The 121,896-nt window shown below is 43.5% G+C and overlaps 1 protein-coding gene across 1 annotated transcript; it reads right to left on the bottom strand.

The window, feature by feature from the left end:
- Positions 1-7,793: 7,793 nt before the first annotated feature.
- LOC147724094 (desmoglein-4-like) lies at positions 7,794-117,993 on the bottom strand. The gene is made up of 16 exons (XM_086965675.1): positions 117,429-117,993; positions 84,102-84,137; positions 83,448-83,585; positions 78,656-79,111; positions 73,407-73,551; positions 69,666-69,832; positions 59,345-59,479; positions 57,963-58,148; positions 43,352-43,623; positions 40,797-40,939; positions 39,606-39,830; positions 32,300-32,533; positions 31,380-31,516; positions 30,727-30,787; positions 17,397-17,683; positions 7,794-12,402 (listed from the first exon to the last, which is right to left on the bottom strand). The coding sequence occupies exons 1-16, from the start codon at positions 117,474-117,476 to the stop codon at positions 11,062-11,064; spliced, it is 4,011 nt and encodes a 1,336-aa protein (XP_086821801.1). The 5' UTR covers positions 117,477-117,993; the 3' UTR covers positions 7,794-11,061.
- Between the last annotated feature and the right edge of the window lie 3,903 nt (positions 117,994-121,896).

The raw sequence follows: 121,896 nt of genomic DNA, 5'->3' as shown, positions 1-121,896 counted from the left end.
TCTCTGTATATAAGAGATATGCTTTCACTGTAAGAATGTAAAATGTGTTGGTTTGTCCCAGTATTTACGCAAATAACAATTTAAATATTACCATTTTGTTTTATTTCTTTTATAGCGCTACTCATCCCAATACAGTGTGTCAGAACTCTGTACATTACATGTAAACATTATACATTGATAATAAGCATTATGTGTGTAAGTCAATGTACATGATTTGTTACATAATACAGCGAGGGTAACAAGGTGTAGGAGTTCATAGCTTCATAGCACACTGTGCTATGTTAGAAGGATTACAATTTATGAACTGCAAGTAACAAAAGGATCTTTGTGTTGAAAGCAGTAACAGACATATCTAGCTACATAAAGTCAAAATCTGTAATCTGTATGTTACCTGATGTGCTTTGCAGGAGAGACATTAACCTTCTACTTACTTTGATTCAAAACTGGGATTAGACAACACACAAATCTCTCCAGCAAATGCGTTTAAATTACCATTATTATTACTGTCTGAGATGTACAGGGCACACAAAAATCTCTGCAGCAGGTGCCGTAACCCCATAGGAATTCAAACGTTGCAACCAATTAAGCAGAACAGATTTACTGCTACATTTCTCCTTGCACCAATTTCTTGGTGGCAGTTAAAAAAAAATAAGTGTATAAATTGATGCCCAGATTTTGTGTCGGGTTGTGTCACCTTATTGACACGACCCAGTTACAAAATATCACTTTTTAATCTCATAATGCATTCAAATGTGTTCATGATAAAGCTGCTAAACATAGGCTGAGGTGTTAAGATTTGATGTCACTTCTTGTGATGTCACTTCCTGTGAGGTCATGGGTTGTGATGTCACTCCTTGTCATGTCACTTTCTGTAATGCCACCTGCTCTGTTACACGCTGTGATGTCAGGTGCCATGATGTCATTTGCATACTGCCTAACTTCGTTAGTACCCCACCTGTTTCTTTTTATTAGGATTTGTTCCCTGGGTAAGGAGATTTTGATTTGAAAGATGTTCTACCTGACTAATAAAGATGTAAAAAATACATGAATGGCAGCATGTTACCCAAAGATATTAAACACCATACATTTTCTCATTCATAGTAAACCTTTTTTGTAAGCCTGTTTTTGAAAGTGTCTCCTACCTGTCCGTTTTCTCTACAATTCATGTTAGGTGATACCGCATACTTGTGAAAGCGTATGCCAGCTTTTAAATTGAATAGATTTTTTATTACTATTCCATTTTTATTTGCTAGAATAATGTATGCTACCACATATTAAACTGTGCTACACTAAAATTATCAAAACATCAGATCTCATCTTCTCCACGTACATACTAGGGATTGTAATAATGTTTTGCTCTGTTTAAAAATTCATTTTCCCAAGATTTCCTAATTATTGTTACCCTTTGATATAATCAAGAGGATTTTTTGGGATATCAAATTTGGTGGTAACGCAAGGCTCCATAACTGTCTTTTAATACAAAATAGGAAGTAGATATTTGAGGGTTTATGTAATTCAGCTTGCTTTTTTTGATTGATTTTTTAAAATAATAATGGGCATCTAATATATGAATATCCAATGCAGAATAATGAAGATGTTCATGGTTGCAAAAAAAAATCCTAAAAAAGAGCAACAAGTAAAAACGGTGTTACCCATTGACAAAGCCCATTGTCTTGACCAGATTAAAGGTAACACAATGTATATTATGCTGTTGTATTGAAGAGAATCATAAGAATGTAAAAAACAGTGCCCTGGCATAAGATTACGTTTAGTGCTTAATTTGAGCCAGTGGTTGCTGGTAGGGGCCACCAGCACTCATTTTTGGGTTCATCGCTTATTTTTCCTGATTAGACTATTACGAGGATCAAGAGTGAGAAAAACATTCAAAATGGAAGAAGTAGAAAGAGAAAGATGGAAACCCCGTCACAAAGGGAGAAAGGAGGCTCCTGAAAGAATGAGATAAAGGGGAAGAGGGTGTCTGGTAGTGGATTACAGAGGCCTTAGGTGGATTGAAAACTATGCAGCCTTGCTGTTTGGTATGGTGGCATGTCATAGCAGCGGGCTTCTGATCACAGGTTTGGGCAATGGCACTAATTATTTTACAAATTAAGCACTGCTTACAAGCCTGAGCCTTGATAACAGAACGCCATCTTTTAACAATAAACACGCAAGAATAACTAACATGAAAATGTCCAAAAGCTTTCGCCTCCGAAATTGAATAACATACCAGGCCATCTCTGTACAAAAAGTCACCTGTCACTGTCAGACACTTACAAAGAAGTTGTGTGACTATTTCCAGATTATTGAACCATAGTCATTATCATAATCCAAGATAATAACATTGAAACATCTTGAGAGCTAGTTCTTTTATTTCCCTGTTATGTAATTATATATCATACAAAACAACGATTTATGATTTCATTAGTTTTAATTATGTGTGCCTTAAAATGTGAATGTGGCTTGCCTGAAGAAGACAACGCTTTTCAACGTGTTCATTTTCTTTCTTAAGTTTTCCTTCTTTTTACTTTCTTTTTCTTTATTTCTTTCTGTGGTATATAAAACTGCAAATAATTTTATTCATGCCTAAAATGACCAGCGGAAGTGTATACAGGCATGGAGTATGTCTGAAGTTCCAGTGACTGCTTGTGAAAAGCAGCCCCTACCCAGAAGCCTCTGCTGCAGTAATTACAAGGATTTAAGTGGGACTAAGTATCTTGAGATGGTTTCTGACCATGGTATCGAGAATTCCTCAAGAAATAAAAACTGCAGCCATGAGTAGTTTTCATTGAAATCAATTGAAGGAGTGCAGAGACTCCAAGAGCTCTGTCGCACGCTAAGCCTATAGAGGTGAGAATGTCTCCAGACATCCACATCAGCTGTTTGATTCCAGGACAGCACTGGTGGGTTTCAACAAGACTGGGCAGTAAAAATATCACACTTTCACAAACCTATGACTTTTCTGTGAACAGAAATGTGTTTATTATAGAGCAGTACCGCAGCAATTATGCTACTGGTCCTTGGGCAAGTGTGGAAAATGGTCCATTTTACTATTGTTGGGATAGTAAAATACATCAATTATCAGAGCTCAATGGACCCCGGTGCATTGCACTTGGTGCACCAATGCTAGCTACGCCCCTGTTCCAGAGTACTATCACCAAAAAGGGCTTTAAACATAATATTTATATAAAATTTTTGTATTCGAGTTTAGAGCAATGCCAAATTAATTGAATCTGGAAGCATCACAGGCTGACTCCCCATTCCAGGATCTTTATTTGTAAGCAGCAGGTCACACACACATCTGCAGAGGGCTTAACCCTTTGATTTTGATTACATTATTCATGAAGCAAAAGTTTATCTTTTCATAATTTTTGTTAATCTTTAAATCTGAAAAGGGAGTTAGCAAATTAAGTGTGTGCCACAGAGCTACATGTGCAATCAGCAATCAAGGGTGCACAACCCAGCAGAACCTCAACTCTTTAGCGTTGCAAACTTCGTATATTTAATACAATTGAGTTGGGTTAACAATGTCATCTGTGCTTAGATGGATAGGGATTCTGATGTCAAGCCCTGTGGCATTCTCAGGAGTATCAGTAGATTTCACAAGCTCCTCTTCGGATAGTGGCCCACATGCATCAAGCACTTTTTCATTCGCAAACGGTGCGATTCCTTAAAATCGGCCGTTTGCGAATGCAAAAGTGCTTTTTGGGATGCATGAAGCAATTTTAGAATTCGCAACATTGTTGCGAGTTCTAAAATTGCGGGTGCTTTTAAGAAGTCGCAGATGTGCGACTTCTTAAAAGCAATGCATCATTACTTTGACAGGTGGAAATTCGCAATTAGGGTTCCAAATTTACCGAGTGGTTGAACCACTCGGTAAATTTGGAAAAAGTGTTTAAAATGCTTTAAATGTTTTTTTTCAACATTCATGTTTCACACACACATGTCCTTAGGACATGTGTGTGTGAAACATGATGCGAAAAATACATTTCAGGGGTGCATGGGGGGGGTCCTTTGGACCCCCCCCCTGCACTCATGAAATTTTCTAAGTGCCACTCGCAATTTGCATTGACTCCTATGGGCCTTTTGGCCCATAGGAATCAATGGGAATTGCGAAAATTAACTTAAGAATTCGGTATTTCTTTGGGATTCGGTACAAATTGCGATTTTTACCGAATCACAAAGAAATACCGAAAAAAATGATGCATAGCATTTTGCACTTCTTAATTTGTGATTCCTTATTTTTCGCAAATTAAGAAATGCAAAATGACACAATGATGCATGTGGGCCCTTGAGTTTTAAGGGAGTGCCACATTGGGCCAGAGATAAATATACTGGGGCCACCTACAGGAGGGACACAAGCATACACAAACACGTTTGCTTGAAATGTTTAAATCTGACTGTGTGTGTATAGCTTTCTATGTTTATATAGATATTCACAAGGGTCTCTCCAACCTTTTCACTAACAAGAGCTACTTATCTTCAGTTAAAATCATCCTGAGCTACTAATAATATGAGGACCCGATTCACAAAGGTAAACTGTGACAAAAGTCTAACTTTACGATTTTCGGTATTCACAAAGGGCATTTATGAGTAGTGAACTTAGACTTTTTTCTCAGTTTTGGTCTCAGTTAAACTTGGGACCAAAACCTAAGCTTTACTGAGACAAAAGTCTCAGTTAAGCTTTTTTATTCACACACATAGGGGGGGTTGGCTTTGGACCCTGACCTCAGCTTAAGCCGGGAGATGTTTCCCCTGCCCCTATTGGATCCCTCACTTTTTTTCAGGAACCAGGAACAAGCCTGAATCCTGTAATAATGGCAGCAACAGACTTTTTCAGAGTTGTATCAGAGGGATCAGGTTCACAGTCCCTCATTCGGATCTTCTACCTGATATGGATAACGGGAAAAAAGCTCCCTCGGCCAATCAAATGTAATTATTGTTTACATTTGGGCCCATGGATTGTCTGTGAGCCCAGGTTAAAAGACCATCTGCAAACCAATAGTCCAGATAGCAATAACTTTTTAACTCTTTAAAGCCTACCAACACAATTTTGTAATGATAATTTCTCAGAAAACAATGAACGGAATACTGAACACCAAGCAAAGGCATTTTCTTGGGTAAAATAGTAAACTCTGCTTTCATACCAAGTTTTGTGCAATTCCGTTTACCTGTTTATTTCTTTAGCAGTTAGCACATTTTCCTCTGTGAGTTAAAATGTAGAAAAGTCCCTTTTTTGATACCATCCTTGTTTCCTCCCCCCTTGACGGATCTGCACAAAATCTGCAATGACAAAACCAAATCTCAGGAACTTATGTTTTTTGGAATGTTTTGTGCAGAATTGTTGAATGCGCCAAAGCTATTAGGAAAACAAGAAACAGTTTTTTTCAATGCAAACCTGACCTAACAATATATACGCACTAATCCTTGCCTGTGTGTCATAGCCAGATATTGGGTTAGTGCTGCATTCCAAGCAAACCATAACTCACACCCAAATGAAGCGCTTATGACACCACTATATTTACAATCATAGGTAATAAGTCTTTACATCAGATTTTTTAATTACAGCACATATATAAACAAAGACATCCCACATTATCCATAGTTGTGGCATTCATAATGGTAATGGGAAGGCAATATTTCATGTCACGAGTGAGATCATTTATGTCATTTATGAAGTCATCTGTTACATTAATAGAGAGGTCAGGAGCATTGGATTTAGTGTGAGTTATGGTTTGCATGGCTGGTGTTTCAATCTATGGTTTGTGGAACTAACAATCACTGGGGTATTTAAGGTGTTTTGCGGTTTGATACCATAACTATAACTGCACTTTAACTCTGGCGTTTTAGGTACATTTCAAATTGTTTGAAGTGTTGTGACCAAAGCTAACCGTAACTTCATATTAACTGTGGGTTTTAATTGTAAAATTGAAAGTGTTTTAATAGTAGTTGTGTGGATATATATTCTGGCTGTGTGATGTCAAATGGAGCTTACCCCTACTCTGCTAGGCCATCAGCTATGAACAGGGGGTCACAGACCAGGTCGTGTGCAAACCCAACTCGCTCCAAACCAAAGCTGCATGTAATCTTTGGTCTTGTGCAACAGCGGTTTGCTGCATGCGGCCAACATCCCATTCCGCAAGTCGTCAGCTTCTTATACAGTTTGCAATTTAAACCTACTCCTAGAATCTCACTTTGTGCAAATCTGTCAAATGGAACTCAAGTTCTCAGCTTCTTGACCCCCGCCCCTTAACTTTACACCTAGGTCAGATGTGTGTGAGATGTGGAATTATTGCACTGGCTCAACTTGACATACCAAGAGAATACATACTAAACATGTACATTCCTGACAGATTTAACCATGCCCCAGTTGATGGATCTACATGAAACTCAAAGTATCAAGAGTAAGCCAAACATGCCAACTGTCTGTCAGATGCCTGTCAAGGTAATAGCGAAAAAATGACTTTTAGATCCCGCTCTAACTTTCCTCCTTGTGGTTCTACCAAATTTAAAGCAAATCCCTTAAACAGCACCAAAGTATTTATCACATGAAAATGTCGCCTCCCCCCCCTTTTAAGTTTGCTTTCTGTGAACAGATCTGCAGTAATATTTAAGTACTCATAGAAGACTTAACATGGTAAGTGGCTGCCATAGTTCACATTTGACAAACTATGCCACAGTTGTTAGCAAATTAAATATTTTTGACCAGCTCCCCTTAACAAATTTTAAAAAAAACAAGACTTTGCTACACATACTAAACGTTTGTGAAATTTCTTCTGAAATGATTAAACAGAGCTAAAGCTATAGGCAAATAAAAAAAAAATGTTCAACTTTCAAAATCTACCTGTGATGCCTTCGAAGACCAGCTGACACCTTATTCAACTGGTAATATCTTAAAATCTAGAGCGGATGTATTCCAAACCAAGCAAAGGCACACCTCTCAGAAAATTTCTAGTTTCTTGGCACATGTGGAGGAATTCCACAAGCTGGCTTTTTTCTGTGCAGAAAGCAAAGATTCCAACGGGAGTTAAGCACGAAAAAGTTCTGTATTTTTTTAGACTGCTCTAAATTGCATCTGAGGTGGACTACAAATCCAATTTCCTTTTCCTTTTGAAAAGTTTCATGCTAAATCGTCATATTACGCAAAAGTTGTAAGCAAAACAAAAATTCCAGTTTTCAGACGAAAGAAACTCAGACCCTACAATGCTTTATCTCATGTTGTTTTTTCATATGAAGTAATTATAAGTAAAGGTATGTAACCATATTTTTAGGAAAATGGGTTACATCTGTGCAGTGACACGGAATTGCAGTTACTAAGAGCTGTTTCTAGGGCAACACAGAAAAAATGGCCCTTGAAAATCATTTCACAGTTTGCTGTTAGGGGCGGAGGGATAAAATATGAGTTTTAATATTATAATGCCAAAATAACTCTTGACAAGTCTGCATAGCTCTACCTTTGTCTATTGTTTAATCAGCATTATTGTCAAATGTTGTCCTTATACAAGAATGAAGAAACAGGTACCTATGATGTGGGATACATTGAAATATTGTCTTTATCTGTTTACGCCAAACCCAATATATCACTGATTCCAAGTGAAAATGTTCTACTTAGGAAGCATCAAATTTGCATAGCCTGATGCTCACTTGCTGATTAACCATTACCGTCATTCAGGTAAGAAATAGATATAACATGTTTGTGGTGAAAAATAAGAGCAATGTTCCCGGGAATAGCAATTATTCAAGGTTATCAGAATTTTTTATGAGTTTTGTTAAGCAAAATAAGGGAGAAACATGAAAAATGTTAAAGTTACTTTTTATTAGTGGTTTCCAGGATTTACAAAAATATAATCAAACAGTCAAGGCGAAGTATAAAAACAAATTGCACAAAATGTATTTTTTAAGTACACTTTCATATATATGATTCCCTCCAAAAAACAGGCATTGTTGAAAATCTAACATGAATATGCCACCACCGGGCTGCATATTTATTTCTCTGTGCTAGTAGTTTGTCCTGCACTTTTGGCCAATTTCTTGCAGTAGTCAACGCAGGGCGCACTTGCATATTTCCATTTCAACATGTACACAGACATGCATGATGGCTATTTCTTAAATACCTACGATACATCACTTTAGGTCTAGTAAATACTTTTTTGATTTGTGCACTTTAATTCCTTTTGGCTCCTTAATGCGGGGGGGGGGGGTTACCAACTGTGCCTCAGTGCTATAGTCCTAGGATTTAGATACTGTTTTTCCTCACACCAGTACACCTTCTGCAAAAAGAACAAGCACACTGTTTTTTGGGAAGGCCCCATAGCAGCTGTACACATCTAAGTATTTAGATATTGTCTCCCAATGTCTATGTCAGAGTAAAGCGAAACATTATGTATAAAATATAATTAATAAATAAGATCTGTTGTCACTTGATAAGATTCACTCCTTATCAAAGACAAGGGAGGTACATTGAAAATAGGAAGTTGAATCGAGTTATGTGCTAGGGTTGTGAATTTCTACAATACCAGAGTAGCTTCTACATCTTACTATGGTGTTCTATGTGATTAGCCATAGGCATTGATCTTCATGCTACTTTTTCAAGATGTCTTCCTTCATGAGACCCATCACTGTCACTCATTTGCTTTATTAGCCACAGGAACACCCTATTGAAGTTGCAAGCCATGTTGCACAGAAGCAAGAAACAAAATACTGCAACATTGCATTTAGCCCCAAAAATAGAAACCTTTGTCTGACATAAAAGTCCCCACTGTTAAAGAAGTTGAAACATTTGTGCGAAGCAAGTATGGACAGTATTGGTTTTATCTAAAAAGCATGTTTTGCTGCTGTTTGGTTCACCGCTCTCCTATTTACAAATTACTTGTCTGCAATGCAAAATAACAAACTTTAGTGCAAATACTGTATAACCATAGCATGGAGAATTTTTTCTCCCACGCTCAAAATTTTTAACAAGTTCTTTTGGTGCTTAAGTTTATTTCATCACATGGAAATTTAAAACAAGAACATATGATCTTAAAAGTGTGAATATAAACAAAAACTTTGTGAAAATCTCATGGTGATTGTCTTTGTCCTACTTTACAAGTCATCATCAACAGACAATGGAGGCAGAATGTAATATACATTTAGAATGCCAAATGATGATCCATTCTCCTCCTATGTCTACCAGGGCCTGTGATTAAGGAACACTTGAAAATGTCATAATGTGCCAGTTGGAAAAAAATATCTGATTTGAGTCACTGCATTGGTTATCAGTTGGTGCAGCGTTGGAAAGCCTCAGCATGATTTGGCCTTCCAAATTATTGTAGAGGAGACATCATTTATTGAATGTGAATGTCTAGTTTACTTATATGACACTTGTTGATTTACCATGTTAAAGTTCTCCAAATTTGGGGATATTAGGGACCTGAGGGTGAGAACGATAAACACATTTGTTCAGGTTTACACAATTTGGTCCACTGAGCAATATACAGTTTCAATACATCATCTCACTCTACAGTCACCAAAGCAGCCATTAAACTCAATCTCATGTGAATATGCATAAACTACCCTCTAGCCCTGTAAAGGTGGGTCATGAGACAACAATTGAGGCACATTGCTGGAAAGGTGACACATTTAAAACTGTATACTTCAGTTCTTCTACTCGTGCTCTAAATAGCACCTGCTTTAAGCACCACATGTACAAAAATAGTTATAGAAATAAATAATTACAAAAGGTGAATGGAGTCACCTAAATAACATTTTGGTTTGTTTTACTAAGAAATGAGAAGCATCTTAAAAAGAATTGATACATTTTATTTTTAGGTTTATCAACGTACATACATTTTTACATGTAAAAGTGGGTCAAGCCCGCTCGCTCAGATTTGTATATACTTATCTTTTGGGGCAGACAAAATTGAACAATAAACTACAAAATATCTTATATTTTTAAACCTGTAAATTCTATGATAACTAAGCTATGGAATGGTGCAAGGATTATTGGTGCTGCAGGGAAAAGAACTTGTGTTTTGCTATGGCGGTTTCCCAACAACAAAAGCACCAGCCTTATCTATGCCTACACAGCCTCATCCACTTCCCTGTGTAAAGGAGGATTAGATGCTACAGACTAATCGTTGTATAGTTTATGCTCCTTTAGATTCGGTGCTTGGATGACGATATGTCTCTTCCTATCTTAACTACTACAAAGAGTAATTTTTCCATTAGCATTATAGTGCCAGGAAAGGAAATCCACCTCATTATAATTAATCTAAAAAATAATAATCTATGGCTGTCTTTGCTTTATTTACACCCATTTATTTTTAATCTACTACCGTTACGTTACTTTACATACTTTACAACATTAAATCACAACAGTGTCAGTGGAGTCAAATATCCATTTGCCACTTTTTCCACAAACATCATTCTCAAAATGACCAATTTCTTTTGGCATAATATATGGCTCTATTCCATCCTCTGGATCGAGTTTGTTTTTGCTGCCCTCTATAGTTTTACTATAGTTTTCTGCTTTTGAAGTAAAAATCTGTTAGACCAATAGCATTTAATCCCAGCATTTTAACCATGAAACGTAAGCAAAAGGTGCAGCTACAAAAAAATAATATATTGTGGCAAAATATGTATCAATTTTTTTTAATGGCCTTTGTCAATGAGCATGGGGGTACATGGTGGAGTCTTCAATTATTCAGTTGTGGTAAGCTGGGCATATCTTTCTAATGTAGGCCAAAACAGGACTTATCCTGGAGCATATAATTTTTCATTGTTAAAAGTTATTTTTTTAAACTCATTCTGTGTTTGGTATACTATTATTTTTTATTATGCCGAGACATACACTGAGCTGAATATATTAACTTCCTCCAAAAGTTGCTGGATGAAATAATCAGTACAAATAAACTAACCTGATGACTATTCCTGTCATGTGACCAAGGAATATCCTTATAATTTACTCAAATAAAAGTTAGGAACATTAGAAATTATTGACTAACTCCTATTGACAAGTCCTTTCTGTTTTCTGAGGTGAATTAAGTATAGGTTTAGGTAGCTGTGAAGACGTATCCAAATGTTCTACTGATTTGAATAGTGGACTTTACTATATTTCGTTACCCTTCGTACTGTGTTCGGCGAGGGAGCTCCGATGGCTTGATTTAGAATAGCTTCTGGAGTTAGCAATTGGCCTGTAACCCCAGATCCTGCACTTTGCATTGTACTTTGGGAAATGCCTCCAGCAGAAGGACTTAGCCTGTTATCAGAAATAAACATTTGCCCTGTGTTGCCAGGGCCAGTGACTGTAGTTTTCTCTGTAACGTACATGTTCTGTCCGTTTGCGAGTTCAGGGTAGTTGGAGAAATTGCCCTGAAACCCAGCGGTTGGCTGCATGTTTGAGAAATTACCCTGAAACCCAGAGGCTGGCTGCATGTTTGAGAAATTGCCCTGAAACCCAGAGGCTGGCTGCATGTTTGAGAAATTGCCCTGAAACCCAGAGGCTGGCTGTATCAGCCTTTCTGTTACCACAACATTTTGGGCATCTCCTATGTCAGGAAAGCTGAAAGAGTTTGAGGGCATTGAAATGTTCGGCCCAGTCACTCTTTCCCTCATTACAACATTGGAGCCATCGCTCAGATCAGGCATGTTATAAAAACCCGAAGCTGGACGAATCACTCTTTCTGTCACAACAACATTAGAACCTTCTGGGATGTCTAACATTCCATGCCTGCCAGAGTTTGGACCAACAAGTGTTTCTGTAACAACTACATTTGAACCTTCTGGAATGTCTAACATTCCATGCCTGCCAGAGTTTGGACCAACAAGTGTTTCTGTCACAACTACATTTGGTTGCATCCGAAGATTACGATTTAGTGTAGAAGGTTGCACAGAGCCACCAGTGGTTGTGTATGTTTCCTCCATCACAACATTTGGCTGCAGCCTAGGAGGATTACGATTTAAAGTGGGAGGCTGCATGCCAGCACCAGATGTTGTGTATGTCTCTGTCACTAGGACATTGCCAGACATTACAGGCTCAGGAATTGGTCTGGGTTGGGGCATATCGGCTCTAGATGAATATGAGCTTTCAGTAATGAGTGTTGAATCGATGATAGGAGGAGGGGGAGGTTCAGCGGCACGAACATGAACGCTAGATTCAGACATTCTGAAATTTGTATCTGTGTTTATGTTGGGAGTTATCGTAGTAAAGGTAGGCTCTGGTTCAATTGTTCTCCCAGTGCAAATTTCTGCCAGGGTCTTAAACTTGGGCCCTAAGCCATCTAAGTAACTGTCATCTAAATCCTCATCAATAAAGCTGCAACAGCCGATAGATCCAACTGGGCTTCCAACGCCTTCATTATCGTATATCAGTAGACAGTCATTTGCTGGTCGCCCTTCATCTTCATTTGCATAAAATTCTGATTTCTAGAAAAAACAAAGAAATATTAATCATTACAGCTGACTTGTACTGACTTTCTTTTGATCAGTTAAAACACTGCGCTCACATACATTTTAAGAACAAAATACTGATTGTCATACTTCTGGTACACCTAACTTGACCCGGCTGTTATGTAGTCAGTTACAGTAGTAATTAAAGGTGCTCACCACCAAAGAAGACCGCGCATGCTCACCTCCAGCCACTGAGCAATGGGTGCGTATCGGCCTAGCAGATATGTGAACATCTGGCAAAACTCGCATGCACTTACTTACATACACACTCACAAACTCCCCCTTCACTGGCCCCAAAAACTTGCACACAACAGTTCAGAGAGCAACATATCACTTTGCACACCCACCCACTCATCTATCCAGCCAATTCACAGTTCATACATCCATTCCCTCAGCCTTTCATTTAATAACTCACTCACTTGCCAATTATCCTCCAAGCACGCTGACATCCTTCATTTACAGCCTGCCCATTCATACACCTTCTTACCTAATCACATAAACATTCACATAAACGATAAACATTGGTCCTGAACTCTTCAGCTGTGATGTTCAGAAACAGGTATAATATGCTAGAGGTGGTCTGTAAAATTAAATATAATATGCCATAGCTAGCGATCACAGTTTGAAACATTTAATTGAAGCACTCAAGAAACTAACCCAAGTTATATAAATGAAATCTCAGATGTGAACACTGTACTCCTGATGGGATCTCAAGAATTTCATACACTATGCTAAATGCGGCCTCCAGAACTGATAACAACTCTCCAGATCAAGCCTGCTCTACTGACCACAGCACCCCAGAGATTCATCTAAAAGTACTGAACTTCATGTTTCAGCTTGGTTACAGGTGCTACACACAATTCAGCACTCAGGCCTCTGGAACTGGACACATCCTTCAAGAAAAAGTTGGACACAGAGCAACAAAAGCATCTTCCAGAATTGAGCACAGTACTCCAGATGCACGTTACACAGAACCAGATTAATATGGGAAATGAAACATACAGAACAGGAGACAATACTGTAGGTAAAACATTAAGAGTGACGTGCATTTACATCTAACTATAGGTCAGGAACGAGACAAATATGATTGACGTGTCTATCAGAACTCATCACAACATTTCAGATGATCACTCAAACTTTCTGCATCTGCCAAGGCATCTGTCACCACGGCTAAAAGTGGGAAGAAGATCTCTTTCTTTTCCTTGATGTCCCTCAGAGCATAAAAAGCATGTGTTGAAAGGATATGTGACTCCATCGGGGATCCATCAAGGGTGGCGAGGCATGGGTGACTGGCATTGCACTGCTGCCATCTTGGATTCTGAGTCCACACTAAGTGGAAGGGGGCACCATGCTTGCCTCTGGAATTTTGGCCAATGTCTAAATGCCAAAACAAAACAACAGGGACAACCCAATGTCCCTAGAAACCTTGATATTGTGAAGGCAGAAAGGAAAACAGTGGTTCTCTGGGGGTCATTCCTGTACAGCCTTAATCCTTAGGGCATAACTGAATTATTTACCAACTGATTCAAGTAAATAGCAAACACTTTCAACTTTAACCGCATCGCTGCTAGAGATATTTCCCTCCTGTGCTGGGCCCCTATGGAAATGGGTGTGGTCGTGACGGAACCATTCCTTCATGAGCACAGCCCAACCGTGACTGATGACGGAATGGTTCCGTCACCAGCATCGAAGGGGTTAAAGAACACACAGGCAGTGACGGTTGGTACTGCCTCGAGTTCATCCTTGTTTTTTTTTGCACGTATTGTCTCGGAAACCAGTACCTTTCTGTTTTTTTTCCTTCTCATTCAGATTGCCTTAAAATTAGAATTGCTCCAGGTATTAACACAGTGTAATTCTGGTTTACTCGTGATCTATGTGTTTTTCAAGAGGTTTTGCCCAGTCTGCTTACAATTACCACAAGACTGCTACCTTTCAATTGACATTGTCCTGAAGATGACCCCGTCAACTCACTATTTTATGGTAGAAACATCATATATTATAAGTAGTTTTCGTCTCTCTGCAGACCACCTTATAAAGGGAATTCAGTGGACATTCATGTAATGTGATCCTACCAGTTGAATGTCCAATTTCAGATAGCTGCTATATATTGTTTCCAATGTGCCATATTTGATCACCTTCTGCACATTCAAGTCATCTGATCACTGTTCCTTCACTTTATTTACACTTGTAGCAACCTACGGTCAAGTAATTTTAATTGCCTATTAACACATATAACCATTGAATCAATATAAATGAAGATTAATTGATTTCGTGTTGTCTGTGTGTTCTTTATGGTAAAAGTGATTGCCATTCACTAGGACCTATTAATGAATACATGTCCATTGGACGTAATCCATTATTGCCCTAAGCATTAAGGCAGGTACTGGAAGGGGCACCCCGTTCCTCAGCCTACAAAGGAACTAATGACTCAGATACTCCTTGAAAAATCCAAATTTGCAGCTGAACGACCTGGTGGGGCATTTGGATTCGGAGAGGAAGCACTCTACATCCACAATAACCTGCCTCCTTGGTACAGGATATGACACACTTCAGGAAGACTGGAGAAACATGAACGGTATAACCTAATGACATTTAGCCACTTCGTATGCTGCCTCTTTATACTGCAACATTCCGCAAGGATGATGGAATAACTACCTGTCACCGACTCCTAAAATGGATAGCCACCACGCAAATTACTTTCGTTTTTCACTATACTAATTTACCACCAATCCTTTATGGGTTCTGGAGTAGCATGCTACTCGCTGAAAAAGCACTTTGATGCCACGTCAGGGGTAGTAAGCGCTATATAAATGCAATTACAATACAATACAATAGAAATGCTTCTTGGAGTTGTCACAAATACCACTAAATTACTGCCACACCATAATTTATCTTATAGTGGAAGACATTTGCTACAAAATATGGTAGGAACCATGGATAGAAAAAAGCTCCTCTGTATTTTAATTTTTTTAAATGCAGATTTGGAGCAGGAATTCCTACAACATTCCATTAAACTAGTAATATACATGTGCTAATATGACATCTTAATGATTTGGACTAGAGGAGAAGAGTCTCCCAAAAAATCTGTTTCAAATTCAGCTGGGCACGCATACATGTCCCATGGGAAGAAATAATCACTTCGAAACAGCTGTATTCAACCCACCCACAGACAGAAACTTATATGTGCACAGAATAAACTCCTATCCCAGCCACACAAAACGATCTGTAAGATGAATTCAGGCAATCAGGTACCCCTGCATATTTACTTATTCACCAGAAACTTTGACTGGGGAATTTAGTTGCAAACCAAGAATTCATGGAGACAAACCTGCTACAATGAAAACTAAGCATAACTACTACACTACTAAATGAGTCCAATTAATGGTTACCTAGTCTATGTAAGGGACTAAAAAGAACAACTTTGTTGAGGAGCTGCAGCAAATAATGAGCAAAGATGAGAAACTGAAAGGCATTTTCATGTAACCTGTATTAACTGCATGCAAGCAACCCAAAGACCTAGAAATCTGACAAAGATATGGCGAAACTTCACAGAAATGACACAGTGGTACAAAGCAATGTTAGTGTAACATAAAACATGAATTGTTCAACTCAAACACTAGTTGGCCAACACTTCCCATTTGGGCAAGCAAAGGAGGGTCTGTCAGTCAAGGAATTGAATGGAGCGTGTAAGGAAAAAATAACTCTAAAAACGTGGGAGCGCTAGGCTTAAGAAGCTAGTGGACTTAAAAAACAGGTCTTGACAGAGAGTTTGAACTTATGTCTAGGATGAATTCTAACAGTGCGCATCATGATAGTTAATGCAATGGTAGAACCAGAGTAGGGGACTACACTGTAGATCTGCCGTCAGTGGGACACCACGTTGTGCGATGTGTAAGAAACACAGTCAAAAGGCATCAACAGTACCAAGGCACATCTGTGGTGTGTGGTTGACCTTCTTGTGCCAAATTTCACAACGGGTAGGATCACAAACTCTCAAATGGCCCAAAGCACATCTAAGATATATGGGTGATCCTTCGGTGTAATCCCCATGAAAACAGTGGGCCACCATACATTCTGTCAATTAGAAGTCGTGGCTTGAAGTTGTATACCAGATTCTTTTGTTGTTGGTGATCAAATGGTCTGCTAACCATTGATGCAGGGGGTGCAGGATGTGCACTTGCACCGGGACCCAGAGCTCTGAAGATCCATTCAACCCTGACAGTGCTGTATTTTACTACCACAATAGCAGTCAAAGGAGCCGTTTTCCTTGCTTGCACCAGGACCCATGGCATCCATGCTATGCTCATGCACTGGTGAGACCTAATTTTACTGGACCAATCCCTGAAACCTTTTGATTTGACCCAAGCAACTTATCTGTATTTGCAATGTAATAGTCCCAATATATACTTCTTTCTGTGTGCAAATGAAAGACATCATGATCTTGAGTAATTTTACTCATCAGATATTGCGTGGAAAATTGATGTCATAGGTAGTAATACTGGACAGGCCAGCTACACATTGGCCCTATCTATTTAAATCACTAAGAACAAATGAAGGTGGGTTGGCTGATTTGCTTGACAAAAACTTTTAGTTTAAATTTATAAGATGTTTGCATAGAGAAATTGTTTTTGTGTGTAGCCTTCCAAGCTCCCACAAGTGATAGCTGTTGCAATAAATATAATATTGAGGGTTTGAATTCCCTTCTTTCGTACAGATTGTTCATATGGTTACAGAGAGTCATACAGTGCTTACAGAAATTCATGTAGAATCTAAAGTGCTATTCCAAACTTTATTCAATGTTGTCACATGTGACTTGGATCTGCTTTAGTGAGGTTATCAGAACATTATGCTAACTGGATTATGTGAGGACACAACCTAAGTACTAGAGCAGGTAGGATGACTATTATGTGATCATACATATTTCATTATTATGTAGTAAGTAGCATAGTGTAGGCTGACAAGAATCTTACCTCGGTGAAATAGCTGTCCAAGAATGCTGCATTCAGTCCCTCAGTCTCTCTATACTCCCTCAGAGTCCCACCTCCCATGGAACCTCCTCTTCCACTTGCTGCTGAAAATCCGTTTCCTCTCATTGCTGTTGACAGATAGCCTCCACCTTCTCCTGAAGTATGTGCGGTTCTAGTTGTCACCGTTCCATAGTGAGTTCCAGATGCTCCGGCTGCTCCTCCTAGAGCTTGTTGAGCTAAACCAGCCCCAGTAGCTGCTCCTCCAACTAAGAATGTGTTGGTATAAGTATCTGGAAAAGTAAAAATGTTATGTTATCTTTTTTGGTTTTGCTGGGATTATCTTCTTCAAAAATTGCCATTTTGCATTAGGGACACTCCTTGTCAGCCTTTGCTAATTAACAACAGTGTCTACTCTGCACTAATGTACATAAGAGCATCTCAATAAGAGATTTTTAACATACTTTGCAGAAAACAAAACTAGATTAATATATGTTAAAATATATTTTGTTCATTGCCTGTAACAAATTTGTGCTGCTTGGATGTCGTTTCAAGTGTTAGAAATTGGGTCAGTGGCTGACTTGGGTATGATCCCAAGTCAGGCAGCAACCACAAATCTAGTCAGGGTGTGTGTAAGGCAAACCCTAAATTAACCTTTGGTCACCCTCTGGTAACTTGGCACAGAACAGTCAGGCTTAACTTAACGATAATGTGTAAAGTATTTTTGCAACACTTCAAAAAGTAAAACAGTAAAAACACCACACAAAATGAATCCACACCAAGTTAAAAAATAGAACTTAATTTAATAAATAAAACAAGACCAAAATGACAAAAAATCCAATAAGTAGAACTTGAGATATAATTTTTTTAAGAATAAACTGTAAAATAGCGCTTAGAAGCAATAAGCGCTTATTTGGGAAATCTGGATGCGCTGGGCCATGGCAAAGTCTAAAGTTCCGGCTAACAATGATGGAGCACAGGCCAGATGCAGCGATCCATTTAGGCCTGCTGAACAAAAGTACCTTGATCCTGGTTTGCATGGACGTTGAGGGAAATGCGGGGTGCAATCCCAATGTTATCGCCTTGTTCTTCCACCGCAAGATCGCCGACATACACAACAGCTTCGGCGCACGTACCACGCACCCAACCGCCGAACCAGCGCCCCCAACCACAACCCTCTGCACCTGGACCCCTGTCAGCACCGAAGACACCGCCCGCATGATGAAAACCATCCACTCCGGCTCCCCCACCGACCCCTGCCCACACCACATCTTCAACAAAGCCGACTCCACCATCCCACCCCATCTCCGGAACATCATCAACAGCTCCTTCACATCCGCAACCTTCCCGGAGAGCTGGAAACATGCCGAGCTGAGCGCCCTCCTCAAGAAACCCACCGCGGACCCCACGAACCTGAAAAACTTCCGCCCCATCTCGCTCCCCCCCTTTCCAGCCAAAGTCATCGGGAAGACAGTCAACAGACAACTCTCCGCCTTCCTCGAGACCAACGGATCCCTCGACCCCTCACAGTCCGGCTTCCGAGCAAACCACAGCACCGAGGCCGCCCTCATTGCAGCCACCGACGACATCAGGTCCCTGCTCGACAATGAGGAAACTGCTCCCCTCATCCTCTTGGACCTCTCAGCAGCCTTCGACACCGTTTGCCCCCGCACCCTAATACAGCGCCTCAGCAACACCGGAATCCAAGGAGCGGCCCTGGAGTGGATCATCTCGTTCCTCGCCGGAAGAACCCAGAGAGTCCGACTTCCCCCGTTCCGTACCGCAGCCACCGAAGTCATCTGCGGCGTACTGAAGTCATCTGCGGCGTACCGCAAGGATCCTCACTCAGACCCACCCTCTTCAACGTCTACATGAGCCCCCTCGCAGCCATCGCCCGCCAACACAACCTCAACATCATCTCCTAGGTCGACGACACCCAGCTGAACCTCTCCCTCACCAACGACCCCTCCACCGACAAAGCCAACCTCCAGGAAGGAATGAAAGACGTCGCGGAATGGATGAAGATCAGCCATCTAAAACTGAACTCAGACAAGACGGAAGTCCTCATCCTCGGACCATCTCCCGCCGCCTGGGATGACTCCTGGTGGCCCCCCGCCCTGGGCAGCGCACCCAAACCAACGGACCATGCACGCAACCTGGGCGTCATCCTGAACTCCTCCCTCATGATGACCAAGCAAGTAAACGCAGTCTCATCATCCTACTTCAATACCCTGCGCATGCTCCGAAAGGTCTTCCAATGGATCCCCACTGAAACCAAGAAGATGGTCACCCAGGCCCTCGTCACCAGCCGTCTGGACAACGGGAACACTCTCTACGTTGGAACCACAGCCAAACTCCAGAAAAGACTCCAGCGCATCCAGAACGCCTCAGCACGACTCGTCCTGGACATCCCCCGCCGCAGCCACATCTCTGCCTACCTGAAAGACCTACACTGGCTCCCCGTCAACAAGAGGATCACGTTCAGGCTCCTCACCCACGCACACAAGGCTCTCCACAACATGGGCCCGAAGTACCTCAACAGCCGCCTCACTTTCTACACACCTACCCGCCAGCTCCGATCCGCCAGCCTCGCCCTCGCCTCCGTCCCAAGAATTCGGAAATCCACCGCCAGAGGAAGATCCTTCTCCTACCGAGCAGCCAAGACATGGAACTCCCTCCTCACTCACCTACGGCTGACCCAGGATCACCTCTCCTTCAGGAAACAACTCAAGACCTGGCTGTTCGAGCAGTAGCAACCCCCCCCCCCAGCGCCTTGAGACCCTTACGGGTGAGTAGCGCGCTTTACAAATTTCGTGATTGATTGATTGATTGATCCGATGGGAGAGATTGGCCTTGCAGTGGAAGAGATTGGCCTTGCAGTAGTGTAAAACTAATGTAGACGTTTTTCACTATCAGGGCATATAAAAATGCCTTTTAATTAAATTGCACCCTGCCTGCTGGGCTTCCCAGGGTCTACTTTAGAGCTGACTTATATGCCGGTTCAGTCCTTCTCACCCAGGCAGGGGAAAGGCAGGCAGCAGGGCAGCACCGCAAGGCAGGAGTCCATTAAATCACCTGTCCAGCAGAGTGGTAGTCCTTCAGCAGCACAGCAGACCTCCTTCCTGGTCTTCACAAGTCCAGATGTATACTGACTTGGTGGTGACAGAGTTACAGTACTTAAACCCATTTGTGCCTTTTAAGTGGGGGAGAATACAAAGAAAGGTCTTTGAAGTGCACAGATGTCCTCCCTTCCAGCCTTGGCTCCAGACTCACTAGAGGGGGTATGCAGCCCTTTGTGTTGGGACAGTACACAGCCTATTCAGGTGTAAGTATGAGACTGTGGGAGGAGGAGCTTAGCGCGCATCCAAGATGGTCGCGTGAGCAAAGGGCTCCCAAGACCCTCGCCGCCTCCTGCATCTATCCTGTCACTGATCCTGATATAGACGGCGGGTTCTTATGGATATGCCCCTGCTGACATAGAAGCTCTTTTCAGAAGTCGATTTGGATGCCGGGAACTGGACTTACTCCACTTCGAAAGTTTGCGGCCTACACCGAGGAGCAGCCCGGGACTCGAGTCCCTGAGATACCCAGGTGGCAATTGAACAACAACGGCCAGTGGCAGTCGACTGGTGCCCCTGAAGTACTTTCGGTTTCGTTTTTGGTCCTCTTCTGTTGCAACCTGCCGCCATTAGACTCTGTTGGCCCATGGCTTAACTTTGGATGAGCGCTTGCCCGCTGCACCTCGTCTCTAAACTTTACAAGTCTGATCTGTGAGGAGCCATTCAAACCAGGTCCCAAAGGCCCCTCCGGGGCGCGTCGCTCAATATGGCGAGCAAGCCGGAAAGCGAGAAACGGACCACCAAAGTTACGCACCGAGGGGGAGCCATCCAATCCAATATCATGGATCGCTACACTCGTCCAAAAGGATCCCCCAGTGGTGTTGGTAAAGCTTTGGAAGAGACCGGTGATGGCTCCTCAGCGACGGAGGACTTGACCCTACGAGACGTCATGGGCGCCATTGGAAGCATGAAGACATCCATGGGCCAGCAATACGAAACATTGGCTTTAAAGATTGACACAGTGGCTATCGAGGTTAACTTGATCAGGACTGATCTGGCGAAGACCAATGAACGGGTCAAGTCTTTGGATAGAAAGACCGCCAGTCTCACGACCGACATGTCCGATCTCCAAACAGAAGTTCGCAATCTGTGGTCCTTTCATGATTTGTTTGCCCGTCGGCTGGATGACTTCGAAAGTCGAGCTAGGCGCAACAACGTGCGTATCATCGGGGTTCCGGAGAAGTCCACTGAAATAACGATGGATCTCCTTGTAGAGGACCTGATATTGAACCATCTGGCCCCTAAGGGCCTCATTAACTTTTTTTTCGGTTGAGCGTGCCCACAGAGTCCCGGTGGGAAACATAAACCGGGCGCCTCTCCACGGCCCATAATAGCCAGAATATTCAACTTCAGGGACAGGGACGCTATCCTTCAGGCGTCGCGGGCCAACAGCCCCATGAAATTTGAGAATGTGACTATTGGTTTCTACCCGGACTTCACACAGTCTGTAAAAAAGCAGAGGATGGGATTCATGGGGGTGAAACGGAGACTTAGAGACATGGGCTTGAAATACGCTATGCTCTTCCCTGCTCGACTACACATCGAACACAATGAACGGGCGCTCTTTTTTGATCGACCCGAGGTCGTTAGCGACTGGCATGACACTTTACCAACACATCGATACCGCCCGTAGCACTCGGAGGGCGCTGACGGTGGCCCATTGGAACAGGAGGAGTGAGTGACGACCAGCATGCGTGCACTATGGACTTCGCAGCAGTGGTTTGATGACTTTTTGAGTTTGTATATATATTCGTAAATACCCTGGGGCGGTAGGGGAACCGGGACTCTTCCTCATCCAGGGTTTTTTTTCTCTTTTTGTAGATTATTTTCATGTTAGGGCAACAGGCACACTGCAAGTTGGGATGGCTTTTTGGTCTAACGCAGGGGTGCAGGGTGGGGGGGTGTTCAGAGAATTTTTTGGGGGGCGGTAGGGGGAACTTTGTTTTGTAGTGGTTTGTTTCGAGGTTACGTATTATTGCATATTTTGACTTCGGTGTCCGTTTCGTTGTGGGAGGGAGTCTGTCTTCATCTCTGGGATGGGGGGTAGGGGACTGAGGGTACTAAGTTGGAATGTTAACGGTTTGAGGGACAGGATAAAACGGGGGATAGTATTGCAGTTTTTGAAACGTCTTTCCCCTGATGTAGTGTTGCTACAGGAAACACATCTGATAGGGAACACATGCCATGCAATGAATAGGCAGGGCTATCGTCTGGTGGCACACTCGGGACTCACTACTGGGTCGAGGGGGGCTGGCGTTCTTGTCAGGAACTCCCTCCCCCTGGAAATAGATGACACTATACTAGACGATAGGGGACGATATGCTGCTATTATCGGCAGATGGGAGGGGAAGACGATCTCCATACACCCGGTGTATGTCCCGCCAGGGTTACAAACTACAACGTTTTCTGATTTGGGAAGGGTGGCGTTGGGGTTCCCCGAAGGTATCTTGGTTGTGGGTGGAGACTTTAATTCTGTTGTCTGTGGTAGAGAGGATCGCAGCCCCCCCAGGGATCTTGCGAGTTCACAATCTTGGCTGGGTAACTTCCTGGAGACGCTGGGTCTGGTGGATTGTTGGAGGCTGATGCACCCCGGACAGGCACAATACACCTTTCACTCAGGAGCACATGGGAGCCTTGCTAGGCTTGATTACGTTCTTGTACCGGCGGCGCAGGCCGTCTCGGTGAGAGAAGTTAGACACTTAGCCAGGGGTATTTCGGACCACTCCTCACTGTGGCTCTCCATTGATATACAGCTGGGAGCGGAGGGTCGAGTGGCTCAGATTAATCCCTGGCATCTTCGTAATCCCAGAACCAGGGCGGGTGTGGTTAAGTCTATTGATCATTATTTCGCTGAAAATGTGGGGTCGGTGTCTTCCTCCATTTCATTATGGGAGGCCTTTAAGACGGTAATCCGTGGCCAAACTCTGTCGTTGATTGCTTGTGCGAAGAAAAGTAAGAATGAGGAGGCTATACGACTGGAAACTGAAATTACCGACTTGGAAGAAGAGCTGCAGTCTGGTGCCACACAGGATAAACTACATGCTTTGTCCCTCAAACAGTTTGACTACAGAGCTTTGGTGACTGATGCGGCCAAGGCTATGAGTCGTGAGCAACAGGGGCGACTGTATGATGTTGGAGATAAAGCGGGGAAACTGATTGCCTGGTTGGATAAAAAGGAAAGATTGAATCGTGTTGTGCCTGTTATAGAGAGTGCGGATGGAGTGCGAGTTGTGGATCCTGTTGAGATAGTGGAGGGTTTCGCACATCATTTCCAAAAGGTGTATGCGCCAGTCTCAGACAGACCGGAGGAGGACTCGCACTTGTTGCTTAGAGATATCGCATTGCCTTGCTTGTCCGATTCAGACAAAGAGCTTATGGAGGCGGAATTTTCTAACGACAAAATAGTGGTCGCTATCCGCTCCATCCACTCGGGAAAAGCTACGGGCCCAAATGGCATCCCCATCGAATTGTATAAGTTGTCTCCTGACAAAATGGCGTCGTACATCCGTCAGATGTTTCTAGAATCGCGAGATGTCGGGTCGCTTCCCCGAGACCAGAGACTGGCGTCCATTGTTGTTATTCATAAAGAAGGGAAACCCTGGGACCTATGTGCGTCTTACAGACCAATATCACTCTTGAATGCCGAACCTAAGATCTTGGAAAAACTCCTGGCTAACCGGCTGATAAAGGTGATCGGCGACCTGATACACCCGGATCAATCCGGGATTTATTCCCCACCGCAACACCGCGCTTAATCTGCGTCGACTCCATGGCGTACTGGCGAGAGCGGAGTAGTTGGTGAGCCGGCCATTTTGGTCTCCTTGGATGACACAATTGCCTTCGATACTGTAGAATGGCCATATTTGTGGGTGGCCCTCATGAAATTTGGTTTTGGCCCTGGGTTTATCGGTTGGGTTAAACTCCTTTACGAGGAAACTCAGGCCCAGGGGGTGGTTAACGGCAGGGTCTCGGAATCCTTTGTTCTTGGGAGGAATACGCGACAGGGGTACCCTTTATCTCCATTGCTCTTTGCGCTTGCTTTAGAACCCCTTGCTGCTTGGCTTCGGTGGGAACCGTCGCTTAAAGGCATTAGGTGGTCCCCTGACTTCGAAGACCGCATATCGCTATAAGCAGACGATATTCTGTTATATCTTACTTCCCCTCGGAAGTCACTGGGGGTACTGTTTGATGTACTTAGTTCGTTCGGGAAGAACTCTGGTCTAGTCATCAATTGGGCTAAATCTTGTATTTATTCACTCACTGGGGTGATTCCCCTCTTGCCACGAATCTGCCCGATACCGATCTCACAGACCGGTTTTAAATATCTGGGGATCTTTATATCACTAGACCCCGCGGTTCGGTACGAACGGAACCTGCTTCCTCCGCTTCTTCGGCTTAAATCCGACGTGACGGCTTGGTGCAGCCTGCCGCTGTCCCCGGTCGGGAGGGCAGCTCTTTTCAAGATGATGTCCCTACCCTGATTTCTATATGCCCTCCAGAATACGCTTGATCTGGTACCGGCCAGTTACTTTCACGAGATAGAGAGCCTACAGAGGAAGTTGATTTGGGGCGGGCGTTCCCGCATTGCTCTAGCGAAGTTGACTTTGCCCTGGTACGATGGGGGCATCGTGCTGCCAGACATTAAACGTTATTACTGGGCATACCAATTGAGTGCAATTAATCATGCCATGTACGGCCCTGTTTCAAATCCTGCATTCAAAATGGACAAACGGCAGCTGCCGGGAGGGCACTATAACAGGGCGTTGTATTCTAAACCGACCGGTAGGAAATTGACTGGACCCACCGGGGTCGCGGTGCGGATGTGGTGTAGCGCAAAAGCAGCTACGGGGTGGTCGGACAGATTGACTAGAGCGACCCCGCTTTACGCTGCAGAAAGATTGGGTAGTCTTTGGACTACGAAGGGCTTCAAGAAGTGGGACCTTATCGGTATTAGTAGGGTCAGGGACCTCTGGGTCAAGAATAGGGTCAATACTTTTGAAAAGCTTAAATCGGAATATGCTCTTAGTGATACTGAATATTTCCGTTATATGCAGATTCGCCACACGCTTGGTTCGGTTTTCCCGGCCGGGACCGTTATCCCTGAATCTTCTCCTCTCAAAGACAGAGTGCTTGACGGGCACGTCCCGGATAGCACTATTTCCCTAATATACGAGAAACTTATTAACGATCGATCGGATTTGCTTTTGCAGCTTCGGGGTGCTTGGACCGGCGATGGACTGGAGTTGGCAAGCTGCGATATCTTCTCCGAAAGAGGTCGCGATTCCGGCCCATCTCTAGCTGGTGCAATTAAAAATCCTACATCAATCAATCAATCAATCAAAGCATTTATATAGCGCACTACTCACCCAGAGGGTCTCAAGGCGCTAGGGGGGGGGTCGGCTACTGCTCGAACCGCCAGGTCTTGAGTTGCTTCCTGAAGGCGAGGTGGTCCTGGGTCAGGCGGAGGTGGGTCGGGAGGGATTTCCAAGTTTTGGCGGCGAAGCTGGCGTTTGGGAGCGTAGAAGTTGAGGAGGCTGTTGAGGTATCCTGGGCCTTGGTTGTGTAGGGCTTTGTGTGCGTGGGTGAGGAGACGGTAGGTGATTCTCTTGTTGACCGGGAGCCAGTGCAGGTCTCTCAGGTGTCCGGAGATGTGGCTGCGACGGGGGATGTCCAGGATGAGTCGTGCTGAGGCGTTCTAGATCCGCTGGAGTCCCTTCTGGAGTTTGGCGGTGGTTCCGGCGTAGAGGGAGTTGCCGTAGTCCAGACGGCTGGTGACGAGGGCCTGGGTGACCGTCTTCCTGGTCTCGGTGCGGATCCACCGGAAGATCTTACGTAGCATGTGCAGGATGTTGAAGCACGACGAGGAGACGGCGTTGACTTGTCTGGTCATGGAGAGGGAGGAGTCCAGGATGAAGCCCAGGTTGCGTGCGTGGTCTGTTGGTTTGGGTGCGCTGCCTAGGGCGGGGGGCCACCAGGAGTCATCCCAGGTGGAGGGTGAAGATCCCAGGATGAGGACTTCCGTCTTGTCCGAGTTCAGTTTCAACCGGCTGTTCTTCATCCATTCGGCTACCTCTTTCATCCCTTCGTGAAGGTTGGCTCTGGCGGTGGCGGGGTCGTTGGTGAGGGAGAGGATCAGCTGGGTGTCGTCGGCGTAGGAGATGATGTTGAGGTTGTGCTGGCGTGCGATGTCTGCAAGGGGGCTCATGTAGACGTTGAAGAGGGTTGGACTAAGCGAGGAGCCTTGAGGAACGCCGCAGATGACTTGATCTGATCTGAACGGGGGGAGGTGGACTCTCTGTGTCCTTCCTGCGAGGAAGGAGATGATCCACTCCAGTGCCTTCTCCTGGATTCCGACGTTGCTGAGGCGCTGCACTAGTGTACGGTGGCAGACAGTGTCGAAGGCCGCGGAGAGGTCTAGGAGGATGAGAGCTGCTGTTTCTCCGTTGTCGAGCAGGGCTCGCTCGGATGTCATCGGCGGCTGCGACCAGGGCGGTCTCGGTGCTGTGGTTGGCCCGGAAGCCAAACTGCGAGAGGTCGAGGGATCCGTTCGTCTCGAGGAAGGCAACCAGCTGCTTGTTGACGGTCTTCTCAATGACTTTTGCAGGGAATAAGGGAATAATATAACAGGTCCCCGGCTGCTTCGTATGGGTTATTCTGTGGATGGGTTGTGCAAACGTGGGTGTGGCTTGATTGCTACCTTCCTCCATATCATATGGGAGTGCCCTGATGTGGTGGTTTTTTGGAATCGTGTGCATGCTGTCATGGAGGAGGTTACGGGAGTTTCGTTGTTGCAGGAGGCCCGACACTGTTTACTGAATGTGTGGGAACCAAACGATTATAATGTGGCACAGCTGCAATGGGCTACCCTTGGGAACATGGTAGCAAAAAGAGACATAGCTCAACTATGGGGGTCCCCAAGAGCGCCTACGATTTCAGCTTGGAAAGAAAACATGGACTGGTGCATGTTTCGGGAGAAAACCGTATATGTTGCACGGGGTAGACCTAAGAAGTGGGGGAGAATATGGAATCAATGGAACCGATATCGCGGGGAGGTCTGTACTCCTCCTCTTGTAGAGGTCCGGGAAATACCTCTGTCCCCGTAGCCGAGCATTCCTTGTTTAGTATATATTCTTGCTGATGCTGTGATCACTCGCTCCCAGTCCCCCCCCCCTCCCAAGATCTCATCTACCTACATCGCATATATCATTTTCTGATACGGCTTCCCCCCCCCTGGAACGGACACTCACTGTATAGTCTCTTTGCCTCGTTAGTTTTTTCAGTTTAATTTCATTGTTATTTATACATATTAAAATGTGAAACCTTGAAGTTATCCTGCTTACAACCACAGGACTCTTAAGAATAATATGTTGAATCGCTGCCGGGCCCCTGGGCTGTCGGCTGAAGAGCTGTGTAACAATGCAATTTTGAGTTTCTGTTTTGTTTTAGCGATGGCCGGCCCCTGTGGTTGTAGGCCTGCAAATTTTTTTCTTTTATTGAAATAAAGGTTTAAAAAAAAAAATAAAAAAAAATATGAGACTGTGCCCAGTTCCACCCTCCCATCCTTCCCAGAATGGCCCGTCAGGATGTGGATGGCCCGTCAAATCACACTTAAACTCCCTCTGTGTGTGGCTGTCTAGAGGGAATGTGCAAAGTCCGGCTGTCACCCTCCCCAGACGTGTATTCAGAGACAGGCAGCAGGCAGCAGACACAAAATGGCTAATGTAAGAAAATGGCAAATTTCTAAAAGTTTGTTACTAGTGGAAGACTTGGGTCTTTGCGCAAAATAGATGAGACCACTTCTGTTGTTTATACTAACAAAATATCTAGTTACCTTATTTCTCATTTTATAAAAAAATGTCACTTTTAGTAAATGTTAATTTGTTCAAAATGAAGAGCCGATGCCCATAATTCATTGCCCATGTGATTTTTTAGATAAAGAAAAGTTAAGAAAAATCACAAGGGCTTATCAATTATGGGCATCAGCTCTTTCATTTTTGAATACATTGAACATTTCTAAAAGTGGCATTTTCAGGACTGCATTTAAAAATTCGACTTCCCTATGAGTTAGATTTTAAATTGTGAGTCCAGAGACAGTAAGATGGAAAAATCAGTCTCTTCACAACTAGGAATTACACTTACAAGATGTAGGGATTACACTTACAAGATGTAATAAGGCAATCCCAATGTTATCCGATGGGAGAGATTGGCCTTGCAGTAGTGTAGAACTAATTTAGATGTTTTTCACTATCAGGGCATATAAAACTTAAACGTACATGTCCTGCCTTTTAAATAAATTGCACCCTGCCTGCTGGGCTTCCCAAGGTCTACTTTAGAGCTGACTTATATGCATAAAATGGGAAGTTTTAGGCCTGTCAATAGGTTTGTCTTGCCAGGTGAAAATGGCAATGTAAACTGCACAGAAAGGCTCTGCATGACAGACCTGAGCCATGGTTAAAGAGATACTTAAGTGGGTGGCACATTGAGTACTGAAGACCTAATAGTAGCATTTAATTTATAGGCCCATTGCATATGTAGTGCACTTTACTGGGGATGTATAAGTAAATACAATTTGCCAACTGGGGTTGAGACACTATTGCCATACTCAGGGGAGAACGATTAAGAACCTTGGTACTGGTTAGCAGTGGTAAAGGGCACAGAGTGCCAAACCCAGCAAAAATAAGGCCAGAAAAATGGAGGAGGAATGCAAAACTTTGGAGGGAAGACCACCCAAAAAAACATTCAGGAGGCAGAAAGAGAGGAGAAGATGGAACAGGCGAGATGGAGTGAGACAGCAGGAGGTGAACTAGAGGATATAGTAGAGGCAATATGGAAACAAGTGTAAGTGACTGATGGAACAGGTGAGTTAAGCAGACAAAAGAAGAAAGGAATCAAGGGACTATAATAATGGAAACGAGGGAACAGGAGATGGAAGAAAGGAAGAGGAGCGAGAAATAGGTTGATGTGCATTTGGGGTGTAGATATCCAGTAAATTCAGCAAGCTCTTGCATGATGAACACAAAGAATATACATCATGGTACCGAATGCAAGTCATAGGGAGTCATTATTTCTCTAAGAACATTATCGTGTACATAAATATTGACTTTGTGATAATGTTTCCTGGGCAAAAATGACTCACTTGCTGTTCCTGCCACCTTCAGGAGATCAGAATTTCTTTTACTAACTGCAAGTATTTGATCTATTTAGAATGATTGCCTGATTATTCTCTGGTAAAATCAGCAGTTTCTGGTTCGGGCAGCTACCACAGAGTTTTAGCTCCCACCTTTTTTTCCATTTAACCTTAAGAGCTTCACTGAGCCCAATGCTCGCAGCCTATTTACTTTGGCGTTGCCAGAAGGGGCTGGGCAGTGAACCGATGCACACAGTGATTTGCCTTGCATAACTACCTCTGGATGCCTGGTACTCTTAATGGCAGAACCTACATATAGTCTTTGGCTGTACACACTAGGGCTGGGAGCAAGGCTTGGCGTTAAGCCACACTGTGTGCCCAGCCCTCAGTGCTATCAAATGAGAACCGCATGGGCAGAAGAAGTTGTGCACAGTTGGTGGTTTGGATATGCTGCACGGCGCCCAAAATCCTTAACATGGAAAACACTTCTACTGGACCTTCCACCCACTCCTTTTGAAATTGTCCTCAGTTGGTAAATGCCCAGAACTAAGATGAACGTGCTAATTGTCTGCCAGATTTCGTGCAGCTCTGTCAAACGGTGGTAAAATTACTTAAAATGTAAAAAATTAATACAATTAATACATCCATGTGATTATATTTCCCATTTCATGCGACATAAAAGCTTTTACCAATTCACTTATTCCTTTTCTCGAAAACCAAGATGGGCTCAATTAAAGACGTATTGTTCCTATCTTCAAAATGCTAAACTTTTAAGCGAGCATGGCTTATCTGCTGCTGTAGCGCAATAACCACCTACTGAATTGGTCGCGATTATCAGAATAAGAAAAAATAAATATCTGGGTTCTGCTACTGATGTAAATTTCTCTTCTATCTTTTCTAATGCTTTGAGTTCTCGTGTGATTGTGCTTTATTGCAATACTGTAGTTTCAGTGGTCATCCCGCTAGAGGCTAACAAATAAACGTCAATGCAGACTGCAGTGGGTGGAAACATCAGCAGAGCCATATAACACTGGCAATTTTGAAAAAGCAATTACCGCAAGCATCGGCTTTCTAAATAGTGGTCCCTTACCGGAAGAGTCCATGTAATCATGTCCATGATGACCTGATGACGTCACTAGGCGGGAAACATCCTAGAAAAAGCAACATTTCAAGAATTAATGATACCACATCAGTCTCATTAGAAAAAGCAACTTACGCATCACTTTATTTGGCTGAAGCATGGCATGCCTAATGGCTGAATGTTGTTGCTTGTAGCAAACTTGAGAAACATGTAGAAGAAGGCTTGCACAAACGTGTAGAGAAACATGGTCGGACTCCCAAAAAAAACTTGCAGGAATGGGCTTGTCAATCCAATTCCTGGTGTTATTCCGCATTCCAGCTCGAAAAACTCGCCATAGCATGTTGCATGGAAAGAATTACAGGCCAGAGCCAGTGATTCAGTCCCTGGGAATTCTAACCCCTCTACACCAAGTTGCTTGTAAATGGGCCCCTGGAAGGGAACTGATGAATCTGTGGAACCCATAAAATGTACAACTGGATAAAGGCTTGATCGGTTCTTGCAGGGAAAGCAAAGACTAGCAAGCAAGAAAAGATATATATTAAAAAGATAAAGGTCAAGATGGCAATCATCGATGGAAACCAGAAAAAAGGAAAAATGGCAACAGAAGAAGGCAAGAGCTCAGGGGACTACACAAATAAATTGATTGGCGGATATGAACTGACCCTGTCTTCCGGCTGTGCTCCTTCAATCGTCCAGGGATGCAACTCGCCTTCTGCGACATTTGCAACAGGTACAAATCCGGCTCCACCTCCTCCTGCTCCAGCTCCGCAACCACAAAGCAGCAACAAAAGTGGCACCACTGCACAGGGAGACAATTATTGATTTCATGCTTCTGTGTTCAAAACACACAATTTTATTATGTAGGAAATGTAAAAGAAACAGCAAATCTCTTTTATAAACTAAATTCAGGGAGGGTGTTTGATAACTGGTTATCTATCTATCTATCTATCTATCTATCTATCTATCTATCTATCTATCTATCTATCTATCTATCTATCTATCTATCTATCTATCTATCTATCTATCTATCTATCTGTCTGTCTGTCTGTCTGTCTCTCAATATATTGTTCTATTTGTTTGACTATCTGTATATCCATCTGTCCGTCTGTCTGCCCATTAGTCCATCTGTCTTAAGTCGCTTTTCACCTGATGTATCTATGCTTACCAAACAAATACAGTTCGGCAGAATAATTCAATATCCAGTTCTCTGAAATGCATAAGGACAAGGGTCTCATTGCATGGCGCGGGAGGGAAATCCAGGAAGGCCATCAATAGCTTAATGTGTCTTCAAAATGGTGGTGTAAAATGACTCTTGCTGTGCATTGATCCCTCAAGGTTACTCAGGTGTTAGCTGTAAGGTAATAGAGCTATATATATGAAGGTCCACTGTAGAAGAAGTCAGCTGCAGAGAAGGGATAAAGGTTGAGGTGTCCTCTCAGTCGATAGATTGAGGTCTCTAAAGGTTTCTTACATAGTTTGTGTTTCACAAAATAACTGAACATGTGAGTGAGCGGATGTGTTCCTGTCATACGCTTTCTCAGTAAACATAATCCATTGATGCTGGCAAACCAAAAATACTTACGCAAAAGCATTAAAAGGCCCAGTATCATCAGACCAATGGCAGATGGTCCAACCGTGACGTCTCTGCCCGTGATTCTCGAAGCATCGCAGACTCCCGCTTCGGTACACTGACAGAGCTGCACAGGGATGTTGAACGGTGTGGCACAGCTGTAATTGTGGTTGTCTTTCACTTGGACAGTCACAGAGGTTTCAGCAGTATTTCGGGTATCTGAAGTTTGCAGGCTGGCAGATGTTGCTTTTGAGAAAGAAGAAAAGACAAGTAAACTGTTAAGCATGCTTGACCCAACAATCTGTTTGTCTCACCAAAGTCCTTGCCATTCAGTTATACAAACAATCAGCAAACGTCCCATGAGTAGCTATTCTCCATGACATATTCTGTCAACCATGTTTACCACATACATCATGGTGTCTTCAATAGCTTCTAAAGAACATTAAGCATGGAGTGGACATGTGATAGGGAACTAGTGACTGGGTTTGTAGAGATGGGCTTCCAATCTCATGAAACAATAGATGCAGTACTTTCATATAAGGAAGGGTTCTCCAAAGTCGGTCCTGGAGGGCCGGATCCATGCCAGATTTTCATACCTACATTTATCTAAATGTGGATATGCTAAAAATCTGACACGGATCCAGCCGTCAGGACCGACATTGGAGAACCCTGATGTAAGGGGACCAGGAATGAGTATCAGTTTTCAGTTCAGATTTGGTAACTCTAGGTATGGCTATTAGCAAAGCACTGGCCACATATTGCTGGTGTATTCTGTACAGCATGGCTTCATTATTAAATTAAGGTGCAGTTTGAGAGCATGATGTTTTTTTTATATGCTCAGCTTTTTTATTTGCATTCTTTTGTTCACCGAGAATGTGCGCAGTATATGTAGTTGCCACTGTGTTTTCTCTGCCATCCCTTCAAAAATGCTGACAGGTGAGGCATCAAAAAATATGCCATCTGAGTAAAAAAAAATAAAAAAAACAGACACAGACACAGCAAAATGTTAATGAGACAGTATCTGGCGTGTTGGAAAGGCATAATAGCCATCCAGGGTGCCAGATTTCCTGATGACCAGCAATCTTTGACCCCATTTGGGAGAGGATAACAGGAGAAAATTGGGCTTGACTCAGCAAAAATCCTTTGACTCATCTTAAATGTATGCCTTTTTGGCAGCACTGACACAGCAACACTTTAGGTAGTTGTGCACGCTTTCTGTAAGATCGATCATAATTAGAAGGGGTGATCCAGGCATGCATCATGTAACAGTCATGGTCGATCGAATTGGACACAGTCCCCTTGCAACATCTTGTGCAAGCATGCAAAGATGGAGGATAGGTTGCTGGAGGTTTCTTCTCTTTTCGGTCATTTCATTCCTGTGTGCTCAAATGGAGCTATGCAGGACCTACACAGGGCCATGTGGGATCCTCATAGCTTCACTACTCTTCCCATCGAATTCAAAGAACATTTGGCAGTCTGGTCTACAGATTTAGCACTGTCACCCATAAGGATGTGAAAAACATACAGTTCAACTTGAAATTATGACTCCATGAAATTCGAGAAAGGATGCTCTATTTCTGGCTTCAAGAGATGATGCACTATCCTGGAAATCTGGATCCAGCAGCAGCGAGGACATTTTTCGCACTTCGCCAAACCCACATCTAATTGTACAACACTAGTGTGGACTTGTGCAGTAGGCTATGGCACAGGAGATTGGGACAAAACGGAAAAACAGAGATATTGGATATCGTTGCGCAGCTGGGCTCGCTGTTCTTTTTTCCTCTTTCACCACAAAAATGTGTCTGTACAATAGGTGCATATAACAGGCACACGGATGGGGGGAACATCCATTACGACGCGGTCTTTACAACCCACTACCATTACAACGCTGCTTTTACAACGCAAGTCGTTACCACGACTTGTGCTGGAGGGCGCTCTAGGCTAAGGAATAGTAGATTTACTATTCCAACACCTTCTCTACTGTACGTAGGTTGTAGTTGGAATAGTAAATTATTCTATTCCTAAGTCCAGCACCCTACACCGCAAGTCACGGTAATTACTTGCGTTGTAAAACCAGCGTTGTAATGGTAGTGCGGTCTAAAGACCGCGTCGTAACGTCATACATCCCACGGATGGCACATGGAAGGTACGCCCGAGGCAAGCCTGCCTTGTCCTCATCTGCCAAGACCGGGGGCCCGGGACAATGGCTGATTGACTACCTCACCTTGTACTTCCCAGTCCGTCTCCAATGGCGATAAAAGCCGGACAAAGGTGAAACAGACTAAGGCAAACATTAATGTACACTTCTTACGCTCTGCCCTGTCAAACATTCTATGATAAATTATCCTCTTTTTTTGTAAACAAGATCAATAAGATTTGCAGCAATTCTCCTTCATTGTTTTTTGAGGAACCCGTAGGTTTCATCAGCACCACTTTAAACTTGTAGTCCGCTGGCGAGTTGACCTCCTCTAATACCACAGAAATCTTAAAGAACTTTAAGTTGCACTCAGTTGAACAAGTGATAGACTTTACTCAGAAATAGTCTGCAGTTGCTGGTAGAAGCGAACGGCTGTCCGTATGCTTCGCGCGCTGCTCATTTCTTTTAGCTTTGCTTTTAAAAATTATTGTTGTAGCTCTGTTGTGCATTTTTCAAAAAGAACCTTTTGACACTGCACCTACTTGCTCTTAGGTGTGCTGTATTTTCTGCACTCATTTAGGGGTCACAGTGTGTTGCAGTGCCTGTGCACCTCCCCGGTCCACCACAGCCATTAGCGGGCTGCTTGTTGTGGAGGGAGTACTGCTCAGGCACGGCCGGCGAGGTCTATTCCTCACTTCCAGTTGCCACCCCACGGCCACCATCTTACTAAGGGAGGCGGTCTAGTCTTTTGACTCTCCCTGTTCCAGGACACCCTATTTAGGAGTGCCCATGGCGCAGGAGCGCAGCGGACGGGCGCAGCAGGCGCGCCGGTGGTGTGCCTATGACGCGCCAAAGGCAAGCCCGTCTGCGCTCATCTGCGCCTGGACATCGCCAGACTCCAGACATGGTGATGGTATGAAAGTAGGGGAGCTTACATACTCTAGAGAGCAGCTGATGTCCCTTGGCCAACAGGTCAGGCCTTGTGGACAGTATCAGGGGGACATGATAGACGGACCTTTCTGTTGTCCCGACTGTGGCTTTACATCCTGCACTGCTTTTCCTCCTACTTCCTCCAGACCCACTATGAAAATCTTTCATCTTAACTTTTGGTCTTTGGTCAAACATCATATGGAGATCTATGATATCCTTGAGGACGAATCTCCTGATGCATTTTTTATGACTGAAACCTGGCTGACTGATGCCATGGTGGCTGAGCCGGGCCTCGCTCTTCCCGCCTGGCTTCAGTATTCTGACACCTTAATAGGGAGACGAGAGGCGGGGGCACAGCTGTTATTTTTAAAACTTGCTACCACTGATCATTGGTCAGGGAGGATGAAGCTGGGTGCGAATGCGCTTGTTTTGTCATCTCCTTCAATACCCACTCCTCTTTCTTAGGTTTATTAGTCTATCGCTCCCATGGAACTATTTTGGAATTTAAGTCAGCCATCATTGAGGTCTCGAGTTCCCTGGCATTGACAGCTAAGAATTTTAACCTCATCGGTGACTTTAATTTTCTCTTTGACTGTCCTGCTGACCCCAAAGTCGGCAGTTTACTTGCGGATTTGGCAGCTTGTCAACTCAGCCAGTTGGTAGTGGGTCCCACCCACTCTGCAGGGCATTTACTCAACCCGGTTTTTTCCAACATCTCTTCTCTTCTGGTCAAGACACCCAGCCCAGTGTTTTGGACCGACCACTTCTTAATTACCATCCTTTTTCTGCTCTCTGAGCCTACATTTAGAACTAATCCCAAGGCCACTCTTAGGCGCTGTTGGCACAAACTTAAAATAGAGGATCTGCTCTCTATCCTGGCGTCTTCTTCTCCTCTCCTTGACACAGACCCTGAGCAAGCGTATAAATCATTCTGTGATTGGATATTACCGGTCTTGGACACCGTGATCCCTGCCAAATGGTCCATAGGTCGCTGCTCTAATTCCAATCCCTGGTATGATGACTCACTGGCAGCTCTGCGCAGCAGTTGTAAGAAATTAGAGCGGGCCTGGAGAAAGGTCTACGACCTTGGGGCTAAAAAGATGTATCAGGATGCAATTAAACGCTACCATAAGGCCATAAATCGGGCTCGATCAGCTTATCTCACTAATGAGATTAAGTCAAGTAAGAATCCGGTAAAAAGCATATTCAAAATACTCAATGATTTTAAAACTAGGAAGGATCCCTCAACGCCGGGGATTACATCTAAGCAGCAATGCGAGGATTTGGCCACTTTTTTCGTGCAGAAAGCTGAAGCCATTTATAAATCCTTTCCTATCTGCCCTCTGGACTCCATGTTCACGACTGAGCCTCGGCCCTTCAATACCCTGGTAGCCATCCCATCCATCTACCCTGAGCAAAAAGGTTAAATCAGGTTCCCCTTTAGATCCTATGAGGCCAGCCCAATTTAGGGATACACTACCTGCTATAATGACACCTTTGCAACAGATTATTAATGCCTCTTTCACTATGGCGATGGTGCCCTCGGCATGGAAACAAGCTAGAGTGGTCACCTTACTGAAAAAATCATCACTTGATCCTACTAAACCGGAAAATATCCGATCCATTTCCCTTTTGCCCTGGGTCGCTAAAATATTGGAGGCCCACACTAACACCATCCTTTCAGGCTATTTGAACAACATGGGCGCTTTGGATCGCTCCCAGAATGGTTTTCGCCCGGGCCATGGTACCAAGACCACGCTGTTAGCCATGAGTGAACATCTGCGGACCATCCTGGATGAGGGTCAAACCGCTGCCCTTATTTTACTCGATCTGAGTGCCGCGTTTGACACGATCTCCCATCCGATCCTCCTGCGCCGGCTGTAGGAGGCAGGGGTGGTGGGCCTTGCCTTGGAGTGGTTTCGTTATTTTCTATCTGACCGATCATTCCAGGTTTCGGCCCCCCCTTCCTCTCACAAGTTCATGTCATCAAGCAGGGAGTTACCCAGGGCTCGGCCCTAAGCCATGTGCTGTTCAACATCTATGTCCAACCCCTGGCGGCGGTGGCGGGGGATCATCGCCTGACCATGGTCTTTTATGCCGATGATGCGTAACTAGTTGTGGCCCTTTCAGAAGAACATGCTCAGGGTGCCGTACAATTTCGGTATGGCCTTGCTGCAGTTGCGCACTGGATGACAACTAAATGCCTGCAACTTAATGCCAACAAGTCAGAAGTACTGTGGAGGGCTGTGGAGTAAGCATTGGTGGCTGGCTTCTCTGGGGACTGCCCCTACCCCCAAGTCGGCAGTAAAAAATCTAGTGATCTGGTTTGATTCCACCCTTGGGTTCCAGGAACATACCAAGAAGATTGCCGGTACTTGCTTCGGACTTCTGCGGGGGTTGAGGCGCATGTTGGGCTTCTTTGACCATTCTACCTGACAGCTGGTAGTCCACGCGACCATCCTATCCAGATTAGATTATGCCAACTCACTTATGTTAGGGGTCAACAAGGCTGAAGTCACTCGCCTGTTGCAAGTACAGAACACGGCTGCCCGAATCCTGTTGAGGCTCCCCAGGACTAGCTCTGCGTCAGGTGCCCTTCGGTGCCTTCACTGGCTACCTATGCCCCAAAGGATCCAATTTAAAGCTCTATGCCTGACCTTTAAAACTTTAAAGTTGTCTTCCCCGGAGATCCTGTCTAATCTGTTAGTCCCCTACGTCCCAACTCGCCAACTACACTCGGCAGAGCAATCACTTGCAGCGGTCCCCCGTGTGAAGCGCCTTAGAGCGGGGGCCGGTCATTTCGATTTCTTGCCGCTAAATTATGGAAATCCCTCCCTGTTCAGATCTGGTGGCAAGATTGCCTGCTGTCCTTCCGGAAGGCCATCAAGACATACCTATCCCATACGATCTAGCCCTTGCTTTCTGTTGGCACTGCTGCAAGCGCCGGGACGCCCCTTCACTGAGACAGCTGCAAGCTATACAAAACTACCTAACAATAACAATAACAAATATAAACCCCATGGGCCCGATTCACAGAACTAATTTATGACAAAATCCTAAACTTACTACTTTTGGTGTTCACAGAAGACATTTAGTAGTAGTAAAGTTAGGATTTTGTCTTAAGTCTGTCTTAAGTCTGTCTTAAGTTTGTCTTAAGTCTTTCTTAAGTCTGTCTTAAGTTTGTCTAAGACAAACTTAAGACAGACTTAAGACAGACTTAAGACAAATTTAAGACAAAATCCTAACTTTACTACTACTAAATGCCTTCTGTGAATACCAAAAGTAGTAAGTTTAGGATTTTGTCTTAAATTAGATCTGTGATTCGGGCCCTGCGTCCATTAATATGTACAGAACAATATCTCTGATCTTAATTTATTAATTTATCAAATTACATCTCATCCTTAAATTAGGTAGCTCATCACCTTTACACATTTATGACATTCAGGTAGGCTCAAGGCCTAACAGAAGCTTCTTGCTATTCTTCCACTAAGCCAATTCTTAATATGCTTCGTTAGCTGCCCATAGAAAAAAGAAGACATTTAAGATGGCAGGTATTATGCAATGACTTTAATTTCTTGAAGGAAATTGCACCTCTTTTTCTTAGTTCTTTGTGTTCCTTACAGCATCTGCCACTAATCATCCCTTCTTCTAATGCTTTGCTTCTGGATCCTCCCTGTTTCAAGAAGGCTTTGTCGGCATGACTCGGCTGGCAGACTTTGGAACAGCCTTCCCCTCTATACTAAAACTTCTCCATCCTACTTGTATTTCAGGTCAAATCTGAAATCATTTCTTTATATACAGTAATCTGTATATAAACTGTTCCTATCGCTTGCCTCTACTAGCACCTAGAGACCTGGTGTTAGTTGCGTTCTCCAAATTCTCCTTAACATGAAATAAGTGAAAAAAGAGACACAACAACTGTCGCAGTTGCCGACATTTTACTGAGAAAAAAATACAAATGTTGTACTTGGAGATCATGGAGAGCTGTGCTCCATCTTAAACTTGTAAAAGAAAAGTATACTTCAATAAAGAAAACAATGTGAAAGCTAATATGACAATTTAAAGTAACACATTTTACAGTGGCAATGGCAATGGCCAAGAATTTATATTAGTTTGAAAAAATCCTTTCGTAGAATGTGTTTGGTTAGTACACTGAGCAGTATGTCATAAAGGACGAGTATCACCACTTTTGAAATCCAAAATATACTTCTGCATGACTGGCCCTGCACCAGCTTATGCTTCCATTCTTACCATTAAGTGGTTGTACGGTCCAGGCACTTGTTCCAGTAGGGGGAGCGATAATGCTGAATGTAAAAGGAGCACCATAGGGGTCTGGGTCCTTGTCTTCGGCAGTGATAACAATAGACGGATTTGTGGTACAGGTAACACGCTTTTCAGGGCTGATGGTCGGGCAGTTCTGATTGAAATCTGGAACAGTGATGGCAATGGTACCGGTGGACGTCCGTTGCGGAACATCTGCAACAGAAATGGCACAATATGAATTGTGAAGAAGAGGCTCCAATGAAATCATTCAAATCCAGCGGTTCACCCACAGTGGAAAACGAAACAGACGCAAACTGAAACAGTTTCAGCGATACATAAACCTAGATATTGGGGCAAGCAAAACTGTTACGTCATTAACACGTTGAGCACCAATACATATTTAGACAGACAGTTACAACATTACACATTTCCCAAGGATTCTAGATAAGGTCTTACACAGTTATAGCACTTTAAACAATTGTCCAGAGACATAACTTACAAGGCTTTAAAATGTGATAGGGCAGAACATTCAGTGAAGGGACTTACATGCACAGTTCGTATTGCATCTCATACCAGAAGACTTGTCTATGCTGTAGATCAGGACAGGTGACACTGCTTTGAAAGTCCTCCTCATGAAAGAAGTAGTGCTTGAGAGTGATTTTAATAGTGGGTAAGGCACTGACTACCCAAAGTTTCTAGAAAAGAGCATTTTCAGTGCAGGGATGCTAGGAGAGAAGAAGGCCAAAATCTGGAGGCTGCAAATGCGGTTGGTAGTGGTAAGGTAGTGCTAAGTTTCCAAGTGGCGGAACGGGTCGAAGACTGTAGGTTGAGATGCCTCAATGCGAGGGGGCTGTGCAAGGCCATAGACTGATTTTTGAACACCAGAAAATTATTTTTTACTGGACATCATTTTGAATTGAGTCCAGGTCAATCTGTGACAAAATCACGTGGGAAGTTTTGTTCAGCAAAAACAGACGAGGCAAAGAATTAAATTCTTTGGACAAGGGTATTCTGTGTAGGAACAGGAAAGCAGGATGCTTGCCAAATGTTCCGAATATCTACATGAGACAGATGTACATCTAATGCATATAAATGAAAATCAGTTACATGGCTCCTGGTAATCCTGAATATTTGCCTACGTAGGATAGGCTTTCTGTAGGACAATGATTTTATTCTTACCGTCACTGATGGCCAAAATTTCTGCATAGTAAGTTCCATTGATAACATTGCTTGAGTCTCGCCCCAATTCTTTGACAACTTTGATTTCTCCAGTTTTTGAATCAATCGTTAACCAGTTCTCCACATCCTTTCCTTTTACGTACCTGATTCAATGTTAGAAAACAGTGTCAGAAAACAAGATAATAATAATGAGTAAACCCACAAACAAGCATAAAGAGAAACAAAAAACTTTGCCCGTTCCCGCATGAATATAAAAAAATAGCTGAAGGGTGTTCTTAGAGGGTCAGCCATGTAAATGTATTCTGCTGCCTAGAAGTTAAAATGGCGTTAGGAATAATGAAGCTGCTCACACACAGCGACTGCCCCTTTGTAGATGTAAAAAGGACACCCCATCCCCATTGAGCACTGTGTGCCTGCCCTGTGGACTGACAGAACAAAGATCCATTTACGATCTTGCCAGAAGAACTCTCTAAAGGACTCCTCTTTCTGGCCGTCTTATCTTTCCTTTCAAGCCTTCAGATTGGTAGACCAGTGCTTTAAATGGGCCGGCACAGTCCGGTACGCAGAACAGGCACTTTTTTATTTTGAGACGGAGAGTACCGACACCTTTTGAGAGAAATGTAATACTTTTAATTGGAGAGTACCGGTACTTCTCAGTAACAAGCAGGCACTCTAGTACCTGCGCTTCTATTTTTCCATTTCCATTTCAAGCACTGGGTAGAACCTTCTTTAACCCCCCAGTAAGTGCTCTTTCAGCCGTTCCTCTGACCAATCATGCGTCCTTCAGCAGCTACTTTCAAAGAGAGGCAGAGTCAATCACCCAATCAAATTTCTTAAAACATTCTTTAGCCCGATACAGGTTGCAACAAGGCATATGAGGTTTAAACAGCGCTGCATTAGTGTTTGTACACACATTGCTCTGATCTCTTTACATTAGTCTGATGATGAGAGAGCTCTGTGGGCAGTCCCTAACCCAGATTCAAAATAGCTGTTGCTCAAATATTTCCCCAGGCTCTAGGCATTTATGGCGTTTGAATATTTTTATTTTCCATACCTATCTCACCGCCTGCATTTTACTACATCATTAATTGCCATAGAAATATTTGCATACATCAGTGATATGCTAACTCCGAAGTTACCCCTGCCCCACTTTGCGTGCTTGAAGAAGGACGTCTGAAGAATGGGGACGAAGCTCAGACAGATAGAAGTCTATTCAACCTGTTGCATAGCAATTGTATAAGGACCATTAGCTTTGTTTTTAACACTAGGGGACCTTAGCAAAATTTAAGGATGATGGTCAACTACTTCTGACACTAAGACGACCAAGAACCCTGACCACTTCATGTATCATCCTGCATTACCCTGCGCTCTGAGCACTTCTGCAGGCTCAGTTGTGAAATCCTAGAGCTCTAAAATGTTGAGGGTTCCTTTAACGTCTGCCTTCTAACTCATTTCTTGTTTGGCCAACTCCAATACAGATGTGAGCGTGACCCGTATGTGTACCATTGTGAGAGTAACTCCACGTTATGGTGCAGCTTGGCCCGTTTTAAAAGCTGACTGACCTGAATCTAGACAGAGACTGATATTAAAATGACCTAAGGAGATGGTGGTCACTGAACCTCTTTTCCTGTGCGGACTGGAGTTTCTCCCACATAAATTATTAGATTTCCGCATAAATATGGATATATCACATTTTTCAAATAAATCATCATCTGCTTCATAATCTGCAGCTTTTAACAAAAATATTTCTTTCTAGATCAAACAGATCAAAAGTTACTAAAAACGCAGTGACGCGTATTGCACCAAGTTGACGGCCCTTTGTAAAGGTTGACTGGTTACCTTTCTGTTATTTATTGCTGTGTTTGGGTATTAAACTGGTACTAATGAGGAGAAATCTTTGCCCAGACACCGTTAACATATGTTAAAAAAAAATGACAAAACCATGAAATAATGCTATTACAAAAAGTGGTGCAATACGCCACAGAATTTGCCTTTTGTTGCTGTATTTTAAAATCAACCCTGCCACATAATTTGATCTTCTTCTGCCCCTTAATTCCAGTGGGCCTGATTATTGCTGCAAATTATATTGTCGGCAGTCCTTTCTCGCAATAGCCATACACATTGCTTCACCACAATGCCTGAAGAAGTGAATCACAAACCTTTTGAGCCCTGATTACATAACATGGTTTATCCCTTGCCCCACACTTATCCTTTGACAAACGCCAATGTTCTGCTGTCTGGCAATGGAATAAAAAAATGAGTAGAAAGTAGTCAGGGTAAACATGGCTCCTGGAGCCCATTTACTTTATTTCCCAGACACTACATTCATGATTCCTCAGACTGGGGGTAGCAAGAGTGGTGCTAGGTTTATACCTTAATGAGAACAATAATATCAGCAATTTATTTTCTGCTATTTCTGTTATACCAAGCCTAAAAGCTACATTTTTCTGTCTTCTCCTCTGATAGGTTTACATGCAACATGCATGAAGAATACATTTTAAAAAACTGGAGTTACAATAATCACAAAATCATGGCAATATGAACAGCAATCTTACATGACATTTGTTGCAGCTTTTCCAGTGTCCAGGTCCATGACCTGCATTTTTCCAATGATATAGTTATATAAGGCTTGTCCAGATAGCCCGGCTGGAATGGCGAAGAAGCCTGTGGATGGCTGAAACTGAAACCCCTCTTTCACATTGTCTACTGTTACCCTTATGGGGGTCACCATTGCTTGGTACTGAGATGCCACAGAACTGTGGAATTCCGCTTCATTAACGAGAACAAATCCGAGATTGACACTTTGCATCATTTCGTAGTCAAGAGGCTAAAGTGAAAAAAAAAGTACACACATCAGTGGTTCAGTTTCAGCAGACTGAGGTAGAAAGAAAAACATAAACACAAAGCTCAATCTGCAGCTTTTTCCTCTTGTCTAATATGCTTCTAATGTGGAGATGGATGTTGAACACAAAAGGTGGGTGGCGTTCTAGAGTTGCAATAAGTAAAGTTTCTCTGTTAAAGTAGTATGCCTATAAGTATTTGTCATTCTGCCTTAAACTCTTTATTGTGATAGTACACAGGTTTGCAACATTATTTTAAGATTTTTACATATTTACCTACATTTTCTTTTCTTCCAGTTACATGGAATTGTGCGTGAATCTCATTTAGATATCAAATGTCGAGTTTGTTGAATGGTTTTGTATAAGTTATACTCTTAATTAAGGCGGAGCTAGTATGAATCCAAGATGGTCGCTCCATTCTAGCGGTGCATGGTCGAGAGTCCCCCATGGTTCGAATCTGCTTAGAGGGCAAGTTCTGCACCCCTGCTTTCCATAGCCTACCTCAAGGGGACTCACCAATTCGCCTGATGGTGTTTCTGTCTGGCCCGTCCCCCTTTCGGGACCACTGTACGCTCTTAGGAGTCACACACCCACTAGCTGGGTAATTAATTTCAACTACCGATAAAAGACCTCCTCTCAACTCGGACCCTTCCTTGCTGTTGGCGCAGCAAATATCTGTCCCCTTCCCTGACCAGTATCTTTTTATGGTAGGCCCATCTGCAGGCACTGTTTTGCTTTGATCTGAAAATGTGTGCTTCTTGAGACACTTGACCCCAGACATAGTTGATCCACAAAATACCACAGCTCTGGGAACAGTTGTCCACCCAACTGAATCACAGTACGTAATCACCTTTCACCTTCAATGTTAAGAGCATGTCCTATTATATAAATACATCATTATTTAATGGCCAGACATGCAGACATCGCCATGCTGAAAGAGACTCATTTACAAGCGGTGTGATCCCATAAGTTGAACAGAGATTGGGCATGCTGAGTTCTTGGTTGTAGCCACACTGATAATTCACAGGGGAGCACTCTGACTCTCAAAGCCGCTTGAAGACATGCGAGCTAGTAATCCTGATTTTTTTTTTTTTTTTTTGAAGACGTTTATTATTGTGAAAAAAGTGCAGTACATATAGCAAAGCCTACAACCCTGCGGGCCGGCTGCGAGAAGTCCGTGTATTGTTGGGATATAGGGTTACAGGGGAAGGCATTATGCAGCGTCTCGTTCGTTGTCTGGCGTGCCTTGTCACTAGTAGATTATGCATATTCTTCGCATGTTGCACACGACCATTTCTATAATTGACGTCTCATTTTACATTTTTCTATAATTCAACCATTAACTCTTCAACATAAAACAGGGCTGTTCACATCGGTATGTCCCAGTGTGTCTGTGGTGCCAGTGCTGCACCACGTACCATCGGTGCGCACGGCACCAATGTCCCATCAACTTGTTAGGCATGCGCTGGTGGCGCGTCAGTGAAATGTGGGATCTATGGCTCGCTTGTATGGTTAGCTGTAAAGCTGGTGGGGAACAGGTTCGGTGAGCGGTGGTGTCCCCCCAACTGTCGGTTCAGTGTACGGTGTGTGTGGCAGACATATGTGTCGCCCCTGTTGCACTTTCGGTGGGTATCACCCGCTCCCGTGTTCCCTGCCGAGTGTTCAGTCAGCGGCACCTGTTCGCCGCTGTGTGATGGTGGGTATACACGCAGCTAGTAAGAACAGGAGTGCGAAACCTTTAACGTGGGAGTGTGTAGGGGGCGTCGGGAATAGGGGGGGGGGGAGTGTACTCGTGGGGGTTGTGTCAAGGCTATGGTGCTAAGAGCAGTGGTCGGGCCATTGTGTGGTGGAGAGCCCTCGTGTGCGTGGCTGATTGTGGTCGCGGCTTGTGTGTCGGGGTTCTGTGTTGCTCTCATGGAGGGGGGGGGGGGTGAGCGCGGCGCGCAGCCCTGTCTATGGTGTCGCCGCTCGCGGGGCGCCTACCCTTCTCAGCTGTCTCTGCGTGAGCCCCCTGGCCTCGCCCTCCCCCCGCAGGGACCCCAGGATGTCATCCCAGACGTGTGCGATCGGGAACTGCCTCAAACCTGCTATCTCCTCTCCGCGCAGTGCCGTGCCCTCTGCTCTGGCCCAGTTAATAAAGGATGTGTACCAGTGTGCGGGAGTTGGCGGTTCTCTTCTTTTCCAGTTCCTGGTGAGCAGGCGCTTGGCCGTGATAAGGCCTAGGTCCCAGAACCGGGCTTGTGTTTTATTTTGTTTAGTCCTCTTGTATAGCCCAAGAACGCATGCCTCCCACGTGTTAGGTAGCCCCGGGCCTGTGCTGTGTGTCAGGAGCGATGTCACCTCCCCCCAGTATGTGGACAGAGTCGGGCAGCTCCAAAGCATATGCAGGATGTCGGCATCCAGCAGGTCGCATCTGGGACAGGCTGCGGTATCTGTCACGAAGTATTTATTTATTCTGTCTGGTGACAGATATGCCTGGTGCAGTATGTACAGCTGAATAGTGCGGAAGCGGGAGTTACGTGGGACGTTCACAGGGCTGGCTAGGACCAGTTTCCATTCTTTGTCTGTCCATTCTCTCCCTCGGTGGGTCGCCCATTTGTCCCTAATCGGTTGTGTGGGCCTCTGGGTGTGTATGAGGAGCGCCTGTGCCAGCCAGTGTGTAATGTGTGAGCCTCTGCCCATAACATGTAGGTATTGGATCAAGTGATGGAGCGGTGGCTCCTCCTGGATATCCCCCCAGGACTCCGTGTACGTCCTCACCACTGACGTGTGGAGCAGGAATTGCCCCGCGGGCAGGCCAGTGCTCTCCGATAGTTCCGCGAAAGGAAGCAGGCCCCCGTCCGTGTAGAGGTCTCCCATTGTCTCCACTCCGGCACAACCCAGGGTTCCATGTTGCGTAGCGACACCATACCATTCCTCCGGGGGGTACCCAGCAGGGGAAGGGCGGGGGCATACGGCCTGACATTCTTTGTCAGCTTCAAGCAGCGAAGGAAACATTTGCGGGCTACGGCCATGTGCAGGGGCAGAGGGCGAGGTCCCTTGGTCAGTGGGTGAAACAGGGCACACACCTGCGGGTGCGTCCATTGGTAGTCCGCGTTGGCGGTGTCGTCAAGGTGTGAGTCGCTGAGCCAGTACGTAACCCATTGCAGCTGTGCTGCCAGGTAGTACAACTCCATATTGGGGACCGCCAGCCCTCCCTCCGCCGTCGGGGAGTACAACTTCGCCAGGGCTACTCGTGGGCGCCCCGTGTTCCAGATTAAGCCGCGGAGCATCGACTCCAGTTCGCGGAAGATCCTCGTGGGGACATACAGTGGGACATTTGCAAAGTGGTAGAGTAGTCTCGGTAGCGCAATCATTTTAGACAGAGCGATCCGGCTAGGCACATTCAATGGCAAGGTCTTCCAGAAGTTCATCTGGGCCCTCAGCGAGGACACGGCGCGCACCAGGTTGCCCTCCAGTATATTCTGCGGGTCTCTGTAAATGTGTAGCCCGAGGTACTTGAACGTAGTCGGGTACCAGGTAAGCCGGGCGCCACCAAGGTGTACCTCGCATTCCTCCAGGTCCGGGCTGAAGGCGTATACTCCGGACTTGGTCCAATTGACCCTGAGGCCCGACACCCCTTCAAAGGTCCGGAATATGTCCGACAGTGTTGCAGGCACCGCAGTGAGGTCTCGCACATAGAGTAATAGGTCGTCCGCGTATAGCGAGACCGTGTGCACCCCGTCAGCCAGCGGGATCCCCCATTCCACTCCCTTGTCCCGAAGTAGAGCTGCCAAGGGGTTCGATGGCCAGGGAGAAGAGAAGGGGCGACAGGGGGCAGCCTTGTCTGGTACCCCTGCGTACCCGCACCGTCTCCGACAGCAGCTTGCCCGTCCGCACGCGGACGTTAGGTCTCTGGTATAGCAGCCCGACCATGTCCATGAAGGCATCCCCTACACCAAGTTTGTCCAGCACCGCTCCTAAGAACGGCCACTCCACCGAGTCGAAGGCCTTCTCCAGGTCTAAGACGAGGCACCCCGACCTCGGCCAGTGTATTATGGCCGCTTCCTGGACTCGGAAGAGGCGTCGCAAGTTACGGGAAGTGCTCCTCGCCGGCATGAACCCGTTTTGGTCTGTATGTACCAGTGCCGGGACCTCCAGGGTCAGGCGGCGGGCCAGCAGGGAGGTGAATACTTTGTAGTCCGTGTTCAACATGGCTAAAGGCCTGTAGGACCCCATGCACGTGCCATCCCTGCCTGGCTTCAACAGCGAAACCAGGTTTGCCTCATTTAGTGAGTTTGGGAGCGCCGAGTCCTCGATCGCATGTGTATATAGCTTGAGCATCTCCGGGACCAGTACGTCCGAGCAGGCCTTGAAGAACTCGGCAGGCAGGCCATCGGGGCCGAGAGACTTGCCGTTGGACAATGCGAAGATGGCCTCTCGCATTTCCTCTTGGGTGAATGGGCCCCCTAAGTCTTCCTGTTGCGCGTTCGTCAGGGAAGGCAGTTGGATGTCAGCAAGGAAATCCTCAATGGTGGCCGCGGAGACCCTCAGCTGTGACTTGTATAGGGCCTGGTAGTGCCCCACAAATGCCTGGTGTATCTTGCTTTGTGTGTACGCGATCTCCCCTCCAGCTGTCCGAATAGCGGATACCGGTTCCGTGCGGGACTCCTGTTTGACCAGCCAAGCCAGCAATCTCCCCGGCTTGTCGCCGTGTTGGTGCACCCGGGCGGAGTGGGCCGCGAAGTTGACGTGCCTCAGTCTTTCTAGTAGCGCCGCATGTTCCTCACGGGCCTCCCGTAGCCGGTCACCCGCGCCGATCACCGCCTCCCGCTCCCAATGGAGTAGGTCCGCCTCCACCCTGCATAGGTCTGCTTCTAACTTCTTCTGTATGCTCCCTTGTGTGCCCAAGCAGTGACCCCGTATCACCACTTTGAAGGCGTCACATTCCACACTCGGGGAGGACGCCGTGCCCGAGTTGTCGGTGAAGTACTGTGCTACTCGGGCCTGGAGGGCATCTCTGAAGGGGGCGTCGAGTAGCAGAGCGGGTTGTAGCCGCCACGTGGGGATGGGTGGGTGTGGGCGTTCCCATGCTATTGCCAGCGTGTGTGGGTTGTGGTCTGAATGTGTCCGGCCGAGGTATTGTGACTCAGTAATGTGCGGCAGCATTTCCGTTGTCACCATGAATCTGTCCAGGCGGACATGTAGCGTGTGTGCCCCCGAGTAATATGAGTATACCCTGGTGTCTGGGTTGTGCGCGCGCCATGCATCCTTGAGGTCCCACTGTGTCGCCCATCTTGTGAATGCCTTCGCAGCCCCTAAAGATGTAGCATCTGGCCTGGGTGGGGTCGAGCGGTCCAGTACAGGATCTAGCACTGTGTTGTAGTCACCTCCCAGTACCCAGGGGACCCCGTGCCAGGGCGCCAATTTTTGCGATAGGTGTGTCAGGAAGCTTCCCTGGTCTGTGTTCGGAGAGTAAACGGAAGCCAGGACTACTGGCTGCCCGTCCATCCGACCCTTCACTAGTACATATCTCCCCCCCTGGTCCGTGAGCACGTCCGACATTGTGAAGGGGGTGCCCGGCCTAACCCACAGTAGTGTCCCACGGGCAAACGAGGAGTATTCTGTGGCGTACAATTGACCCCTCCACCTGCGCCGTAGTGCAGCCACTTCCGCCCCGCATAGGTGTGTCTCCTGCAGGAGTGCGATCTGTACTTGCTGCCTTTTCAGGTAGGAATATATCTGGTATCTGCGCGCAGGTGTGTGCATTCCCCTGATATTCCAAGTGCATATCTTAATCGAAGTCATATTAGCGGTGCGTACTCCTCCCCATCCCTCGTACAAACAGCAGCTCCACCAGGGGCTCTCCCATCGCCATCCTCAGCATGCCCATCTCCACCCCCCGTAGTACACTTAGCATTGTTCAGGTAGACATTAGGTAGGGGAAAAACAATAAACAACATTAACCAACTGTGGGCGAGACCCACTGAAATACCAAAGGGGCAGTGGCGAAACGGGCCACCGTCCATAATCTCAATTGAGAGGGACAACAGTTCCAGTCTAAGGGGCAGTGCGCATAAGCACGGTTGAGGCTAAGAGGAAGTTAAGTCAGTTAAAGGGATTCCAGTTCCATCCCTGAGCCTCAATTTGCAGGCCGTTTGCTGGCCACCGGCTGTGGACTGGCGCACGGCGTCGCTCTGGTCCCATGGGGCCCCGCTTGTGTGGACCCCGGCCATTGGGGGGGAAGGGTCGCGGTTCTGTGCGAGCTCTCGGCCCCAGTCAGGGAGGGCACCCCTCCCCTTCCAGGCCGCATCTGCAGACGGCCAAGGATGAGCACGGGTCAAGGGGCAACCCCACCATCACCAACCCCGTCAACCACCAACGCCATTTAGGCAGTACTCACTGTTTCTGTGGTCCGCTGTCCATTCGGTAGGCAGGGGGGGAGAGGAGCACACCCCCGGGTGCACCTGGCGCTGGCTGCGCCTCAGCGTCCCATCGGCCATTGCCGCTTCCCCCCCGCCTGTACGGTCATTTCCCAGACTTCTCCTGTGGGGCTAGTGGATCAGGTCTGAGGTTTGCGGCGTGACCACCGGCAATTCCACAGAGATCTGTGAGTTCGGGATCCCGTAGATGGCTTCGTCGTCGTCGCTGGGCGCTGTCTGCTGTCCGTCCTCAAGGTGTGATTCCTGGGAGGGTGGGTTGCTGAGCTGGGAAACTTTCCGCATCGCATCGCGTTGTTCCTGGAGCATCTGATCCAACGGGGGAGAGTGTCGTGACCCTTCCTCTGCCCGCTGGGACTGTTGAGTTCCGTGTCTCCGGCGGTGCCGTGGGCCGCGCCGCCTGGGCCTTGCCTCGCCCCCACGATGGTGCTTGGGTGCCGCGTCTGTGCCTCCGTCCAGCCACTCGCTGACCTCCCCGGGGGTCCCGAAGAAGTACGTGTTGTCCCCCGCCACCACTCTCAGCTTCGCGGGGAAGAGCAGGGAGTATTTGAGGCCTGCAGTGCGTAACCTCCTCTTAACTTCCAGGAAGTCGTGTCTCTGGCGTTGCACCTGGATGGTGTAGTCGGGGAAAAACATGATCGTCGCATTGTCTATGCGGATTTCACCCATCCTCCTCGTTTCCCGCAGCACTGTGTCACGGTCCCTGTAGTTCAGTATCCTGAAGAGTAGTGGTCTTGGGTTGGCGCCGGTCGCGTAGGGCCTGGTCGGTACTCGGTGCGCGCGTTCCACGACAAAGTGGGGCGATAGCGTGCCTTCAGGCAACAGGGTCCGTAGCCAGTCTTCCACATGTTGTGCGGGGTGGTTCCCTTCCCATTTTTCCGGGACACCTACGAGCCTGATGTTGTTGCGTTTCGCCCTCCCTTCCGCATTTTCGGCCCTGTCTTCCAGGAACTCTACTCTGTTCAGGAGGTCCTGCACGTGCCTTCCGTTTGGGTGACTCTGGGCTCGATCTCCTTCACCGCGCCCTCCAGGACCTTGGTTCGGTCGGTCAACTTCCTGTGGTCGTCCCGCAGGAGGGTCAGGTCCACAGCCACGCCGTCTATCTTGGACTCTAGGGAGGTCCTGGTCTGCTGGAGCGATTGTTCCATTCGCTCGACGGCCGCCAGCACGCTGTCTAGTCTCGTGGCCAATTGTTCGGCAGCCATTTTGTCGAGCTGTTTGTTCGTTTTCCCTTTCTGCGGGGCCCCACCAGTCCCGGTGCGGGTCCGCACCCCTCCTGACATGTGCGGGGGTGCACGTCCAGCAGAGTTGTTGTCTCCGCCACTCTGGTGGCACCTCTGGGATCACCCCCCGCCTGGGTTGGGGGTCCGTTGGTCCGAGATTCCCCCCTCGACCATGGCCCTCGTCTCCCCCGGCGGGGGGGTGGGGGGTCCGGCGGGTCTCCTCCCCTCCGTGGCCCAGCTCCGCCACGCAGCCCCTAGTGCAGTGGGTGTCCCAGGGGTCCGGGTGTCTCGTGTGCGGTCGGCCACTCCTTCCTGGCCTTTTTTCCCCTGCACGTGTGCCTGTGCGGAGGGGGGGGGGAGTCCGCAATTGTCTCTTCAGGTGTCCTCACTGCGGGGGGGGGATGTTCGCTGTGCCACCAGCCGTTGATTGCAGGCCTGACCGGGGGCACCGGCCCGTGGTGGCGAGTTGTAGGTGGCCTCTCCGCCCCGGTCCCTCCGTATCTACTCTCGTGTCTGTGACTCCCCGGGTGGCGCCTGGTGTTGTGCGGCGCCCCAGGGGCCGCCCGACACTCCCCCTCCTCACCGGGTCAGTTCGCGCTCCTTGGTCGCCTCAGGCGCGCCGGTGGCAGTCTTACTGGATTTGCGACGTGGGTGCTGGGCCCTCGTCGTCCTCTGGTCAGGGCAGTAGCGACAGGGCTGTGCCTCCGCCGAGCCCTTGGCGGTCGCCTTCTGAGCGGTAGCAGTCCACTGGCGGCCCTCGGGGAGTGTGGGCCAGGCGCGGTGGCGAGTTGTGGGCGGCCTCTCCGCCCCGGTCCCTCCGTGCCTGCCTGTGTGTCCGTGAATCCCCGGGTAGCGCCTGGTGTTTGTGCAGCGCCCCAGGGGCCGCCCGACTCTCCCCCTCCTCACCGGGTCAGGTCGCGATCCTAGGTTGCTTCAGGCTCACCGGTAGCAGTCTTACAGGGGCTGCGGCGTGGATGCTGGGCCGTCGTGGTCCGCTGGTCGGGGCAGTAGTGGCAAGGCTGGCCTCCGCCGAACCCCCGGTGGTCGCTCTCAGTGTGGCAGCAGTCCGCTGGCGGCCCTCGGGGAGTGTGGGCCGGGGCCTATGCGCTGGGCCCAAGCCCCGGTCTCTCGTGGCGTCACTGCCGGCCGGGAGGCCTCCGGGTCCGCAGGAGGGTCGTAGGACAGGTCGGGGTCCGGCCCGAGCGAGCCTCGGGTCAAAAGTCGGCCAGGCTGCAGAGATGACCTCCGTGGGTGTCCGCCTGCAATTTCCGGCGGCCTCGGTGTATTTTGGCGGATAATTGGCTCGGGGAAGGGGAGCTTTTCACGGAGCTCTACCCAAGCACGTCCTCCGCCATTGCGTGCTTAGCCATGCCCCCGAGCTAGTAATCCTGATAGAGAAATGTATACCTCATAAGACAAATCAGATAACCTAGTCAAACATTACAGTGCAGACAGGGTGTGCGTAAACTAAAGGGCGGCAGGAACATGCTTGACATCTGGTGCCTGCTGAACCTAACACACACATGACAGACTCACAAAGTGAATATTTCTTGGTCTGTTAGCAGACATTTTGGATTGTTGCTTGTTGGAAAGCGTTGCCACCGACCACTCGTTGGTACATCTTGACTTAGAACTTTCCAGGGAAGATCACAAATAAGAAAACTAGCACACAGGCAGTCTTGCGACAAATAAAATCTTATGTCCTATATTCAGCTGTATGTCCGTGAGAATAAATGCTCGGTCTCTGTGGTACAGACCTTATGGGAGGCAGGAAAATCCACATAGAGGAGTCTTTTAATTAGAGACTCCCCCATAGCCAAACATCAGTCTAGATCCAAGCAGGTAACACTCTCAGGGCCTTACAGAATCCCACACCAGTGACCTCTCACCTGCATAAAGTGGGTACTGCTGTCCACTAAACATTTCCTGATTTCTTTCTTCACAGGGACAGCAAAAAGGTCATGGTGAAATTAAAGCCAAGGCACTATGAGCATGGCAATTATGTTGGTACTGTTGGCAGCACAGCTTCGACAGAGAGAATGGCTGATGGCTATTACTACAATAAAAGGCAAGGCGTCCCACCTTCTCATTCACCCACTCGACTTTGCTAGTTATGCGCTCACCTCCGTGATTAACGTCAAAATTTAAATCCTAGATAGAATATTAGCATCTAGGCTAGGTAAGTTCACACCATCACTGGGTCATAACTTGCAGGTGGGGTTTGTACCCGAACTATTATTCAGGAATCATCATTGGATGCTTTTCTAACCTCTGTGGAGGACCAAAGACGATGCAGCGAAGGACCTGACCTTCTTGTTTGATGCTGAAAAGGCCTTCAACATGGTGGAGTGAGGTAACCCCTTCCGGACCAAGAGAGGCTATATCTCAGAACAGATTTGATATTATTAGCAATATCTGCTGGATCTAGGGTGATCCGTTGGCTACCGTGAACTGCAGAGGCTTTGGGTGCATGGAATATTGACTCTCAATGGGAGGCAATTCTGTACAACAATGACATTCTGTTGACTCTTTCCAAGCCTGAAATCTCATTCTCTGCATTGATGTCCTTGTGTGATTTATTTTCCGGGAACAGAATTGACTGGGATAAGTGTGAAGACCTATCTATATCCAGCACCACCACTAGAGGCAGCCCCAATATCTCTTATACGAAATGGATCCATAAGAACCTCAAGTACCCCACTTCTGGTAAAGACTGACTTTCTGAAATGAACTGACCTATTCCTGCCACTATTGGGGATGGTGCAGGTGATCAGGATGAAGGTAGCTTCTGAGTTTGATAACATATTTGGTATGTTGCCAATATTAATTCACAGGAATTAGGCTAATTTGTATGGAGTGGGAGAAAACATAAGATCTCTAAGCTGTGTATGTACGCTGCTTTGAGGGCACTGTGAGTCCCCCATATGGACTCTTATTGTTATGGCACTCCTCCTGTCGGAATTGGTCTGCTCTACTTTTTACCACAAGTGAGGGAAGTCCCAACATGGATGACTATTAAAAAAGCTACACTCCACTGCCTGGCAACAATGCTACTGTTGTATATCTGCAAAAGAGGTCTGCCTTTTCTGGGCAAGTTGATTGTCCCTAGAATGCTCCTGGATTGCAGGACAGTGCACAGACAATTTAGAATATTCCTGTTCTTCCCACTGTTGCATGGATGAACCCCTGTGTGGCACGATGCGGGCCTACTGATTAGTGTTCCATACTATTTAGGCAGCATTGGTTCAACATGGGGGTATTGTCCCTGGATCATCTATACCTTGATGCGATACCCAAATCCTTTGCAGTCTTGAAGTTGGAGTATGGTCTAAATGAGTCAAAAAGACAGTTGACAAATTGTCTAGACTGCCACATTGGCCTGCTACCTGTTCTAGTGGACAGACAATTTAGAGTACACCAGCTCTTCCCACTGTTGCATGGATGAACCCCTGTGTGGCACGATGCAGGCCTATTGATTGGTGTTTCCTACTATTTAGGCAGGAATGGTTCAACATGGGGGTATTGTCCCTTGATCAGCTATATCTTGATGCGATACCCAAATCCTTTGGGCTCTTGACGTTGGATTATGGTCTAAATGACTCAAAAAGACAGTTGACAAACTGTCTAGGCTGCCACATTGGCCTGCTACCTGTTCTAGTGGACTTTCTCAGTAGAAAGTACCTTACACTCTGTGGACTCTCTCATTGTGTGATTGGAAGGTGTGGAGCACTGATAAACTTTTTTCAAAGTCCTCTCAATGCACATCCAAATTGCTTTGCCAGACTGTGATGAGGAAATAATACTCTCCTGGCTTGCTCTGAAATCAAACAGAATATTCAAGGAGCCCAAGCTTAAATTCTAAAGGACACCACAGTAATTAGTAATGGACACCAGAGTGATTGCATTGAGAGAACAAGCGGGGCACTCTAAATACTAGAGGTGCATTTAGGGGGATTGTGATTTACTACAAGTGTTGTGGGCCTCTCTCATGCTGAGACAATATTGAGATATGATCTGAGTTAAACTGAAGAATGTCAACAGTGTGCCAGTCTTCCCATTGACACACTCATCCCACATGTCAGGGTAGACATTACTGGATTGAAAAGCCACTAACATAGCCTAATATGAGTAGAGACATCCATGGCAGTTGCCAACATTTTTATTTAGTGCCACTGGTGCAAGGGCATGATGTCTTCTATGTCTGTGACCCTTTCCTCCCCTTTCAGGGTTCTGATGAAAAGGATGGGGATGGTCCATAGGTGGTAATCTGCAGACATGGACACTGTAGACTATCATCCCTCCCACTGTCTCCCCCATTCCTTCAACAGCAATACTGGAGGAGATGGTAGTCACTCACACATTCATCTGGGGTATCGTTAAGCCCACCCACAGGCGTCCTCTGGGAATGTCTTATGTCTTGGGATGGAACTCACTCTTGATTGTCTGATCTTCTCTGGCGGTCATGCCCGCTGCACACCCTCCCTGACCCCTCAAGTAGGTACACAAAAACCTTTTGATTTGGACTCTGGGGCCCTTTGTTGTACGCAATACAACACAGAATAATGAAACTACCCCCTTGAATACACCCCTACACCAGATGATGCTTATTGAGGTGTAACCTTGAGGATGTGGTGTGACTTTGTGAATTCTGGGACGATGTGTCACACCCAAGTGAGTGACCCCTTTTCTGTGTGGCAGGCTTTCTCCCCCCATGAAACCTGTCCCATGCTATGTTCTCGCCCAACCTCACTACTCCTCTTAGTGTCTTCCTTAAATGTTGACTGACGACTTTTCCCGTTTTGCCAAGTGGGACATCTAGAGTCTATCTTGTATTCTCTCATTTCCGCTGATCTCTTTTCTAGTCTTCACCTGTTAAGAAAACCTGCTCTGATTTCCCAAAAACTATATAATTTCTGACTAACCAGTTACTGGGTGTATCCCTAATATTACTGAGGGAATTAGGCCATATCGGCGATAGGCACTGTAGGAAGTGTATTGTTGCATGGTGCATTTTCTGTTAGTAACTGCTTAGGACTTCCAATTTGAACTATGGGTGTTCATCGCCCCTTTTCGAGTATGAATGGTTCTACGCTTAACAAACTTTTTTGGAGTTCAATTGCACACTAATCACAGATTCTGCCTTCTCTCTATGTTTTCACCTGCATGTTTTTGGTCTTGAAAAAGAAAAGAACAAATACTGCCAAAAACAGTCTACTCTTCAGACCTTGGCCATTTTTGTTTTCGGCCTGTGGGTTTCTTGTCACATAGAGACAGAACTTAAAGCTGCTTTTCACATGAATAAAAATGAAAAGGATATGGAATCCAGAAAAGGCAAAAATATCGAGAATACACTGCAATTAAGTAATTATCAAACAATTGAGTAATATTAGCATTGAGGTTAATGCACTACTTTAGCTAGGGTACAAATGGCTTGGGTTAGAGTTAGGCTTAGGGCAAGGGTTAAAGTTAAACTTAAAGTTAGTGTGAGGGTAAGAGGTAGCTTTAATGGTTACAGTGAGATTTACATTTGAGGTCAATTATAACAGGGACGGCTAAGGGAAGTTTAGGGTTAGACTTAGGGTTACGGTTTATGAAAGAATTATAATATCATTGTGGTAGCTTTGTGTAGGAGCAGACTATGTAATATTTGTAAGAAATGTGTTTGGATGGGGTTCCGTCTGGGGGATTCTTTATAATAATATTATCTGTAAAAAGCTTCTAAGTGTTAATATAGATTCAAATTATACAGCTTTGCTCAGGTGGTTTTTAGCATGACTGATGATCTAGAGATGGCCAGGCCCGCTATTCGTTCCCTGCGTATTCTTGACATTTCCAACTTTTTCGGCCTCTTCTTATGGCCTGGATTCTATTTCATTCACGTAGAGCAATTTTGTTTTGTTTTGCTCCTGCCCCCCTTTTTCTTGCTGTTACTTTCTCGTTCATGTCTTTGGTTTAGACACCCTTTCATGCAACACTCAGGGTTCAAGCAATGTTAGCATGACCATAAAGCTTCCTCATGGAACACCAATTTGATGCAAAGTCATGCTCTGTGTGTGACCATCTCGATGAGGCCTATTAAGAACTGTCTGGTACGTATGCAGAGCAAGGGAGATCCTATTTCACAACAAATATTTGATCTACAGGTTGTCTGCTTTTGGCTTTCGTTATGGTATAGTAGAATTTAGTAGGCACATAGGAAAGAGGAGAAAACTGGTTTAGGTAACCAGACAATGATATGGGAGAATGGTAATAGGACCAGCATGAGAGACCATGATGTTATGGGGGAGCAGAGAGCTGTAAGGGAGCGTCCCCTCAGTTCTCTAACATGGCTGCCTACCATGACATTAATGGTCTTAAGAATGTGAGTTGAATTGTAGAGACAGATGAAAGTAGAGTGTGACATGTGTGCCAGCCCATAGTATTTAGAGTAGCATGCGACCGCATTTGACATGTTGATTTACTCCTGTGAATTAGCTATATTTGTTTCACAACTCAACTATCTACCAAACATACACACTCCCACTTTTGATTAAAATGTCAAGAATCTTTGCCACATCTTATCAATGTACAGCACAACTTGTGACACATTTGGGATTTGCAAATTGTAGCCATGTTTATTATGAATTTGTTATGAATTAAATTCCTTCTTATTTCACTATTCTGTGTCAGTTAACATGAGCATACCTTTACGACCCTTAAGACTCCCACGTTGCTTGTACGGTCGGTATCTATAACAAACCATCCTCCATCGTTGCCAGAAACGATCTCGAATTTTCCCCACCAGTTTGCGGTCTGTTCTTGATCAGCATCAATAACTTGCATCCAGAGCAATCCATCACTCATTGTATTTTCTGAAATACTAACAGAATACTGGAAGAAAAGTGGTAATGTGAGGTTATTTATCTTACTGCTCCTTCACTCAAAATAACACTACATCCTGAAGCATAAACTGTACAACAAAATGATATACACATTGGTAAAGTAAGAAGACGTAAAACAAGCAGTGACAACAATTATTTGTCTGACTTAGGTTTTAAACTACAAGCCATGCCATTGGCTTTGCCAATGCTTGTTATCAGTTGACTGGTGCCAGTGAACATGCTAAACAGCAGTGGTGGCTCCTTTTCGTCATGCTGCCAGGCTTACTGAAGAGCAGCTGTGGGCTGATGGCAGCATGAAATGGAGTTGCTGGGCATACTGAAGAGCTGCCCAGGGTCATTTTCATACTGTCTGAGGTACATTGAGTAGAAACAGCGGCCCGTCAGCAGGAGTCAAAGGAGTTCTGGGGTATGTGGTAATAGACCAGCCTGATTCCAGGATGCATATCCGAAGCCTTGCAAGATGGCGGCTTTTGTTACAGATTTTGCAAGTTCTCTGCCATCTTGAGGTCAGGCTGTCATGATGTAAAACGTTGCCTGCTACTGTGGCAGCTGGCTAAAGTTCAGGCTCACACTTGATAGTTGACAAAATCAACTGAAAAATAGGGGCTGTACTTAAAAAACAAATAGATTGCTAATGTGTGACATTTTTAAAAAGTGAGATCGCTGAGTGTAGTTGTAAAAAGTAAAAAAAGTCCTTAAAGCAGTCAAATGGAAGGACTGGAGGAGGAAGGACTTATCTAAACACCCAACAGTATTTTGGTGAGACTAACATACTTCAATAGGCTGACCCAAGCTGTGATAGTCAATGTCTCAACCCAATTGCAGATGGAGGCTGAAGTAAGCATGCCAATGGTTTGTGGGGACTGACCCAAAGCTCAATTTGTGATCATTGAACATAAAAGGGCTAACTATGGATTTACCAGATATAAAAAAGTGAATTGTTGTGTACTTGTCATGGCTTATATGTTTCCGGATCTTGTTAGTTTGCTCAAATTACCTAGTTCTAAGAGATTATTCTTGGTTAACCTCAATCTGAAAAAGGGCACGTGCAAGCATCTAGAGCGTTTAGCAGATCTATTCTGATATGTACCGCCACACCAAAAAGTAGTTTAATGAATATGTAATTTATAAACGAGAGTATCATTGCTTGCATTGTCAATTTGTAAATAAGGAAATCTTGCTTACCGATGATTGTTCAAGTGTTGGAAAATTGTCATTGACGTCAAGGATAGTGATGTCTGCTGAGCACTGGCTGGACAGTCCCCCTGCTGCGCCGTTCAGGTCAGATCCTCCCACCGAAAGACTGTAGCTGCTGTATTGCTATGATTTAAAAAAAAAAAAGAGTGGACATTGTTATTCTTTTTAATTCTACTTCCCCTCAAATATAGACATAAAAATCACTGACTCGTGACAAATTATTGTATTGTGCTATTTGTAACTGCTATGTCTTAACAATTAGGTCTTGGATTGGAGTTTTGATCCATAATCCAATGCAAGATGCATCAGTATCCTAGGTAGATGGGGAAATAACACTGATGTGAAAGGTAAACTAGATAACACCCCTGACAATAGAAATGCAATGGGCTTTATGCAAATCAAGCTGCTAAGATTTAAGTTACTCTGTTTAGGAGCAACAAATAAAGATGCTTGGCCACCGTCTGAAGATCTGCACAATTAGTTTGGTGCTAGTGAAACAAATCGCCAATTTCCTACCCATTCAACTTCATCCGCCTTTTCCTTCCTCAGTAATATTACTAGTGGTTAGTTGCATGTATAGATATTGGAAGCTGAACATGTTTTCCATGTTGAACTTTTTAATGCAAGCCGCTGATCTAAGTGCTCTACCTAGGGACTGTGGTCCATTTTGCTCTCTGTGATAGTTGCCTCCCGTTATGAAGAATAAACAAGCAGAGCCAGCCCCAGGCAGCCCTCATAAAAAAACTGAAAGCACAATCTGCTAAATAACTGCAGTTGGATTGCAGCAGTGTGAGCCCCACTCCCCTCTGGGGCCTGGTGCCAATGCACTGGATGCACCACTGATAGCTATGCCTGGGGTAACCAAGGTTGAGTGACACATTTGATAGAGAAGGGGGAAGTCCTGATTGCCAGTAAACAAAGGTAAACAAAGGTTTGAAGAGGCCCTGTTTTACGCTAGCCACTTAGGTGATCAGTGCTTAATTTTAGTGGTGGATGCCGATGCGGGCCGACTTTAGCACTGGTGATGCCCAGTGTGACAATCCTGTTTGGCGCTCCCCACCCAATGACCTCCTTCTCTGATACCCTCTCTACAACCTGGCAAAAGTGCCCCTCATCCCTCTATAGCCATTCTCTCACATTCATTTCCTTTTTTTAAAGCACTGGTAAAGGCTGGCTTTATGAATTCACTCAGCTATCCACATAAAATACAGATCTGTCCTTTGCAGCAGGCATAATACCCTCTGCTCTACTTTATGGTGAGTCAAAACTGCCACAAGACAAAACTCCAATCTCTCTCTCTAACAGGAACATTAACCACAAGAGTTATCATGACATTTTTATTGCTGCCTGAAAGCCTGGATGCACCAGGAACTCTGCAGCAGGTGCTTTTAAATTGTAAGTTACATCATAAGTTATTGCTACACACAGCAATCCTCCCCCCCCCCCCCCCCCCCGAGGGCAGTGACCCCTCTCCAAGTCACTGGCACTCATTATGGGACACCGGCACTTAATTTTCCTCATCAGACATTCACTGCAAGCCAGAGAGGAAAAACACACACAAAGGGGAAAAAAGAAGTAAGAGAAAGACGGAAAACCTGTTGCAAAGGGAGACAGCAGGAACCTGCATGAGTGAGATAAAGGGGCATGGAGAGTCTGACAGTAGACGGGAGAGCCATTTGGTTGATTCAAGACTATGCATTCTTGGTATTCGGTACACTGACATTTAAAGCACCAGCTGCGGGTTTCTGAGCAGAGCTTTGGGCACCACGCAGTAGTTAATTTGTAAAACAATAAGTGCCAGTGCCCCCACAATCCATTGCCCCTGCCAGCGCTGCCAATTACAGGCCCCCCAAAGCTATAAGATTGACTTGGGTGGCACGTATCATTAACTGTTAATGTATATTAAATTTATAAGCCGCTGTTGTTGTGCTCATACCCAAATTTGGCAGAGAGTGCCACCATGTGGCAGACTGGCACAAGCGTCGGTGCGAAGAATTAAGTGCTGGTGCAGAGCACTGGAAACCACCAGCTCAAATTAAGCACTGGCCACCGGCACTCATTCTATTACAAATGAAGCACTGGAGGTGCTGCAAAGAACCTTCCGCAGTACTTTGTGGACAGAGGTTGTACCTCCTTGTGGATGACACTTGATGAAATCCCTACAAGACAGCTGAGACCAGTTCTCTTCTTAGTGGAGGACTATAGTGATTAATTTGTAATAATACTAATACTAATAATAACTTAAATAAATACATGCATAAATAGATATAAAAACCGAATAAAGGCCAGGGCCCAAACCTGTGCCACTAAATGTCCATGTGGACTTCTCCCACTATGTTCTGTGTTGGCAACACCCACACATGCAAGCCTATAGGGGGAGCATGGGTTGGCATATTTGCAAAGGTGCTTTGTGGTTTGATTTTCAGTTTAGAAACTGCATATTAGGGCACAGCCATCATGCCATCCTCTCCAATGACCATGGCACAGCTTCTGGTAATGCACTCACCTTGGAGTAGATGCTGGTTTCAAACGAAAGAGAGGTATCTGCTTCGAACTGGATGCTCCCTGTCCTTGCTATAATGTGAGCGCCAGCTCTATCACTCTGACTGTGACAATGGACATCAGTTCAACAAAATGCCAGGGCTAGCGGAAGTGACTTCACTTTCCCCTGGACCTTCACGCTCACTCTCACATACATATGCTTATACATACATACACACGCTTTCACGCATACACTCTCTCTTACATAAACACACTCAAAGCTTCAAGCATGCACACAACATACATACATTTAAAGGTATATTTTTTATTTACCTCAGCTGCCAGGGAAAGTCATATTCCAGCTGTTTCTACTCCATTTTCAACTAAACTAATAGCGAATAATGTAATATTACTCACTAATAGAATAATAAAAAAAATGGAGAAAAAAAACGAGTTGAATTATGTCCCCACCAACACACATAAAGAAGAACTGCCTCTGTTCCTTCGTATTATGATTTTTCGACTGCAGACGCTAGGGGTCGCAAAGGCAGATCCAGGGGTCACAAGGGGCATGCCAGGGGTCTCAGCAGTGACCCCTGGCGACCCCTGAAGGAAGTGGCTGCTGGTTTCTCTAATCTCACTCCTGCAGCTCAGTTTTAAATACAGGCACACATTCTGTGCTGTCGTTCCAGCATTTTATGGGGACTCTGGTCTTGCAATAAGGATGACAATGCAAGGGCAGCCAGTGACATGATGTTGCCTTTGGAACAAAAATAAATAGTCATGCACGACACTTTCCTATTCCTCTTTGGACTTAGCTGCTTAAGTGACAGATGGTCTAATTCAATTGGCTGCTAAGGGCCTCGATCACAAAATACCAGTAAATACCCATACTTTGCGCAGGGAGTATGGTTACGATTATTCATCCGTGTAACTCGCAAAAGTTTGCCCATTGAGTAACATTTCATTTGGTTCCACATTTGCCCTGAGGCGACTTTGGTATTCGCATAGTAGTGTGACACTTGCCTATTTCAGTGATCCTAAGAATGTGTATTTGCACATTATGTAGACTATTCATGTTAGGGTATTAAAATGAAATACTCTTACAGGAACCTTTAAATCTTTAGGGAAAGCTGGTGCAGTCTACCACTTTTTAGATGGGTACAACATTTGCTTTGTTTATCTTTGAGCACTTCTCTCACTCTATGCTTTTTCCTAGTTACGCACCTTGCCGTTCCTTGCCTCTCAGACTTACATAGACTCTTCCCAGGCCTACATTAGTCAGTACTTGCATACATTATATATTAGAAACTTAGATGTTTTTAGGTTTCTACATACTAATTCAGAACCTTCTGTCTTCGTATATCATATGTTGGTAATGCATGCATGCATTTTTCATTTTCAGATGTTAATCCGATTTATACCAGGAAAAAGGTTTTAAACCAAATACTTTAAGCTTAGCACTTGATCTGAACCTCCCAATGCGGGACATTCATGAGCGTATCCACAAGGGCAGATGAAGCCAATGATCTGTTAGCCCATGATAGGACTGAAGTGCCAGGAAGCCCCCATTGAGATGTCATTGAGCCAGTCTATTGCCACCGCCCTTGAGACCTCATTAAGGCAGGGTGCCAAATATCCGGTACAATTTGTAAATCACAAAGCGGGCCTGATCCAAAGAGCCGACTGAAATCAACAAAGCCACTAGACACAGTTTAGACAATCTGTGGTTTTCTGTTACAATGCAGAGACTAGAACCATTCCATGAATTTGCATACATTATGGCTGATTGAACACAATAACAACGAGAAATAGGAAAACTGCGAAAAAAATTCCTTAGTTCCTCCAAGGGTCATGACCTTGGCCTTTCAAAGTCTTAATGGAAACATTATTAAAAATGTTGCCATTTTTTGTACTTTTTTCTTTCTCATTCCGTCAACTGAATTTGGTGATCATTCTGAATACCCTTTTATTATTAATAGAGTCACTTCTGGGTCAAAATCAAAAACTTGACATGGAAAATTGAGCACCCTTTCTGATACAAGCAGGACATTTGACATTTGACATTCATGACCTCTAGTAACAAACACTAACTACGCATTATTTTAACTAAAAATGTATTAATACTGATCTGTGAGATGATCTTACAGTGGAGGACAAAAAAAAGAATTGGAGTAATCAATAAAAAGTTTCACTTGCTACTTTCCAATGCAACAGTAGCTTTAAAGGTGACTGCAGTATACGAAAGGACTCAAACAAGGTAGTTCTGAGTATATTAAATCTTAATAATGATATACTATAAAGTGAAAAGATCTTGCTAAAATGCAGTCATGCAGGCATGTCCAACATGCTGTGCATAAACCAAGCTGCAGTGACTATCATAATAATGGTGCCTTGCTGGTCACTTGATTGGAGATACACGTATCATCGGGAGTCAATGTGTCTTAAGTCTGGGCAATGGGTTGACGAAGGAAGAGATTTACATCCAGGAAACTCAAAAGGGAGTTGGTCTCGGTGAGTCCATGAATTGTAATGGAGCATTGTATCCAAAATGGAGAAAATATCTAGAGGTCCCACTAACCCACCCCCAGATAATCTCATCTGGACAGCTCAGTATGCAGAATCCTACAGACATGCCAGAGACCCTTAGGGGCTTGGTTGGTTTAGATGAGGTCCCATGTATGGTTCTGATCAGTTAAGGAATACAGTAGTGGGGTAGTTACCAATTATTATTGTAAAACATCTGTGAGAAATTGGGTTGTAGGTTGAGGGGGGGGGGCTGAAACCCTACTCAAGCAACAGCCACAATCCCTGACAGGGTGAACCACATAAAAATCACTAAAATAACTTGTGCTTAACCCTTTGGTAGCTTGGAACAAAGTAGTCTTACAAGCAATGTGTAAAGCATTTATGCAGCGCATCATCAGTAATAAACGGAAAATACAACACAAGAAAAATCCCCCATCAATCTGAAAACATAGAGTAATTTTAAATAAATAAAATGACACCAAAATATAAAAACCCAACCAGTACAACTGGAGATATGTAATTTTAAAGATATGGAAAAAAGTAGCAAAAAAAGGTGCAAAGTCCCAACTGGACTGGGACAGAGTCACAAGTTCCACAATTTAGGCCTACCACGATGGAGCGCAGGCCTAAGACAGGATCAAGCTTCGTCCGCTGAGTAGTGTACCTTCTGCCCTTGTTGCATGGTCTGCACGGTGTTGCTCTGCAAGGCTTTGTGATGTCCAGCATTGGTGCAGATGAAGCTGTGTTACAATGCTTTGTGGGACTTTGCGTTGCTTTACTTTGGTTCCAATGACCTGTGTGGCAAGGCTTTGCATGGCCCTGCGTCGATCAGCATCACTTTAGATGAAGCTGGCTCCTGTGCAGCAAGGGTTTACATAGCTCAGTGTCGATTCCAATGAGGCTTGCAGCTATGCAGCGAAGCTTTGAAGGGCTATGCGCCGCTTGTCGTTGGTTTTGATGATGCTTGCAGCTGTTTGATGAGGCTTTGTAAGGTTTCGTGTCACTTCATGCTAAATTTGGTGGAACCTTTATTTAGGCAAGGAGGAGCTCTCTCTGATGCTAGCCTTGGGCCCAGGACCTGGGAAGGCACCGCGTGGGGATCAGGAACGCAAGCTGGCAGAAGCCGACAGTGCTGAGGCAAGTCCAGTGCAGCAGGTCAGCTGTGCAGTTGCAGGCAGGTCTCTGGAGCTTGTTGCGCCCCTGTAGCTATGAACAGTAGGTCAGTCAGATGACCCTTGAATTCATTCAGGTAGCCTGGGATGAAGGGAGCAGGCCCAGTCTTCCTTCTCAGACAGCAGGACGTGCATCAGAAAGGATGGCAGTCCTCTGGCAACAGGGTAGTTTTTCTTCTGTAGTAGCCACTTCATTGGAGAAACCTCTAGACATCCCCCACATCTGGTTCTGGAATTTTCTACCTTTCCCTGCACTGGCTCCAAGGGGTCTGGGGTGACAAAAGACTAGTGGGAAGTTCTTTGTGACTGTGCTGAGACAGGGCATTTGAAGTGCAAGTGTGGTAGGTATCAGCTCCGTCCTTCCCATCTACTGAGAATGCCCTATCCTGCGAACACCCAGTCCCTCTGTTGTGGAGCTGTCTGAGAGTAATACACAAAGGTCAACTAACAACCAGGGGTGTAGCTTGGTCAATAAGATTGAGGGGGGGGCTTCAGATTTCCCAACAATAACACTGGCACATAATATTAAAATACATTATAAGCGAAGCAGGGTGCACAACAAGGGGCTTAAGTGGAAGTGGAAAGGGAGAGGATACTGAGAGGAAACACATCATTTCGTGAAATAACCAACATTTTCAAAGTCTTTCCAAACAAAAAGAGGGAGAGAATTTGTGTGTGCGTTTCTGCCTATGTATGCATAAACTCCTGGAGAAATTCGACAGACACCTCACCATACCTGGCTGAAAGCACCTGTACCCAACTATTTATCACAAAAAACACAAAAAACATTTATTAGGGTGGTGTAACACCCCAACCCCCCTCTGAAGCTACACCCCTACTACAAATTACACCTAGTCATGTGACCCAGGATGCAGGCAACAAAGGGTAAGGAACAGAAAATGACAACTTTCTAAAAGTACAATTTTCAGAATTATGGCTTAAAATCTGACTTTCCCATCAAAGAGGCGTTTCAATTGCAATTCCCTAGAGCCCAAACTCAACATTCTTACCTACTCCTAATCAAAATGTATTAATTAATAAATGTAATAAGGTAACCCAATGTCATCTTATGGTAGAGGTAGATGTTGCAGGAGTGAAACACGAATGTAAGAGTTTTTCATCGCTGGGACATGTAAAACTTAAAAGTACATGTCCTACCTTTTAAATGCACTTTCCATGACCTGTGGGATGTTTGGGGACTACCCTAGGGATGACTTATATGTATTAAAAAGAAAGGTTTGAGCCTGGCAAGTGGTTTATCTTGGAACTATACTGTGAGTATTTCCCACTTCCCTCAATTTCTCCCGTTCAAGCACCAAAAAAGTGTGTGAAAAGTGAGGATAGAATATTAGATCCTGTTAAAATGCTTGATGGTGATCAGAATTCACAAACTACTAAATATGTGCTTTAGAATACTAATTTTAAAATTGATATTCTTTTGTACCCTGTTTTTTGTCAAATCCTTTATGGTTTGAATGTTTTAAAGTCCACAGTTTAAGTCTCCTGAATAATATCGCTGTTGCTATACAAGTATTTGAGTGGAAAGTAAGAGAGCACACCCCTCCAAGATGGCGTTCATGGTGAAGATCATGCGATCGGCGGTCACCGGAAGCCGAGGGGCGTGTTTAAACACCTGCGGTTGGGCGTTTAAATATGCTGGAAAATACAAGGCGAACGAGGGGGAGCGAGTGAACCGAATGCTGCTGACTTTGTCCGGTAAGCGGGAGTTTGAGAGAATGAATGGTGGCAACACAAGAGATCCTGAGCGGCTTGTAGTGTTTGTAAATAGTTACCAATACCCTCTGTATGAGCCGGGGGTTTAACAGGTACGGACCACGTGGGGGAGAACTGGTAAATATTTCCTGGGGTCGCGCTGGAAAGAGTTATGCTGCGCTGCCCTGACTGAACGCAATAAGCATGCACATTTAGTTTGGTTATTTTAAAAAAACTCTTCATATTCGAAACGGTTGGAGAGGAATGATCTGTTTTAAAGGGGTACATACATATTTTATGTAATCTATTTGTAGGTTGATGAAGAGCGACTGGCATAACGATACTGGGGGTGTGTGGACGCGTACACTATATCCTCAGAAGGTGGCTGCAGGTGTGCTATAAGGGGGCAACCATCTGGTAAATATCCTTGTCATTCCAGTACAATGAGCAGTAACACAAAGAATACTTACACTTTATGTAGAGCAACCTTGATGTGCGTTATTCAGTGTTTTTGTTATGTGTTGTCTGTGTCTACTTTCCACAGGTATCTAACTGTGATTTACAGTGCGGCGAGGACTGACCCTAGCCCTGAAGAAATTGCCCATAAGTATTAACAGGCAGTGAAACATGTTGGCTTCTTTTATGAAAATGATGAAGCACGACAGTAGGTCTTGCAAACACAAAGCAGTAATTAGAGTTGGAAATAGTGCCATGATTGTTTAGCTCATTTTTAGAGTGTAAGAGCTAGAGAAATTGTTTTCAATTGCTCTTATACTAGCGGGTCAGGTTTTCACAAATTTTTGTTTCAATTGAGTTGGGCACACTTTTTCACATGTATTTTTCATGGTGTGGAGGTTGCCGATGATGATAAGTGGAGCACACTGATGAGAACAAATCAGTAGCTCCCTGGAGGGTGTTTCCGTGAGGTGCCTCTACCCTTTTCCACACACTTTTTTGGTGGTTGGACAGGAGAAATTGTGGGAAGTGAGAAATACTCACAGTATAGTTCCTTGAAGAAATAGACACATAAAGATTTTAAAGAGGGATAGGAAACACCCTGACAGTACGGCAATGTGCAGCTAGTACTTGAAGTATTTTCAACAATAAGAGGTGTGGGGGATGTTCATGATGTTTTATCCCAATATTATAGAGCAGGTGTTTGTGATATAAAAGTTGTGAGTGGAGGGCAACCTGCGTCATTTACCTCTGTAGCTCCTTTTTGTGAAAGAAGCAGTTTATCTTGCCAGGTGAAAATGCCACTTTAAACGTTCTCACACAGGCTGCAATGACAGGCCTCAGACATGTTTTACAGCAATTCTTAAGTGGGTGGCACAAGGAGTGCTGCAGGTCCACTAGAAGCATTTAATATACAGGCTCTGGTTTCATGTAGTACCACTTGACTAGGGACTTATAAGTAAATTAAATGTTCCAATTGTATAAAATCTAATTTCACAATGTTTAAAGGCTAGAGCACGAGCATGTTAGCACTGGTTAGCAGTAGTAAAGTCCAGAAAGTCATACAATTCAACATACATCGGTTCAGAAAACAGTGGGGTTTAGGCAAAAAGTTTGGGAATGACCCCGGGAGGACCAAGTTAAAAACTCACATAATGTTTAACGACTGAAAATGGCAATGTATAGTGCATTGCGAGAGGCAAATGTTAGTAAACTGAATGGAAAGCCTATACCTAACATTTTATCAAAGTGCTAACAGAATCCTGTTTTTTGTTTGTTGATTTGTAGAAATATATCCAAATCCCTGTATAATGTCCCACTGGCAGGCTAGAAGGAGCAAAGGGCTTGCATTGGCAGGTATCTAAGTTCATGAGTATATCACATGGGTGTCCTTCAGAATGCTTCTTGTCGGAACAGTCCTATTTAGCTTTAACACTGGGATTTTACACATTATCAAAGTCCAAAAGCTATACAGCGAAGGAGAATCGCACAACACTATGGAACATTTTCCATACAAAAGTGGATTTGAGTGTAATTAGTGTACAATTGAAGGATCACCGGGTACTGCAGAAGAAGCTGCGACCAGGGCTTTATAAAGATGCTGCAAAGAAGACATGAAAGGGCAGACCCTTACGAAACACCACAAGAAGTGTGCATGATTTAAATGATAAGATCTTGACTTTTGGCTATGGTTTTTTAGGAAATGCTCTGACCCATTGTAGTGCAGTCCAGTATTCTAGCTTCCTGTTCCTAATGGCTGAGTGCTAACTCCTTTCATTAAACTACATTGTATCACATTCTATGCTTTTATTGTTCTGATTCTTCAACTCCTTACTATGTGTGCAGTCCATTCAGTTCTTCAAAACTTTGGTGTGATTCATGTTAAAAGGATCATTTGAATTTTTAAATGCAGTATCAAAATGAGTTTTTTTTATAGCTAAATAAAAAGCATATTTTACCTCTCTGTCAAGACTGCCCATCAGTGTAAAGACCTCTCCAGTGTACTGGTTCATTATAAACATTGCTGGATTATCAGGTGACTGGGAAATAATTTTATAGGCAATTTGGGAATTCAAGTTGTTAGCTTCATCTGCATCCGTAGCAAAAATCGTCATTACCAGAGTATCTGCAAAGGAGAACAAAAATGAGTGTTTCTTCTAACAGTACATGAATGTAGAATCAATATACACCTAGGCATGGGCTGAGCATAATGTTCCAGAGTGTGCGCACTGGCCATGATACTACTGAAATGTAAGCTTATTCATCAAATGTTATACATTGTATGCATCAACAAACACACCTTCTTTGATGCTGCCACATCTAATCTATTTTGTTCTGCCTCCCTTTCTATCGACTGGGACTCTTCAGTGTATCTCAAGAGAACAGTTTTCTGAAATTTTTCTTCACACCAGTACTCCTTATGACACTTGTTCCATGATCTATCAACTTTTTTGTATTTTATTGGACATGCTGTCTACTGGAAACTTATAGGTGTGGAATTTCGAGACCAGAGTTCTTGTTTCGATTGCCCAGGTGGGAAACATTGTCTGTCTCTGGGCACGTCTTGTTATCTCGAATCTTGTCTTCAAAAATTGGGGGCACATGATCAGAGGCATATCCCATTATATGAAACTAACGGACATTAATGTTTTTCCTCATTCTAGCTTGATCAGAAACATTGTGTCTACCTTTCCAAAGTTAAAATGAAAAAGTCCCACTCATTCCATAGATGAATTCTGATGTGTGTAATTAACTTATTCATAGATCTCTTTTAAGCTTTTTATTGGCGTCTCAAGCCCATTTTTGCATCAATGCTGTGGCTTCCGAATAGTGATTCTGAACTTTTTTAGGTTCTCTTATATTTTAGTTGCACATCATGTTTTCAACAAGCAGAAACACCAGAGAATATGAGAGGCGTGATCTTCCTTTCTGTATTTGAACACTTCACTCCATGCTGGAAAGATTTTTATAAATTGTCATCGGAATGAATTTCTGTAAATCATAGAACTGACCGAGTCTACTCTTTCTTCTTTCCATTGTATTACCAAAAGAGGTATATTTTGGCCACTTTTAACCATTTTCTTGCACATACTCATTCAAATGATAAAGCTCCAATTCCCCTATAAAAGACCTTATTGTTTTTTTCCCTTGCTTGCTTTATTCTTTTTAATATTTAACCACACTAGTCATAATTACTGTTATGACTAGCTAGATTTACACATGGATCCTACCTCCTGGCTATTCTGGTTTTGTACTTTCTTATTTTATTGTTTCAATTTCTCTTTTCCTTTTGCAGCATCTAATGCATTTGTATTATAGTTTTTTCTGGATTATATTTATTTATATACAAGCCTAAAAGTATGGGCAGTTCAAGTTTTGTGCATGGTGTTATCCAAGAGGAAGGTTTGTATCATTCGGCTGAATGAAGTGAAGAAAACCATATTTTAGGGCAGGGAAATAATTTATTTAAAGGCTTTTGTGAGACAATTATTTTACATCTTCAGATGTGTCCTAAATGAGGCTTTGAAACAAACATGCACACGTTTTTGATCGAACAGTTTAGTATCTGTTCTCGCACCACCTGCATCTTTCATTAAAATATAGCAACCTGCTGGTCTTTGTTTCATGCTACACTGTGTAGTCAAAATGTCACCTTTTAAACTCACACCTCATGCAAGGACCCACAGAGAGAAAATGCATTGTCAAAAACAAATAGAAGCCAATGCACAATTCATTAGAGGACATTAGCTGAAAGTGGGCAATGGCCGACTGCCCCTAAAAAGAATCATTAAACAAAAGACAATGAAACCATAGATAACAAACTAGTTGGCTGTGGAGAAAACTACAAAAGAAGTGGAAATTGGAAATGCAATAGAAATGGAAGGGGGGTGAATTATGGCCTTCCATGAAGTATAAAGAGACACAAAGCCAGCATCATTAGGTCGTTCCCAGAACCAGTGGCAATCCAGTGAGTAGAAGAAATGACAAAAATACACTCAGTTACATGGGGAATGCTAGCGAAACACTGACAGAGGAGAATAGCAATGGTTTGTGGCACAATTGACATCCCACGAAGAGCACTAATGGAAAATTGCAGATGGGGTCACTCATAAGCTATTAAACTGCTTTACAATCTCTACTCCTAGTCTGTCTGACAGAAGGGACAGAGGGATGCTAGATAAAGTAAGATGAGCTACCACGCCACCTTACTGGTATTAAAGATGGTGCTCACAAGGAAGCAATTAGAACAAGGGAGTCCTGCTAATTCTGAGACATGCAAGGCTCAGGCAGGTTTGTCTCCCATCCTACAGACCTAGGCCTACATACCTACAACTGAAACCTCACAGAAATTGATCAACTTGCAATACGTAAGCATTATAACACCTTGGAGGGATGTACATATGTAAAGTGGCCCACATACATTGGCATTAGAAGGACTAATTCATGGAATTCTAGTAAGGGGTGCATGACTGGCTCAGCTGCTAATGCCAACTGACATCAACTTTTTCACTGAAAAATATCCATTTAAATCATGTGGGTATTTGCAGTGAAAAAGAAAACCGAATATATTTCTTTGGTGGAATTTGAGAAAGGCCTTTTCTGGTTTAGCAACTACAGAAATGTTTGCACCAACTCTGGTATTTGAAGAAAAAATATAATTTTTCAAAGCCCAATCAGGATGCTACTTAGAGAGTTTAAGAGACCTTGAAAATCAATCAGGTACGTAAAGAGAACATTATTAACCTTTAATGTGCTCTAAAATAGCCTCCGATCCGTACATACGGATATACAGGTGAAATTGATAAAAGACTTGATGGGGGCATACCTGGACTATTGCAATATGATTGACAATGCCTTCTGCCCCCCAAAAATACTAACAGGCTACAAAGACTGGTACCTCATTCCACTAGCTGGTCACAGACATTTTTATTATATTTCACACTATATCCCATGACTTTCAAGTGGCTGGATGACAAGAAGCAGCAGTGTACAAAATAGCCAAACAAACAAAGAAAACATGAATACACATTCTTTTAGTTCATGTCATGACGTGGATCTACGGGGAAAGAAAATTGTTCCTATTCAGCTGGAGACACAATGCACTATGATCTCCCTTGATCATTGCCCCTTATTGATTCATGTATACCCTGTACTCTGGAATCACAGCTTCCATAAAGGCTACATCACTGAATTTCTGAGTTTTGTTTATAGGTTGCGTTAGAGTGATGATATGTGGTAGAATTACAGCTGCAAAACAAAGGTATACTGTTCGTACTGGGGCAGGACAACAGTTGACATCAGTTAGGGAAAGTTGTACAACTTTTGTTTCATCCTCAAATTTTAAATACATTAGCAGGACACATATTGACATCACCGATGTTGGTGTCAAAATACTTTTTAAAAAAACATGTTTTAACTTCTTTTTGTCTGTAGATGTTGTAAATGACTTTTACAATTCGTTATGTAGTGTTGCTTTTTCTACCAGACACATAAACGCCTCAATTCCCCTAATTAACATCATCAAATGTCAGCTTGTTTGATAGGTGTGAGTTTCAAGATAATTGTAAATCAAGGAATCAAAAATATCTGAAACTACACGTAATATTTAAAAAATATGAATATTGCCCAGCTTTTTACCCTACATGAATCTTGTGATATGTCATAACATCCATTTGTACTTGAAAGAGTTAATTTCTTACTTGCTGCGCTTCTCTCTTCAACAGATGCTTGAAAGACGCTCTGCTGAAAGATTGGGTAGTTGTCATTGATGTCCATAACTTTGATGCGAATTTCCAGTGGCTTTTCTACATCCTGTCCTTGGCTATTCATAGCCCGGGCTATCAGCTGAAAATAAAAGCACAGAGATGCATATCACCATTATTATTTTCAGGTTGACTAAAAGCACTCGGGCTTTGATTGCAAATTATTGCATATAACATACAAGAAGAGACTAGGGGCCCGATGTAGGTAATTTTATTTTACCACTTCTTAAATACCGATTGATACCGAATCGGTATTTAAGAAGTGGTAAAATAGAGGGGGGGGGGGGGGGATGTAGGTAATACAGAATCGGTAAATACCGAATCGTTAAGATTCGGTATTTACCAATTCTGTAAATACCGATTCGGTAATGCCCATTGATTCCAATGGTCATTGAAGCCCATAGGAATCAATGGGCATTACCGAATCGGTATTTACCGATTCGGTAAATACCGATTCAGCAAGGGTGCAGGGGGTGTCACTTTGACACCCTCTAGCATCCCAAATACAGGCATTTGTGCCATGTGGCACACAGACATGCCCTAAGGGCATGTCTGTCTGTCACATGGCATAGGTGTGCATGTGCATGCACACCTGGATTCGGTATTTTACCACCCAATTGGATTGGATGGTAAAATACCGAATCTGAAAGGCCTGTAGAACTGGAAACGGTGCTACCTACATCAGGAATTTTCCGAATCGGTAAAATTGCTGATTCGGTATTTTACAGATTCTGTAAATTTACCTAATCGGTAAATTTACCGATTCTGTAAAATATAGCCCCCTACATCTCAATCACCAAATACCGGTCGTTAACGGCCGAATTCGGCCGTTACGGACCGGTATTTGGTGACCTACATCTGTCTATAGGAGTTTGTTTTGTGCAATTGCTATCTCTGACATTGGTGGAGTGAGAGTGGTATGCACACATCAGGCCTCAGGAATAGAGTTTGGATTCTTGGAATCTGTTTCAATATCAGATTTTTCAATGCTGGCCGTCTGGCTCTGGTAGAAACAGAGGCTCAGATAGAGCAACACTTTGGACAAGGTCTGTGTTACTTTTGTAACGCAAGCCCGGTGCAAAGTATTGATTTACTATCCAGAGTAAGTCAGGATTTGCATTGGAAAGTTGGCCAAACTAACTTACTTTGTGCCAAAAAGGCAATTCATGGGGTGGTAGATGGGCATTCCTATACAATCACTCATGGGTTTTGACACAAATCCCTTTCTACTGTTATTGGTAAAGATTGGTTTGCTCCAAAAACGTTCGTCTTATTGAGGCAAGCATAACTATAGAGCAAGTTTTAAACCTCTCCATACTTCTTCAACTTTGCATGTGGGCTGCACTGTACTGCACACTTAAAAAGTAGAAAAAGCATTAATGCATATTTAATTCTACTGGAAGGGTCTGATATTATTATTTGTGAAAGAGACAAGAACAAATCACCATGTAACAAAAGATTCAAATCTGAGGCAACTACACCATTATAGTGTCACTGAAAGACTTTGTAACACCAACGTCAAGAGAAAGTGATAGAAAATAAATTGCCACCTTACTGGACACACAAACAGCAGGGGAAATAAACAGCTGGTATTTCAGTTAGCATGAAAATAAAATAAAAAGGCACACTTTGACCCGTCTTTGTCACTGACACAACTGTTTTTTAGGTGTGTGGTGAAATGATGCGCACAGACTTTGTACAGACACTCAAGTATGGGGTGTTTGCTGTACAGCGGTTATCTGACAGGCCTCCGTAGCTTATATATTAATAGTAAATATATGAAGGTACTGAGGTGCACTCAGAAGGCACTGTGCTGATTACGTAGTCATAGAGGGTATCTTTTCAGAAAGGCATCCATTGAATGGGCACAGAGACTGCAGTCTTCTTCTAAAAGTTGGGGTTAAGTATTGAATCAGCATTGACCCCACACTGTCCTCTACCTTGATTATTTTCAGCAGAGGAGCTAAAGATTAAGGGCCATATGTGGGTAATCTCTATTTACCGATTCTTAAATACCGAATTTTACCGATTCGGTATTTAAGAATCGGTCAATAGTATGTAGGTAAAAATGTGGTACATTTTACCGATTCGGTAATATCCGGTATTACCGAATCAGTATTTACTGATTCAGTAATTCCCATTCATTCCTATGGGCCTGGAGGCCCATAGGAATGAATGGGAAGCCATTCACTATTACCGATTCAATAATAGGGGGAACATATTCAAGGGTGGCAGGGTGTCACATTGACACGTTGCCTTCAATAAAGAAATGAGGTAACCCATTTGAGAGCAGTGTGTCCAATGCTTGTATAAGAGAACAGGGGTTCAGGAGGGCCTAGTGGTCAGTGATATTTATTTTTTGTATCAAAGACTGAGTAACAACTATTGCGGCTCAGATCAGTCAAGTATGATTCCTTGGGTTTGTGGACGTATAGGCACACAGACCCAATTTGTGCCAGTGTTCAATCTCAATAGGGGCATACAGCCACATGTAGTGATTTTAAGTGCTCCGTTACAAACTTATATGTAATGTCTACACATCAGGGCATTCAGGACGTGGTTCTGAAAGCAGGGTGCAGAAGCATGCTTGGCCTGCCTTTCATAGAAGGGTCAAGGACAAAGGGAAACATGTACAGTCTCTTATTGAACTGGGATGAAGAGGTCTATAGAGGGTCTCTGGAAAACTCCTTGTGCCTTCCATAGGGCACAGTGGGGGTGCATCAACTGTGTACCACCTTTTAAACGGTTAAATAAATAAATGCAACCTTCAGGCGCACGCTAGAAAATCTATGGGCTATACATTTCATTTAGTACTCCAATGCACACATTAATAAATGTTGATTTCCCCATGGTGGAAAAGTCTGCATGCATAGAAATGAAACCAATTCACATTGGCACATGGAACTTTTTGTACATCAGTGAAAATCTGTTTCTTCATGAACAATGCTCGGCAAACGCTGGAACCGCCACAGGCGGCAAAAGGCCTAGCTACTCCACTGCAGTTTTGTTGGGCTAGCGACTCAGAGACTCTCATAAAACCACAACTTCCTTCATGGCCCTTTTGCCCATGAACCGGCATTAGAAACGCTGCATAGGCACACAGGCAAAAGAATGCCCTTATTTGCATAGGGCTGCACTCCATGCAAATGACGAAACACCCAGTTTACATGGCAAGGGCTCCAACTATGGGCCAGCATAATTAGTATTGCAGAAGGAACCTGACAAATATCTGCAGTGACATCTGTAATACTAAAGTGTTTCAGTCGTGTACAACTGGGTGCAAACTATCATTGCATTCCATGGAAATTTATTTAATCGAGGTCCAGGATGCAAAATCGCATACTGTAATTTTGAATATAAGCTGGAGGTTGCTGCCAGGTAAATAAAGGATCTAGGGCCAGATATAGGTAGGCATTTACCGGTCGGTAACGGCCGAATTCGGCCGTTACCGACCGGTAAATGCAATTTGAGATGTAGGGCCCTGTATTTTACAGAATCGGTAAATTTACCGATCGGTAAATTTACCGATTCTGTAAAATACCGAATCGGTATTTTTTCCGATTCGGTAAAATTGATATGTAGGTGGGACTCTTCTGAGTCCCACAAGCATTACAGAATCGGTATTTTACCATCAAATACTATTTGATGGTAAAATACCGATTCTGGTGTGCATGCACATGTGTGCATGCACACCTGTGCCATATGACAGGCAGACCTGCCCTTAGGGCAGGTATGCCTGCCACATGGCCCAAACCTTTTTTGGGGGTGCTAGAGGGTGTCAAAGTGACACCCCCTGCACCCTTGTCAGAATCGGTATTTACCGATTCGGTAAATACCGATCGGTAATGCCCCATTCATTCCTATGGGCTTTGAAGCCCATAGGAATGAATGGGGCATTACCGGTCGGTATTTACCGAATCGGTAAATACAGATATTTACCGATTCGGTAAAAGGAACATCTGGATGTTCCTACATATCCACCCCTCAGATTTACCGATTTTTAATTACCGAATCGGTAAAATTCGGTAATTAAAAATCGGTAAATCTCATTTACCTACATCTGGCCCCTAGTGTCGGGTCGGAAGCAGAATTCTCTCAAAGTGTCTTGCTTCATCCTCCAAGGACCATGAATGAATTCTACAACTGAATAAGGCTTGAGTGTTACTGGCAAGTCATAAAGTTTACAGTTGAAGTGGTGAGCAATAAGCATGGGTGTGTAGCAATGGAGTGTAGTGAGGAGGAAGCCAGTGCGTCAGGATTCGGTCAATCTTCTGACTAGTGTGCAACATAAGAAACAAGACGATAGTAGGAACTACATACAAAACAGCAATGCATGAAAAACAGGCAGCTAGACTTAAAAGAGGGACACATGAAAACAAAGCAGTAGAAAAGGCCAGTAAATCCCTAATTGGACTTTAATGCACAGATGATATTATTAAACAGAAAAATTGAAAGCAATACATTTACAAATTCTCTGAAATAATAATGACCAGAAAATAATGAATCCCTTAATGGGAAACTAATGCATCCCATAACGAATGCAATCAATTTTAATTCATGGAATGCTTGTAGTCTTCTGTGTCAAATCCCGCTGGCGTGTAGCCAGTGATCTCTTCTATTGGTGACTTGTATGGTATCATAGACTACCAGCATGAAGGAGCTTTTGGGTCTGCCTTTAGGACAGAACCTTGGTTAGCAGAAGAGTAGAATATCTATGGGTCTATGTGTGTTTGAAGTTATAGTATCTCTTCCTTCTTGAATTTTTTGCTAAGGAAGGATGGGTGATTCTTGAGGCAGTAGCTGGACAGGTCATTTGAGTTCAATTTCTTTTAGTAGATGGAGGATTTGCCAATATTTCAGTATTGGGGGCAATGTTTCCAATGAGAAAGAGGCGTGGATGATGATGAGTTTGTGGAGGAGTGTTTCCCAATGAAGAGACCTGAAAGCTAAGAAGCAAAGGATATTTTCCTTGTAAGTGGCAGTTTAATATAAGCTGAATGAGGCACATGTATTGGTTCCAGAGTTCCAGAAGGGGACGTTATCGGGAGGACTATTGGATTGGTGGAGCAGTTCTTAGTAAGGTTGACGTAATGTCTTTTTGTGCTGATTTTGCTCACACATATGCTTTTTAATGATAGCTTCCTGAGAAATGTATCTTTATTTAAATACTTGACTTTAATACTTACAATAAATAGTGGGGTTTCCTCCCGGTCAACGATTGTTGTGATATTCATGAATCCAGTGACAGGGTCCATGACGAATACTCCAAAGGGGAATTGATCAGCTCCAGGCCCCGAGATTGTGTACCTAATGTCCTTCCGGTGCTTTGATACATGAATCATTCCACCTTTGCCACCACCGCCACCACCGCCACCACCGCCACCACCGCCACCGCCACCACCACCGCCACCGCCACCGCCACCAAAACCTCCGCCACCGCCACCGAAACCACCGCCGGCACCACCACCGCCACCGAAACCACCGCCGGCACCACCACCGCCACCACCACCGCCACCAAAACCACCGGCACCACCACCGCCTCCTTGTTTGATGCCATCTTTAATTCCAGTTCCAGTTCCAGTTCCAGTTCCAGTTCCAGTTCCACCAGATATCAATCTTGGTTCGTCTTTGTCCGAATGAACCTAGGAAAATAAACAGGAGCATAAAAAATATATCCTTCACAATGCAAATCTGGAACACAGAGAGTAAAATATAGGCCCTGTGTAATAATGCCAACATTTTATGTAACAAACAAGGTAATGGAACGAATGTTTGAATGAATCTCAGCCACTTGTGGTCACTATGCCATGCAAGACAGAGACCTACCATACACAAATTAGGCATCACCCTGCTCCAGTATGACCAGTCCTGAATGAACTGCCAGGCCAGGTCCCCTCCAGATTTGAATACAAGCCCCCCTATACCAGTTTTGGTCTATTTAGGATTCAGCTTTGCGGCATAACTTCTGTTCTGTTGCGGGTCTTATACTCACTGTGCCACAGGACTCAGGCTATATCTTACTGACATAGCCAAAAACAGTTTGAGGCAATGGCAGCTGGCCTCTATGGGGTGTGGGGAAGGGCAAGCGTGCCCAAAAATTTATAAAAATAATAAAACGTACCTGAACCGATGACCTCCACTCCGGACCTCTTCTGAAGAAGTGAATCAAACAGTGCAGGCACCAATACTGGCCCGCCCTCCTCCCTGCTGCTTTCATTCAGCAGCGCCCCACCCCCCACCCTCCGGCCACTTGGTTCAGGACAGGAGGATGAAAAATAAAATCATAATGAATTACCATTTTATTTTTTAATCTTTGGGGGTAATTTAATTGGGGCGACGCTCCTCCACTCCAATGAGGAGCCACCTCTGGTTTGGGGCTGCAGGTGTCCGCGTGCACAGGGAACCTAGCCTGGCAGTTTGGACTGGATTGTTCCTATTGGAGCAGGATCAAGGCTGGTTTGCTTATGACTGGTTCATCTTTGAAAAGACATGGTGGGCAAAATAACATAACGGACAGAGATTTGGCTCGAATAATTACCAGCGGCAGTTAATTCAAGCATTCAAGACATCACTTTTTGGTTTTGTTCATACAAAAATTCAGTAAAGGAGAACTTAAATATATATCAGCCCAAGGTACCTATTAATCAAATCAACAACATATTACTTCATTAAAATGTATAGAGACAATTACTGTGGCTCTATAATTACCACTTGCCAACATGGCACATCTGCAGCAGATTCAGAGACTTATACTTAGGACGAGATATATGATGATTAATATATAAATTAACATGGCGTTACATTCTGCAGAATTTATGAGTTGTGAAAGTAGTCAACCATTATTAGACAAATGTCTCAACATATTTGCTCTGTATTTTAGATTCCTTTAACATCCCAGTTAAATGCTCTCAAACCAAGTGAAAGTTATTTTTCTAACTGAAAATCTCAAAATGTCTAGGCTATGAGAGTTGTTAACCTGCTGACACTGCCACACAGATATGCTAACATGCCTTCACAAACTATGAATGTTACAAAGCAATTTTGCAAAAGTAGACTGAAGAAGCTGTAATACCACAATCTATTCTGCACATGTTAGGAACAGTGGAAGAAAATTGGTCCAAACTGCACGGCAGGGTGGAACGGTCCGAAGTTTGTTTCAACAGGATTATTCTTATGTTTGGACCAAATGTATGGCTCTGGAAAGACTCTGAACGAATCCAATGAGTATCCCTGTTCTAAGATAGCTTCCTTGTCTGCTACAGTAGCTTTGTATGCTCAATGATATACCTAGAGATTATATTTAAAGCACCCTAAGACCTTCTGTGGTGCAGGTGCGCTGTATAAAACTGTTAATTAAATACATAATAATTCACTCCAATGCATACATTAGTGAATGATGATTTTCCCTATGGTGGAAAGGTCTGCATGTGTAGAAATTAAACAAATTCGCATTGGCACATGGAATTTTTTGTTCGTAGTGGAAACAAAGGTTTCTTCATGATTAATGTTCGCTCCCTACACTCTCATTAAATATGGACGTGCCCCATCTCCTTTCACACCAGGAAAACACGTTTACTCCTGTTTTTGACAAGGCAAATGTGCATGCGTCCCTGGGATAGGCCTATAGCTGCAAGAGGCATGGGGCAACTGATAAGCTTACAACTTGATGGCACTGACATGCGTTGGCGACTCACTTGTTGCAGCATCTGCTTCTCTTGGGGCCACATTCTCCTGTCTTCAGCGGATCTAGCGCTGTCACAGGGACCCTGTGGAAAGTCAAACACCCCGCCGCCATCACCGGCGAGATCGCTGGCCACGCCCCTTTTTAGACCACACCCCCGCCCTCATTACCTAAACCACGCTGACTGCGAGCGTTGCGAGACATCAATCCTCCTGAGGCGGAAAGCCGGGAGTAGACGAACTTTGCATTTACTTGCATTTATTTGCTTGTCCCGCTACTAAAAAAAACAGACGCGGACTCAGCGGAACTCTCCAATTACCTCCCCATATCGCTTCTGCCTTATTTCTCAAAACTCCTCGAAGCACACGTTACCAGATGCCTCTCAAATTTTATTGAGTCTTCTTGCTATTTGGAGCCTAATCAGGCCGGCTTCAGGCCCTCATTCTCTACTCAAGCCGTCATCCTAGTTGTCCTCGACATGCTGAGGAGAAATGCTGACTCAGGAACCCCCAAGGGTCTCGTCCTCCTGGACCTCTCGGCCGCGTTCGACACGGTTGACCACAACATCTTGCTCAACCGGGTCGAACAGGCTGGCATCCAAGACTCTGCCCTCAGCTGGATCCGGTCTTTCCTGTCTGACAGAACCCAAGCCGTTCGGCTGGGCCCCTACACAGCACCCAAGACCTCCACAACCTGCGGAGTCCCCCAGGGCTCCTCCCTGTCACCTTTATTGTTCAATCTATACCTCCGGCCCCTACTCCACTCACTCCGTAACTGGGACATTACAGTTTTTAACTATGCCGACGATTTACAGATCATTTTTCCACTCAACTCCCCCAATGCGATAGACAACTTTCATTCAGCCATGCTTCATATCCAAGATTGGATGAACTCCAACCAATTGAAGCTAAACCCCGGGAAAACCGAGCTTCTCCTTCCGGGCTCCAGCCTCTCCTCCTGGGGAACCCAGTTCTGGCCCATCGAACAGGGCCCCCCACCGACCCCTTCCATCTCCGTAAAAAGTCTCGGCGTAATTATCGAGGCCGAACTCTCCCTCCGACCTCATATTGGCTCCGTGATCTCATCCTGCTCCTTCCAACTCAGAAAGATCCGGAAGGTCAGCCACCTGCTTCCCACCTTCCCACACCTGCCCTGACTCTGGTTATTATGTCTCTTGTGCTCTCCCGCTTGGACTTTTCCAACTGCATTTATCACGGACTCCCCAAAACCCTCCTCCACCGCCTTCAGGTGGTCCAAAACCAGGCAGCCCGGATCATCTTTAAATCTCCAAAATGGCAAACTGCCAAACCCCTGATGTACAAACTTCACTGGTTACCAATTGAACAAAGGGTGGCCTTCATGTTGAGCTGTCTCACGTTCAAAGCCCTCAACTGCCCCAGTCCTGCCTTCCTGACTTCCCTTATCACTCCCTACTGTCCAAACCGCAACCTTCGTTCTGCTCATCTTAAATCACTCGTCACACCCAAATTCAGAACTAACAAATTTGGTGGACGAAGGTTTGCCTCTTTGGCTCCGAAACTCTGGAATTCCCTTCCCCTGGCCATCAAATCAAGCAGCTCCCTCCTTCATTTTAGGAAGCTGCTAAAAACGTTTCTCTTTCCCCTACCCTGCTAACCCTGCACAAAACCTCAGTTTGGGAACTGATGTCCTACAGCGCCAGGAAACTCATGGTGTCAGCGTGCTCTACAAATTCCATTTAATAATAATAATAATAAAATAAATGTTCATAAACCCTCAACTTGTAAATGTGATAATTCCAGCATATTATACGAATTCCTTCAATTGTAAGTATCCTTTAAGAGCAAGGTTTCGATCGGTTGTGAAACTGCAAATAAGTAATGAGAATTTACATTTTTCCATGCTCAAATCAGAGTCGGCAGCTGTTTAAGCTTGGACCAGAGAGTGACCCATACACAGTATATAATTTCCTCTGGGAAAATGTGGATTTGGCTCCACTATTTTGTCTCCATGAAGATGGAATGAATGAATAAGTGAGTGAATGAATGAATGAATGCATGATGGATGAATGCATTAATTCTTTAATTGAATACTTGAATGGCAGCACTCTGCAAACGGAATTAGATCTATGAATTTTTCTAGCACATAGGCCTTGGTGGCGGAGAGCAAACCTGATATCCTAAGGGATTATTAGAATGTGGCTTCACAGTTTAATCTCTGTGGGTAGAAAAAGTGTGAAATAATAAATTAATAAATGACTATGCTTAGATATGAACAATTAGGCTGTACCATGTTCCTCTCAGTTGGCGGGCACTTACCTTGCAAATTGGATTTTTCCGTGAATAGTCCTCTCCTTCTCTCACCATCACTGCGGGGACAATCCATTCACGTTTCTGTCGCCTCAACCCAGGCGAATTTAACGGGGCTCCTTCATATCGGTAGGTTTGCTTGTTCACCTTAAAAAGAATACATTGTCTTCAGCCATCATTTTAATGGTAATAACATTATCTATTATTTTTGTCAGCAGGCCACACATTCTTTAGCATGCACTAAATATGTTATTTCTAGATGTTGAACACTTTTCAATTCCAAACCAGATAATTACTAAAAGCCTGTCGTTCTTTTCAAAATGGCTGCCTATGCAACATCCACAGTATTTTCAGGTACATTCTCTGCCCTGGCTGGCCAGGGCCTGCTTTCTGTAGGGAGCTTATTTGGCAGTGGCGGCGCAGTGTTGAATCCTGCTGGCCGCACAGGCGCACCCATCGGGGTCGGACTGGCCTGTAACTCCATCGGGAGTTTTTCTCTGGATGATTGAAGACATTGTAGGCCCACCTCACTACGGATAACTGTGCCATGTGCCACCCCAAGCCCAGCTGTACATGCAGACACCCCACTGGCAAGGCCAGTTTAATTTAATTGCACAGAAACAACATTTCCACTCCACAAAATAGGGTTTTAAAACACATTACCTCTAAGCGCCACCCACAAACGGATTCCAAAGACACCTGCCAATCAAGAGAGATAAAAAAAGTCATCATATTGTATATATACTTGTAATGCAATGTTTTGTGATGGGTTACATAGTTTCTTCAGAGATGCTCAATGACTAAATAATTTTCAGAAATACATCATCATACTCCATTACTTATTGATGAATGCACTACCTGCTCTCAACATAAAATATGTCAATTTAATAAACGAAGTTTAAGGTATTGCTACAGTCAATGTTTGTAGCTCGTACTTGCCTTGTCTATGTTCATCTTTTTATGGGTCTACACTAACCCTGGGCGGAGTTCGCTGAGTTGCCCTATGCGTAGCTACACAAAGTGCAAAAAAACTCTGTCGCACTACGCGGAGCTCCGCAAGCGGTGGAGTTCCATAGAAAAATGCTGTTCGTGGTGACTGCACAGTACGGATACTTGTCAGCACTGTGCAATCATTGCGAACGGCACTGTGCACAGCGCAAGCGGTCCCTTTTTTCTCTTTTCCGCTGCTCGAGTAGATTTTTACTACAGAGGCAGCTTTCTCAACGTAAACAAGCAGTTTCTCATTGCGAGGGGTTGCGAGCAGATGCGACCACTCACAATGAGAAACCTGACCACCCCGCGTTAAGAAATCTCGCCAGGATGTTCATTTTCCACACTCGCGCTCACCAACTTGATGTTGACGATCACAAACGAGTAAAAATCTCGCCGGAAGGTTGAATTTCCTTGCCTACACTTGCCAACTTGACGCTGGTAAATTTGAGTGAGGAAAAAAACTCCGCCCTGCTGCGCAAAGTGGAATTTTTCTGAACTCTGTGAGCTCTGCGTAACGCGGGGTGTGGGAAACTCCTCAAACTCTGCGAGTGGAGCGGAGTTCACTGCACAGGTTTAATCTACACCTGACAAGAATCAGGGCCAGAGACATCAGAAGACTGATCAAAATATACACTGGTGAAACGAATTTCTGCAACAAGAGTTGCATTCTGTGATGCGACATAAGTGTTGCTAGCTCGAATCGCTAAGAGTCCAGTTTAAGAAAGACCTGCCGAATGGATATTAATTAGGCAGGTCTGTATTTACGACCCTCTAAGGTTGAGTTAAAACAGAAGGATGGTGGCCTGCACAGAACAGCAGGCCAAAACCCTTGCGTTTGTATTCAGAAATGGCAAACTTTTTTTTTTTTTACCAGCCCATGTTCCTTACAGAAACTAATGCTGCATTAAAGAAATCCTGTTTGGAAAAACATCAGAAGGGAGCAGATAGTAGTCTTTTGAAAGTATTGGAAATGCATTTTCTTCATTAATTATGCAAACACAGCACACACAGTGTGACACCAGTTCACTCAACGTTGTACCCTGGTGCACAACATTCGTATGGAGTGAATACTATAATACTTTATTATGCCCTGACTAACCAGTGCAAATGTGACATTTTGCACTGATTGAGTGGTTGCTCTGGTAATGTGCACTCTTCGCTGAGTGCAAATACCACTACAAAATTGCCTGCTCACCAGTGGAATTCTGCATGCAATAAAAGCCTTGGTTTACACTGTGTGCAGGAACTTGGGAAATATGCATTACTGCTTTGTATTTATAGTCTTCAAATATTGTGTTACTGGGATTCTTAAAACTCCTTAATCTCTTTCTCAGAAGAAGCATGTAATCAGCACCTGGTGTCTGACAAGAGGTGTCTTACTTCTGTGTTATGTGGTAGCATTTACATTATTTTGTACTAGAGCAAATGAGCAATCAATCTCGGTCGCTACCTGATCAGCACTAAACAAGTCTTCCACGAGAAGGGCAGCTCATGAAGGACAAATCTCAAATCACTAGGACACAAGCATCTTTGCGTGGACCAGCAGGAGACACACACATTGATAAGCTTTCATGAGTTTTTAAAAAGAAACTTTAGACACTCTTGGATCTACTCTATGCTTTGATTGTCAGAATAAGGAGTGTGAAGCAACATCATGTAAAAAAAAAAGAAAAAAGCACACAGATTCTGACTAGAAGTGTCTGAATCAGGGATGTCCTTTGACATGGCCCCATGCCCAGGGAGCCAGTATTCAGATATGCATAACCTGTCAATCGTGCAGCAGTCTCCGTCTGACTTGGCTCCAGCTATTCAGCTTAAAATGTTTTTATTTCCGTGCTTGACACCCCCTCAAGCCCCTTCCTTTCTTTCGCCGCTGCATCCCCCTCTCAGCCCGGGTCCCTCCGCCCACCCAGTAACAACTCAGCGTCCAAGTGATAACCTGTGGGTGACTCTAGCAAGGTGGGGGAGGGGCGGGATGTTCGGGTTCAGGGGTCAGTCACTGCTCTTATTACTCTGACAGGGACTGGCGAAGCCCCTTTGTGTTCGCACCACAAAAGCCCCCCCCCCCCCCCCCCCCCCCCCATTATACTCAGCAGCAGCGAGGGCCGCATGACATTTTGTTCCCCAGTAAAGGCCAGCACTTTCTATTATTCACTCTTAAATGGCCTCTACTCTTCCTATATTCTTTTTTTGGTATACATGTAGTGGGTCTGGAATCTCCAATTGTTCAGCAGATACGAGATTATCAATAGTACTCGAGTATAATTCTCGAAGAAACAAATCTTACAGGGATACAACACCTCTTTCTGGAGAAGGGAACCAGAAAGAAAACAAGATGATGTGTACAAACATACGTTTAGAAGAATCCATCACAGAAAGCGCAAAATTAAAGGTAGAAATCACAATGGGGCGGATTCACTCACAAAAGAGTTTATGAGCACGGAAGTAGCCCTACAGGCGAGCGCCTTATGTACTCTTACATACATGTGTGCACCGACTCCTAACTGAGTATCTCCCTGTCAGTAAAAGGGCAAAGAGGGCCCTATTATTTTTAGTTTTACTAATAGTATAAGAATTGTCCCGAAATTCTCCCATTTTATTCCCACTGTGGATGCCTTTTGGCCAATTCACAAAGATATATACGAGAGAGCCTTAAAGATGTAAGGGAGCCTTAAAGAGCAGCAGGAGTACCCCTTTACTTAGGGTAAGCACCAATGTATGTCTGTTCAGTGACTTTCCTGAATGAATCCTTCCCGGTACGATTTGAAGAAAATGCTGTCATTTTGATATTCAAATGTATATGCTTTTAAGTACTCTGTGGTACAATGCTGCACATAAGGTTTGCTGTGCTTTTAGATTTTCTATAGGTTTTCTGCAGCTTTCGATTTTCACCACAATTTCTCTATTCACAGGAGCCACAGTTAGAAAGTGCTTGGAGACAGTTAGGTCCTGTAATTGTGCTTTACAATTTCATGGACTAATCTGAAGTTCATAAAAATTGCTGGTCTTCTTTGTAAAGCTAAACATTCTTACATTTAGAGTCTGTGAAATTCTCTAGAATAGGCATGGCTCCAAACAAGCCTGTCAGTTGAGCAGTAGGGTACAATGATGGCTAATGTTTTTTGGCATCGCTGGCCTATACGTACGACTGCGGCAATATGAAATGGCAATGGCATGTGAATCGCTATGTATGAGTGTGGAATGGCCGTAATGGCAGGCGGTGCAAGGAAGGGAGTGCTGGAAAGCAGACAGCAAAGGGAGCGGTAGCAGTTGGCTCTGAGCTAACCGAGGTGTATGGCAGCAGAACAGAAACGAGGAATGAGTCACCTGCCAGCTCACCTTGCGCGTCCCTTCATATCAGGGTGTGGATTAATTCAGGTCTGTGCGTTTATATTATCATGCGCTGTGTCATGAACTAGTTTCTGTGAGAAGTATCATGAAGTGTGCAGATCTTCGAATAAATGCTTTGGATAAAGACTTAAGGAGCGGGAGAAATGAATTCACTTGAGTTAATGAGCGGGAGAAATGAATCCACTTGAGTTAAGATATGTAGATTATCTTTGATGCTCCTCATTAAGAACCACCATATTGGCTTCATGGTGATCCACCAACAACAGGCCTTGCCCACTGTTGATGCCTTAATATCTAGAACCATATCTTTGCTCCCTTCCTTTGTCACAGCAACAGGTTTGGAGCCAACCATATCAACATCAGCACCTGCTATCACATCTTACTGGAATATCCATCTTTTGTGTACCCATAGTTCCTTTCGATTATAGGGATCGCAAGTTAAGTTAATTCCACCGGTGAATTTCTGTATTTTGAACTCCTTTTTCGTTTATGGAGTTTTATTTATTTTCTTCTTACATTATATCCAGGGCCCTTGGAATTATGCAGCAGAGGAGGACCAGTTTATGCAGCAGGTTTGCCTAATTTATGCGTCAAGAAAAGGTAAATGATGTAGGGTAATGCAGTGCATTTTGTGATAATATTACTTCATTATTTGGCCATTTGTACCCATGGTTACACTCGCTGGGAAAAGATCTCACCTTATGAGTACCAATTTAACACCCAAAATACAGTTACAAGCAACTGATAGATGACCAGTCAACCTTCACGCAGGGCATTTCGGTGCACAGAAACACAGCGCCATGTTTTTAGTAACTTTTTATCCATTTGGGCTAAAGAACATTTTTTTTGTTCAAATCTCCAATTATGGAGCAGATTATGGGTTATGGAGTAAATGCGCCACATCCATATTTATGCCCAAAAAAATGCCAGTCACAGAATCACATAATTCCAGTGGCCCTGATTATATCTCTTCACTTAACTTGAAGTCAACATTAAAGTTGTACAATTTTGACTATACTGTTGACAGTGTTAATGTCACACCATCGGAGGATTTTCCTGCTGCTCAGACCATTCTACCAATAGTGAGCTAAAGTTTCTCTTACTGAAAGCCACTTGTTTCTTTCTGTTCAGGTGGAGTGAGAGCTTGTTTACAGCTGGAGTCAAGAATGTGACCTCAAGGGTCAGATTACAGAACATGTTTGCATGTTTTCATGACCTTGGTGCTGTGTTCTGTTGTTTTTGTGCTGGTGTCTATGTGTGCATATTATGTTGCATTCTGTTTTGACGATTTTGTTGTGTCCTGTTACACTGTAATTGTGTTATGTTACTTTGTGTAAATTAATATTCTATGGTCTGTTGTTTACTTTGGACATGCCAACGAATGCTACTGCGTTTCCAGCTAAAAGCAGTACATGTCTCTAGATTTCCAGTGAGAAACATGCATTTACCGCCACATGGTAAAGTAGTGCATTTTCAGCTCTTTAACTAGTTAAGAGACGAGTCAGCCCAAAACTGTGGCAGAGGTGTTTGTTAAATTAGCACTGCAGTGCTCGCTTTGTGTTATGACCTCTCTCCCCCACTGTAAAATAATCAGATTCTTTTCAAGTACTCTGCACAATTTACATCACTCAAAACACTGGACATCAAATTCCAGAGTAATCAACATACCAATCTATCTATATTTAATGAAAAATGTTGGATAAATATACCATCATACTGCCTGTCATTAACAACGCGTCTGTCCATCCAGGTGCCAAATAAAAAAAGGATTGCCAAATGTATTAGGTTTTGCCTATGTGATTAATAATAATCTGTCTTTTGTTGTAAGTTGTAGTTTGCTGAGTAGTTGTACAATATAAGTTGCAGAAAGTCTGTTAAAGTGTTATGACTTGTTAATGTACAAAAAGGCAATATATTGTGCTGTATTACTAGTGGTATAGTGCGGGTAGGTAATAGCAAAAGCTTGAGAAATGAAATGAAAGAGGGAAATAATAGAATTAATTGATGTAAGAGCAACAATATGGGTTTAGAGGAGTTCTTACAACTTTTGGGCCTGGTGCCAGTGCACCTGCTTCACCATTCAAAATATTTGCCCCTAGTGCCTGCAAGATAACTGTATGTGTGACTGCTTGTTAAGTAGTAAAATATGGTGAGCAGCCTTTACAACGCGGGCATTACCACGCGCTGCCATTACTACGCTGCTTTTACAATGCAAGTCGTTACAACGACTTGCGCTGGAGGGCGCTGGTGGATAGGGAATAGTTTAATTTTCTATTCCAACAACTTCCCTACTGTAACGTGGGCTGGAGTTGGAATAGAAAATTAAACTATTCAACTATCCAGCGCTTACAGCGCAAGTCGTTGTAACAACTTGCATTGTAAAAACAGCGTTGTAATGGCACACGTGGTAATAGCCCGCGTTGTAGTGTCATACAACCGTAAAATATAGCGATATTTGGTGCTTAGAGGACTTTGACTGTGAATGGAACGTAACCAGTGTGAACAGCTCTATTAGAAGTTTCATAAATGTGGGCAGCCAGGAAAAGCAAAAAAAAAGTTCCACACAAAAGTGAATGGACACAGAAATTCGGTGTGGGAACTGATAAGAGCCCCCTTTTAAGATATATTAAATACAAGAGAGTTCACTATGCAGGCAAAACCTAAAAATGTGCTTCATTTTTGCTTTCCTAACTGCTGAATTTGTACAGTTCATTTAAAGATATTTACATTTTATTGTGTGTTACAAATGACATCAAACAGCTTTTCCTTTCACACTCACTTTACCTCAGCAAGATTGGCACATAATTCACTTTACTTATGTTCCTCTGAATGCAAAGTGAGAGGAGTTTGTAGATTCCAGTTCCCATGTTAAAAAATAAGTAACAATTTGCCAGAAGTCAAAGCCTGACATTTGACCTCTGTCTTTGAAGCGCAGCAAATGAGAGAGAATCAATATAGTTTAGGAAACACTGGTGTAAAACAGGAATGAGCAGCTACTACATTTCTAAATAATGAGTTTCCAAAACTACTCTAAATCACTGGGTTGCTAGGTTTCACTCTGCCCTCGGTAAACAGCGCTCCCTACTGACTAGTTCATTGACACGCTGAAAGTGATCTTTGCTTGCTGTATCATTTACTAGAGATGTGTTAAAAATCGTGGAAACAAGGTATGAACTTTGCAGTGAAAGAGAACTTTACTGCATAAGCTTAACATAGTGGTTACGTTTGGAAATAAGTGGCTTGCTGGAATGGTGGGATATTAAAAAAATTGTCATTTCATTTCAACATTTATCGCTGCTCCTTGGAACAACGTATTTCCAATAATAGTCCAGATCAAGACCAAATCAAGGAAGAGAGTGTGAAGGCACAAATAAAGAAATCATTTGGTTAAAATACAAATAACTAGGCCAAAAAGTCAATGATTTCATGATTTCATTCATAAGTGCAATTGTCCAGGATTCACATGTGCCGACTCCTTAATTCTTCCCAAACCACTGAACATCCATAGTGCGTTATGTTCTATTATTATATGGGCAAACAAATCGTTTCAATGAGAATCATTTTTAAAAAATCAGACCAACACTAGTACGTAGTTATGAGGAGGGGCAAATTTGGGAGGATGATCAATTAATTAAAGTGATAGTGTAGAATGCGGATGAACTGTAAATATATGCATCAAAGCAAATATGTTTGAGTGTTACATATACATATAAGAGTGACATAATGAAACCATAGAGTTACGGTTAAGTTCCACTTTATACTGAAAGAGCACTTATTGGATTTTAGGGAGGGTCTATTTCCCATTCATCCACGACCAGGTATTTCTAATCAAGAGCTCAGCAAAACCTGTTAGATGGATTTACTCAAAGTTTGGCCCAGAAAATTATTGTGTACGATGGCGGGCGGATGGTGGGCTGGCGGAGAGACCATCCACCATGCATCTGATGGGCTCAAGGAGCCCGTTGGACCATCGGAGGGACTGTAATCCCTTTAATAAAGACGGTGCCTGCTCATGCAGCGCCGTCGGGGTTTCAATGTGCCTTTCCACTGGCTGATTTGTGGCGGTTAACCAGCCATGAAAAGGCAGCTAGAAAGTGACTATGGGGGCCCCTAGTGGGCCCCCTTTTCTCCCTGGCCCTCTGCTGTGGGCGGTGGGGACACCTATTCCCCCCGTAAACATCCATGCACCATGTGGCAGGCATCGCATGGTGCCTGCCACATAGCGCAGGGATATTTTAAATGTGTTTTTTGTATTGTGGCGTGTGCTGCAGCACGTGCCACAATACAAAATATACACATTGCGACTGCCGTGAAGGCGATTGCACCATAATGTGGCAGTGGGACCTCCAACTCTTAGTCGGGCAGTCCTGCTTCCGAGTAGGTGACGGGTGGAAGTAAGTCTGCCCAACATCATTAATCAGGCCCTTAAGTTCCAAGTTCAGAAAATACAGTGATATCTTGTTAGTTAGATTTTGGAACTAGCTTACACATTGAAACTCGATTGAAAACCAAATCTTATTTGTTGAGATGCTTTCTTTCCATCAGCAATTTTGTGTTTCGTGAACTGTCATTTCTGGTTGGTGAACCTTACTAGGAAAACTTAGAGGGCCAACTTTGCAAAGAATGGCAAGAGAAGTGATGCAGCTTATGAGTAACTAAGAAGAAACAAGTATCACGGGAGAGGAGATGATGTGACGCAGCGGCCAGAGCTGCTGACGCGAGAGATGAGTATCCTGGTTCGAGTGCAACATTCTGTGATTCTGGGAAAATCTCTTAATCTCTCAGGGTGATAAATTGTGCTATAAAAATCTGCTGCAAGACATAAAAGCAGAAAGAGGCAAAACTTTATGAAACAATAGTTCCACCGAAAGTGGATGTTACCAGTATTTCAGATACGGGAAACTGATAAGAGAAGCAGACGAGGAACAAGTATTGGTAAATACAGGAAAATATGCTACAGCCAATAGAAATGGAGGAAACGTGAGTGGCAAGCACAGGAACCAATGAAAAGTCAGAAATGCGAGGGGGCAGGAGGTAAGCCCCTTTTAAGTTTATATTAAAAACAACAGATTTCACAAGCACATCGCAAGTGCTGTGCAGGCAAAACCTAAAAATAGCACCTTTTCAAGCATAAATATTATGCTGCAATGCAAATCACCAAGCCTTTGCTTAAACTTGCGTATGAAAAATCTGATAAATAGGAGGCACAAATCATCCAGCATACTGCTTATGTATTCTGAATGTGAAAAGAGATACTGTAAAGTGGGCTCATATCTATCAGCCATTCATAATTTGATCACAGCATAAATATAAATGCTTTTTAAATAAGTTACAAGAAGTCGAACTGGTTGAGAACTATGGGAAATAAGCGATCCGATAGTTATTTCTTCAATGGAAATACATTTTATTTCTTCAATAGAAATCCATTCCCATAATTTGTAGAAAAGAAAAAGTATTCTTGAATGGCAGCTGACACCCACAGGTGCAGCTAATAAATTCCTTGCAAAACCTAGCCTGTAGTAAACCAGAAAAATGGGCGCCAGCACGGAGGATTGTTTATTTTGAGAGATTCTCTTTATGCTGCTGATAGTATTAAAACATGGGAGTGCAGGGTGAGCCTTATTCTAGGATCCAAGCCCTGTCTCTCTTTGTGGTGCGCATTTTGACTTGTTAGCATGTCCCTTTGTTCCAGGTGAGACTATGGGCCACATCTACAAAGGCTTTCTGTGGTCGCAAATGGGCTGTTTGTGAATGCAAAAAGGCTTTTTTACATGTACTAAGCCCTATTTGTGATTCGGTATCCTATTACTGAATAGAACATTGGACTTGCGATTCCGTATTGGAAAGGGGTGTGTTTAAGGTGTCCTTTCCTAATACTGAATCACAGTGGTGTATGTGGATGGTTTGCAATGGAAATGTGTTCGCAAAACATTCTTATTTTACAGCCTACTTCAAGTAGGCTGTAACCCCTTCGCAAATGGGAAAGGGTCCAAAAGAGACCGCTTCCCCTTTGCGAATGTTTGTAAAAACATTGTTTAAGAGCAGGTAGTAGTCCCACAAACTGCGGCCTACTCTTAAAAACTGAAAAGAAAACTTTTAATTTTTATTGGAAATGCATACCGTTTTCCTATAAGGAAAACGGGCTGCATTTAAAAGAAAAGAGATTGCTTTATTTAAAAGCAATCACAGATATGGTGGTCTGCTGACACCAGCAGGCCATCATCCCTGCGATTTTAGCAATTCTCAATGGGTTGCAAACCGAGACCTACCTCATTAATATTCGTGAGGTAGGTCTATTTGCGAGCCACTGGGAATCAAAAAACTTATCTTTGTGTTTGCAATTACCATTGATACTATGCACTATTTTACATTAGAGAGAAAACTAAATCATCTGCAATTGTAATGTGAAAAAGAGATCAGTTAAATTTGACTAAAGTGCTAGTGCTAAAGTGCCATGAATCCGACAAATGTGTTTCCTGAAAATAATTTTCCAAAAATAGAATTCATACTGAACAATCCTTTTAATTAAAAAGGGAAATATAAACATTTAATATTGACTAGGTAGTAAATGCTAAAGTGCCATGAATCGATAAATCTGTTTCCGGGAAATCCTTTTCCAAAAATAGTATTCATACTGAACAAACCCATTAATTAAAAAGGAAATGTAATCATCATAAATAATATATATCAGAGAAAGATCATTTCATTTAAACTAAGGTGGAAGCGCTAGAAATGAAACAGGGAATGTAAACATTACGGATATTATATAATTTGTAATTGAAAAAGATTGTTTCTTAGAAGCTAAGTGCAAGTGCTAAAGTGCAGTAGAACCAATGGATATGTTATCCCAAAAGCTCCATTTTCATTTGAATCAAGATTCAATTCTTACTAAGCAATTCATACTGAACAGGAACATTTCATATAGACTGAAGTGTTGTACTTGGAGATCCCTTTCCATTTGATCAAAATATTTCCAAACTGAAACAAATTTTCTAACAGCTCCCACCTTTTTCGCATAAGTTTCTTCATAGATTCTAACTAGTTTCATTTTAGTATACCCTTCAAGAAAGGTCGGGGCTTTAGATGTTTTCCAATTCTGGAAAACAGTGAATGTGCCACCTAGAAGGAGATTGACAAAAACATTACACCTCCTCTTTTTAAAACCTGTTTTAAGCTCTGTTTTAATAATCCAAACAATGCCTCCTCGGGCTCAGGTTGTGTATTACTCCGAAGGGCACGAGTGAACTCAGCACATATTTTCACCCAGAACTGGCTCAATCTTGAGCATGTGCAAGAAACATGTAGCCAGCAGCCCTCACCAACTTGTTGGCAACGAAAAAACTTATTTTCAACATCGGGATATATTTTATGCAAAGCATAGGGGGTATAATAAGCTGTCCATCGGGACAGAAACACCATTCTTTTGAAGTTTGCAGCTCTCAGTGCCTTACTGCAATGTTAGGAAATAGCTTGCCACTCTTTAGTTGAAATATTGCAAGACAATTCCTGTTTTATTTTTTCCAGAAAATTAGTAACGACTAGGGGCTCGCCTTGATTTCGAAAAACTTGATACCAATTCCCTATACCTCGCATTTTAGTTTGAAACACAGAGGGGGTACCTATATTTCCTGGGTGTATATATTTATTTAACAACGATCTTACCTGGGTGAAGCTAAAGAAGAGTAACCTACTCTGCCTACTGCATCTAGCCTGAACCTACTCCCAGTTAATACATCTACCTTCTATTATAAAATGGCTTAGGTCTTTAAAACCCTTTGATTCCCAAAGTTTAACATGACTATTGCGAATATAAAGTCCCAAACTTCTGGCCTCTGTGAAGCCCAAGTATTGAAATCCTGAAGACTGGGCCTTTTGAGAATAAAAGTTATGAAGTCTATTAGAAAGTGCTTGAACTGTTTTTTATCTAACTTTTTTGGGAAGTTTTGATGTTTTTAAGAAGACCGGAAGCTGAGTTCCGGCTTCATGGGCCATTTTACTAAGGAAAAAGCTATCCAAAGATCCCCTGTTATCAAGCAGCCGAACTACTATATCCATAAACGCTGCTTCATAATAAGTACAAATATGGGGGAGTGTCAGCCCGCCCCAACTAGTATCAAGTTGAAGGACTGATAGTTTTAACCTTGATGCTTTTTTATTCCAAATAAAGTGGCGAAACAATTTTTCCAATTCTCAAAAATAAACTGCATTGCCTTTGATCGGTAAATTTGAAATAAGAAAAATCAGTAAGGGTGGTACTGACATCTTTATTAGTGCAACACGCCCTATCAAAGTGAGGGGGAAGAAGAATCCACTTTCCCAATAGATCTTTAATTCTGGGTAGGTGTTGGCAGGGGGGGGGGTCCAAAGCCCATCTCCTCTTTAGCTATCAGGTAGCTCCACCGAGCAACGGCCAGAATGCTAGGTCTCTGTTGGAAAACATTAAAAGAGCAAAGAGGACGGGGTAAAAGGAGAGTAGAGGGGAAAGGGTAGGGTGAAGGGGTAGGAGGGAGAGAACATTGGAAAGACGAGGGAAAGTCTGCCCAAAGTCCGGCTGGGTAGGTGAGGGCAGAGGGGAAGTCCGCGGCCCATCTCCTCTATAGCTATCATGTAGCTCCACATGGCATCTGCCAAAAAGCAAGGTCTCCGCGGTCGCTCACAGGTTCATTGACTAGATGGGTAGGCCAGATGGGGCTATGATTTGAGTTCTGGTCGAAGTTCAGATTTAGTCCCCTAGTAGTAGTACAGGGTGGAAGGGGCCACTGAGGCAGCCATCTTGAGGTCATGTAAAGGGTTATGTCCATGGTGTTACATACCGTCAGTCCCCAATTAAACATTCTCTAAGAGAGGCGGGTGCTTGAAGTGCAATGGGGCAATGGTGCTCTACTTTTCTTAATTAACCTCTGCAAATGTCACTTTACTTAGGGACTTGCCTCAACCCGCTTACTGCAGGCATTATGTGTGGTGTTTGCAGGAATGCACTTGTGGCTGCATCGAAGGCACTTTCGCCCCCTTGCCCCTCCACCACTCGCTATACAAGACGATGCGCTCCCTACACGATGGTATGAAGTTACTATGCATACTAATACCACACGTGCCATTACAACGTGGGTATTACTACGGTAATTCGCCTACAACAACCTACCATTACAATGCATTCTTTTGCCATGCATATGCCTTTACCACGCATGCCTTTACAATGCAAAGGCAAGCGTGGCAAAGGCATACACTTGGTAAAAGTGTGTACGGTAGGCAACACTACCCTGCCCTACCCTAACCTCTAAATCACTACCCCTGCACGACCCTGACCCCCAGCCATTGCACTATCCTAAACCCCTACCCCTGCAGGGGTAGGAGTTTAGGATAGACCCTAAACCCTAAATCACTACCCATGTACGACCCCTCCGACCACCAGACCGCTTTCTATCCTAAACTCTAAAACACTACCCCTGCACAACCCTCCCACTGACCCCAGTCCTCTTCCTACCCTAAACTCTAAAACACTACCCCTGCACGACCGTCCACCTGACCCCCAGTCTTCTCCCTACCCTAAAACACTACTCTGCACGACCCCCCGACCCCTTTTCACCCTAGAATAGTAACCACCACCCCAGGCCCAATCCCCCTTACCTCACTCTCCTCATGGTTCCTCTCTCTCCTCGTGGTTCCTGCAGTCGTCTGAGGGGCGGTGCACATTGTTGTGAGGAAACGGAAGAGCCTCTGTTTCCTCACAACGATGTGGATCGCCTATATTTTTTACAACGTATGTGCTTTTACCATACATACCTTTACAACAAAATTCTTTGTAAAGGCATGCGTGGTAAAATCACATGCGTTGTAAAAAAATGGACAGTAAAGACTATGCGTTGTTACAACATATGCGTGGTAATGGCATGCGGGGCAAAAGCCGCGATGTAATGGCTGTTCCCCACTCTGCACACTACGTTTCTGCCCCTGTTGTCATCCCTCTCCCCGGCCCCACAGCTTTGCGTCCTATGTCACAGTTCCCACACTTATTTGCATTTAGGCCATTAGTCACAGATAGGAAAACTGTCACTCTTGCGAAAAAGTATCATAAACAAATTGAAGCACCACAGGCATGTATCTAAAGGCAGTGCAAGCTGTTGCCAAGTAGCACGCCTGCACTCGCATTTGAAAATATCGACCGATATATACCCAAAGAGGCAAGTGATACAGTGAAGCCTTAGACACAACTAAACTATCAAGCATGCAGCACCACCAATGCACACCCAGCAATCTTACTGCATCACACCTCACCACCTAATGCTGCACAGAAGCAAGTAGACACCCAGAGTAACAAAGAAAAGAAGAAACAGGACTATATGTCAACATCGATCATTTCATAACCTTCAGCTGTGCACAACCAACAGAAACACTAAACATACAGCTAGGTGTACACTATGCACATACTCAACGAATGCAGCACTATCAAATCAAGGCAGAGCACAGGGAATCCATATAAAATCCCAGTGACAGAAAATGCCAAGTCCAAATAATAATCACCTATGCTACAGAGATGAGGCACCAAGACAGATTGTGCTGCTCCAAAGATGTACACACTACTAAAGTCATAAACTGCCAAAATGAATCTGCCCTGTGATGCGCACTATAGTGAAGATTATCATTCCACAGCGCCCCTAACTTAAAAGTTGAAATGGGTCAACCTGATGTAAGAAATAGCATATGATATTCTACAACTGCATCAATTAAAAACTACTAGCCACAACCTTTGGGATGGGGAGCATTGCATGTCAACGTCGCAATGGGTAAACAGCCCAAACCTGTGACAGGGATTTATACATAACCACAAATCTTGTACATTAAAAAAAATCTTGTAGAATCTGGAATTGTAAACAAATCCTGGTGATTGTGTATCATTGCCTGAATTTCCAAAAATAGATAGTATGCACACAAACCCAAAAGAATGAGGAATTTCTGTGGGTACGTTTACAGGGTGGCATTTCGTCTGACAAATACAACAATTAAACTGTTATTGCCATAGTCTTTCTAGCTTTCTAAGATCCCTTTGAGTAATACTGCACTGACGGCTCTAGAGTCCAGCACCTGATGTGTCAGACCATCTCAGGTCACAAACTCTGTTGACCAGTGCTTGATTTGAGCTGTATGTTGCTGGTGGGGCCCATCGACACTTTTTTTTCCAGCATCAGAAATTGATCCATGACAAGTGAGAGAAAGAGAAAAAAAGGAGCAAAGAAGAAGAAAGAGAAAGGTAGGAAATCTGTGGCAAAATGAGAATGCAGGACTAAAAAAGAACCTTCAAGAGTGAAATAAAGATACAGGAAGTGGAAGGTAGTAGAAGAAAGACACATGAGATGGGATCAAGACTAAGCTGTCTTGGTACTCAGCAACCCTGACATTCGGCAGCACTGTCGGCAGGCTTTTAAAAAAAACTTTGGGCCCTGTGCATATTCTTTAACAAATTAAGCACTGCTGTTGACCTATCCCACATTCCTTAACATAGTAGCATTAGACAGTTCATTCTCAGCCTGAGTCTCTACAGCCTGAAAATGTGCCCAAATCTGATTTCTTTTGCTGTAAGGGACACAAACATCAATGAAGCAAAGACACCAACCAATACAGCCATGGATAGTCGACTCCATGTTTGCTTTGGTTATCCAAAAAAAAGGGCTTATGGGCTGAAACACATTGGTTAGAGGATAGCATATATGCTTTAGGTACATATAAGAACATTGAAAAGGTTTGTCCAACTCAGAACACCATTCAAACCCTCATCCATGACATAAAGTTATTTCCTTATAGGCCATACGGATTCACATAAGCAACTTCAAAGATCCATGCATGCTATGTGTACAACAAAGTAGCCGAGGTTGAGCAGTATCAGTCCACAGAAGTGGCAGGAGTGGAGGATAAAGATTTAATGTAACAATAGCAATTAAGATATAAAGTACATGCAATCCATTGCTTTCAGTCCTTGAATGACTTCCATGCCGAACTCAACACTTTCCTTCTGGAAACTGACAGCAGAGACCACCTTCCATCCACAGAGTATCATGATCCATTTCTGTCAGGTCTTGCACTTGTTGAGGGTGGAGGACTAAGATCAAGAAGTTACATTTCAATGCTCTTGTTGTGGATTTGCGCAACACAGTACATCATCTTTTACGTCTTCCATTCCTCCTTTTAAAGTGTTTTGCTCCTCAGTTCAGGGACTTGCTGAAGCTGCGCTTGTATATCATTCATAGTAGTCCAAACGGAGGTCTTCACATCCCCCTCCCTTCCTGTTATTTATAGGGTTCCACAAACTTCCATAACAAAACGTATTTATGTTGTTTTCTACATGAAACTCCTAGGTGCTTTGCTGATCACTCAGGGTATTACACTTCATCAATAGGCCAATGACCACAAATTTAACACAACAGAAACAGAATTTGCTCTGTTCACTGAGAACCCTCCAAAAATAAATTCAGTCCAGACTTCTTTACATCAGTCTTGTGGGATTCATGCACAAGCTGCCATTCAATTCCTAGGTGACCAAGAAGGCACAACAGCACTGAGCAAGCTGTCTCCTGAGAAAATAATATTTTCCCAACCAGATTTCACGATTCTGTATAATATCTTTGCTCTACTGGGTTGACAGAGGCAGGGGCCTTTTGAGTCTTTAAGGCTCCTCGCAAAGTCTATGGAAGGGCACCCGCCCCAATCACACCCAGACAGACTTTTAGGGAGAAGGAAACAGGTGACTGAGGGGGCCCTCTAAGAGCAGGACCTTGTTGCCCCCCCTGCAATGCATAAGACATCGGGCAATGTATAACATCCCTGTATAGTGGAAATACCTTCTTGAATCTTGTACTGGACTCCATGCTCGCCCCTATGGAAGTCTGCCACTCCCTGCTACTACCCAGCAACAGATCATATCTGTATTTATCTGCAGTTTTCATCTTCAGCTAAGGGCTCCAGTTATACCCATTCCCTTGTGACTTATAACCTTCCCAGACCATCAGGTGAGCAGAATAATGATTTAGGAGTCCTAAAGTTAGGAGTCCTAACTTTACTACTCCTAAACTGAGAAAATCCTAACTTTAAGATTTTCGGTATTCACAGAAGGCATTTAGGAGTCCTAAAGTTAGGAGTCCTAACTTTACTACTCCAAAACTGAGAATAAATCCTAACTTTAAGACCTTCAGAATTCACAGAAGGCATTGAGGAGTCCTGGAGTTAGGACTCCTAACTTCTGTGAATACCAAAATGAGTAAGTGCCTTCTGTGAATACCAAAATGAGCAAGTGCCTTCTGTGAATACCAAAATGGTAGTAAGTTTAGGATTTTGTCTTAAGTTAGTTCTGTGAATCGGGCTCTTTGAGTCTGAGTGAATGAGTGAGTAGGCAAGTGAGCATGAGTGAGTGAATGGGAGTGGGTGCTTAAATGGAATGTGGGTACTTCTAAGGAGAAAGGGTATTTTCTAGGGCAGAAGGTTGAGGGTTAAAAGCCCAAGATTATTTGGATAAACAGATAAAGGTATTGAACCACAGGAGAGAGGATATTGTTGACTGGGTGCAAAACTGAGTGCATGGCACGCTTCTCCTCTCGGAAAAGACAGAAACATTATATCACCCAAGGTATGAGCATCGCACTACACTCTCTGCCTTCTGGGCTCAGAAAGCATGTGCTTTTATTCGCTTATGTAATCAGGTGGGAGTCAATGCCTTCTTCCATCACCACATGCCAGCGGCGGTAAAAGTTAAGGCCACTGTTGCATTTTTTCTTAAAGAACCACGACCTCAGTGTCATCACTCAAATGGTAATAACCTGGCTATTGTCACAAAAATCCATAGTGCAGAGCAGCCACACTGCCCAGTATTTCCGGTTATGCTGCATTCCTCCACCTTTTGTAGGACTTTTTACCATTTACTTGCAAGAGAGAGAAACAAATCTATCAGCAAAGTGTAAGATGGTATTCTTGTAGGTGAGCAAATGTTTACACAATGAAGATGGTTGAGGTCACTAGCTCTTAAATACACATAAGGAAAAATGCTGCACTCGAGTATGACCATGTCATCAATAATGCACCTTAGTGCATTTCGGAAAAGCTTCAGGCCAGTTGTTCCATAACACCACTAACCTAATTTCTCATCTCTGCAGCACTTCTTGACCACTCTCCCATCACCTTAAATAACCCGGAGTAGTTATGGTGAGAGGGGTTTTGTTTCCCATTGGTCTTAATGATCATACATCCCTTGAGGCGTCAGAGAACATTTGATAATTAACCCTATGGCCGGCCTGCAGGATTTTCTGGAGGAAGGATTTCACACGATGCATGTTTGTTAATTCTGGTCCTCTCTAAACAAAGATGGCTGCCACAGGGCCACATGATGCTTGCTCTGTGCTGGCCTCATTAATCAATGAGGTGCATTGTAAGATTCCTCGTAATTTCGCAAGATAAACTAGTGCATGTGAGTGGCGCCTCAGGTCACACCTCAAAATTTCTCAGCTATCTTCTCACATAGTGTAAATTGAGGTTGTGACGGCACATAGCTCAACTCGTCTTATTGTCAACAGATTGAAGTCATAGAACATTGTCAACCCACCAGCTCAGATAGACATCAGATGTGAATTAATAAGGCCAGTTAGGTATCCATCTCTTTTGTCTCTTCTTCTTCTATCATCTCTAGAACCACATTTCTCAAACATAACATAGACATGTCCATTCTATTTTGCTGGACAGTATGTGTGTGCTGTTCTAGATAGAGCAGGCAAAAGTGACATGGTAACTGAATCCATAATTCTAATGCATCACACAAATATTGTTGTATGAATAAGAATAATTTCAAATATTTCGAATAAATATTAAACTGCATTTCACTGTGTGCCAAATATTGCCAAAGATACGATATATACAGGAAAATATGCAGACAAGTTACCCGAAGTGCCAAGAGATTGTTCATTGTGGGAAGTATATCAACCACTCACTTACTCAGCATATCCTTCTTTGCAGCATCCGTAGTATTTGTGTAGTTCAGAGTGCTTCTAAAGCATGACTCAACTTGAATTTCAATATATTGGATAAGGTAAGGAAATGTGTTGAACCAGATGGTTCTGTCTGGTGGGTGCTTGATGGGACTTTGACCAAGGCTCAAGATGTGTCTTGAATTGGGTCTCCAAGATATTGTTTACTTGTAGGCTACCAGGGACCGTCAGGTTTTCACCTCTGTGCTGAACGCCAGGAAGTCATCTTTGAGTCTACAATGGAGGAGGAGCAGGTTCCAGTTAAAATATGTGTGGTGTGATCATTGATAGTGCAGTACTGGTGTGTCCTACATATAAACACTGGTTGACCCCAATTCCAAAAGTGGAACCTAGAGCTGGGAACGCCCATCCCACTAAAGGGATGCAGGATGACCATGTTAAAAGAGGACAGTAAAAAAGAAGAGAGCTTCTCTTTCTTCTCTTTACTACAATTTGTCGTGTCTTTACATACCACACTTTTGAGTTTGTTATGCCTCCTACAAACGGAGAACAGACCGTGTACTTGGAGAACAGACCGTGTACTTCTATAACATACTATATATTGCTCCTTGAAGATTTAATTTGTCATACACATATGGAAAAGTTATTGATAATGTAAAAGGGCCATTCAACCAATCATAAAAATGCTGAAAAAGAGGTATTCAATTATTTTTCACCAAACCTAATGAATTGAGAGTATTATTATCATTTTATCTATGTATTCATTCTGTGTTGCTTCCAAGCTCCTTTCTGCAACTTCAGCAGAAAAGCTGAACACACCTCTTTCTCGTCCCTCAGTTTGTAGTGATATTTAAACAGCTCATAGCTGTAAAGCTTTCCTTCAGGGATGATGAGGCAGACAGGCTCACCCTAGGTCAGTGACCTAGAAATGCCAAAAAGGCTTGGTGGATAAGGTGGAGGAGTTGCATGAGGGGTGAAGGGACTCGCCTTTTTTCTATCCAATTAATTGAATGACCGCCAACCTTAAACATTAATCTTCACCTTAATTTAGCCAATCACCGTGAGTGTTCCACTCAGTTCAGTGATTTGCCACTTCTATTTTTTGACCGATAGAGACCACAATAAGGCGCATATCGGCAGGTAACATGAAGTACATTTTCTGGGTCTAAGAGTATGTGCTTATCAGGAAAATAAGGCAACAGAAGAGCAATTTTTCTTGGTGTTAAATGTTAATGTACTAAAAGCTTCTACCTAATATACACTGACAAAATAGCTGATCTGCGTTGGCCAGTTTATAATCTGATAGAGCATACTCAGCATTTCGTCCTGCTGACTCAGCCTTTTATACTAATGAGATTAACAAAATGCACACCTTTGAATTGGGTAATAAGAATTCCTGTTATCTACAGCACTTTGCAGGACTACATTTTATCTGAAAACTCTGTATAAAGGCAAGTTGTTATATAAGATAATAGTCCAAGGTCTCTGTCCCACAACAAGAAAAAAAAAGAATGGATGAACCTTAATTTTTACATTCATTTAGGTGCTTTCGCAAATGGTTGCGTGTTGCTTTCTGGCCATTTGAGAAGGCCGGATGTCCAGTAGATTTTCTGGGTGTCAGCCACCATGGGTATTTGTGGGGACAAGACACATTACATGTAACTCATGTAATCCAAAGTCCTTATGTATCGCAACTGGTTCTTTTGTAAAGCGCTCTGACACCTTCGGGTAATGTTCGGCCTATATAAAATCGCATTAAATAAACAAATTAAATAAATAAATAAACCAACCAAGATTTCTTCCACTTCAGCGATTATGATTTTTAAACACAGTTAGGGTCAATTTTGAAAAAGGTTTTTTCATTGATGGGGTCATGTGTCATGTTAGGTATCCCTTAATTTTTCACCATTCTGTATGCTCAATGGACTACAATTGAGTATCCAGACACCCTGGCTGCTGATTTGCATGATTTGCTGAGACTGAATCTGCAGACCACTGACTGCCAGCTCCTTAGTTGATGCCACATTATTTGCTTTAACATTACCTTCCCCATGACTCATGCAATGAGTTGGTGCACAGCAGCACTTGAACATAGCAATTAACGTGACTCTGGGTGAATAATTGTTCTGCACCCCACCCACCTCTCCCTCTTTCCACTTCCTACTTCAAGGATCAGGTTTCCTCGGTTTTGCAATTGGGTGTGTTTCTAGGTCAGCAACTGAAGCGTGCGTGGGATGCCTACCTGTCCCCAGTCAGAAGCTATGTGCGGACAACTGTTGCTAGGTCCCATTCCTGTGTATTATAGAAGGAACATGTCAAACAATTGAGTGACACAAGGCATGTTCAGGTCCATCGTGCAGCAATGTGTTTGACTAACAAGTTTGACATTTAATAACATTATCTCCCTTGCCTAAGCAGATCTGTTTCTGTAGTGCACTTCAACTGAAGTAGAATTTCCACACTTCATTAAGCCGCGATTCCCCAGATGTTTCTTGTCTTGATGCACAGCGCTTTTATGAGTTGCTCCTCTGATCTCTGTTGCTATTTGGCGGGGATTGTGCTCTGTAAGACTTGTTACAGAAATACATAGAGTCTTATGTGCACATGTCACTGCTGGATTGGGAAGACCAGCTAACTAGGGACATAGGGAAGGAACAAGATTTTTTTGCCTTGGGCAGTTGTCCGGCAAAAATTCTGATTCTTTGAAGGGTTCTTAACCTCCTACTTAGAGGATATGATGTCAAATATTCGCTTCTACTGAGGTTGGTTGAAGTACTAGTGACAAGATTGATACCTAAGTATTATATACTCTTGTATTGGTAGGAGTTGTGTTTCTGCACTGCGGTATCTTGGTCCTGTGCTACACTTGGAAAGCGTATTATGTATATGTTCAAGTTTTAGTGTAAAATATACTAATACTGAGTGCTTGTTTCAGGTACTTTAGTTTCATGCCCCTGTTTGTTGTAGACAAAGAGGAGGGACTTCTGTCAGACTTGACCTTCCGATACATCATCATCCACATATTATGGCCCATCAGCCTCCTTCTGCTGTACACCCCCAGCCGTCAAAACTCTAAGCACTGTGGACAGCTGTGTTTCCCTTACAGTCTCCCCACCAGCATGCCTATAATCAACAGTACCCTCTTTTTGTAAACCCCAGATGAGATCATTAATATTTCTCCTGAAAACCAATTCTTGGGTTTCGGTTAGTGTGATGTCAGGTAAGGCCCCCCTTATCAGTTTGAATAATCACACAACAAGGTGTGTAAGGCCCACATATATCGGATTTCCTGTGTGTCTTACACTCAATGTGACAAATCCTGCCCCCATTGGCTTTACATTGCATAAAATGTGTAAACAATGTTTTTTATCATCTGCCTTTCTCTTTCAATTACTTTTGCCTCTAACACAATAGGCAGAGTATCAGTGAAGTGTTTGGGAAAGAAAGTCATAGGAGCAAAAGACTTCCATGATCAAAACCATAAGTCAGTAGTTAGGTGCGGTGTCATTTGCAATTCTCTTGCCGTATTTTGTGCAATACTGAGAGCAAACCAGACGGCAGAGCAGACTCTGGAATTTGAAAGAGTCCCAGTTTTAGCTGTGGGGATTAGATGGAGGGAATCATGGATGTGACAAACAAGAAATAAAAAGTGATGCTAACCATCAAAAGCTCCAACAGTTTCTCTATTAGGATCGGCTTTCAATGGACTGATATCATAGTACCTGACTTTCCTTTCTATTCACTGCTGCTCCTCCCTTATCACGTACTGCAGGATCTCAAGATGTTCACAGCTTTCCCATTGTCTAGCTCCTTCAATGCCGATTAATAAGCACATTTTCACTTAGAATAGATCTTTATACCCAATAGTTCAAAGAAAGCAAATTCTGGTGCTGCTTTTGAGTATGAATATATATTTGTGTGTTTTACTTAGAATCATAGAAACAACCAAGTGCTCCTGCTTGTGCTCTAATTCAGAAAGAGGGGTCCTCGACTAAGGGTTCTTGTGGTCCATGAGGTTTAGATGATCCTTGGGAATATTAATTCACAATTTCGCTTGAAAAAGCATGTCCATCTTGCATCTCCTTTTCATTACAATAATGTTTGAATGACTTGTATCGGGTGACAATGAGGTTCTGTGTTGGGTACTTCAGTTGATTGGATCACGGTTATACATCTTCCATCTTGTTTGTTTGATCATAATGGATTCAATTTGTAAAAATACAAAGTCAACGCCATATTCATCTTGCTCGTTCCCGTGATCTGTGAGGATGAGGCCTTCACTGCCCAAGTCTGTCAAGTCAGCAGATTTCATCAGTATTAACAAACAGAAACATGCATTTGAAAAGATCAAGTCACTGATTTTTGGAAACCAAGTCTGAGTGAGCAATCTTGTCGATACTCTCAGAATACACATGCATTTAGGGAGTGGTTCAAACGCCCTGAGGAAGGCTTGTGCACATGCTCTGACAAGGCCCCCAGTCAGACGAATGAACCAGCTTGGAGGTGTAAAGAGGCGTCATTTTGAAGGCAACTCCCTTTTTTTGTTTTTAGATGACCCACTTTCAACAACACTCACCTACATCTCTGCTGGATTGTTGAAACCCGTATTAGAGAGATCTCTGAATGATCGACCTAAAAATTCAAATAGACTTTGGCTGATGTGCTGCCAGACGCCAATCATACGAGCCAAGTCCCCCTGCTCTTCTTGGCCTGTAAGATTTTCCTCTAGTTTACACATTTCTCCAGATCTTACTGAATTCCTGTAATGCAGTGGTGTTTTCTGGCAAAGAAGGCGTAGTTGGCCTGCTGAGTCGGTCGTTATTCTGCCTGCTTCAAAACCACATACTATTTGGTTTGCAAACTGACCTTCTACAACCCAGTCCTGGAACTCTCATCCGCCGTATATTATTTTCATGACATTAGTCAGGCTGGGATTAAAATGGAAAGACAAGTGGCAACCTTAAAGGTGGCATTTTTGATGTTTGGGAGGAAATATTTAATATCTGTCTCAGCCAGCCCACATTACAATATTTGTGGTGGTGGGATAGACAGGATTTATTTTAAATGTGTAAGGGGATGAACCTCAGAAGTACTTGATAGTTATTATGGCTTACAATACATACTACAAGCCCTTCAAGAGCAAAACTCTTGTGGATCAAGATCTGAAGAAGACTTTTGGCCTGTCAAGTAATATAATTATTAGTTATTAATTAATATTTAATGTGTTACAGAATTTTCGCAGATAAGCCTCTAAAATGTAGAAGGTCATTCCAGTACTTTTGTATCAATTGCCCAAGAAAAGAGAAGTAAATAATAAGCGGTGGCAAACAAAGTAAAGTGTAAAGTGTTGGCTGCTTGAGATGATTGGTGAATTTTAAACCAGATTTTGTTCCATAGATCAATAGACCAGCATACAATGAAATCCATCTCCCAAGCCAATTTCGTCTTGGACTTTGCTCTATCAGAATCAAATAAAATAAAGAGGCACTTGAGTTGGAGGACACAAGTTGAAGTAGCCTTTTATTCCTTTGAGGGAAGTTAACAGTTTGACTTAGTTGTAACAATGCATTAGAGAGATAATTACATATTAGAAGATATTTTTACCAAATTACTTTGGTACAGAAAATTTGTTTTGGAATTCTATACAAGACTAAACCTTATTATTATTTAATTGGTGATATACCCAGCCCATTCCTTCACCTTGCCAGGATTTCCAATACACCGGCTGATTGTTAATTTGCATAAGGTTGTTGTACCAAATAGAACGTTGGTAGAGTCATACCATTATAACCCTTCCTTGGTATCCTGGGTTTAAATGCCTTTGAATGGATAGAGAAAGACATGGCGACGATGGTCAAGAAATATGCAAGGAAAGATGGGAAATATTCCTGCCCACCTCCAATCCTCACAGATGTGTGCAGGTGATGGACATCTCTAGAGTTCATAATGCAGTTCAAGTGGAGGGTTTCAGTGCAGGAGAGAATCCGATGGTGCAAAATGAAGTGCTTAATTTCAGTCATTCCGTACAGTGCATCCATGCTACATTTGTACCACTTCCATCTTGTAATCTGATTAAAGTACTAGTGTGCATCTGCACTTTCTTAAAATAATGCAACATATCCTACGGATGTGCAAATGTTTGTTTCTTGTAACTTCGAGGAATTTCATGAACATTTCTCAAAATTTGATGAACTGACGCATATTGCAAGTCTTTTTTACGTGAGGGAATATTTTATGTAAAAATGTCAAATTAGTTTTCCTTTTAAAATTGCTTTTAGGATATGGGTGACATCAGCTTCGGTGACATTTAAATTATTTGACCAAGGAGATAAGATAATTCATCAATAAGGAACTAAAGCTACTTGAGTAGGATTCTGCTAGGATCATGGTAAAGTAACTTGAATTATTTGAGCTGCAATGCGTAATTTAAATATTAGATCCTATTTCAGAGGAGAAAGCGTAACACTTTCTTTGGCAAGGCAGAGTGGGCAAAGCAGAGCGCTAAAAAGAACGATGCATGATGGTGGCAGTAGATCCCAAGTGAAAGATGCCACAAGGGTATGGGCAAGGAGAAGCGCATGTGGTACTGGATGCCGAGAGGTTCATGGGTAAAAGCGGCTAAGTGCTGGCTTCCTCATGAGCCTGAGGCAGGAACTGTGAGAACTCTTTGATATTGGTGTCATGGAGATCGCTCAGTCTTACCTCCCAGTTTCAATGCAATCATTAGTAGTACCTGTACCTTAAGGCTGAATTTGACACTGAAGTGCCCATGTGACCTTAACTCTGCCAAATATCTCCTTTGCTGGGAGAAAAGAGTGGCATCTTGTTTGCTAACTCCAGACTGAGGCATCAGAATGCCAGCAGCACACTGACCTAAACCAAAGACTAGCCAGTGTGTTGATATTCCTCTAACAGTATCTTTAATATATTCAATCAGTAAGTATATTGAATCTGCCTGGAACCCTCTGTAACATAGCTGTAGACTGACTCGGACATAGGACTGTCCCTGAACACTGGTCGAAGGCTCATTGTATTAAAATGAGCAGGATGGATGAAACACACAGAATGGTCAGGGCGCATTATCCTGGTTTGCGCCATGGTACACCTTTAAGCAGGTGCACCAAGCACAAACAGAGACAGTGCACCCTATTACAATGAATGTGCTACCCCAAAGGCAGCCGCGAACTTGGCTGCCCTTTGGGCAGACCATTCAGTGAAATACAGAGCAGCTGATTCAAATCCGCTTCATGTTTCACAGTGCAAGTGGCTACCCGATTGCACTTTAAAGGGGTTAGAGATACCCCTGCAGGCGGGTGCCGTGAGTGACTGTGGAACCCCCTTTCCTCCCTCCAGAGGGCTGTTCTCATCAGGCGCACTCACAGTGCTCCATCTTTTTGTGGCCACTATCAGTGGGCCTCCTAAGGGCATGTTTGTATCTGTGCATGTACAATAATATGATTTTAGAAAAGGTCTAAAGGACACCCGGCGCCTTTTCCTCTTTATACTCCTTATCCACACAAGCACCTTCTCTGAGTACTCATTTTTATCACCTTATCCATTTGTGGAGCTAAGAGTTTTCGATACAATGTGTAAATAAGAATGTTGTTTGAGACTGACATATAACTGATGTAACTAAACTTTCAGGAATGCAATTATGTGTATGTGTTTTAATCTTCTGTTTTTGAAATCTTGTCTGTGGCCCTAACCTTGTAACTGTGGATTGAATCTGCAAGTTTGTTCTTCTTTTCCATTAAGTGGTTGGAGATCTTTTGATATATTCAGTTCTCCTATGCCTCTTGTTGCTTTTTCTCATCTGGCCATTGTTTGTCTGTATCATAGGTTCCCCAGGTCCTTTGGGTTAATTTTCGGTATCCTGTTTTTTCTGTGACTACCCTCTGTAATATGGCCTGGGTGCAGAGCCAAACAGATTCCTCATTTGCATAGGGCCATGTTCCCATGCAATTGAGTCGACACCCTCTCAGGATAGCTCTTCAGCTTCATGTGCTCCAGTCATTATTGCATTAGGAGCCGCAGAAGCATCTGCAGCCCCCGGTAAATTACCAAATTTCCCCCAGGGCTGGAATAAGTGGGCTCATAGCCCATTGTGCCCCTGGGGACCATGTATAATACATTTCCAAGTCTCTTAAATGCAAAAGATAGATAATGTTTTATAGGCTTAGAATAACCAACGTAATTGTTTCTTAGCACTCAAAAATGGGGTTAATTACCACTCACCTTAGTGGCCCTCAAGAGAATGGGACTTTGATTTAGACCTGCATAGAGTCACAATGATCTCCCTCGTGTTACATGCGTGCGTTTTGAGTAGGGTCTATCAACTGTGCTTTTTTACCAGGAAGAGAACTTATAAACAGCAGGTTACATCTGGATTTCTGCAATAGCTACATTTTCCCACTAGTCTCATTTACTAAGACTGACACATTTGACCTCTGGGTTAGGACATTACTTCACTGTTGGTGTATTGACCGCCTGCGCTGTTTCACCAGTCTTAGAAGCTAAGATCTCCTGAAGACATGCAAGTCCCGCTAGAGGGAATTATAGACCACTGTGCTATCTTACCATCTGATACACCTAGTCTCCAGGTACAGCAGGTAAAGAGGCTCAGAGGTTAAATATTACTCCTGCGGGCATATGTGGTCAGATTAAAAACAATAGGTTGACAGATTTTGCTAGGGTCATCTTATTGTTTGATCCTTAGCAACTGAATTAGCCATTCTCCCTTTATGAGTAAATTATAACATTGAAGTATATTCTAAAACATAGAAAAGTAGCATCCATCTTCTGTTCTGAAAAGAGCTATTCATCCTCAGCCGCATTGACTCCCTTGGCCCTCAGCCTTCCTCTGCACATCCTCAGCCCAGTGGTACTACCCTGCTTCCCTTTAACCTGTGATGCTGCTATCTTATTGCTTTGCATAACGACCCTGTTAAGCACCCCTTCGTGCTAACTACGAAATGTTATGTGAAAAGTTGTAATTTACAAATGTAGCCCACTTCTTCTGGTTTTTAGCCCTAGTAAAACATAATAAACTAGGAGCCTATTCCGTCTTCTGTTAGCTCACATCATGTCAGCGACCATTCCACCTCACATGAGTAGACATATGCAATAATGGGCAGGAGTTAGGGGCTGGCTGGTACTTAAGGTTATGGCCACGTTTGCTGATGGGTTGAACTTCCTTTGCTCTCAGCATTTTGAGTGATCATGTTTGACTGACCTGTCTCTGCACAAGAGGCCTGCTTGTGTACATTCTCCATGCATAATTAAATTAGTCTGTGTTTTTAAGTTTAAGACTTAAGCATATAAAATATTACCTACAAGCTATAGCCACATAAATGTTATCGTGTTTATAAAAATATTTCTGCTCATTTAAGTAATTGTGTAAACATATTGTCTAAATTTAGAACCCGTGAAATGCTCTAATTTTATAATATTTTCAAATGAAGGCAAACTTAGTAATGTCAGTTTCCTCATACTGGCCAGCAGCGGACATCAGAGGTGGCTGCTGTGACAAGCTCTTCTAAATAGTTCAATAAGTCATACTTTTCTCTGCTCTCTGGTACTTGTAGTCCTTCTTGTTTAACTCTTATAAAATGAAAAGAAAAAGTTAGGACTGGATGAACTGATCTGGTCGGACGTGATACAATTGCATAACCCGCTTAGCGCTATGAACCAACTTTATTCTGATCTTGACCAACATGATCTATGCTTCCAATGTGAGGTGCATACATATAGAAAATATATCCCCTATGCATTAGCTGCACACCATGAGAAAGCGCTGTCTCATTAAAATTAGGCTATCACTAATGTATGTAGTTTTGGGCAGGGCTGCTGCTAATTACTCAAGGCCCATTCAAAATGGGTGGGTACTGTTTTACCTCAGCACACCTATTTATCCTTTTCTTTAAAGAAACATTAGTTTGAATCAAGGTAGGGCTGTAATGAGGAATCACCAGTGATTTCAAAGTATACAATGCTATTGGAAAGTGGTTCTTACATTGGTTAATTTTGTTTTGCATTCTTCTAACAGTAGTTTTACTCTGTACATATTGTCTGACTATGTGCACTATAAAGGTAAGAAATTGAAAGGAACAACACCTGCCATCAGGCTACTTGAAATTATTAGTGGAGAGAGACACAGAGAACATGAAACATTTGTGTAGGATCCTTTTATAACTGTAGTGTAAAATATATTTTTTCCTTGAAGCAAAGATAGGTGTAGTCTACTGTGAAATATATATTTCTCTGCTCAACGTAATTCAGCATCCCCGTTATTTCAATAAATCATACAGAAGTCAGATGTTTGATGGATCATAGTCCGGTGTTGAGAAGTGCATTATATTCTGGTGGTGCAGTTCAATTAAAAAATAAAGAACTATCTAATGAGATTGTCATTTTTTTTCAAGTTCCTAACATTAGGTCTTTTAATTCTTCACCACCGTCCAATAATGGAATAATGGCGCGTATGTTTTCATGTAGTCTGTGACAACATAAGTTGAGGTGTATTCATATGCTGCAAAGGGTTCAAACAAGCACCTTTAATTAAAAATAGTTTCACAAGAATGCGGTTATGTGGAGCAGTTCGCCAAGCACAGTTCTAGACTTGGTAATAATAGGCGCATTCATTGGGAGATTTGGCTTGTTTCTTAGAATAGGTGATAGAAAGTATTTTGATCTGTTAATCAGATGACTTGATCCAAATTGCAAAAGGGCTGGTAAAACTGGATCATAATGGTCTTAACTTCCCCATGAATTCTTCGATTGGCAGCCATTTGCCCTGTTGCTATCAATGTGAATCTACACGCATACTAGTCATTTCCAGTCAATTGGTACACAGATTGGATCTGAAGTAGATTTCTGCATGTGGTGTCCATGAAGTAGGACATCAGAGCAGGTAGTTCATTTCAGTTCTCTGCTCTGCTAACAGGGACAGTCCTTCAGTGAATTAATAAACAAGGGCGTAGCCAAAAGTAGCTCAACACAAAGAGATGCCTCATTGATTGCGACACACATAATTTCATACTAGGAAGATAGTTTCATGCAACGAACATGCCGGAACCAATCTGAATCAACCCGACACTAGTTTCAGCGAAGTCCCTGAATGTATTAATTTTTTGCAAAATATTTTGTTACGTTTTACCCGAGTAAACACAAAGCAGTGAACTGTTTCTCAGCTCACCTGCTGCCAAAGTAAATGGATTATAATACTATGCTCAGTTAATATTGAGTAAAACATGCAGATACTACTTTATCTCGATAGCCACATCGACGTCTGTGTGGGACACAGGTAGCATTTTAAATGCACATTCCAACAATAACTACACAAAAGCCAACACCAACACCATGCGCCCATCAATGAAAACAGATATCTTGCTTGTCCATGTGCTGAGGAGTTTCATCTCGAGAAGAAACGCAAAGTGTGGGTGGGAATGTATTGTGTATTTTTTTGTGCACCCGGTGCTTGCCTGGGGGTAAACAATTAAGGTTGAAGATCTTCCTTTTGACACAAGACACCCTAAGGTCAGATACCAATGGCTATAACAAGTCCATCTTTTGAACTATTTTTTCTATTTTGGTTGATGTTGATCTCTATTTTGAAATAGATCTGTTGTTTATGCCATTGCGACTTTTAATTGAAACGTGTGGATTCCATGGCTGTGCTGACATGAATTAAAGCACCTTAGATCAACAAGCTGCTTCACCGGAACCACATGATGTCAATAATTATCCATGTTTCTTCTGTAATCCCATGGATCAATATGTGAGCAGCAAGTCTTTACCACCAGAATCACCAGATAACTCCACGCCTACCTCGCAACCTTTTTCAATAGGTTGGCGGATAAGACTCTCAATTATGATGGTGGATTCTAATATTTTTTGTTCAAGTAGGACATTAATTTACCTTTCGACCTACATCTACATCCCTCGATATATATATAGATTTAAGTGAGAGTGAGTGAGAATTTAGCAATTTCAATGCTCACCCAGAGTCGCATCTTGGCACTATGAGAGTGTGATGGACAAATTAGTAATGCCATTTTTATATATACATGGACTCTGTTCTGCTACACTCATTCCCTAGCCTTGATACTATCTATCACCGTGCCAGAAGGATTGCTCAATGAATTGAATGCTCATATGCGCAGATCGCCAGTTCATATCCCACTCCCAAGTCAGCCTTCTGTCTTCCCAAAGGTCCGTAAATTGAGTAATGTAACATCTGTTATTTTTTAACAAGTTATTAGCGTTTTATGTAGACAGTTCAGAGTCATTGATCCATTACACCCCCGAGAAAGGAAGGTGGTGGAACATCAGGAGTGAGAAACACCCTGCCATATGTTACCCGCCAAAGGCGGGAGAGTTGAGAGGTATGTCCATGCCAATTCCGTTTTTCAAGCCTGGATGCGCCTTTCCGAAAACATGGAACATAGTAATTTCACTAATGAGTTACAGTTGATCTCATCCATTTGAACCAGGGTGACTCTCTTCAGAAGGCCTTAAAATATTAAAAAGAAGGTCAGAATTGGAGGCTCCTCTCTAGGGTCGCAAGGAGCTAAACTCTCCTATGGGATTCAGATGGCAAAGTGCTCTTCTTTTGAAAATGAGTGCTGTGCATCACAGATTCTAAGTTGTTAAAGTGTTGTAGGTTAAAATAGCCAGCACAAAAAAATAGCCAGCATAGCAACTACTAAAATATCATTAACAGAAGTATATGCAGCGAAGTATGGATTTCCATTCTTAAATCCACACCTTCGTACCTTGAAGTTATATATATATTGACAATGTATATAGATGTGGAGTTTAGTAAAGTAAACCTATACTTGCATATACTTACCTTCACGATATTTTAGTACAATATTTAAAACCCTATATTCTGGTAGTATAAAGGGAAATGACAGCCAATCACAAACTGTCATTCCACAATACAGGTGTGTATCATAAACATTCGCACATGGCTCCACCAAATCAAATTTCACATAACCACAATACCAATTGGATTTCAAAACAGACCACAATGTGCAGTGAGAGCATTTGTATTGTAAGTTTGTTTGCGGTTGTTACATATATGACATATTATTGTTCAAATTACATATTATGGGCTATAGATATATAGGATTAGTTTTCCTTTATAAACCAAACACCATGAAGTGAATTGTCATTTAGTATTTACATTTTAAGCGTTAATATTTCTGAACTCAATTATGTTCATTTTATTCTCCTGGAATGGGTGGAAAGCTGATAAGAGCATGTAGCTATGCAAATCTATAATTGGCAGGTTACACATACATTTCTGCTGGAGTCGGTGAACCCACTGGGGTACTTTCTGCATAATGTCATAAGAAATAACCATTTCTAACTCATCAGACACTTTGACACTCAATGTACAGTATGCTGACATGGTTCCTACACATATCCATTCACAAAAAGCAGCCTACAGACGAGTTTTATCAAACAAAACGACTTGACTAAAAAGTCTATTGGTGTATAGAAATAGTGTAACTGTGTTTCTTTCCAAACTCTCTTATTTTAAACGTGCATTAGGTCGTGGCTCGTTACTCAGGTATCTTAAAAAACACAAGCTCTCTTTAGTCCAAAGGGTGAGCTAAAGGTTTGTTTATTGCTGTGCATGCAGATGCGGTATCTTGCAAATGAATAAAGCAATAAACTATCTTTACAGCCACCACACACACTGCAGACGGTTTTACAGTTCCGTGGGTGTCGCGTCGCACCTCTTCCAGACCAAAGGGCACCAAAAAGCTGATCTGACCTTTGGTGACCTCCATCCACAACTTTCCAATCCGCTGGCTGAAACATAATATCTTTTCAAGGCGTTTCTTGCGGTCAGATATTATTTCTATGGCCAAAGGAGAGCATTTGGTGGCCCTACGTATATATATTGTCTGTTCATGTTCTTATGTTAAGGAACAGTGCCATATTCGAAAGAATTGATTTGCTGTCGGCCAGAGACAGAATTTGTTTATGACTTGTAGTCACTAAATAATTAATTACAAAATCACATTAGTGAAGAGGTGAACAGTTCGAGCCCAAAATACATTTCTAAACAAAAATATGCTTTGAAACAACTGGCAACTCTCTAGAGTACATTTTGAAATAGTGTTGCCCATAAACGATATAATGAATGAATTGTCTGTCTGTTTGGAACGTAGGAACGCTGCTTTTCTTTCAACAACTAAGTTAGGCAAGGCAAACACTTTTAATTTAAACGTATAAATTCATATTAAAAACACAACTATAACTTTGCAATCAGTCATCGGCCAATGTTCGATCAGCGTGTGGGCTGCCACCCTATGCCGTCCTTCAAAACCGCTCTAAAATCACACCTGACTGTAAGTGAACGTCCTCGTGACGTCCCATCTCCATCATCCACTCCCTCCCATGCACCCTGAACCCCTCTTCCCCTCTACCCCTTGAAAGAACTTATTTTAGTAACTTCAAACACTAAACACACCATGTCACTCGCCTATATCTGCCTGTTACCTCACAAAAAGTTTTGTTGTTGCTCTGTTCCCGGTGCCACTACGTGAAGCATTTCTCTTAGGAAGCCTGCTGCTCAGTCAAATAAACGTTAAACTACAAACGTAAAAGAATCCGCGTTGAACGTAATAGCACAGCACAAGCAGTAGAAAGGTGCGTTCATGCTACTTACCAACACAATGAAGCAAGCAGCAGCTATCCTGAAAGGGAACAAGTCCATGGTGCCTGCCGTATGTGGGCGCCGTTGCTTGTCTGTGGTGTTTGGCAGCTCCTCTAACTGTTCCCTTGGCCCTCAGCTTGGCATCTGAGTTGAAAAAGCGAGGCGCAGCGGGCGCTCTGACTGACACCTGGGTTTCACGGGCGTTGCCCGAACCCCGGAGTGATGCATCAGTGAAGATGCTGCGCGGAGGACTCAGCGTCTCCACCCAGGCCTCTTGGGCTGGTCTCTCACGAAACGCCTGGCACCATCATCACAGCTCCGAGCTAAGGCTTGGGGACACGCCTAGAATTCTTATTGCAATGAAACTGCTGTCCCGAGACGCCGTGCGCGCTGGTGGCAAGCCTATTTGGGATGGTACCAAGGGTAATTATGAGTTACTCATGCATGGGAATTCATTTTGATGCTGGCACCTGAGTGCCGTGAAGTGAACTACATTCCTCCTGCATAGCGTCTGTTTACCTGAAGAAGGAAAACGTGCCAGAGAAGACCACGAAGGAGAAATGTCGAACGGAAGTGTATGTGCACACGGATGAGAGTGGGTGGAGCCACAGGGCAGGTTGATGAGTGGAACAGAGGTGGCTGGCAACCCATTTAGGAAAGGAGTGCGTGCCCTTCTCGCGCTGGCAAACCGTAATATATGCAAGGCAGTTTGGCCTGATGCAGAGGTCGAAGTGGGCAGAGGAACGGGGGAACGGCGTTTCCATGCTTCACCAATTTGATCAAAACAGTTCCCATACATTTTAGTTTAAAACACAACCATTCCTGAATGGTTGAGTTGCCACAGCTAGAAATGGAGGCATAAGGGTCTCCTTTACTGTGAAGCCGGCCCGGCTCCAGGAATGTTTATTTGGGCGGGCCAAGTATGCAATCAGGTGGGCAACTGCGGGCCCGACTTGTCACTTATATGTCTAGCCAGGCCTACTTCAGCACCCTCGTTTATCTTGTCTTAGTCTTACAAGGGCCCAGTAAAAGACATTCTTTCCTAATCTCTTTCTAAATGTTATTACTCTCAAAAAGTGTTTTTTTCCATGTAATGTCCCTTTGATGAGAAGAGGAGGTTTCTGAGGTGGGAGTATCAGGCAAGTGACACCTCTTGGGCTCTCCCTCATGACCACCTCATCGGATTCCCACACTGCCACCCTCCACCTGTGCCCGTCATCTCTCCATAACACCCCTATTGGCCTCCTCCTCGGATTCCCTCACTGTCACCCTTCTCCAGTGCTCCTCATCTCCCCATAGGACCTCCTCCTCAGGATCTCCTCCTCAGACTCCCTCACTACCACCTTCCTCCACTGCCCCTCATCTCTCCGTAGCCCCTTCCCCTCAGGACCTCCTTGGATTCCCTCACTGCCACCCTCCTCCAGTGCCCCTCATCTCTCCGTAACCCCTGCCCCTCATGACCTCCTCATCGGATTCCCTCACTGCAACCCTCCACCAGCACCCCTCATCTCTCCCTAGCCACTCTCTTATATGCATTTCATTTGTTGTATAGCGCTATATCAGTGTAGGGTGTCGCAGTACTTTACATCATGCACACATTATACAGAGACAATCAATCATGCAAGTATGTACATCAGTCTACAAGGAATGTCACATAAGCCAACGAGGATTACAAGGTGTAGGAATATCCATACTGGTGGGCAGTATATTTTAAGAGGGTTTGGTCTGGAGAAGCACAAGCTCAGGATTTAAAGCATACCTCATTTGTTAGTCACATCTCGATCTGAGAAGCTGCTGCAGGGACCAGGAAAGGTGAATCCGGAGAAACAAACCTTTTTTCTCCAGAGTGGAACAGAAAAGGAAATATCTACACAGCAGAACGGTTAAGGTTTCCCGCTGCCAAAGAGAGGTTTTATCCCCTTTGCCATGCCACTGAGAGAGCGCAAAACGGTGTTAGAATTTGTAGGGGTGCATCATATTTACAAGTAATCTGCACCCGCATATATAGAGGATCATAATCATGTTTAAGTGTGACACAAATGTGAAAACATGTACCCGAATTCACATTACTATAACGTAAAAGCGTTTCTCTGAAATACAAATGCCATGTTAACTTAGAAATGTATTTGTGAAGTAATGCTGATCCAGTTAAAAGACGCTTAAAGGGGCATGGATGTATTTTAATGCACGTTTAGTAATTCATTATTATATTCATGTAACGACATATAAATGTTTAGTGGGAAAATGTATTTTTTTCTTTTGCTATAATGATGTAGGCCTAACCAGTAGAATTGTTTGCCAATGTTAGGCGGTGACATCTCGAACGTGCAGAGGCCCAGGTGGGGATAGCGGATTGTGTAGGCCGAGCTAGGAATGTGTCTGATAACGTTAAATCATGGAACTGCCTTTTTCCTAGAAGGTTGCCTTAAAGAATTAATTGCAAGTAGCATGTTGTTGATCGATTTATGTGCGTTCCTTTGCAGGTGCAAGGTTAACCAAAGATAGTAGAGAAGGGCCCATTGTGTATGAGAGTCAGTATGGTAGTTACAGACCCGGAGGAGTGGCTGTGGAATTTTAGGGAAGCAATTTCAAGAGGAGACAACTGTGGGACCCAAGGCAGTTTTTCAACGAACAAGGATGAAGACATCAGAAGAAGACCCTTTGAAAACTAATACTTTGAGAGGGGCGTCCCTTGGGGGGTGTCATCCGAATTGTGGGTTTCGTATTAGGGACAGCACCCCGGGAGGAGTGCAGAGTAGAAGCGCACGAGGGCGAAGAAAGATGCTGGGTAGGCAGAGAGCTACTAGGTGAGATGAGCTCAATAGGCTAAGTCCGAGCTAAGTGAGTGAACTTCTTTGGAAGTCATCACGGCTGACACCTTTGTTAGGAGAGAACCTGGTTGTAGGGATGTCACTTAGTATAGTATAGGGACAGACTTATCTTGATGTATTTCTTCTTTTCTTCCATGCCTACCAAGACCCAAATTATAGCAATTCTTGCAAGCCTGGTGGTCTTGGAAATTATATTAGTGCTGTTTCTCAGTCGTTTGAGACTTTTCCGTAGGATTATGTTTGTACTAGTACCTGTGTATTTGCTGAACTTTTTACTGAGGTGTTTATATACACAATTGCTTTTGGCTTTATAATACATTTTCAAACTTGACCTTTTGTCAGTGGTTCTTTGGGGAAGGAGATGGAAGTGGTTCGAATTGATTTGTTGAGAAAGATTACCTTCTACACTCTATGACAGGTAAAAAGGTCCAATCGACCTGTGACGGGATTCTAGAGTTTGACTCTAATTCTAGATTGAATTCTTGCAAGCCTGGTGGTCTTGGAAATTATATTAGTGCTGTTTCTCAGTCGTTTGAGACTTTTCCGTAGGATTATGTTTGTACTAGTACCTGTGTATTTGCTGAACCTTTTACTGAGGTGTTTATATACACAATTGCTTTTGGCTTTATAATACATTTTCAAACTTGCCTTTTTGTCAGTGGTTCTTTGGGGAAGGAGATGGAAGTGGTTCGAATTGATTTGTTGAGAAAGATTACCTTCTACACTCTATGACAGGTAAAAAGGTCTAATCGACCTGTGATGTTATTCTAGAGTTTGACTCTAATTCTAGATTGAATTTCCCGCCTTTCCACCCCTACTTTTCCTGAACGAGTGGGCAGTGACACGGACCACATTTCTAAAAGGAGATGTGTGATTAGGGGTGCCTCGGAGAGAGAGCTCAGGCCCAATTATGCAACTCCTAGAACAGGAAGAAAAACAACGTACGGTGGAACGTTTTAAATGAAAGATGCCATTTACTACTGGCCTTCGTGCCGTCTCTGGCAGGGCCAAGACTCATGTTTGGGTAGGCCAGACTTCATGTTTGGGTAGCCGCTAGAACCGGGCCTGCTATGAAGTGAGAGAAAACAGAGGCAGCTAAATAAGAAACAAGCATTTTTTCTAGGGGAGCTGCTACCTGAAAAAATGTGAATGTCTGCAAGTAGGTAATTTGTAAATAAAGAGGTTTACACTAGCTACAATCGCCACACTTCCACAGGGCACCAAACTGGATTCAAATCAGTGACTGCCCGGGTACACCCTCAGATATCTGAAATGATCACATTAATCAACCGATCTGTCCGACCAGAAAAATGCATTCCCGCAGATGAATTAAAGTTGCATTTATTTTCCAATTGAAGTGTGGGCATCATATTTTATATGAAGTTAACTGTACTTACAGAATATTTTGTTGGTTTAGCTTCGTCTCTGACCTCACCCCAACATTTTCTGGCCACATCCCCATTGCACTCAGGATCACAGTTCCCATACTTTTCTTTCCTCACTTCGACCAATGGAGATGATGCTTGTTTATTTGTTTATTGAGAGTTTTTATATAGAGAATGCAATACAAAGGAACATCAGAGAGCTTTTCAGAGATCAATGTACTCACACAGAGCTGAAGGAGCATTCAGGGCTTTACAAAGGTCGCT

Source organism: Lissotriton vulgaris, chromosome 4_1 (genome assembly GCF_964263255.1).
Source record: "Lissotriton vulgaris chromosome 4_1, aLisVul1.2, whole genome shotgun sequence".
Taxonomy (NCBI): Eukaryota; Metazoa; Chordata; class Amphibia; order Caudata; family Salamandridae; genus Lissotriton; species Lissotriton vulgaris.
This window is presented reverse-complemented; position numbering and strand designations above follow the sequence as displayed.

Excerpts from the sequence above, each read along its gene's own strand:
- LOC147724094 (XM_086965675.1), bottom strand. The coding sequence starts at position 117,476 with ATGGACTTGTTCCCTTTCAGGATAGCTGCTGCTTGCTTCATTGTGTTG. Across the intron at positions 73,552-78,655 it reads AGGAAACCCCACTATTTATT|CTGATAGCCCGGGCTATGAA; the intron begins GTAAGTATTAAA and ends TTTTATTTTCAG. Across the intron at positions 17,684-30,726 it reads TGATTACATGGACTCTTCCG|ATACTTATACCAACACATTC; the intron begins GTAAGGGACCAC and ends TTACTTTTCCAG.